The sequence below is a fragment of the Phyllobates terribilis genome, unplaced genomic scaffold (assembly GCF_046119375.1).
Source record: "Phyllobates terribilis strain yellow unplaced genomic scaffold, ASM4611937v1 Scaffold_2__4_contigs__length_985480577, whole genome shotgun sequence".
Taxonomy (NCBI): Eukaryota; Metazoa; Chordata; class Amphibia; order Anura; family Dendrobatidae; genus Phyllobates; species Phyllobates terribilis.
This window is the reverse complement of record NW_027362762.1, coordinates 410,045,981-410,190,159: the sequence shown is the minus strand read 5'-3', so window position 1 is coordinate 410,190,159 and position 144,179 is coordinate 410,045,981.

Below are 144,179 nucleotides of genomic sequence, written 5' to 3'. Positions count from 1 at the left end.
ATAGTTTCCAGGTAATTTTTGCTGTGTCATTTGTTCTTATGTGTATTAGCAGGCATGGGTAGTCGTCTGTAGCACTGAAGAGTCTTCATACCCTATCAGACTCATCTTTGATTAGGGCACCTGGAAGACAGCACACTTCTCGTGATGTGATGTCCGGTTGGCAGATAGCGAATTTTGTTCCTCTCAGGAAGGAATCCTCCAAGACCACCACTCTCCTTTTCTTCTTCACCACAGCGTTACTTTTTCTCTCTTCAAGAGGCTTCTGATTGCTTACTGGAATGTTCTTTGTAGGTAAAGCACTTTTTTGATGTACATCTTCGTAGTTGTCCTGCGTGAGAGCCTGGTAGCGGTTCTTCAGCGATATGGGTGCTGACTGCCTCCTCATCCTTCTGCTTCTTTGTGTCACATGCTTCTGCAGGTACATTGAAAGGTGCTTCTGACGCACCCCCTGGGCCGTGTGGGCACGTGTGTGGGATACTCGGAGCCGGGTCTCTGGGGGTTGTAGTCTCCGTGGTGGTGACCCGGTCCCATGGCTCATGGTGGTCAAACCAGTGGCAGTCTATTTGTAAGGTTTTAGGTTAATTGTCCGACTACGCCACCCGTGGATTGCGGTCAGGGGGTACCGCCGCTGCGAGGCAGACCGCTGAGGCTGGTGTTGTATGCGCAGCAGAGAATGGGATGACTCCCCACGGGAGGAGTATAGCCTCAGGGCAATGAGTGTGGATGATGGGAGTGATGGTGCACGAGCGCAACAGGAATGACTCAGAGTCTTTGCAGTGCAGTTCAGGGTCTTTACTGATGATAATAAGGCAGACCCTCCCGGGAGTATTGGCTAGAATAAGAGGCCTGGTCAGTCTGTGAGCAAACAGGAGTTCCCCTGACCAGTTGGAGTTGTAGGCCTCCCCGTCTGTCTGCACTCTTCCTGGCTACCTTGCTATAAGCGGGTGATAGTAGCCCACATCCCTGAGTGTACCGTGTAGTGCTCACCCGTATGGCTGGTGACTTGGGGCCTTCTGTTAGCTTCCACTCCTCGATGGCGGTGCTGGTCCCTTGCTTGTGACTGAGCCTCCAGGCTTCTATGGCCAGAGGACCTGGAATCCCCTGCCGGCTGGGTTCTGCTGTTGTACTTCGATTCTTCTGCCAGGGCGAGCTCTGCTTAGCTCCAGCCCCTGGCACTCAGCTCCTGCTCCTACAGAGCTCCTGCTGTTTCTTTCCCTGTGTCTGCTTGTTCTCCCCTAACCCCGCCCCAGACCCAGTTTATAAGGGCAGATTCCTCCCCTCCCAGGACTGGGCAGGAGGTGTTGCATGCTTAAGGGCTCCTGACCAGGAAACCTCCCACTTGCTCTCGGACGTAATATTTCTATTACTGTGGTAACCAGACCCCTGGGGTGCCACATTCCCCCCTAGTAAATTTTAGTACTCCGTGACTAAACACATTTTTAAAACATAATATAACAGGGTATAAACAACAACAAGAAAAAGTACATTTTGTCTTTAAGGTCACGGCATTTCCCTAACCATGTGTCCATATCACCCAAGGTGAAGTTTTTAGAACAGAGTAGGGGACCTGTCCAAAGCAAACCCTAAACGTTGACCCTGGGCGTGGCTGCAAGGCTGAGGCTAGCTACTTTGGGCCACAAGGAGGCCACGCCAGACAGGTTTTTCTTCCGTTGCCGTTTTCGCAAGAAGCACCAAGTGTAACGATCTATAATGTAGTTCCGGTTACTCAGCGTCCATAACCTGTCAGTCCAAATAACCTGAAGGGTAACTAGAGAAACATAATTAACAAACAGGCAACAAACATAAACCATTTTCAACATTTGCAGTTTACAGGTAAATTCACATTACAGTTTAGATTCTCCAGCGAGCGGGCATCTGTCCTCTAGTGCTCCTGGTGGATCTAGGTAACCCACTATCTGGTTCTGCACTACAGGGTGTAGGAGGTGTTGTTGGTAGGCCTGGCAGCTTTCTGCGTACTCTTTGGCTTACTAGGGGCACAGCAGGCTCACTACTAGCAGAGGGTTGATTCTCCTGGGCTGCTGGGATGGATTCTTCTGCCTCTTGGGCCGGCTGCTCTACTGACACAACCTGTCCTTCTGTAGGCCCTTGAGGGGCTGGCTGGAGAAAGGTGAGGACGGGTACCACGACTGCGTTGTTGATTTGAGTCCAGGACCGGGGAAAGTCTCCGAGTACGGTACTGATCATTTCTTCCCTTTCCTCTGCGAGTTGAGGGTTCTCTTGATCTTCGTCAGGGCTTTGCAGCTGCTCGGGACACTTTTTCAGGTGGTCTCTAGAGACAATGGCTGTGATTTCTCCTCCATCCTTACTGATTATGCAGACTTTTGGATTATCATTAGTGTTGAGCGATACCTTCCGATATCAGGAAATATTGTATCGGTTTGGATCGGGCCGATACCCAAAAAGTATCGGATATCGCCGATTCCGATACCGGAAACCAATGCAAGTCAATGGGACACAAATATCGGAATGAAAATAAACCCTTTCTTTCCTTGTAGGTTAATTCTACATGAAGTAAAACAACTAAGAATAATGTAGAATGTATTACGCGAAAAGCCGGCAATTCATCAGCGGCATACACCGGTACCCGACAATTTACAAAAGAAAGAATAGAGCTTCACACATAGATTAGATAGATAGAAACATGTCAGTCACATATATATGAAGTACAGTGACAGTGTTGCTTACTGTACTTGTCATTTAGTGTAAAGGATTTATAAAAAAAAATAATAGTGTTTTCATGCACCGTCTCTTTAAAAAAGCCGGCCAGCAATTCAGCAGCGGTACCCGACAATTTACAACAGAAAAAATAGAGTATCACACATAGATTAGATAGATAGAAACATGTCAGTCACATATATATGAAGTACAGTGACAGTGTTGATTACTGTACTTGTCATTTAGTGTAAAGGATTTATTAAAAAAAATAAGTGTTTTCATGCACCGTCTCTTTAAAAAAGCCGGCCGGCAATTCAGCAGCGGTACCCGACAATTTAGAATAGAAGAAATAGAGAATCACACATAGATTAGATAGATAAAAACATGTCAGTCACATATATATGAAGTACAGTGATAGTGTTGATTACTGTACTTGTCATTTAGTGTTAAAATAAAGAATTTATTTAAAAAAAAATTGGCGTGGGGTTCACCGTAATTTTAGGCTTTAGCGGAGGTTAAGCAGACGGCTGGGGCAGATGTTTGAAGCCTGGGAAGGGGGTAATACCCACGGAGCTTCCCTTGCTACTAATATCAGCCCCCAGCTGAATACCTAGCCTTTACTAGCTATTAAAATGGGGGACCCCCCCCAAAAATGGCGTGGGGTCCCCCCTAATTTAATAGCTAGCAAAGGCTAGGCAGACAGCTGGGGGCTGATTTTAATAGCCCAGGAAGGGTGCCATGAATATTGGCCCCCTCCCAGGCTAGAAACACCAGTCGTCAGCCACCCCAGAAATGGCGCATCAATAGGATGCGCCAATTCTGGCACTTAGCCTCGCTCTTCCCACTGCCCTGTAGCGGTGGCAGTGGGGTAATAGGGCTGGGGTTGATGTCAGCTTATAATGCCAGCTGACATCAAGCCCAGGTTAGTAATGGAGAGGCGTCTATAAGACACCCCCATTACTAACCCCATAGTCAAAGTTAAAAAAAAACACAAACACCCAGAATAAAGTCCTTTAATTGAAATAAACACACAATTCTTTATTGTTCTAAATTAAACCATACTTACCGTCACGCCCATTCCAGCTGAAGCCAACGATCTCCTGCAATGAAAGAAAAATAATAAAGCAACATCATCCTTATCTTTCCATGGTTCCTACGACAGCTTCAGCTCTGCTACATCGAGATGACAGGCTGGACCGCAGCAGAACGCTGCCATCCAGCCTGTCATCCCGCAGACACTGAGAAGCGCAGGCATGCTTGCGCTCCTCAATGTCTCGCTGTGACGGCATAAAGATGAGCCGAGGTCTTGTCCAATGAACTCGGCTCACCTCATGTACGTCACTGACAGCGTGGGAAAATTCTCCTGCACTCAGCGCTTCAGCGTGAGAATTCTCCCACACTGTCAGTGACGTGCATGAGGTCAACTGAGTTCATTGGACATGAGCTCACCTCATGCACGTCACTGACAGCGTGGGAGAATTCTCACGCTGAAGCGCTGAGTGCAGGAGAATTTTCCCACGCTGTCAGTGGCGTGCATGAGGTGAGCCGAGTTCATTGGACATGACCTAGGCTCATCTTTATGCCGTCACAGCGAGACACTGAGGAGCGCAAGCATGCCTGCGCTTCTCAGTGTCTGCGGGATGACAGGCTGGATGGCAGCGTTCTGCTGCGGTCCAGCCTGTCATCTCGATGTAGCAGAGCTGAAGCTGTCGTGGGAACCATGGAAAGGTAAGGATGAGGTTGCTTTATTATTTTTATTTTATTGCAGGAGATCGTTGGCTTCAGCTGGAATGGGCGTGATGGTAAGTATGGTTTAATTTAGAACAATAAAGAATTGTGTGTTTATTTCAATTAAAGGACTTTTTTCTGGGTGTTCTGTTTTTTTTAAATACTTTACTAGAAATTCATGGTGGTCATGTCTAATATTGGCGTGACCCCATGAATTTCGGGCTTAGGGCCAGCTGATAATGCCAAGCTGGCCCTAACCCCTTTATTACCCAGTGAGCCACCGCACCAGGGCCTGGATGAGTTGGGTACAGCGCCAGAAGATGGCGCTTCTATGAACGCGCCATTTTCCGGGGTGGCTGCGGACTGCAATTTGCAGCGGGGGTGGCCCAGAAAGCTTGGGCCTCCCAGCGCTGCGGATTCCAGCCCCCAGCTGCCTAGTTGTACCTGGCTGGACACAAAAACAGGGCGAAGCCCCACGTCAATTTTTTTTTAATTATTTCATGAAATAATTAAAAAAAAAAGGGCTTCCCTATATTGTTGTGTCCGGCCAGGTACAAATAGGCAGCTGGGAGTTGGGGGCAGCCCGTTCCTGGATGCTGTACCTGGCTGGCATACAAAAATATGGCAAAGCCCACGTCAAAATTTTTGGGAAAAAGTAATTAAAAAATAAATAATAATTTAGGGACTGCATCTTTATTAACCCCTCAAGTGTCATTTAGTGTTAAAATAAAGGATTTATTAAAAATAAAATTGGCGTGGGATCACTCATAATTTTAGTCTCTAGCGGAGGTTAAGCAGACGGCTGGGGCAGATGTTTGAAGCCTGGGAAGGGGGTAATACCCACGGAGCTTCCCAGGCTACTAATATCAGCCCCCAGCTGAATACCTAGCCTTTACTAGCTATTAAAATGGGAGACCCCCCCAAAAAATGACGTGGGGTCCCCCCTATTTTAATAGCTAGCAAAGGCTAGGCAGACAGCTGGGGGCTGATATTAATAACCCAGGAAGGGTTCCATGAATATTGGCATCCTCCCAGGCTAGAAACACCAGCCGTCAGCCGCCCCAGAAATGGCGCATGCATAGGATGCGCCAATTATGGCACTTAGCCTCGCTCTTCCATGCTGCCCTGGTGCGGTGGCAGGGGGTAATAGGGTTGGGGTTCATGTCAGCGCCAGCTGCCATGAAGCCCAGGTTAGTAATGAGGGGCGTCTATAAGACACCCCCATTACTAACCTACAAAGAGTTAAAAATAAAAAACACACACTACACCCAGAAAAAAATAATTTATTTGAAATAAAACACAACATTTTATTTAATTCTTAGTTTACTAAAAAAAAAAATAGTTACCTGTCCACGTTCCTGCGCTGATCTCCCATGCACAGCTGTCACATCTGGAGATGGTGACAGCTGTGCATGGCTGCTGTAAGCTCACACTGCCGGGAACCACTGACTGAGGTCACCGGAGTGCATTCAGTCAGCCCAGCTCCGGAGACCTCCTTTACGGCACTGCTGTACCGTGGGAATTTCTCACGGTACAGCGGGGCCGTAAAGCAGCTAACCGGAGCAGCGCTGCCTGAACTCTGGCGAACCCGCTTATGCAATGACGGGGCTGCTTTACGGCCCCGTCATTCTAGCGGCGGCGGCGGTTCAGAGCGGTCACATTCTATGTGGCTGCTCTAAACTGGAGATCTTCGTGGGAGACTCGTGGACTACTACGGAGGGGTAAGGATAAGGTTGTGGTTTATTATTTTACATTTTATTACAGGAGATCGATGGCTTCGGGGAATTAGGTGTCTAGGTGAGTATAGGTGTAGTTTTTTATTTTTTACTTTATTTTAGGTGGCGATCGGCGGGGACAGGTAATGTATAAACTAATTTATTTTTGGTAACCACTGGCCACCAATGACATGTATTTAAAATTTATTGGGGACCAAAAACAAAAAAAAATAGGGGGGCCTAAATAAAACATGTATAGGGGCAAAAATATAAACCTATGGGGGCCAAAATAACATATGGGGCAGTTTAAATAGCAGGATCAGGCTGATGGGCACTACTGCTCCCATCAAGCTGATCCTGCTGGCACGAGTGGACGGGGGACAGACATAGGCCGATGGGAGTAGTAGTGTCACATCGGCCTATGTCTGCCTGCACGCACACACCCGCAGACATCGCACACACACCGCACACACACCGCACACACCCGTACACATTGCACACACCCGCAGACACCGCACACACACCACGCACACCCGCACAGACACCCACACACACCAATCATGACCGGTCTGGGAGGTGAGGCTGACCTGTGCGGCTGTGGGAAAGTTCATGTGAGTTCATGCAATGCAGTCAAGCATGAACTCACATGAACCCTCTGAGGGCACCGCGGCTACTTCAAATGAACAGCTGATCGGCATCACCTGATACCTCAGCTGTTCATTTGAAATAACCGGCGGGAAAGCGCAGCACAGAACGGGAAATCCGGCGGTGAAGTCTTTTCACTGCCGGCTTCCCCGCCCGGGTCCTTCGCTCCCCGCTCCTTGGTGCTGCGCTCCCCGCCCGGTCCTAATTTACGATCGGGATGGGAGGTGGCGGGGGGAGCGGAGGATCGGGGTGGGAGGCTGCGGGGAAGCAGTATGGGGCTATGTGATTGTTTAAAAGTCGGCGGCTTTTTACCGCCCGCCGGCTTTTAAATAATCAGGAGAATTCTCCCACGCTGGGATGGCATTCTGATGACAGGCTGGATCGCAGCTGAGCGCTACCATCCAGCTTGTCATCCTTCACAGACACTGCAGAGCGCAGGCATTATGAGAACTTCCGATTCCGGTATTCGATATTCTAAAAGTATCGGAATTAAGTATCGGAATTCCGATACCGCGAATATCGGCCGATACCCGATATTTCAGTATCGGAATGCTCAACACTAATTATCATGGCTTGAGGGCAGTACTGTGTACGGGTCCTTCTCCAACTGGTCGTCCAACTTGTGGAGCCACCTCTTTCTCTTCAAGACCTGCTCTCCAGGTACTAGGGGAACAGCGGGAGCATGCTGGTTATAAGTCTTCTCTTGCCTTTCTCTTGCTTGAGACAGACTCCGCTCGACGCTCTCCGATACTGCTGCTGCCGTTCTGTATCCCAGTCTGCCTCTGGCAAGGTGTCCTCAGGTGTCAGGACTCCCATATCCAGGTCAATAGGCAGCTTACCAGGGCTTGCTCTCATTAGGTAAGCCGGGGTACAGTTGGTGGAACCTACAGGGATGTGATTATATAAGTCCACCAGATCAGGCAGTTTTTCAGGCCAGAGACTGCGCTCTTCCAGGGGCAACGTTTTTAGCAAGTCTATCACCACCTGGTTCCTTTTCTCACATAGTCCGTTGGTCTGAGGGTGATAGGGCGTTGTTCTTATCTTCCTGCAGCCATACAGATTGCAGAACTCTTGGAAGATCTCCGCTTCGAAGGCTGGTCCTTGGTCCGTCAGCACTTGCTCCGGACACCCGTGTGGACGGCAGCAGTGCTGCTGGAAGGCTCTAGCTGCTGTTTGAGCCGTTAAGTCCTTGACAGGGACCACCACCAGGAACCGGGAGTAGTGATCTACGATTGTGAGGGCGTAGACGTACCCAGATTTGCTTGGAGCCAGTTTCACATGGTCCAGAGCTACCAGCTCCAGTGGCTGCCTGGTGATGATGGGCTGCAGAGGAGTCTTCTGGCTGGCATGGTCCTTCCTTCTTAGGTTGCACGGGCCACAGTCCCTGCACCACCTCTCGATAGCTCCTCTCATGCCTACCCAGTAGAACCGTCCACGCAACATGAACTCCAGCTTCTTCCATCCGAAGTGTCCTGCTCCGTCGTGGTATGCCTCCAGAACCATAGCCGCATCTCGTCTTGGGACCACTACCTGCCAGGTCAGCTCATGTGTTCGAGAGTTGACCATTCTCCGGCACAGCTTCTCCTTGTAAAGAAACAGCTTACTTTTCTCTTTCCACAGTTGCTTGGTCTCCTCCGGAGTGTCTGGGTCAAGACGGGCATCAGCCTGTGTCAGCATTTCCTTCACCAGATGGACTGCGGGATCACTGTCTTGTGTCTCCGCCCAGCTGTAGTGGGGTAAGGGATTGAACGTAGCAGAGCGCCTGTCCCTTACACGGTGGGAATACAGGGTAATCCCATGAGGGTGGAACGCAGGGAGTTCAACTTCTTCCAGTTCTTCTGGATCTTCCCCTATGTCCGGTAAGTTTGGCATTCTGGACAGGGCATCCGCGTTGGCATTTGAGCGTCCTGCCCGGTATTTGATGGTGAATTCATAGTTGGACAGGCGGGCCATCCATCTCTGCTCCAGGGCACCAAGTCTTGCAGTGTCCAGGTGTGTCAACGGGTTGTTATCCGTGTACACGGTGAACTTGGAAGAGGCAAGGTAATGCTTGAAACGTTCGGTCACTGCCCACACCACTGCCAGGAACTCTAGCTTGAATGAGCTATAATTCTCAGGGTTTCTCTCCGTGGGCCGTAGTTTTCGGCTGGCGTAAGCGATTACCCGTTCTTTCCCCTGCTGGATCTGGGACAGTACGGCTCCTAGCCCGATGTTGCTCGCGTCCGTGTGGAGGATAAAGGGCTGGCCGTAGTCAGGGTAAGCCAGGATTTCATCCCCCATGAGGGCCATCTTCAGCTGGCGGAAGGACTCCTCTTCCAGCTTTTCCCACCTGAAGGGCGGCTTCTGGTTTTTGGCCTCCCTGGATTGACCTATCAGGAGGTCCTGCATAGGAGCTGCCATTTTGGTGAAACCGGGAATGAATCTTCGGTAGTAGCCTACCAACCCGAGGAACTGCCGCACTTCCTTTATGCTGGAGGGTCTTGGCCAGTCTTTAATGACGATGATCTTATCGGGGTCGGGAGCCACTCCGTCAGCACTCACCACGTGTCCCAGGTACTGTACCTTTGGTTTCAGCAGGTGACACTTGGAGGGTTTCACCTTTAGGCCGTAGCTTGCCAGGGCGTCAAACACTTCTTCCAGGTGTTTCAGATGGTCCTCGTAGGTTTTGGAATAAACGATGAGATCGTCCAGGTATAACAGGACCGTCTCGAAATTCCGGCGTCCCAGACAGCATTCCATTAACCGCTGGAAGGTTCCTGGTGCGTTGCAGAGCCCGAACAGCATACAGTTGAATTCGCTGAGACCCATCGGGGTGGTGAATGCAGTCTTCTCCTTGTCCGCCTCTGCTACCGGAACCTGCCAGTACCCGCTAGTAAGATCCAAAGTGGAGAAGAAGTTAGCAGATTTTAATGCAGCTAAAGATTTTTCTATTCTAGGTAATGGGTACGCATCTTTGTGTGTGATACGGTTGACCTTTCTGTAGTCTACACACATTCTCATTGTGTTGTCCTTCTTTTTCACTAGAACTAGTGGAGCTGCCCAGGTGCTACAGCTGTCCCTGATTACCCCAGCCTCCTTCATGTCCCACAACATCCCCTTTGCATGCTGATAGTGGGCAGGGGGTACAGGTCGGTATCTTTCCTTTATGGGTGGATGGTCTCCTGTGGGGATGTGATGTTCTACCCCCTTTACTCGCCCGAAGTCTAGCGGGTGTTTACTAAAGACTCTTTCGAATTCCTGAACCACCCGGTAGACTCCCTGTTTTTGGTGTGAGGGAGTGGAGTCAGTACCCAAATGCAGTTGCTGACACCAGTCCTCCATTTGTTTCTTAGAGCCGTTACCTTAATCTGGTTGAGATGGAGGCAAGGGTTCTACGGCCTTCACAGAATTTTGGTTTATGGTGAACAATATGGCTAGCGTGGCATACTGGGGCAGGTGTACTTCTCTCTCCCCGATATTTACGATGCGGACAGGTACCCTCCCATGGCGTACATCGACCACTCCCCGTGCTGTCAAAATTGTGGGCCTACTGTCTGAGTAGACGGGCTCTACCATTGCTTGGTAGTCTCTACCTCTTAGACCAATAGCTGCCCGGCACCATATCATCATCTCACTTTTCGGGGGCATGGCAATAGGGAACGGGTCACTCACACATTCTCACGCTACCAATCTCACCACCAGATAATTCCACCTGTTGCCGTTTCATCAGTGCCCGGATCTCTTTTTGGAGGACACGCTGCTGGCTGGAACTGGCGTTCATGGCAACCTGCTGTAAAATGAGAATTATCTCTGCAAAACAATTTTCAATCACGTTAGTACCCAAGGTTATTTTAAGGTGACTCTCACGACGGTCAATGTCCACAATGATCAGTCCTTGTGCCGCTAGTTCGACTTTACCGATCTTAATGGTCACCTCTTTGAATCCCACCTGCGGCACGGGCTGACCATTGCTGGCGATGATACTCAGGTCGTCATCTGGGTAGCGGGTTATGTCCGAGTCATTCCAGTACCGCTTAAAGAGCACGTACGGGATGGTAGTCACCTGTGACCCAGTGTCTAGTAGGGCACTCATAGGAATGCCATCCAGTACCACAGGCAAGACTGGACGTCCCCCTATATATTTATCACGCCACTTTGAAGGGCCTGATGATCTTATGCCTGGGGGTTGGCCCTCTGCCCCAGGTCGTGCCCGTTTAAATGACAGTACCTTGCCATATGTCCGGGTTGATTGCAGCAGCGGCAGATGGGTTGTCCGTCCTCGTTGTATCTGTCGCTGGGTCTTCTTCTGGACGATGGGATCCTCCTGTGTCGGTACCACGGGACGTCCTCCGGACTGGTGGCCAGCTTGATCCTTCCTGGAGGAGAGACCTGTAAAGACTGCACAGTTCGGGTTGGCGCGGCCACGCTTTTAGTTAGCTCTTGGACCTGATGGTGCAGGTCTGTAGCCGGGTTGTTGTCCAAAGCCTGCGCACCAGCTCCTATAGGCTCTGCAGACAAGGGCGCCACCTCCTGGTGATAGGTAATAGCAGGGCGCCGGTGGGTTACAGCACTACCCGTTGCCGGTTCTCTGAGCACCCGGATGGCCCTGTCTTTTAACTTTGCAAAGTCTAAACCAGGGTTCTGCAAGGCCATTGCACGTAACTGGGTTCGGTGGGCGTTGGACAGCAGACCCTCAATGAATTGCTCAGTTAATACTTCATCTGCATTCCGCATACTGTCAGGGTCTGCCTGTTTAATGGCTCCCAGGGCCTCTTGCAAACTCAAAGCATAGTCTCTTATACTGTCTTGGGCCCGCTGCTTGCACCCATAAAATCTAATTTTGATCTCGGCTGAGGTGCGGGTATCAAAAGTGTCCTTCAGCCGGGCTAAGCTCTCCTTTACGGTCTCCTTGTCCCGGACTGACCAGGACTTTACTTCGCGTTGGGCTGTGCCGGTTAGCTGGCCTATTAATATGCTCACTTTCTGGCCCTCCGTCAGGGGGTATACCTTAAATAGGCTGTATAGTCTCTCTTTAAAGTCGCTTAGGGTATGCGACTCCCCTGAGTATTGGGGCAGCCAGGCCGCTCCGGGGATGTAAGGCATTGTAAATAGCATTACTGCGGCGGTGGCCTCGCTGGTGGTAGAGGGTCCCTCCGTGTCCGTCATCTTCCTCCCCCTAGTTAAGTGTGGCCTACCTTCCGACGATCCTCTTCTGTAGGCCGCGGCTCCGCTGGTGCTGCTCCGGACGAGGACCTTGCGTTGCGTCCTGGTGACGTCAGCGTCGCTCTCTCTCCCTTCCAGGACCTTGCGCAGCGTCGGTGCGTAGGGCGTAGCTTCAGGTCTCGCGCGCTTTCGGCGTCCACGCCCCTCTTCTTCCCACGCGGCGTCCCGAAGATGGCGCCCGATGGTGGGAAAACGACTGCGGATGGCGGGAAAACAGCTGCGGATGGCGGGAAAACGGCTGAAGATCGCGGGAAACTTCACCACGGCAGGTATGACAGGCTTTTGAAGGCGCGCAGTACCCGGTGGTTGTGGGCAAGAAATCCTTCCGACTACGCCAAAGTTGACGCATCCCCTGGGCCGTGTGGGCACGTGTGTGGGATACCAGGAGCCGGGTCTCCAGGGGTTGTAGTCTCCGTGGCGGTGACCCGGTCCCGTGGCTCAGGGTGGTCAAACCAGTGGCAGTCTATTTGTAAGGTTTTAGGTTAATTGTCCGACTACGCCACCCGTGGATTGCAGTGAGGGTGTACCGCCGCTGCGAGGCAGACCGCTGAGGCTGGTGTTGTATGTGACGCGCCCCCTGGGCCTGTGCTGTGCAGGGGGATACCCGGAGCCGGATCGCTGGGGGTTGTAGTTCTCCGTGGCGGTGACCCGGTCCGTGCCAAGGGCGGTCAAACCAGTGGCAGTCTTAGGTATTAACAATGTCCGACTACGTCACCCGTGGATTGCGGTCAGTGGGGACTGCCGCTGGGCTGCAGACCGCTGAGGCTGATGTTGTTTGCGCAGCTGAGTTTGGGATAACTCCCCACGGGAGAAGTATTGCCTCAGGGCAGCTAATGTGAGAGATGATGGGAGTGATGGTGTGAGCGTCCCAGTGCTAATGGTGCTGGTGCGGCAAGGAATCACAGAGACGTGTGGTGCAGTTCAGGGTCTTTACTGATGGTACAAGGCAGACCCTCCCGGGAGTACTGGCTAGTATACGGGGCCTGGTCAGTCTGTGAGCATGCAGGAGTTCCCCTGGCCAGGTGGAGTTGAAGGCCTCCCCGTTTATCTGCACTCTTCCTGGCTACCTTACTGTCAGCGATTACAAGTAGCCCACGTCCCTGAGTATACCGTGTGGTGCTCACCCGTATGGCTGGTGACTTGGGGCCTTCTGTTAGCCTCCGCTCCTGGATGGCAGCGCTGGTCCCTTCTTTGTGACTGAGCCTCCGGGCTTCTATGGCCAGAGGACCTGGAATCCCCTGCCGGCTGGTTTCTGCTGCTGGGTATATATCAGTCCCCACAGCCTCGGACTCCTGTGTCCGGTTTTTAGTGTCCTCAGCCAGGGCGAGCTATATCTCTGCTCACAGCCCCTGGCCTTCTGCTTCTCCTCTTACAGAACTCCTGTTCTCACTTTCCCTCTCCAGGCTCTGACTCTCCTAATCCCGCCCCAGACCCAGTTTATAAGGGCAGATTCCTCCCCTCCCAGGTCTGGGTGGGCCGTGTTGCATGCTTAAGGTCCCTGACCAGAGAAACCTCCCACTTGCTCTCAGACATAATATCTCTATTACTGTGGTAACCAGACCCCTGGGGTGCCACATTCCCCCCTAGTAAATTTTTGCACTCCGGGACTAAACACATTTTTAAAACATAATATCAGGGTATAAACAATAATACGATAACATATTTACAATAAGCCTTAGTTCTTTAATGGTCACGGCGTGTCCGCAACCGGGTGTCCATATCACCCAAGGTGAAGTTTGTGCAACAAGCGAAGTAGGGGACCTGTCCAAAGCAAACCCCTTGCGTTGGCCTTGGGCGTGGCTGCAAGGGTAGACTAACTACTTTGGGCCGCAAGGAGGCCACGCCAGACAGGTTTTCTCTTCCGCGGCCGTCTTCGCAAGAGGCACCAAGGTGCAACTATCTACAAGCATTGTTCCGGTTATCCAGCGTCCATAACCTGTTAGTCCAAATAAATCTGCAGGGTAACTGAGAAACATAATTAGCAACAGGCAACAACATAAACCATAAACAGTTAACAGATAAATTCACAGTGCATTAGTTATATTCTCCAGCGAGCGGGCATCTGACCTCTAGTGACTCTAGTGGACCTACGGAGCTCACTAACTGGTCCTGCACTACAGGGTGTAGGAGGTGTTATGGGCAAGCTGGGCAGCTGTCTGCGCACCCTTTGGCTCACTAGGGGCACGGCAGGCTCACTACTAGCAGAGGGTTGATCCTCCTGTACTGCTGGTGTGGACTCTTCTGCCTCTTGGGCCGGCTGCTCTTCCAGCTCTACCGGTTCCTCTGTAGGCACTTGCGGGGCTGGCTGGAGAAAGGTGAGGATGGGTACCACGACAGCGCCATTTACTTGCGTCCAAGACCGGGGGAAGTCTCCGAGTACGGTACTGATCATTTCTTCCCTTTCCTCTGCGGGTTGAGGGTTTTCTTGATCTTCTTCAGGGCTTTGCAGCTGCTCGGGACACTTCTTCAGGTGGTCTCTGGAGACAATGGCTGTGGTTTCTCCTCCATCCTTACTGATTACGCAGATTTTTGGGTTCTCATGGCTTGATGGCAGTACGGTGTACGGGTCCTTCTCCCACTGGTCGTCCAACTTGTGGAGCCACCTCTTCCTCTTCAAGACCTGCTCTCCATGTACCAGGGGAACAGCGGGAGCATACTGGTTATAAGCCTTCTCTTGCCTTTCTCTAGCTTGAGACAGACTTCGCTCGACGCTCTCCTGGTGGTAAGTGATAGCAGGGCGCCTGTGGGTCACAGCGCCACCTGGTGCCGGTTCTCGGAGCACCCGGATGGCTCTGTCCTTGAACTGTGCAAAGTCCAGGTCAGGGTCATGTAAGGCCATTGCCCGCAACTGGGTTTGGTGGGCATTGCACAGTAGACCCTCAATAAATTGTTCAGTCAACAGCTTATCTTCATTTCCCACGCTGTCAGGGTCTGCCTGCTTAATGGCTATCAGGGCCTCTTGTATGTTTAAAGCGTAGTCTCTTATACTCTCATGTGCCCGCTGTTTGCACCCGTAAAATCTGAGCTTTATTTCGGCTGAGGTGCGGGTATCAAATGTGTCTTTCAGCCGGGCTAGTATGTCTCTGACAGTCCTCTTCCTCCCAGGTGGCCAGGACTTTACCTCCCTTTGGGCTGCCCCGATTAATTGGGCCACCAGGATGCTCACATTTTGCTCTTCTGTGAGGGGGTACACCTGGAAGAGGCTATCCAGTCTTTCTCTAAAGTCATTTAGGGTATGTGACTCCCCTGAGTACTGGGGTAGCCAGGTTGCCCCCGGGATATAGGGCATGGTGAATGGCATGACTGCTGCAGCGGTTGCGCTGGCGGTGGCTGTGGCAGTGGAGCTCCCCTCGGTATCCGGCATCCTCCTCCCCCCTAGTGGACCGTGGCCTACCTTGCGATACTCTTCTTCCGTAGGCCGCGGCTCCGCAGTCGATCGTCGGGGTTGAGGACCTGGCATCGCGCTCCGATGACGTCAGCGTTGCTCTTCCTCCCTTCCAGGACCTTGCGCAGCGTCAGAGCGTGGGGCGGAGCTTCGGATCTCGCGCGCTTTCGGCGTCTCTGCCCCTCTTCTTCCTGTGCGGCGTCCCGAAGATGGCGTCCGAAGGCGGGAAGCAGCTGCGGATGGCGGGAAGAAGGTAGAAGACGGCGGGAAACGGTCCAAGATGGCGTCTGATGGAGGGAATCGGCTCCGGACGGCGGGAAACTTCACCACAGGTAAGTTCAAAAGTCTTTTTCAGGCACGCAGTACCCGGTGGTTGCGGGCACGAAATCCTGCCGACTACGCCAAAGTTGACGCGCCCCCTGGGCCTGTGCAGTGCAGGGGGATACCCGGAGCCGGATCGCTGGGGGTTGTAGTTCTCCGTGGCGGTGACCCGGTCCGTGCCCAGGGCGGTCAAACCAGTGGCAGTCTTAGGTAATAACAATGTCCGACTACGCCACCCGTGGATTGCGGTCAGTGGGGACCGCCGCTGCGCTGCAGACCGCTGAGGCTGATGTTGTTTGCGCAGCTGAGTATGGGATAACTCCCCACGGGAGAAGTATTGCCTCAGGGCAGCTAATGTGAGAGATGATGGGAGTGATGGTGTGAGCATCCCAGTGCTAATGGTGCTGGTGCGGCAAGGAATCACAGAGACGTGTGGTGCAGTTCAGGGTCTTTACTGATGGTACAAGGCAGACCCTCCCGCGAGTACTGGCTAGTATACGGGGCCTGGTCAGTCTGTGAGCATGCAGGAGTTCCCCTGGCCAGGTGGAGTTGAAGGCCTCCCCGTTTATCTGCACTCTTCCTGGCTACCTTACTGTCAGCGGTTACAAGTAGCCCACGTCCCTGAGTATACCGTGTGGTGCTCACCCGTATGACTGGTGACTTGGGGCCTTCTGTTAGCCTCCGCTCCTGGATGGCGGCGCTGGTCCCTTCTTTGTGACTGAGCCTCCGGGCTTCTATGGCCAGAGGACCTGGAATCCCCTGCCAGCTGGTTTCTGCTGCTGGGTATATATCAGTCCCCACAGCCTCGTACTCCTGTGTCCGGTTTTTAGTGTCCTCAGCCAGGGCGAGCTATATCTCTGCTCACAGCCCTTGGCCTTCTGCTTCTCCTCCTACAGAGCTCCTGTTCTCACTTTCCCTCTCCAGGCTCTGACTCTCCTAATCCCGCCCCAGACCCAGTTTATAAGGGCAGATTCCTCCCCTCCCAGGTCTGGGTGGGCCGTGTTGCATGCTTAAGGTCCCTGACCAGAGAAACCTCCCACTTGCTCTCAGACATAATATCTCTATTACTGTGGTAACCAGACCCCTGGGGTGCCACATTCCCCCGTAGTAAATTTTACCACTCCGGGACTAAACTCATTTTTAAAACATAATATCAGGGTATAAACAATAATACGATAACATATTTACAATAAGCCTTAGTTCTTTAAAGGTCACGGCGTGTCCGCAACCGGGTGTCCATATCACCCAAGGTGAAGTTTGTGCAACAAGCGAAGTAGGAGACCTGTCCAAAGCAAACCCCTTACGTTGGCCTTGGGCGTGGCTGCAAGGGTAGACTAACTACTTTGGGCCGCAAGGAGGCCACGCCAGACAGGTTTTCTCTTCCGCGGCCGTCTTCGCAAGAGGCACCAAGGTGCAACTATCTACAAGCATTGTTCCGGTTATCCAGCGTCCATAACCTGTTAGTCCAAATAAATCTGCAGGGTAACTGAGAAACATAATTAGCAACAGGCAACAACATAAACCATAAACAGTTAACAGATAAATTCACAGTGCATTAGTTATATTCTCCAGCGAGCGGGCATCTGACCTCTAGTGACTCTAGTGGACCTACGGAGCTCACTAACTGGTCCTGCACTACAGGGTGTAGGAGGTGTTATGGGCAAGCTGGGCAGCTGTCTGCGCACCCTTTGGCTCACTAGGGGCACGGCAGGCTCACTACTAGCAGAGGGTTGATCCTCCTGTACTGCTGGTGTGGACTCTTCTGCCTCTTGGGCCGGCTGCTCTTCCAGCTCTACCGGTTCCTCTGTAGGCACTTGCGGGGCTGGCTGGAGAAAGGTGAGGGCGGGTACCACGACAGCGCCATTTACTTGCGTCCAAGACCGGGGGAAGTCTCCGAGTACGGTACTGATCATTTTATCCCTTTCCTCTGCGGGTTGAGGGTTTTCTTGATCTTCTTCAGGGCTTTGCAGCTGCTCGGGACACTTCTTCAGGTGGTCTCTGGAGACAATGGCTGTGGTTTCTCCTCCATCCTTACTGATTACGCAGATTTTTGGGTTCTCATGGCTTGATGGCAGTACGGTGTACGGGTCCTTCTCCCACTGGTCGTCCAACTTGTGGAGCCGCCTCTTCCTCTTCAAGACCTGCTCTCCATGTACCAGGGGAACAGCGGGAGCATACTGGTTATAAGCCTTCTCTTGCCTTTCTCTAGCTTGAGACAGACTTCGCTCGACGCTCTCCTGGTGGTAAGTGATAGCAGGGCGCCTGTGGGTCACAGCGTCACCTGGTGCCGGTTCTCGGAGCACCCGGATGGCTCTGTCCTTGAACTGTGCAAAGTCCAGGTCAGGGTACTGTAAGGCCATTGCCCGCAACTGGGTTTGGTGGGCATTGCACAGTAGACCCTCAATAAATTGTTCAGTCAACAGCTTATCTTCATTTCCCACGCTGTCAGGGTCTGCCTGCTTAATGGCTCTCAGGGCCTCTTGTAGGTTTAAAGCATAGTCTCTTATACTCTCATGTGTCCACTGTTTGCACCCGTAAAATCTGAGCTTTATTTCGGCTGAGGTGCGGGTATCAAATGTGTCTTTCAGCCGGGCTAGTATGTCTCTGACAGTCCTCTTCCTCCCAGGTGGCCAGGACTTTACCTCCCTTTGGGCTGCCCCGATTAATTGGGCCACCAGGATGCTCACATTTTGCTCTTCTGTGAGGGGGTACACCTGGAAGAGGCTATCCAGTCTTTCTCTAAAGTCATTTAGGGTATGTGACTTCCCTGAGTACTGGGGTAGCCAGGTTGCCCCCGGGATATAGGGCATGGTGAATGGCATGACTGCTGCAGCGGTTGCGCTGGCGGTGGCTGTGGCAGTGGAGCTCCCCTCGGTATCCGGCATCCTCCTCCCTCCTAGTGGACCGTGGCCTACCTTGCCATGCTCTTCTTCCGTAGGCCGCGGCTCCGCAGTCGATCGTCGGGGTTGAGGACCTGGCGTCGCGCTCCGATGACGTCAGCGTCGCTCTTCCTCCCTTCCAGGACCTTGAGCAGCATCAGAGCGTGGGGCGGAGCGTGGGGCGGAGCTTCGGATCTCGCGCGCTTTCGGCGTCCACGCCCCTCTTCTTCCTGTGCGGCGTCCCGAAGATGGCGTCCGAAGGCGGGAAGCAGCTGCGGATGGCGGGAAGAAGGTAGAAGACGGCGGGAAACGGTCCAAGATGGCGTCTGATGGAGGGAATCGGCTCCGGACGGCAGGAAACTTCACCACAGGTAAGTTCAAAAGTCTTTTTCAGGCACGCAGTACCCGGTGGTTGCGGGCACGAAATCCTGACGACTACGCCAAAGTTGACGCGCCCCCTGGGCCTGTGCTGTGCAGGGGGATACCCGGAGCCGGATCGCTGGGGGTTGTAGTTCTCCGTGGCGGTGACCCGGTCCGTGCCCAGGGCGGTCAAACCAGTGGCAGTCTTAGGTAATAACAATGTCCGACTACGCCACCCGTGGATTGCGGTCAGTGGGGACCGCCGCTGCGCTGCAGACCGCTGAGGCTGATGTTGTTTGCGCAGCTGAGTATGGGATAACTCCCCACGGGAGAAGTATTGCCTCAGGGCAGCTAATGTGAGAGATGATGGGAGTGATGGTGTGAGCGTCCCAGTGCTAATGGTGCTGGTGCAGCAAGGAATCACAGAGACGTGTGGTGCAGTTCAGGGTCTTTACTGATGGTACAAGGCAGACCCTCCCGGGAGTACTGGCTAGTATACGGGGCCTGGTCAGTCTGTGAGCATGCAGGAGTTCCCCTGGCCAGGTGAAGTTGTAGGCCTCCCCGTTTATCTGCACTCTTCCTGGCTACCTTGCTGTCAGCGGTTACAAGTAGCCCAAGGCCCTGAGTATACCGTGTGGTGCTCACCCGTATGGCTGGTGACTTGGGGCCTTCTGTTAGCCTCCGCTCCTGGATGGCGGCGCTGGTCCCTTCTTTGTGACTGAGCCTCCGGGCTTCTATGGCCAGAGGACCTGGAATCCCCTGCCGGCTGGTTTCTGCTGCTGGGTATATATCAGTCCCCACAGCCTCGGACTCCTGTGTCCGGTTTTTAGTGTCCTCAGCCAGGGCGAGCTATATCTCTGCTCACAGCCCCTGGCCTTCTGCTTCTGCTCCTACAGAGCTCCTGTTCTCACTTTCCCTCTCCAGGCTCTGACTCTCCTAATCCCGACCCAGACCCAGTTTATAAGGGCAGATTCCTCCCCTCCCAGGTCTGGGTGGGCCGTGTTGCATGCTTAAGGTCCCTGACCAGAGAAACCTCCCACTTGGTCTCAGACATAATATCTCTATTACTGTGGTAACCAGACCCCTGGGGTGCCACATATGCGCAGCAGAGAATGGGATGACTCCCCACGGGAGGAGTATAGCCTCAGGGCAATGAGTGTGGATGATGGGAGTAATGGTGCACGAGCTCAACAGGAACGACTCAGAGTCTTTGCAGTGCAGTTCAGGGTCTTTACTGATGATAATAAGGCAGACCCTCCCGGGAGTACTGGCTAGCATAAGAGGCCTGGTCAGTCTGTGAGCAAACAGGAGTTCCCCTGACCAGGTGGAGTTGTAGGCCTCCCCGTCTGTCTGCACTCTTCCTGGCTACCTTGCTATAAGCGGGTGATAGTAGCCCACGTCCCTGAGTGTACCGTGTAGTGCTCACCCGTATGGCTGGTGACTTGGGGCCTTCTGTTAGCCTCCGCTCCTCGATGGCGGTGCTGGTCCCTTGCTTGTGACTGAGCCTCCGGGCTTCTATGGCCAGAGGACCTGGAATCCCCTGCCGGCTGGGTTCTGCTGTTGGACTTAGAGATCCTTACAGCCTCGGACTCCGGTGTCCAGTACTTCGATTCTTCTGCCAGGGCGAGCTCTGCTTAGCTCCAACCTCTGGCACTCAGCTCCTGCTCCTACAGAGCTCCTGCTGTTTCTTTCCCTGTGTCTGCTTGTTCTCCCCTAACCCCGCCCCAGACCCAGTTTATAAGGGCAGATTCCTCCCCTCCCAGGACTGGGCAGGAGGTGTTGCATGCTTAAGGACTCCTGACCAGGAAACCTCCCACTTGCTCTCAGACGTAATATTTCTATTACTGTGGTAACCAGACCCCTGGGGTGCCACACTTCTCTTTGAACAATCTGAATAGTTATTTCTAATCTGTCATTAGCTTCTGTTGTTGAATTGTTGTAAAGACTCACAGCGACTCTTCATCCTTCCAAGAATGCACCGGAAATATGCAAATTACCTTCCTCGAGCTTGAATTCCTGGTTTGTCGATTTCCTTCAAGCAGCTCGATTCAGCTACACCCAAAGATCTTCAGACGCACAGCGACTCTTCACTCTTCCCAGATTGCACGGGACATATGCAAATTACCTTCCTCGAGCTTCAATTCCTGACTGTATCAAAGTCAAAGCCAAATTCCACAACATATTAAAAACAAAGCAGCTTTGTTTAAAACATGACACATCAATCAAAGACAAACAATGCAGCGTCTTTTTCCGCAACTTTAAATTCCATTCTTACTTCATTCTCTTCTACCAATAAAGATGTCTCGCACTTGCGCAGTGGGATCACTGGCTGTTCAACAGGTTACAATGAGGCGCGCCTGCTCAGCTTTCCGATTCCACTGCACAGCCGCAAGACTACGGGAACTACGCGATGACAGAGAGACGTCATCTACGTACATGCACTTATAAGAGGCGGCGTTTGAAGAGACTGGGGGTGGCATTTGAAGGGACCAGAGCGACATTGATCACAATGTAGAGACACCCATCGGACCGGACCAGACCGTGCAATTTACATACAGCGCGGGACAAGTATAAAACGCTTTTTCTGAGGTATAAAGGGGCACATCTGAGGATATTAAGGGGTTGCAGGAACCTCATTCTTATGATCTTAAAGGTGATGGGCAGGGTTTATAAGGCAAAAAACTTTTGACAGGTTCCCTTTAATAGTCACTCATAGAAAAACACACACATTCCCACATGTACCACTGTATGTAGGCACTACACTCATACATACAATAACAACAAATATAGAAACACATACACACACTATATACTATACATACAATTGTTATTTTGTCCCTCTTGTCATATTTTATAGTGGTAACCTCCCTTAGTATGCCTGGAGGAAAGGCAGTACAGCAGCCATGGATTTCTTGCCGGTTTCCTCCACTGGGTTTTTCCTGTCCTGAGTTTTTTTTAGATACCAAAGGCCCAAAACTGGATAGTACAGCGATTTGACCCGTGGAACTGCGAAACCACACTGGGATGTTGGGCCTACACAAGACTATTTTCAACAGATATATTTTTGTGTCACAACAGTCAGGAGACATTACTGTTTTTCTTTACGGAAAAAACTACCAAAAGCTGAATAATAGAGATTTTTTACCATGGGATGGCAAAACCACAGTTATTGTTTACTGGGGTATACCACACTTTTTTAAATAGAGATATTTGCGGCTGAACAGTGAGCGACACACTCAAACTGTTTTTTTTTTTAGATACAAATGGCCCAAAATGGATAATACAGAGGTTTGAACCGTGGAAGTGCAAAACAACACTTCTGTTTCTCTAGCCTACACCAGACTATTTTCAACAGTTATATTTGTGTCTGAAAAATCAGAGACACGCTTTTTTTTTGGGGGGGGGGGGACACACCAAAAGGTTAATAAGACGGGTATTTGTACAGTTTGAAGGAGGAAAAAAAAAGGAGGATTTAGATGAAAAAAAAAGGATTTTTCCTGGCCCCTGACACCTGGTGCTAAGTCCAGCAATTTGAGCAACAGGAGCACACAGGACTGTAATGCAGCGTTTGCTGGTATAACCACTGTGTCTCCTATACAGCCTGCCTGCCTGGTATCTGGGATGGATATTAGTCCTGAAAAGGACTGTTTGTTTGTTCTGGCAGCCTTTACAGACCCTACACTAACTATTTCACAGTTTATATCTCTCCCTAAATCAGCAGCGCTGTCCCTACACTGTCTAATCCGGAGCGACTGTGTCCAAGATGGCGGCGCCCGGTTTTAAATACTCGAGGTGACGCTGTGCGGCCAGCCAATCACTGTAATGCCCACAACCAACATGGCTGCAGGATTACAGTGACTGGCTGGCAATCCCTGCATGTTCATTGGCTCTGTAAAGAGCGCCAAACATGCAGGTCGGAGACCCGAGCTCCCGCCCGAGTAACCCGGAAATGCTCGGTGCTCGCTGAACATCCCGAGTAGCGTGATGCTCGGGCGAGTACCGAGCAGTGTCGAGCATGCTCGCTCAACACTATTAAATAACAATTATAAGATGACCGCTGTCACTCAATGCAGAATATATTCAAAACTTATGAACGGGGAAGCACCTAGTAAGAATTACAAACATTATGGTGGAGACAGGTCTCCTACAGAAATATATGGAAAAAGATGTGTATAAATATAATATTAATTAAACATTCCATACAAAAACACACTGTCTCTTATTTACATGTATATTTAGCATTAGAGTTCAATCAAAAGATTTGCAGGACGATGGCTTAGTGGTCAAATCAGTAGTCCATGGCGGCTGCATCAGAGGACTGTAAAGATCCTTCTACTTACAGCCTCCTTGGCCCCTCTTCTGCTTAGTAGGCCTCCTCGATGTCATGCATGTCACATAGTGATGTCCTGGGGTCTACTAATCAGAAGAGGTGCCAGAGATGCTGTAAGAAGTAGGAGATTCACAGTATTCTGGTTCGGCTGCCATGGAGTAATGACTCAGCCGCTGAACCAGGATCCTGCTAATCTTTTTCCGCAACTTTAAATTCCATTCTTACTTCATTCTCTTCTACCAATAAAGATGTCTCGCACTTGCGCAGTGGGATCACTGGCTGTTCAACAGGGTACAATGAGGCGCGCCTGCTCAGCTTTCCGATTCCACTGCAGAGCCGCAAGACTACGGGAACTACGCGATGACAGAGAGACGTCATCTACGTACATGCACTTATAAGAGGCGGCGTTTGAAGAGACTGGGAGTGGCATTTGAAGGGACCAGAGCGACATTGATCACAATGTAGAGACACCCATCGGACCGTACCAGACCGTGCAATTTACATACAGCGCGGGGCAAGTATAAAACACTTTTTCTGAGGTATAAAGGGGCACATCTGAGGATATTAAGGGGTTGCAGGAACCTCATTCTTATGATCTTAAAGGTGATGGGCAGGGTTTATAAGGCAAAAAACTTTTGACAGGTTCCCTTTAATAGTCACTCATAGAAAAACACACATTCCCACATGTTCCACTGTATGTAGACACTACACTCATACATACAATAACAACAAATATAGAAACACATACACACACTATATACTATAAACACAATTGTTATTTTGTCACTCTTGTCATATTTTATAGTGGTAACCTCTCTTAGTATGCCTGGAGGAAGGGCAGTACAGCAGCCATGGATTTCTTGCTGGTTTCCTCCACTGTGTTTTTCCTGTCCTGAGTGTTGCTGCACGCACTTCATGAGTGATAGGAGGTAACCAGCACATATAAAATATATAACAAACTTCACATTTTTTTAAATCTCTGTGAAGTGTCTGAGTATTTCATACCTTTATGTATGGAAGCAGAGTTAATTCTTAGATGTGAGACTTGATTAAAATGGTGTATCTACTTTTTTTCCCTGAATAATAATCCAGAGAAGTTTGGTACTTAAATCGAGCAGGTCAGACCCACAGATGGGATCGACTTGAGTACCGAGTATAATGGAAGTCAATGGGAAACTCGAGCATTTCCCTGAAAGAACCTAACAGGAGGGCTGGGGTAGCAGGAAAATCTCTGAAATAGATGGAAACAGCGCTCAAATGGAATGGGAACAGCATAGGGAAGACACCTGGGCACATCCCTGACTCCCAGGTCGCTGTTGGGAACAATGTTGTCTGAGTATTCCTCCACTTTTATGGACTGACAATAAAACATATAAAACCAAAGCTAAAGTGTATTTTACAGGAAAAAATGATAGGAAACATTCTTTCCTGTATAATTGTATATCAGGCAAAATTAAAAAGAGAAAGAAAATGTATTTTCCATCCATTAATAGCCGGGCCATCTCTCACTATATTTCCCTGTCACCTATGACTACAGTAGATGACATAGTAGAGAGGTTGTTCCTCTGGTTGTTGCTTAATAATTAGGACCTTTTTCATATTTTTTGTCTGGGTGTTTTACACCCATCGGTAGTCACTGGTAAATGTAATTTTATATTTTTACTACCTTATCTGGGCATGTGCTGTGTGTGACATGGTCAGACACATCTTGTTTAATTTATGAAGGAGGGACTCTGAAACTCACAAAGCCAATGTGGACAATGCAAGAACTGCCAAAAATTAGAAGGAAGAGGGATTCCGATACACTCTGCATTAGACATAAAGGAGGGCCTCGTAAACATTCTGTTAAAATTGTTAGGTAGTGGGACTCCTAGACTCATAAAGCCTATGCACTAAGTAGAAGACCCCTAAAAGACACTTAGAGGAGAGCATCAGAAAAGATTTTTTTCCCATTTTTGAGGAGTGGGACTCCTAGATTAGCAAAGCCTACGCATTATGTGCAAGGGCTGAAAAGCATTTACCCCTGGTGGGTATACATGTACATATGTAAGAGAATTGTATAGGTAGGGCTTATACACATCCTGTAAAAATTATGAAGGAGGGCATCATGCACACCCGGGAGAAATTAAGAGCGAGGGTTGCATGATGACCATCTAAAAATTATGAGTGAGGGCCACCTGATGATCCTTTAAAAATTTTGAGTGAGTGCCACCTGATGACCCTCTAAAAATTTTGAATGAGGAACACCTGATGACCCTCTAAAAATATTGAGTGAGGGCCGCATGATGACCCTCTAAAAATTTGGAGCGAGGGCTGCAGGATGAGCCTCTAAAAATTTGGAGCGAGAGCTGCCTGATCACCCTCTAAAAATTATGAACGAGGTCCACATGATGACCCTCTAAAAATTTGGAGAGAGGGTCTCATGCCTTGCGCATTTTAAATTAGGTATGTAATATACACTACCGTTCAAAAGTTTGGGGTCACCCAGACAATTTTTTTTTTCCATGAAAACTCATACTTCTATTTATCAAATGAGTTGCAAAATGATTAGAAAATATAGTCCAGAGATTGACAAAGTTAGAAATAATGATTTTTATTAGAAAGAATTATTTTCTCCTTCAAACTTTGCTTTCGTCAAAGAATGCTCCCTTTGCAGCAATTACAGCATTGCAGACCTTTGGCATTCTAGCTGTTAATTTGCTGAGGTAATCTTGAGAAATTTCATCCCATGCTTCCTGAAGCCCCTCCCACAAGTTGGATTGGCTTGATGGGCACTTTTTTCAAACCGTACGGTTAAGCTGCTCTCACAACAGCTCAATGGGGTTGAGATGTGGTGACTGCGCTGGCCAATCCATTACAGATATAATACCAGCCGCCTGCTTCTTCCCTAAATAGTTCATACATAATTTGGAGGTGTGCTTTGGGTCATTGTCCTGTTATAGGAGGAAATTGATTCCAATCAAGCGCTGTCCACAGGGTATGTCATGGCGTTGCAAAATGGAGTGATAGCCTCCCTTATTTAAAATCCCATTTACCTTGTACAAATCTCCCACTTTACCAGCACCAAAGCAACCCCAGACCATCACATTACCTCCACCATGTTTGACAGATGGTGTCAGGCACTCTTCCAGCATCTTTTCAGTTGTTCTGCGTCTCACAAATGTTCTTCTGTGTGATCCAAACACCTCAAACTTTGATTCCTCTGTCCATAAAACTTTTTCCAATCTTCCGCTGTCCAATGTCTGTGTTCTTTTTCCCATATTAATCCTTTCCTTTTATTAGCCAGTCTCAGATATGGCTTTTTCTTTGCCACTTTGCCCTGAAGGCCAGCATCCCGGAGTCGCCTCTTCTCTGTAGACGTTGACACTGGCGTTTTGCGTGTACTATTTAATGAAGCTGTCAGTTGAGGAGCTGTGAGGCAACGATTTCTCAAACTATAGACTCTAATGTACTTGTGTTGTTGCTCAATTGTGCAGTGGGGCCTCCCACTTCTCTTTCTATTCTGGGTAGAGCCTTTTTGTGCTCTCCTCTGAAGGGAGTAGTACACACCGTTGTAGGAAATCTTCAGTTTCTTGGCAATTTCTCACATGGAATATCCTCCATTTCTAAGAACAAGAAGAGACTGTCGAATTTCACATGAAAGTTCTCTTTTTCTGGCCATTTTGAGAGTTTCATAGAACAAGCAAATGTAATGCTCCAGATTCTCAACTAGCTCAAAGGAAGGTCAATTTTATAGCTTCTCAAATCAGCCAAACTGTTTCCAGCTGGGCTAAGATACTTGTGCAAGGGTTTTCTATGGTTTTCTAAACTTCCATTACCCTTCTTACACAGTTAGCAAACACAATGTACCATTAAAACTCTGGAGTGGTGGTTGATGGAAATGGGCCTTTATACACCTATGTAGATATTGCAATAAAAACAAGACATTAGCTTTTCTTTCAAAAATAATGAAATTTCTAAATGACCCCAAACTTTTGAATGGTAATGTATTATTATTATTTATTGTTATAGCGCCATTTATTCCATGGCGCTTTACATGTGAAAAAGGGGTATACATACAAAAGCAATTACAATAATCTTGAACAAAGCATGATGGCGACTGGAAGAGGAGGAGCAAGGACCCTGCCCGTGAGTGCTCACAGTCTACAAGGGATGGGTGAGGGTAGAGCTGGTCGTGCAGTGGTATGGTTGGGCTAGGGTTACTGTAGGTTGCAGTCTTGTCGGAAGAGGTGGGTCTTCAGGTTCCTTTTGAATGTTTTCACGGTAGGCGAGAGTCTGATATGTTGGGGTAGAGAGTTCCAGAGTAGGTGGGATGCATGGGGAAAATCTTGTATGCGATTGTGGGAAGAGGAGATAAGAGGCGAGTAGAGAAGGAGATCTTGTGAGGATCAGAGGTTGCATGCAGGTATGTATCGGGAGACTAGGTCACAGATGTATGGAGTTGACAGGTTGTGGATGGCTTTGTATGCCATGGCTAGGGTTTTGAACTGGAGTCGCTAGACAATGGGGAGCCAGTGAAGAGATTGACAGAGAGGAGAGGCGGGGTAATAGCAGGGGGACAGGTGTATTAGTCGGGCAGCAGAGTTTAGGATAGATTGGAGGGGTGCGAGAGTGTTGGAAGGGAGGCCACAGAGCAGGAGGTTGCAGTAGTCGAGGCAGGAGATGATGAGGGCATGCACTAGTTTTTTGCAGATTTGTGGTTGAGGAATGTGCGTATCTGGGAGATATTTTTGAGTTGGAGTCGGCAGGAAGTGGAAAGGGCTTGGATATGTGGTTTGAAGGAGAGATCAGAGTCCTGGGTTACCCCAAGGCAGCGAGCTTGCGGGACTGGCGAGAGTGAACAGCCATTGACATTTATAGATAGGTCAGGTGGGGGGGGGGTGAATGAGATGGTAGAAAGATGATGAATTCATTTTTATCCATGTTAAGTTTTAAAAATCTAGCAGAGAAAAAGGATGAAATAGCAGATAGACATTGTGGGATTTTGGTTAGTAGGGGAGAGATATCGGGTCCGGAGAGGTAGATTTGTGTGTCATCAGGATAGAGGTGATAATGAAAGCCGTGAGACTCTATGAGCTGTCCCAGGCCAAAGGTGTAGATGGAGAAGAGTAGGGGTCCTAGAACTGAACCTTGGGAGACACCAACAGATAGGGGGCGAGATGATGTTGATGTTGTTGCATGGCACAAGATCGCCCTCCATGAAGAAGTATTGGACAAGATTTTTTCTTTATCATGGTTGTGGAACAAAGAAATACGAACATCGGCCTCTAGGAGATTCCACTGCTGTAGCCTGGAGCAGAGCAGATCCTAGCAGGGATCGTTGCTGCGTCGCTGTGTGGTCGCTGGTGAGATGTCAAACAGTCAGATTTTCCCAATGACGCAGCAACAATACGGCGATCCGTAGCGACCTATATAACGATGCAACGATGCAACGTAAACGCACACCTATGTGTCTCAGTTCTGAGTCCCCAACGAGGTCGTTGGTAAGGTGTCAAACACACCGATGCATGCTACCCAGCGGGACCTCAATGATCAGAAAATGGTCCAGGCCATTTCCACAAGACCAGCGATCTCACAGCAGGGGCCTGGTCGCTGCTACGTGTCAAACGTAGCGAGATCGCTGCTGACGTCGCTGTTGCATCACAAAACTTGTGACTCAGCAGCGATCTCGCTTAGTGTGACAGGGGCTTTAGGCAGATCCAAATCTCTGACAATATTGTTCAGTTCACCTTGTGTTATGAGGTGTGGTTCAGTTGAGGTTGCTGACAGATAGTCTGGGTCATGAGAGGAAGATGCTTCATGACACAAGCGCCCTCTTCTTCCTCACTTGACTGTACTGAAAATGTTTCTGGTGCTTTTGGAACCAGCAGTTCTTCTGTATGTGGTACTGGGTGTATTGCAGATGGAATGTTTGGATATTGTAAAGTCCACTTCTTCTTTGAAACTTATTTCCTAATGGGGGGCACCAGGCAGAAATAACAATTGATAGTGTAATCGGTTGACTCTCTCCAGAGCATTGGGACTGCAATAGGCAAGATTGCCTCTTCTCACGCAACCACTGGGTAAGATGTGATGCACATATATTGCAGCATATGTGTGGAGCCCAACTCTTGTCCTGATTTCCTATTCTGCAGCCAAAATACAGGTTGTAGGCTTCACTTATCACGATAGTCAAGTTTTGCCTTTGTGGCGCAAAAGTGACTTTTCCGCATATGTAGCAAAAACTATCCACTTTGTTAATGCAAGAAGGAGGCATATTGGAGAAAACATATAGAAACATGTCAGTATGCTAAGAAAGTAAGATAAGAAATCCTAAAAGTAGGTGATGCCACTGTAATTAGGATTACAACATCAGAGATGAGTTGGCATTTTTTGATTGGTCACCCTAAGATGATAGAATTCTGAAGGCTCAATAGACTAAATACATGATGAAATAGACTAGCTACTAACAATGCTATAATGATGATGAAATAATAAAGACACAATTTTTCTATAAGCCTGCATGAAAGGTATCATAAGTAATTACAATTTCCTCTGGATCTTGAAAATTATATCCAATCAGCAAATTTTATTAGTTTTCAGCACCACAAAAATAGTTGAGTTCAACTGTTTTTGTCTGTGAACCAATTTGGCTGTAGAGAAGTGCAATAAAAAAAAAATACACATATTTGGTATCGCTGCTTTTGTAAAAGTCAAATCTATAAAAATATAAAGTAACTTAACCCGATTGGTAAACTGTGCATTGATAAAAAAATCGAAACGCCAGGATTAAATTTTTTTTGGCTGCTGCAACACTGCAATAAAATGCAATAAGAGGGGATCAAAACACTGTAGCTACTTCAAAATAATATCACTAAAAGCATCAGCTCAGATCACAAAAAATAAGCCGTCATATAGCTCCACCGCCCGAAAATTGAAAACGTTACTGGTCTTGGAAAATGACACCACAAGTGAATTTTGTTTTAATTTCTGTTTTTTTTTTCACCACTTAAATAAAAATGAAAACAATACATGTTTGGTATCTGCATAATCGTAGTGACCTGGACAATCATATTGCCAGGTCACTTTTATCGTATAGTAAACATGGTAAATAAAAAACTTGAAAAACAATTGCAGAATTGCGCTTTTTTGCTATTTTGCCACACTTGGAATTAGTTTTTCTCTTTCCAGTACATCACATGATAAAATGAATGGTGTCATTCAAAATTACAATTTGTCCCCCAAAAACAAGCCCTTATATTGCCATGTGGACAGAACAATAAAAAACTTATAGCTCTTGGAAGAAGAGGAGGAAAAAACAAAAGTGCAAAAATGGAAAATCGCCTTTCAGGAAGGGGTTAACACAAACACAGTCGTAGTCATTTCAAAGTGACCTCCACATACAGTATATAGCTATGAGTAAACATATGGCATCCATTCTTCATGGCTGTTGTTCACATACAAACACCCACACTACTTATTCATTAAGACTGACGCTTCGTTCAATTGTCTTCATGAGGGGTGTCCGAGAATAAGATGTGCTAAAATTCTGTAAGAGGCGCATCTTATCAGTGGGCTGCACCTCTGTACGCCTTGCCAGAAATATTACGCCAGTCAAAGACTAGAGAAACATTTCTGGCATAAGAAGCACAGACACTTTTCATGAATTTGATGGACTGGCGTAGCCACAACTCTTCCCATCTCGACTCCACAGTTACTTGCTGGCTGAAATTGGCGTGGAAGCACCCAAAGTAAAAAAAAATTGCACATTTCAGGTTGTCTTACCACAGTTTTGAATCAGAGCCTATCTTTTCATTTCAGTTGGAGTGTTTCTTTACTTTTTCTCTCTATTTCTATTGCTAAGCTGTGAGGTGTGACATACTTTGACAATACAGATTCTGTGCTGCATTCCCTGCTTTGGCTTTTATATAGGCTATCGTAGGCTGTACTATACTACGTGATAATAGCAGGTAGAGATTGCTTCGTGCAACCCCAGTCCATGGTCTATGACAGTGCTCTCTGGCTGTGGACAGGAGCTATGCGAATTTCCTAAGCTTCCAGGTTCCCTGGTGTGGTGTTTAATTGGGCAGCCTAGTGTAGCATCATGAGAGCTGTGAAAATCATAAGGTAAGCTTGAGATCCTGGAGGATAAGGAATACTAGAGATTAGCAAAATGACTCTCAGGGCCCTGGTCTAAAGGCCATGCTGGTAGTTTGTGACAGCTCAACCAGAACACTGCATATTTCCTACTACCTGCTAGTATCCTAGACACTTCTTATGATTAGTAAGTCAGTGACGTAATAACGTAATCATGGCGTTGCAAGAACCAGCTAATTAGAAGAGGTGTCCAGGATACTGGCAGGTAGTAGGAAGTTCACAGAGTCACGGACTACTAATGTGGGTACTAGACTAAGCTTCTGCAAATCATTTTGCTCATTTTGCTCAACTCTGGAAAATATCTTAACTGGTCCATAAATTTTATCAGTAATTCTGCTACACTTATTCTAGTTTTTGGGCAGCAGCCTCCCTTTGTGCTATATGAAATATAGTCCTTGCGTTGTCCTGTTCAATCAGTTTGGTGTAATATTCTTCTTTCTAGTTGTATCTGTATCTAGAAGAGCTAGCTGACAATCAATATGACTGCCATCATTGTCGACTCAAGAGACGATACTCTACTTTTTGAAACTCCTGAAAAACACATTTGCTTACTAGCACAGTATTACATGACTTTTGGCAGATAACTGCATAATAAGACTGATCTGTCATTGTGGAGTTTGGGAGAACTTGTTGACAGCACTTGAAACAGATATCACTGCAGCAGCGCTTGGCTGTCGATCAGCTAATTTTTAAACATACCTGTCACCAGGACTGGCCCCTCTACATTACTGTGTCTTACCGATGTCCTAATAATGCTTAAGTAATGTGTACAATTTTCACCACTAAACAGAGTGCGAAGCTGTCAATTATTGGTGTGGAAGGTATTTTACACCTTGCAGTTATGGACCTGTTTTATATTTATTATTTGCCAAAGGCAATAAAATCCCTATGCTAATGACTGTGATTTAAAAATTAGGTTTTATTCTATATAAAGTACTTAAGGAAATTTCTAAACTCTATATTAAAAACACAGATAGCGATTTTTGGCTTGCTGAGGGTATGTACTCTTTCTCTCTCTGTTAGCAGTTAGCAAACTTCTGAATGCTTCCCAGCAAAGTTATTAGAGTCACATATCTAATTGCTACACACATTACGTCTGCAGTCCATCATCATAATAGATAGCATCATAACTCTGACCCACAATCACATTTGCTGATTAAAAAGTGAATAAGCTCATAGCCTCCGAGTCCCCAACATGTTTCACCAATCTGGCATCATCAGGGGAATGAGGCTATAATGTCATATACACTGCTCAAAAAAATAAAGGGAACACTCAAATGACACATCCTAGATCTGAATGAATGAAATATTCTCATTGAATACTTTGTTCTGTACAAAGTTGAATGTGCTGACAACAAAATCACACAAAAATCATCAATGGAAATCAAATTTATTAACCAATGGAGGTCTGGATTTGGAGTCACCCCCAAAACTAAAGTGGAAAAACACACTACAGGCTGATCCAACTTTGATGTAATGTCCTTAAAACAAGTCAAAATGAGGCTCAGTATTGTGTGTGGCCTCCACGTGCCTGTATGACCTCCCTACAATGCCTGGGCATGCTCCTGATGAGGTTGTGGATGGTCTCCTGTGGGATCTCCTCGCAGACCTGGACTAAAGCATCCGCCAACTCCTGGACAGTCTGTGGTGCAATAGTGGATGGAGCGAGACATGGTGTCCCAGATGTGCTCAATCAGATTCAGGTCTGCAGCACAGGCGGGCCAGTCCATAGCTTCAATGCCTTCATCTTTCAGGAACTGCTGACACACTCCAGCCACATGAGGTCTGGCATTGTCCTGCATTAGGAGGAACCCAGGGCCAACCGCACCAGCATATGGTCTCACAAGGGGTCTGAGGTTCCCATCTCGGTACCTAATGGCAGTCAGGCTACCTCTGGCGAGCACATGGAGGGCTGTGCGGCCCTCCAAAGAAATGCCACCCCACACCATTACTAACCCACTGCCAAATCGGTCATGCTGAAGGATGTTGAAGGCAGCAGATCGCTCTCCACGGCATCTCCAGACTCTTGTCACGTCTGTCACATGTGCTCAGTGTAAACCTGCTTTCATCTGTGAAGAGCACAGGGCACCAGTGGCGACTTTGCCAATTCTCGTGTTCTATGGCAAATGCCAAGCGTCCTGCACGGTGTTGGGCTGTGAGCACAACCCCCATCTGTGGACGTCGGGCCCTCATACCACCCTCACGGAGTCGGTTTCTAACCGTTTGTGCAGACACATGCGCATTTGTGGCCTGTTGGAGGTCATTTTGCAGGGCTCTGGCAGAGCTCCTCCTGTTCCTCCTTGCACAAAGGCGGAGGTAGTGGTCCTGCTGTTGGGTTGTTGCCCTCTTACGACCCCCTCCACGTCTCCTGGTGTACTGACCTGTCTCCTGGTAGCGCCTCCAGCCTCTGGACACTACGCTGACAGACACAGCAAACCTTCTTGCCACAGCTCGCATTGATGTGCCATCCTGGATGAGCTGCACTACCTGAGCAACTTCTGTGGGTTGTAGAGTCCATCTCATGCTACCATGAGTGTGAAAGCACAACCAACATTCAAAAGTGACCAAAACATCAGTCAGAAAGCATTGGTACTGAGATGTGGTCTGTGGTCCCCACCTGCAGAACCACTCCTTTATTTAGGGTGTCTTGATAATTGCCAATAATTTCCATCTATTGTCTATTCCATTTGCACAACAGCATGTGAAATTGATTGTCAATCAGTGTTGCTTCCTAAGTGGACAGTTTGATTTCACAGACGTTTGATTCACTTGGAGTTATATTCTGTTGTTCAAGTGTTCCCTTTATTTTTTTGAGCAGTGTATATCCAGGCCATCAATAGAAAATGTTAGAAAGTTTAAGATTGTGTTCGCACTCTTGTTAAACCCTTCCATTGTCCTGTCTCATTACAGGAAAGGAACAATGGAAATCAGCTGAGGACGGGTTCATCATAAAACACACCCGAGCAAAGCCCGACAGACTATAATAAGCTCCATCAACTTTCTGTCAAGATTGCTATCATATTTCAAATCTAAGTTATGTTTCTTATAAATTCCCGATCAGACCAGTTTATCACCGTTCCTCTCTACCCTCGGCCCAAGGCATGTCACATCTTTGAACTTCACAATGTGCCGTGGACCGAGGGCACAGAGGAACATCTTAAAATGGGCTTCCTTCATAGTTCACTCTGTAAAGGACTTTCCCGTTCAATCTCCTATATATCATTTTATTAATATAATCTCAGTTGCTGCTCTGGTCTGTGTTTACCGGCTGCAGCGGTTACTTCATTTTTGTAGCTCATGTGACTGCGACAACCAATTAGTTCAACGGCTCATGCTGACATAACCGGAATCAGTGCTCAATAAAGCCGTCAGCTCACCATGCAGAATAAAAAACACTTACATTGCTCTATTGGGGGAAAAATAAAAACGTAACGGTCTTGAAAAATGGCGACACAAATCAAAAATATTTTCTTTTACAAAATTCAGGGTTTTTTAAGCTCTTAAATAAAAAATAATCTATGCAACTTTAGTATCAACATAGTTGTACTGATCTGTAGAATTATGTTTCCAGGTAATTTTTACCATACAGAGAATACCGTCAAAACACCCCCAACCCCAAAAATAATAGCAGAATTGTGTTACCAAGCATGCAAGAACGTGTGTTTGAATTATTGGCAACGCAATGAAATACGGAGCACCTGTATTTGGTTTGAACAGTCAGTCATTCTGTGCTAACTTACAAATAAAGCTGCACTTTGTAGTGCTATAGCACGTCCTGGACCCTGTGTTGTTCAACATCTTTATCAATAATATAGATGAAGGATTTGAGGGTAAACTGGTTAAATTTGCTGATGACACAAAGCTTGGAGGGATAGCTAATACTAGAGAAGTGTTATGCACACGCCCGGACTGACTGGCGTGTGCGGGTGTTGTGGTTCCACTGGACCATGGACCGGAGAGTGCCTGGAGGGGCGTGACTAAGTATCTGGCCGATCCGACCAAGGTGGCACGACGGCATACGACGCCAGTGCACCAGGGAGAAACCGGGCAGAGGGACCAGGTGCTACTCCAGGTCAAACTCCGGACACGGGGGTTGACCCACACTGGGATTACTGGAACAGGCAGGATAGGCTGGCACAGACTGGTGGATGTAAGCAAACACGGCAGGTATGCAGATGGGTGGATACAGGCGAGTATGCAGGCAGGGAGGTACTGGCCGAAAGGACGGGCTGGAGCACAGAGGTTAAGACCCAGTACAGACTGGGTCACAGAACCGCAGATGCGGTAGACAACCACAGCAGAGAGGGAACGCCCGAAGCGGTGGGCAAGAACAGAGCAGGACGGGGCTGCAGGAGCAGCGAGCACAAGCAGGGCAGGACAGGACTGCCGGAGCAGCGGGCAGAAGCAGGGCAGGGCGGAAACCGCAGAAGCAGTAAGCAAGATAAGAGCAGAGCAGAAACCGCAGGCGCGGCAAGCAAGGCAAGAGCAGAATGAAAACCGCAAGAGCGGCAAGCTAAGCAGGAGCAGAGCGGACACCTTAGAGCGGTAAACAAGGCGGGAGCAGAGCAGAAACCGCAAGAGCGGCAAGCTAAGCAGGAGCAGAGCGGACACCGCAGAGCGGGAAACAAGGCAGGAGCAGAGTAGAAACCGCAAGAGCGGCAAGCTAAGCAGGAGCAGAGCGGACACCGCAGAGCGGTAAACAAGGCAGGAGCAGAGCAGAAACCGCAAGAGCGGCAAGCTAAGCAGGAGCAGAGCGGACACCGCAGAGCGGTAAACAAGGCAGAAGCAGAGCAGAAACCGCAAGAGCGGCAAGCTAAGCAGGAGCAGAGCGGACACCACAGAGCGGTAAACAAGGCAGGAGCAGAGCAGAAACCGCAAGAGCGGCAAGCTAAGCAGGAGCAGAGCGGACACCGCAGAGCGGTAAACAAGGCAGGAGCAGAGCAGAAACCGCAAGAGCGGCAAGCTAAGCAGGAGCAGAGCGGACACCGCAGAGCGGTAATCAAGGCAAGGGGATAGGACTCTGTTCACAAAGAACAGACGGAGAAGGAAAGGCAGAACCAGAAGCACGCACAGTACTTACATAGAAGTAGCGAGCGTTCACTAAATTCACAACAGAGGTACAGAGACGACGAGAAGGAATTTAGGAGCGGGTTCAGACTCTGCAGAAAGACGCAGAAAACAGACATAGAGGGAAAAGGGAGACAAGGTTAAAGTAGAAACGAGGCACAGACAACAGGGAACAGAGGAACGGGAACAGAGACAGCAGGAACACAAACAGGACTCTGTTCAGACGGGAACAGATACCGCAAGGCAGGAACACAAACAGGACTCTGTTCAGACGGGAACAGATACCGCAAGGCAGGGACACAAACAGGACTCTGTTCAGACGGGAACAGATACCGCAAGGCAGAGACACAAACAGGACTCTGTTCAGACGGGAACAGATACCGCAAGGCACAGACAGGCAGATCTAGGAATACGGCCCCTAGAAGGCGAAAGAACAGGCAAGAAGCGTGTTCACAAGAACAGACCACAGTTCAGACACAGAACTGGAAAACAGGCAGGAAAACAGGATAGGACCTGGCATGTCAGAGACAAAAAGCCAACTGACAAGAAACAATGCTCAGGCGCCATCTTGAGGAAGAAGGTGGTATAAATACCCAAAGATGGACAGCAATAGGCTGAAGGTGCAACAGGGGCGTGTCCGCAGCAGGTACAAGAAACAGGAAGTTCAGCGGGCGTCGCCCTATGCAGCCAAAGTGGAGAAGAGCAGAGCACAAGGAAAGAAGCCAGACCAGGAAGCTGGGCGGGAGATGAAGTTTGCGATCTTGCATGATGAGAGATGGAACACCATGCAAGAACGCCGCCAGGTATGCTACAAGAAGAGAGAGAGAGGATTCAAAAAGATCTAAACAATCTGGGCAGCAACTAACTGAATAGTTTTTAACAAGGGGAAATACAAAGTCCTACATCTGGGCAAGAAAAATTAAAAAAACATATACAGAATGGGAGGAATAGGGCTAAGCAACAGCACATGTGAAAAAGACTTGGGTATACTAATAGATCACAGACTGAACATGAGTCAACAGTGTGATGCAGCAGCAAAAAGGCAAACACAATTCTAGGTTGCATTAACAGAAGCATACAGTCTAGATCACGTGGAATAATTGTCCCCCTCTACTTCTCTTTGTTCAGACATCATCTAGAATACTGTGTCCAGTTCTGGGCAGCACATCTTAAAAAAGACATGAAGAAACTGGAGCAAGTTCAGAGATTAACGACCAAAATGGTGACCGGTCTGCAAACAATGTCCTATGAGCAATGGTTAGAGGATTTGGGAATGCTTAGCTTGCAAAAGAGAATAGTGAGATGAGACTTAATAGCTGTCTACAAATATCTCAAGGGCTGTCACATTGTAGAGGGGTCAGCTTTATTCTCATTTGCACAAAGACAGACTAGAAGCAATGGGATGAAACTGAATGGGAGAAGATACAGAGTAGATATTAGAAAAAAGTTTTTGACAGTGAGGGTGATTAATGAGTGGAACCGGCAGCCACGAGAGATGGTGAGTTCTCCTTCAATGGAAGTCTTCAAACAGAGGCTGGACAGACATCTGTCTGAGATGGTTTAGTGAATCTTGCATTGAGCAGGGGGTTGGACTAGATGACCCTGGAGGTCCCCTCCAACTCTAACATTCTATGATTCTATGTCATTCTGTGATGACAGAGTCCCTTTAAGAAAAACATAATTTCTTCTAGGTACAGTAAAGACCAAAAGTTTGGACACACCTTCTCATTTAAAGATTTTTCTGTATTTTCATGACTATGAAAATTGTACATTCACACTGAAGGCATCAAAACTATGAATTAACACATGGAATTATATACTTAACAAAAAAGTGTGAAACAACTGAAAATATGTCTTATATTATAGGTTCTTCAAAGTAGCCACCTTTTGCTTTGATGACTGCTTTGCACATTCTTGGCATTCTCTTGATGAGCTTCAAGAGGTAGTCACCAGAAATGGTCTTCCAACAATCTTGAAGGAGTTCCCAGAGATGCTTAGCACTTGTTGGCCCTTTTGCCTTCACTCTGCGGTCCAGCTCACCCCAAACCATCTCGATTGGGTTCAGGTCTGGTGACTGTGGAGGCCAGGTCATCTGGCGTAGCACCCCATCACTCTCCTGCTTGGTCAAATAGCCCTTACACAGCCTGGAGGTGTGTTTGGGGTCATTGTCCTGTTGAAAAATAAATGATGGTCCAACTAAACGCAAACCGGATGGAATAGCATGCCGCTGCAAGATGCTGTGGTAGCCATGCTGGTTCAGTATGCCTTCAATTTTGAATAAATCCCTAACAGTGTCACCAACAAAGCACCCCCACACCATCACACCTCCTCCTCCATGCTTCACGGTGGGAACAAGGCATGTAGAGTCCATCCGTTCACCTTTTCTGCGTCGCACAAAGGCACGGTGGTTGGAACCAAAGATCTCAAATTTGGACTCATCAGACCAAAGCTCAGATTTCCACTGGTCTAATGTCCATTCCTTGTTTTTCTTTAGCCCAAACAAGTCTCTTCTGCTTGTTGCCTGTCCTTAGCAGTGGTTTCCTAGCAGATATTTTACCATGAAGGCCTGCTGCACAAAGTCTCCTCTTAACAGTTGTTGAAGAGATGTGTCTGCTGCTAGATCTCTGTGTGGCATTGACCTGGTCTCTAATCTGAGCTGCTGTTAACCTGCGATTTCTGAGGCTGGTGACTCGGATAAACTTATCCTCAGAAGCAGAGGTGACTCTTGGTCTTCCTTTCCTGGGGCGGTCCTCATGTGAGCCAGTTTCTTTGTAGCGCTTGATGGTTTTTGCAACTGCACTTGGGGACACTTTCAAAGTTTTCCCAATTTTTCGCACTGACTGACCTTCATTTCTTAAAGTAATGATAGCCACTCGTTTTTCTTTACTTAGCTGCTTTTTTCTTGCCATAATACAAATTCTAACAGTCTATTCAGTAGGACTATCATCTGTGTATCCACCTGACTTCTGCACAACACAACTGATGGTCCCAACTAGAGATGAGCGGTGTTCGACTCGAACTGTTCGCCAATCTCAAATTCGAGCTGTTTTGGGCGGTGTTCGAGCCGTTCGGCGAACACGAACGATTTGAAAAAAATTCGGCTGTTCGAGGTTATGTTCGATAACTGTTCGTGCACCAAAATCATAACTGGATTTTTTCTCAGTAATGCTGAAAATGAATGTTAATACGCAGTTTGAGTGTACAGCGGGGCGGTGGTAGGGTCAGGGGATGGATCTCTGCAGAAATAATGAAGATCTCCATTTTTTTTTTCTTTCTCGCATTTACAGTCATGGCCAAAAGTATTGAGAATGAGACAAATAGTAATTTTTCCAAAGTTTACTGCTTCATTTTTTGTAATGGCAATTTGCATATACTCCTGAATGTCAAAGAGTGCTCAGCTTAACAGCAATTACTGTACTTGCAAAGTCAATATTTGCCCAGAAAATGAACTTTAACCCCCAAAACACATTTCAACATCATTGCAGTCCTGCCTTAAAAGGAGCAGCTAACATCGTTTTAGTGATTGATCCATTAACACAGGTGTGGGTGTTGATGAGGACAGGGCTGGCGATCAATCAGTCATGATTAAGTAAGAATGACATCACTGGACACTTTAAAAGGAGGCTGGTTCTTGGTATCATTGTTTCTCTTCAGTTAACCATGGTTATCTCTAAAGAAAGACGTGCAGCCATCATTGCACTGCACAAAAATGGCCTAACAGGGAAGAGTATCGCAGCTACAAAGATTGCACCTCAGTCAACAATCTATCGCATCATCAAGAACTTCAAGGACAGAGCTTCCACTGTTGTCAAAAAGGCTCCAGGGCGCCCAAGAAAGACCAGCAAGCGCCAGGACCATATCTTAAAACTGTTTCAGCTGCGGGATCGGACTACCAGCAGTGCCGAGCTTGCTCAGGAATGGCAGCAGGCTGGTGTGAGTGCTTCTGCACGCACTGTGAGGCGGAGACTCTTTGAGCAAGGGCTGGTTTCAAGGAGGGCAGCAAAGAAGCCACTTCTCTCCAGAAAAAACATCAGGGACCGACTGATATTCTGCAAAAGGTACAGGGAGTGGACTGCTGAGGACTTGGGCAAAGTCATTTTCTCTGATGAATCCCCTTTTCGATTGTTTGGGACATCTGGAAAACAGCTTATTCGGAGAAGAAGAGGTGAGCGCTACCACCAGTCTTGTCTCATGCCAACTGTAAAGCATCCTGAAACCATTCATGTGTGGGGTTGCTTCTCAGCCAAGGGAATCGGCTCACTCACAGTCTTGCCTAAAAACACAGCCATGAATAAAGAATGGTACCAGAATGTCCTCCAAGAGCAACTTCTCCCAACCGTCCAAGAGCAGTTTGGCGCCCAAAAATGCCTTTTCCAGCATGATGGAGCACCTTGCCATAAAGCAAAGGTGATAACAAAATGGCTCATGGAACAAAACATAGAGATTTTGGGTCCATGGCCTGGAAACTCCCCAGATCTTAATCCCATTGAGAACTTGTGGTCAATCATCAAGAGATGGATGGACAAACAAAAACCAACAAATTCTGGCAAAATGCAAGCATTGATTATGCAAGAATGGACTGCTATCAGTCAGGATTTGGTCCAAAAGTTGATTGAGAGCATGCCAGGGAGAATTACAGAGGTCTTGAAGAAGAAGGGGCAACACTGCAAATATTGACTTGCTGCATTAACTCATTCTAACTGTCAATATAACCTATTGGTACTCATAATATGATTGCAATTATATTTCTGTATGTGATATAAACATCAGACAAACACTAATAAAAACCAGAGACCAGCAGATCATGTGAAAATATAATTTTGGTGTCATTCTCAAAACTTTTGGCCATGACTGTACAGTGGGGAGGTGCAAACTGTCAGCCTATCAGCAGCGCACACACGGAGCGAACTGCTTTTTTTCACACAAGCAAGGGCATGTGTCATTGGCAGTGTATGTCACATGTCCTTGCCCTATAAGACCCAGCCATTTTCCCCGTCGGCACCATTTTCTCACTGCTGCAGCTGCGTGTTAGACGGCACGGCTGTTGCTGTGTGCGCTATACTTTGTTAATTTCAAGCCAATTTTCGCAGAAATCTACAGATAGCTTGGGAGTAGGGAATATTTCTGATTGCAGTCCTTTTAAGGACTAGGTTACATCATTTCCTACGACTTCTATCAGGCAGGTATGTGCTCTTAAATAGATAGGTTGGGAGTAAAGACTAATTGTAATTGCAGTCCTTTTCAGGGCTAGGTTACATCAGATCCTATCACTTTTATCAGGCAGGTCTGTGCTCTTAAATAGATAGGTTGGGAGTAAAGACTAATTTTAATTGCAATCCTTTTCAGGGCTAGGTTACATCAGTTCCTATCACTTTTTGCAAGGCAGGTCTGTGCCAGTGCTGTGCAAGTTTTTTTCACAGCATTTGGCTAAATCTAGCAAAGCTAATCCTTTTTGTCCTCTTGCAGTGTGTGTTAGTCAGTGGAGAAGCCTATCTGTGTTGCAAGCTACACCACCTGTATATAGAATACAATTTTTTTTACTGCACCTAGTGAAGTAAAACCTTTTGGGCATAGCATCATTCTATTAGTCCATCTATACTAACCTCCAGCAGGTTGCAAATTCAATATAATTTTTTTCTGCATCTAGCTCTGAAAAACTATTTCGGCTTCTAGCAGTGTGTGGTACTTGTTCTATTAGTCCTTCTATACTAACCTCCATCAGGTTGCAAATTCAATATAATTTTTTTCTGCATCTAGCTCTGAAAAAATGTTTCGGCTTCTAGCAGTGTGTGGGACTTGTTCTATTAGTCCATCTATACTAACCTCCATCAAGTTACAAATTCAATATAATTTTTTTCTGCATCTAGCTCTGAAAAAATATTTCGGCTTCTAGCAGTGTGTGGGACTTGTTCTATTAGTCCATCTATACTAACCTCCAGCAGGTTGCAAATTCAAAATAATTTTTATCTGCATCTAGCTCTGAAAAAATATTTGGGCTTGGGCTTGTAGCAGTGTGTGGAACTTGTTCTATTAGTCCATCTATACTAACCTCCACCAGGTTGCAAATTCAATCTAATTTTTTTCTGCATCTAGCTCTGAAAAAATATTTCGGCTTCTAGCATTGTGTGGGACTTGTTCTATTAGTCCATCTATACTAACCTCCACCAGGTTGCAAATTCAAAATAATTTTTATCTGCATCTAGCTCTGAAAAAATATTTGGGCTTCGGCTTGTAGCAGTGTGTGGGACTTGTTCTATTAGTCCATCTATACTAACCTCCACCAGGTTGCAAATTCAAAATAATTTTTATCTGCATCTAGCTCTGAAAAAATATTTGGGCTTCGGCTTGTAGCAGTGTGTGGGACTTGTTCTATTAGTCCATCTATACTAACCTCCACCAGGTTGCAAATTCAAAATAATTTTTATCTGCATCTAGCTCTGAAAAAATATTTGGGCTTCGGCTTGTAGCAGTGTGTGGGACTTGTTCTATTAGTCCATCTATACTAACCTCCACCAGGTTGCAAATTCAAAATCATTTTTATCTGCATCTAGCTCTGAAAAAATATTTGGGCTTGGGCTTGTAGCAGTGTGTGGGACTTGTTCTATTAGTCCATCTATACTAACCTCCACCAGGTTGCAAATTCAAAATATTTTTTATCTGCATCTAGCTGTGAAAGAATATTTGGGCTTCGGCTTGTAGCAGTGTGTGGGACTTGTTCTATTAGTCCATCTATACTAACCTCCACCAGGTTGCAAATTCAAAATAATTTTTACCTGCATCTAGCTCTGAAAAAATATTTGGGCTTCGGCTTGTAGCAGTGTGTGGGACTTGTTCTATTAGTCCATCTATACTAACCTCCACCAGGTTGCAAATTCAAAATCATTTTTATCTGCATCTAGCTCTAAAAAATATTTGGGCTAGGGCTTGTAGCAGTGTGTGGGACTTGTTCTATTAGTCCATCTATACTAACCGCCACCAGGTTGCAAATTCAAAATATTTTTTATCTGCATCTAGCTCTGAAAAAATATTTGGGCTTCGGCTTGTAGCAGTGTGTGGGACTTGTTCTATTAGTCCATCTATATTAACCTCCACCAGGTTGCAAATTCAAAATAATTTTTAGCTGCATCTTGCCTGTAAACAAATTTTGGGCATATTAGCTGTGTGTGGTACTCATTCTATTAGGCCATCTATACTAAGCTCCACCAGCTTTCAAATTGCTAATAATTTTTAGCTGCATCTTGCCTGGAAAATAATTTTGGGCATAGTAGCAGTGTGTGGTACTCATTGTATTAGGCCATCTATACCAAGCTCCACCAGCTTTGAAATTAATAATAATTTTTAGTTGCATCTAGCCCGGAAAATTTTTTTTCTTCCCAATAGTGGTAGCAATAGAAATATGGGGCGCGCTCCTGGCTAACAAAAATATACGCTTAATAACAAAAAACACCAGCCTAGCGCATTGCATTAATAAGATGGCATCATCGTCTCTCCCGTCTACGCCGGCTAGTATTCCTGTGCCTAAAACACAAAGCATGGGTCCGCGCTAGCCACGATGCTAAGGGGTCTAAAGCTGCTGCTAACGCTTTATCACAGTTCAATTGGCAGATTTTCACAGAGCTCCTCCCCAACGCCCACCCATCGGGCAACAGTTGCCCACCCTCCCTATGGGATCTAGTGGCGAATAGTTGATGCCAGTAATCAGAGCGTCAGTTGCCCCATCGACGTGGCAAGCATACGGTAAGGCATGGGAAGAGTGGACACGACTAGTAGCAGGCAGACGGGTTGACCAATGTGAACAAGCCAGATTACAAGTCACCATAGAATTTCTCCACCAGCCAATGATGAGGGGCATATCAGGGGCGTCAGCGCAGCGGTGTCTGACCGGAGTAGCATTTCACTTCCAACTACTGAATTGGGGAGATGTGACAAAGAGATTCATCATCAGACAATCCATAAAAGGGTGGAAAAGGGGTCAGCCAAGTCAGGAGTGTAGACGTCCCGTCCCGTGTCACTAAAACTGATTTCTCACATCATATCCCTAACACCATTAACATGACACTCACAATTTGAAGCAACACTACTGTCTACTGCATTTGCGATCGCCTTCTTCGGGGCACTATGCATAAGCGAATTAGTCCCTCAATCCAAAATTACCACCAGTGGAGGCTTATTACACCAGGACATAGTCATAGCCAATAATGCAATACGTCTACGCATACGCCAATCGAAAACGGTTCCAGCGGGCAGGGGCACTTGGGTACTTCTACAACCCACAAACGGTACACTGAGTCGGGTAACAATGGTAAAAACATATATAACCATCAGATCACAAAGTAATTTCTTCCTATCACACATTGATGGAACGCCATTATCAAGATACCAGTTCCAAGCTATATTTAATAAATGCATAACATCGGCAGGGAACCACTCCAAAGATTACGGGACACACTCATTCCGCATAGGCGTGGCCACGGAAGCAGCAAGAGCAGGTCTGTCAGAAACGGAAGTTCAGAGGATAGGGAGATGGCGATCCACGTGTTTGGCGAGATACATAAGACCGGACTTGTTATCCTAACGTGGTTTGTTTCTTTTACAGTTGACGCTAAGCCAACAGTGTGGGTGATAGGCCACTCACATATATATTGGGCAGAAAAAAGGGCGAAAGTCCGCCCAGGCGGCATTAAATTAGAGTTTCATAACACATATTTCAACTGGAGAGGTATTAGAGGCCTGCTATGGCCACAGGTACTAATGGAGGTAATCAAGGTAGGGAGAGAGGCAAGAGGTCCGGTCATCTTAGCTATACAGGCCCGGGGAAACGATCTAGGTCATCACAAGAGCGCATAACTAATGGCAATAATGAAACTAGACACTGAGCGCTTCAGAGAATTTTTCACAAAACTAACTATAGTATGGTCAGAGATTGTGCCGATAGCGGTATGGCAAGGTGCGCGAGACATCACGGCCATCGAACGGACAAGGCGGGTAATAAATATTCGGATGGCAAAATTTAGAAGAGACAGAGGTGGTGTAGTGATACAACACCGACAACTGGAGGGAGATAAAGCAGGCCTCATACGGCCCTACGGTGTTCACTTAATGGATATTGGACTGGACATATTCCTGTCAGGACTCCAGGACGGAGTGGAACAAGCGTTAAGAGTGATGGATGGGGGTCAGAGTCCTGCATAAGAGTACGCAGGATCCTCCGTGACCTGGAAATAGAAAGGACATGTTGGAGAGTTACACTTGTTGGCCAACTTGCCGGTGTGGAGACCCAGGGCATGCTGCAACAAGCTGAATTATTTTAGAAATAAAATGCCTTTCTAATGGAATGAGTATAAAGAGTTAATAAAGCTGTGACCGATCCTCACCCATTCAGTTGTAAGAGTTACATTATTGTATTGTCAAGGAAAGGGGGGCGGTAGGGGGGCTGAGCGTCTGGGTTTGGTTGGGGGTCCCCACAGTCTGCCTAGGCTAGATGCATTTAAAAATTCTTATTAGATACACAGGCGGTGCAGCTTGATTCTCAGCTGGGCTACTACGCCCAAAGTATTGCCTAGGCGAGATGCAGTTAAAAATTCTACGCTGACTAGCAGACACTGAAGCTTTGGAGCAGACCTCTGAGCTCTTCAGACTCAACCATCTGTGTTACCCCAAGCCATAGTGTATGTAGTTTCTTACAGTTAAAAGGGGGGGGGAGAGACCCAACCCACCTGGAATTGACGATGCCAACGTCACGCAAAACACAGCAAGGGGACTCCAAAAAGAGTCTCCAGTTTTTCCAAAAATTGTGGCACAGACACCACTTAAGTGGCATCAATTGCCCCAGAGTTGCTTAAAACGGTTGGTGAGGTGATTTTACCAAATCCTCAAGCTTTTAGTCTCCCCAGGATGACACAGGGGTAGAAAAGTCCTTGCGAATCCATGATTTGTTCATCGTTATGAACGTGAGTCTGTCTACATTCTCAGTGGATAGCCGCGTGCGCTTATCTGTCAGCACACCACCATCAGCGCTGAACACGCTGGCTGCAGGGCATGACAAGATCTCCAAGGCGTGAGTGGCAAGCTCCGGCCATTTTTCCAGATTGGAAGCCCAAAATGAGCAAGGGTCCAGTGACACAGTCATAGCTTCGATGTTCACTTGGATATACTAATGTACCATCCTCTCTAGGTGTTGACTATGTGTCAGACTTCTTGTCTCCTGTGGCCTTGCAAAGGATGGTCTAAAAAAGTGGTGAAACGATTCCACAAAATTGCTGTTACCAGCAGATACTGTGCTACTGTTACGGTTTGAGTGATGAATACTCGACAGTCCCACGGTTTGCAAGTTAGAACTGTGAGATTCACTACGTGCACCACTGGTGTTTTGTGGAAAAGCACAAGTAAGATTCTGCAACAGCCTCTGCAGATACTCCTGCATGCGTGAATCCCTTTCTATGGCAGGAATTATTTCGGCAAATTTACTTTTGTACCGGGGATCTAAGAGTGTGGCAACCCAGTAGTCGGGATTACTTCGAATTCTGACAATCCGAGGGTCATGTTGCAGGTAGTGCAGCAAGAAGGCACTCATGTGTCTTGCGCATCCAGGAGGATGTTGTGTGCATCAAGTCCTTGTTGTGTTGGTAGCGAGGTAAGAATCATGCTTCCTTCCTCTGCCCTCTCCCCCCAACCTCGCACAACAGAAATGTGATCAAGGTCTCCCTCATCTGATGAGTCTTACATGCCCATCGCCAGTTCGTCCTCCACTTCTTCCTCGGCTCCTGCACCTTCCTCAACAGTTTAGCTGCTACCATGCGCCCTGGGTAATCCCTCTCCCCCACCCTCCCATGCCTGCCGCCTTGGTGCTGCCGACCGTCTGGACTTTGGAGATGTTATCCCTTCCGCATATGACTCCTCCTCTACTTCCTCCACCTCCTCTTGTCCCACCACCTGACTCTGAATTCTGTTTAACGTGTGCTCCAGCATGTAAACCACAAAAATTGTTATGCTGATAATGGCATAGTCGTCAGTACTAAACATCTTCGTCGCCATTTCAAAACTGTGCAGAAGGGTGTGTGGTGCCCCTGAGGGTTCATTCGCCACAGAGGTACTGCATCTCACCCAGAGGTGTGGTATCTCACCCTCAGGTAAGGAAGGAGTATGGCTCAGGACCCTAACACCTGTATCCAACACATACCCGCAGTGAGGGTAGGGCGAGATTGCTACTAAGGGAGAGCACAGTCCCAGGTCCCTAGCTGGTGGGAGGGTCCTATGTAGTGGGTGTGGGTGGATAAAGCAGCTTAGGGGAGCACATGACAGGGAGAGTATAAATAGGAAGCCATCTTAGAAAGAGCAAGCCAGTCAGAGGAGGAGAAGTGACAGGAGCAGAGGCTCTGCATGAGCTCTGCTCCGGAGGCGGGCCTAGCCTTGGAGGCCCAGGACTGAAGGAGAGAAGAGAGGAGTGGGAGCACGAATGCTCCAGGAACCGAAGGGACCCTAGGGGTACGGGCCGTGCAGAAGGCCACCCGTACGCCCGCTGCTACCAGGAGGTAGAGGGGTCAGGCCAGATAAGGGGAACCGGTCCCTCAACTAGCGGAGAAACAGCAAGGCTCAACTAGAAACCGGAGGCTGCAACATTTCATGTACTGCAGGCCAAAGTCCACACCAGTCTCACTAAGAAGGTAGCCACATAGGACCCAGGGGACGGAACACACGTCGCCCGCCAAGGCCCGAGGGTACCGGATAGAAGTGTCACTGGGTGTGAGGTGCAGGGAGAAGGCCAGAGAAAGGACACACAGAAGGGGGTCCTGCTAAGTACTCCTGAGCTATCTGGGGGTGGACTGAGCCCCTCACTGAGTACGCACAGCACGACGGGGAGATTGCTCTGGTACCTGTAATCTGGACTGCAACAACTGTGAGTAAAGATCTTGGGACTGCATCACACGGACTCTGTGTTCATTACTGACTCCCTGCACTACAACCACCATCATCCACCCACACTGCCCTGAAGCTACACTCTTCCTGTGGGGAGTAATAATACCATTGCTGAAAAACCACCAGCTTCAGAGGACTGTTCCGCAGCGGCAGGCCCCTTTGGCCGCACTCCACAGGTGGCGTAGTCGGACATTATAAAACCCATATATACAAATTACCCTTGGATTGACCGCCCTGGGTCACGGACCGGGTCACCGCCACAGTGACTACAACCCCCAGCGTCTACTGGCCTGGCTCCAGGTACCCCACGGTCCAGGGGGCGCGTCAACTTCATAGGTCCCTGATCTGAGACCACTCCTGCAGCGTGATTTGCCCCACCTCTGGATCTCGTTGGCCCAGGCTATACGTCAGAACGTATTGCACCAGGGCTTGTTGGTGCTGGCACAGTTGCTGCAACATGTGCAGAGTTGAATTCCACCGTGTCGGCTCATCGCATTTCAGCCGGTGAACTGGCAGGCCCAACGACTTCTGTAGAGATGTAAGTCATTGAGCTGCGGGATGCGAACGGCGAAAGTGAGCACACAGCGACCGTGCCCTCTGCAGAAGGCCATCTATTCCGGGATAGTGGGCTTAAAATTGCTGGACAACCAGGTTCAACACGTGAGCCATACAAGGCACGTGTGTGACATTGCCCCGGCGAAGGGCCGCACCCAGGTTTGCAGCATTGTTGCACACGGCCTTCCCTGGTTGCAGGTCCAGTGGAGACAACCATTCATGAAACTGGGTCTCCAGAGCTGACCACAACTCCTCAGCTGTGTGACTCACATTTCCCAGACATTTCAAAGTAAACACCGCCTGATGCCATTGAGCCCTGCTGCCAGCATAGTAAGGAGGTGTGCAGGATTCCTTCTGCACAGTTAGAAAGCGGGTGGCATTACCAGACAGGCTTTGGGTGCAGGTGGAGGACCGAGAGGAGGTTGAGGAGATAGAAGCAGTGGAGGAACTTCGAGATAAAGAGGATTGACGCACAACTCGTGGGGACGGCAAGACGTGGACAGCAGCCCCTTGTCCTGCTGTCACCATAGTTACCCAGTGCCCAGTCAGCGACATGTAACGCCCCTGTCCATGCCTACTCGTCCAAGTGTCTGTGGTGAAATGCACCCTGTCACACACAGAATTTCTCAAAGAAGCGGTGATGTTGTGTGCGACATGCTGGTGTAGCGCAGGCACAGCTTTCTTTGAGAAGTAGTGCCGACTGGGCATCTGGCACTGGGGCACTGCGACGGACATAAGGTCTCGAAAATCCTCTGTGTCTACCAGGCGGAAAGGCAGCATTTCTGTAGCCAAGAGCTTGCAGATGGCGAAATTCAACCTCTTAGCTTTGTCATGGCTAGGATCTGAATTACAGACAAAGGGAGGACAACAACAGGGTACCTCTTGTGGTCACATACAACCCCCACATGAACATCCTAAGGAAAATTGGTGCTGATCTCCAACCCATATTCCACAGAGACCACAAACTGAAAGAAATATTCCCAGAACTACCACTTCTCTCCTACAAATTGCCCCCTAACTTAAGGAATCTCCTTGTCAGAAGTGTCCTCTCATCACCATCAGTGACGGGCACATTCCCATGTAAAAACAAAAAATGCAAAACTTGTACCCACATATTACCATCAAATACAGTCTGCATACCTAACACAAATCAGGACTACACAATCATGGATGTCTTTTCATGTTCATCCTCCAATGTGGTGTACATGATGCAATGTACAAAGTGCCCAGAAGGAGTTTATATTGGAGAAACTATGCAAAGGCTGCAAACCAGAATGAATTTACACAGACACACAATTAAGAATGAACTGGATACACCTGTGGGAAAACATTTCTCTGGCCGGGGACACTGTATGAAAGATTTAAAAGTTTTAATACTAAAAGGTCACTTCAAGGGCAACAGAGAAAGAAAAAATTGGGAATTCAAATTTATAAGGATGTTCAATTCACTGACAACAGGACTAAATATAACACCTGGCTTTATGAGTCACTACATGGACACAATTCACACCTCCAGATAATTAAACATTACCAAGGCCTCTCATTTTGCAACAAAAAAAACCTAATTAGCTCTCCCTAACTTATCAGTAGGAGGCATCACAACTTACACCTCATGAACAAATGTCTTATAACATCTTTCAAATGCTGTGCCTTTTGTCTTATGAATTCATTTGTAATCTTGCCTGAAGAAGGAGCCTCTGTGCTCTGAAAGCTTGCATATATATATATATTTTTTTTTTCTGGTTAGCCAATAAAGGTATCACCACAAGAATACTTCTGTCATTTTTGGCATAAAAGTATTTACATCGATTTTTCTGGCTAACACATCACCACAATATAACTTTGTATTGTACATCATCATGGCTAGGAGGAAATGGTCTTTTACTTGTCCACATCTGAGGGACCGAGGGCTGGCTGTTGAGTTTAGACGGGGTTGAGTAGGGTGTCCCCGGCAAACTGCGGGTCTGTGAGGAAGATGCAAAGGTGTTGCTCTCGATGTCGGAGAGCGCTCAACACCAGCAGGTGTTTCCACTTCCAAATGAACTGACGACCTGCCAATCACTCTGGCTGTTGTGGGTAAAGAGGTGGCAGGTCTGCATCCAAAAACATGTGTGACTGCTGTCCCCCCAGTCACAGAGGATGAAGAGGCTGCGGATGCACAAGATGGGGCAGACGGTGGTTGGCCCGGCCCGCTAGGCCGCATTGTAGCACAGTGAGCTTCCCACTGTAACTTATGCTTCATATCCATGTGACGGTTCATGCATGAAGTACTCAAACTATGGATTTTTTGGCCTCTACTTAGCTTTTGGTGACAAATGTTACAGATAACATGAGTTGGGTCATCCTTATCGATCTCAAAAAATGCCCAGGCTATGCAAGGCTTAGAGTCCATGCGACCCGAAGAGCCACCATGACTTGTGGTCAGAGGCAGAGTTGTGGTTGAGGATGCAGTTGTTGACGTGCTTCCAGTACTCCGTCTTTGTCCAGGAAGGCGCAACCAAACCTCGTCGTCAATAGCATCCTCCTCCACCTCCTCTGCTGACCTCATCGACTGGCTGACTGTGGGTTCACAGTAAGTGGAATCTCCAACCTAGTCATCATCACCCTGTGTGTTCTCACACCCGTTGTCCTCAGAGCCAACCTCTTCCTGCCCTGACCGAAAAGTCAAGTTGTCGCTCCAATCAGGTATCTGAGTCTCATCATCGTCTTCCTGATTGTCTCCACCAACAGGAGTTACAGTTTGGGAACGAGGGTCTACATTATGCTCAGAACCTTTTTCATCTGGGCCTGGATCCGACTCATAAACATTCTGGGCATCAGTGCAGATTATTTCCTCGTCTGGATTCACAGAAGCTCTGGAGCAGACCTCTGATTCCCAGGCTATAGTATGAGTAAACAGCTCTGCAGACTCAACCATCTGTGTTACCCCATACTCAGACGGGCAGCTGGAGACTTGGGAGCTGTGAGGAAGCAAGTGCAATTGGGGTGACACCTCTGAGGACTGGAGTATTTGTGATGTTGAAGTTGAGGTGGAGGAGAGCCAACTTGAAGGAGCACTTGATATCCATTGAAGCACCTGCTGTTTTTGTGCCTCATCTGGAATTTGTAGCGATGGGGGGGGGCTCGACCTACCAGCGGACAGGCACCAGTATTGGGATAGGGGGCTGGCCGTCAGGGTCCACCGCGGCTCTGGCACAAACCCGGCGACACGGAGGTCGCATGGGCAGGAACGGACTGGCCGTGTCGGCTTCGCACTCCAGCGTAGTCCCTCTGCCCGCTCGCGCCCGTAACCTCAAAGGGATGCGCAAGCGGCTTTTCTTCCCAGGGCTGTTCCCCGCCCAGCAGGAACATGGGGGAGCTCAGGCCGGCCTTCCACTGTATTCTCTTACCTCCCTCGCCCTCTTTCCTTCTTCCGTTCTCCATCTAACCACTCGGCTCTGTGGTGTCCGCTCTCCCTCCAGCTCTCTCCTTCTCACAAGTGGACTACCGCGTGTATTCACACTGTGGCAAATCTTTTGGGCCCAGGCATAAGAAGTTGTCGAGGTAATGGATAATATGTGCCCCCTTAGAAACGTCCATTACAACCCATTCGAGGAAGGAACTAAACACCTCAAATAGTGAGCAGGATATGAAGCACCCCATGGGCAAACAGCGATCTATATAGTATGCTCCTTCCCAGAAGCAGCCCAATAGGTGGACACTATTCGGAGGCACAGGTAGTAAGTAACTGGAATGCCGCATCAATGTCTGTTTTGGCCATTAGGGTGACCCTTCCCAACTTCTTGATCCGCCTGATTGCCTTGTCAAAGGATGTACAGTATATACTACTGTACTTGGTTCCGCGTCGATGTTGTTGTTTACTGACCTGCCCCTTGAATATGACAAATGGTGGATTAGTCCGAATGTATTGGGTTCCGTTTTTGGCACAACTCACAATGGGGATACCACTACGTCTTGTAAGGAAAGTGTTCTGAATGGAACCGCCATTCTACCTAAAGATATTTCTTTTTTTAATTTTCTTGTCACGACGTCTGGGTGTTGGTAGGCTGATTTTAGATTTTTACTCCAGCCTTTCTTGATTTTAGAAGGGCATGACATGCCTATATCTGTGTCTCCCCCTCCTTTTACTCCTCCACCTCTTTTCTTTTCGCATGACTATATGTACTTGTCACTTTTCCATGTGTTAGTTGTGTATTCTGAGCAGTTTGTCAGCTTTTGGACATCTTTGAAGGTGTTTTCTATGTGTTTCTATGTGTTTTTGTTTGCCTGCCATTGGTTTTAACGGTGTTCGAAGGTGTTCAACGAACAGTTCGACGAACAGTTCGGCGAACATACGGGTGTTCGACGAACCGAACCAAACTCGAACACTACGGGGGTGGCTCAACACTAGTCCCAACCCCATTTATAAGGCAAGAAATCCCACTTATTAAACCTGACAGGGCACACCTGTGAAGTGAAAACCATTTCTGGTGACTACCTCTTGAAGCTCATCAAGAGAATGCCAAGAGTGTGCAAAGCAGTCATCAAAGCCAAAGGTGGCTACTTTGAAGAGCCTAGAATATAAGACATATTTTCAGTTGTTTCACACTTTTTTGTTAAGTATATAATTCCACATGTGTTAATTCCTAGTTTTGATGCCTTCAGTGTGAATGTACAATTTTCATAGTCATGAAAATACAGAAAAATCTTTAAATGAGAAGGTGTGTCCAAACTTTTGGTCTGTACTGTATATTTGTACACCGTTTTTGCAGGAACTCAGCAGATAGATTGTTCCAAACATCTTGGAGAACTAACCACAGATCTGTGGAAGTAAGTTTGTACAAATTCTTCTGTCTTGTCATGTAATCCCAGACAGACTTGATGATGAGATCAGGGTTTTGTGAGTACATATCACATGCCCACTAAGCTTCTTTTTCACTCAGCATAAACTGCCCTGTGGTGCATGTTTTAAATTCGCCACATGTCAATTTCTCTTGCGAGTTCACTGTTTTTTTTGTGCAGATTTTACCCATAGACTTGCACTAGATGAGAAAAATCAGCAGGTAAAAAATGCACATGCATTTTTAGTGCGCTTCCCGCAGTGGAAATGCATCAAAGGCTCATTTAATCCGCACATAGGATCATAGAATCATAGAATGTTAGAGTTGGAAAGGACCTCCAGGGTCATCGTGTCCAACCTCCTGCTCAAAGCAGGATTCGCTAAATCATCTCAGAAAGATGTTGGTCCAGCCTCTGTTTGAACACTACCATTGAAGGAGTACTCACCACCTCTCATGGCATCCTGTTCCACTCACTTATCACCCTTACTGTCAAAAAGTTTTCTCTAATATCTAAACTGTATGTTCTCCCTTTCAGTTTCTTCCATTGCTTCTCTTGTTTCCATGTGCAAATGAGAATAAGGATGATCACTCTATACTGTGACATCCCTTCAGATATTTGTAGACAGCTATTAAGTCTCCTCTTAGGTTTTTTTTTGTAAGCTAAACATTCCCAGATCCTTTAACTGTTCCTCGTGGCACATAGTTTGCAGTTTGCTCACCATCCTGGTAGCTCTTCTGTGAACTTGCTCAAATTTTTTTATGTCTTTTTTAAAATGTGTTGCTCAGAACTGGACACAGTATTCCAGATGAGGTCTGACCCAAAGAGGAGTAGAGGTGGATAATTACTTTATGTGATCTAGACTCTTTGCTTCTCTTAATACATCCCAGATCTGTGTTTACCTTTTTTTGCTGCTGCATCACACTGCTGACTCATGTGCAATCTGTGAACTAATAGTATACCCAAGTCTTTTTCACATGTGCTGTTGCTTATTTCTATTCCTCCCATTCTATTTTTCTTGCCCCGATGTAGAATCTTGCATTTCTCCTTGTTAAATACCATTCTATTAGCTTCAAGCTTATGTGGATCCTTCTGAATTCTTTTCTGTCTTCTCTAGTGTTAGCTATCCCTCCTAGCTTTGCGTCATCTGCAAATTGGATTAGTTTACCTTCAGTTCCCTTATCTAGATCATTTATAAAAATGTTGAACAAGACTGGGGCCAGGACATAGCCTTGTGGTACCCCACTTGAAACACTCTTCCAATTGGATGTGCAATCATTTATTACCACTCTTTGAGTACAATCACTGAGACAGATATGAATCCACCTAACAGTAGCCTTTTCAATCCCATACTTGGTAATTTTTTCAATAAGGATAGTATGAGATTCTTTATCAAATGCTTGGCTGAAGTCGAGATATACTATATCTACCACATTTCCCTGATCCACCCAGTCAGTGATTCCATCATAGAAGGAAATTAGCTTAGTCTGGCATGACTTGTTTGCTACAATCTCATGCTGGCTCTGGTTAATTACTATATTCTTATCCAAATACTTACATACATATTGTTTAATAATTTGTTCAAAGATCTTTCCTGGTACTGAAGTAAAACTCACTGGCCTGTAATTTCCTGGCTCCATCTTCTTTCTTTTTTGAAAATAGGGACAACATTTGTCCTTCTCCAATCTTCTGGGACTTCTTCTATTCTCCAGGAATTTTCAAAGATTCTGGCTAGTGGTTCTGCAATTTCCTCTGCTATCTCTTTCAGTACCCTAGGATGTAATTCATCTGGACCAGGAGATTTAAATTCATTTAAATTAGCAAAGTGTTCCCTCACCATCTCTCTGTTTATAGATAGTGTCGATTATTTTATTCCTTCTATAGTACAGTGAAGATCAGTTGATGTTACATTTGCTTTCTTAGAGAACACAGATGGAAAATAGTAATTTAAAAGTTTTGACTACGTCACCCTTTTCATCCTGTAAAAATCCTATGACATCTTTGACTTATCTTTTTCTTTTGACATTCCCCCAAAATGCTTTTTTTTATTGCTTTTGGACTCCCTTGCAAGCCTTACTTCATTACGGGCTTTAGCTCTTCTAATGCTTGCCCTGCATTACCTGCAGATATTTTTTTACTTTTTAGCAAGTGTATAAGTTCTGTGTTCATCCATCCTGTTCTCTTTAAATGCTTCCAATTCTTCCTTCTTCTTGGGATTGTTACTGATTGTGCAGTGAGAATTCCATTTCGCAAAATCTCCCATCCTTCTTGGGCATTTTTGTCCTTTAGACCATCAAGCCATTGGACCTTCCCTGCCCTTTTTCTGAGTTCATTAAAATCTGCGTTTCTGAAGTCCAACCTTAAAGTCTGAGTCCTCACAGGTCTTCCTCCTCTTGTAATCCAAAAAATGTGAGGATAGCATGATCGCTGCCTCCTAAATTCCTAGCCATCTTTACTTCTTCAACCATTTCCTCCCTGTTGATAAGAATTAGGTCCAAGATGGCAGATCCTCTTTTTCTCTATTCTCCCTTTTGAAAGATAAAGTTGTCCGTGAGAGAAGATAAGAATTTTCTGGACCCATTACTGTTGCCTGAGAGATTCCCAATAAATATCTGGATAGTTAAATTCTCCCATGATCACTATGTCGTACTTTTTTGAGAACAAAGATATGTGATGTAAAAGGAGTTCATCCATATCTTCAGTCTGTTCATGTGGTCTATAGTAAACACCTACAATAGTGTCCTTTATGTTCTTCTCTCCTCATATTCTTACCCAAACAGTTTCTACAGAGCTACCTTTCTCTGAAGCTTGGATCTCTGTGAAGATATACGCTTTCTTAACATACAATGCAACACCTCCTCCCCTCTTGTTAAGCCTGTTTATTATAAATAAGTTGCAGCCTTCAAGGTTTGTATTCCAATCAGATCTCTGTTCCTGTGTTAGCAGCTCCAATTCTCCTTGTTTGTTTCCCATGTTCTGTGCATTTGTATAGACACATTTCAGTTTGTAGTCGGTTTCTCTTGCTCCTCTATTTTCATTCAGAATGTGTTGTCTTTGTTTCTTATTTCCACTTCTAATATCAAATACATTTTCCTGGCCGTATATTTCTCATCCTGCATTGAATTAGTTTAAAACTCTCCTGATGAGTGTAGCAAAGCTTCTATTAAATATGCATTTTCCTTTTTTTCGCAAGATCCAACACATCTCTAGCAAAGAGTCCATCATACAGGTCATTCACTCCATGGACAAAAACCCCAAAATGTTGCTGATGACACCATCAATGTAGCCAATGTTTCACCTGTAGAATCCTGTTCAATCTCCTTGTTCCATGTCCATTCACTGTGAGGATGGATGAGAAGACGAACTGGGCTCCAAATTCCTTCACTTTCCTGCCTAGGTTTTCAAAGTCTCTGCATATAGTTTCCAGGTCATTTTTGCTGTGTCATTTGTTTTTATGTGTATTAGCAGCCATGGGTAGTCATCTGTAGCACTGAAGAGTCTTGATACCCTATCAGACACATCTTTGATTAGGGCACCAGGAAGACAGCACACTTCTCGTGATGTGATGTCCGGTTGGCAGATAGCGACTTTTGTTCCTCTCAGGAAGGAATACTCCAAGACCACCACTCTCCTTTTCTTCTTCACCACAACGCTACTTTTTCTCTCTTCAAGAGGCTTCTGATTGCTTACTGGAATGTTCTTTGTAGGTAAAGCACTTTTTTGATGTACATCTTCGTAGTTGTCCTGCGTGAGAGCCTGGTAGCGGTTCTTCATCGATATGGGTGCTGACTGCCTCCTCATCCTTCTGCTTCTTTGTGTCACATGCTTCTGCAGGTACATTGAAAGGTGCTTCTCTTCGAACATTCTGAATAGTTATTTGTAATCTGTCATTAGCTTCTGCAGGAACGCTGAAAAGTTCTTCTCTTGCAACATTCGGAAGAGATTCTTCTGCTATGTCAAGGAAATCCTCATCTTCTTTGATGAGCTTCCGTGTAGCTATTCTCTCTTGAAGACTTTGCACCTTTTGCTCTGACAGAGTCACAAGCTTGCATTTCTGGCACGTAAAGTTTGTTTTTACCTCTGGCAAGTCTGTAAACATATAGCACACATTGCAGCACACCACGTGGGTAATCTCCTTCTCCTTGTTGAACAAAATATATTGTTGTTAAATTGTTGTAAAGACTCACAGCGACTCTTCACTCTTCCCAGAATGCACCGAAATATGCAAATTACCTTCCTCGAGCTTCAATTCCTGGTTTGTCGATTTCCTTCAAGCAGCTCGATTCAGCTACACCCAAAGATCTTCAGACGCACAGCGACTCTTCACTCTTCCAAGAATGCACCGGAAATATGCAAATTACCTTCCTCAAGCTTCAATTCCTGGTTTGTCGATTTCCTTCAAGCTGCTTGATTCAGCTACACCCAAAGATCTTCAGACGCACAGCGACTCTTCACTCTTCCCAGATTGCACGGGACATATGCAAATTACCTTCCTCGAGCTTCAATTCCTGACTGTATCAAAGTCAAAGCCAAATTCCACAACATATTAAAAACAAAGCAGCTTTGTTTAAAACATGACACATCAATCAAAGACAAACAATGCAGCGTCAAGAACGCTATAAAAAAGGAAGCAACCTAATTTACTTAATAGGTAAAGAAATGCTGCCAAACATCTGCAACATCAAAAACTCACCAAAATCTCATTTTGGTAACATATCCTTAGCCTTCATTCACACTTCTGCGAAGTTTCTTTTAGTGTTTTTGGTCAGTGTGTCAGTTTTTACTATCAGAGTGTGGTCTGAGTTACATCAGTTTTCCACAGATGGAAATAGAAAAAAAAAGAAATAAAAATCCTTATTGTAAGGCTACGGCCCCACTATCAGTATTTGGTCAGTATTCGGTCAGTATTTTCCACTCTTGAGAAAAAATAGCACTAGCATCATGTTGCAATTGTTCTCCGAATCGGCATGAGAAACTAATGGCAGATCTGAGCTGCCCCATAGAATATCACTGGTCCGAGTGCTAAACTATGTTTTATCGCACAGCACTCGGCAGTGTTATGCGCTTGTGTGAGTGAGCGCTTAGATGGAGAAATTGTGCAGCTGACTCAGGACTCAGGCAATAAGAGCGATTCCTCGCCCGGTCCTAGTGATCGTGTGATCGCCGGGTGTCAGGATGGAGCAGGGGCTGCCGGGTCTGATCCACATCAGCTATGGAGGTGCCAACAGGAGGCGGAATTTGCCTTATGTGGCTTATATGGCTGCACCAGTTACTGAGCAAATCAGCAAGAACAAGATGTGTTAATGTTTCCTGTGTTTTTCTATGACCCAAGGGGGGCACAATGTGTGAAACAGGTAAAACATAAAGAAAAAGCAATAAATAAAACAATATTCAAAAAGAGGCAAGCCACTACTAGTCCAAACCATTGTTTTAACCCCCATATGTCCGATATATAAAATTATTTGTAATGTATTGGGGGTAACACAATATAAAATGTTGTTTTTTCAGTCTTTGTGGTCATAAAAAAAAATAGAAAAAAATATGTAAAACAAACATGTATTTCCTTTTTCAATTAATATTTTCACTTATAATTTAAAAAATAAAAAAAATAAATATAAAAATGCCATAAATGATAGGCCTAAAGAATTAAGAATTGAAGAGGAAGCAAATATGTTGTTAATAACCGAACAAGAAAATCATTTTGCGGAAGCTCAAATTGAAAAAAAAAATGTACCTGGTCATGATTGGGGTTTAATTGGTTAAATAATGAGTCTCTTCACATATTGACTTTACAGGAAGCAAGAAAGCAAATGACAATTATTCTTACTCCATATACACTGAAGGCTCCATCATATGTATACATCACACATCTCACATCACATGACTTTAGTGTCACCATTATTCACTGCTGCCGTTTTCCAAACATCAAATAATTTGGGAGGACGTCAGAAAAGAGCAAGCTGAGGTTTTATTACAAGTGTAAAATCCCATTCACTGATAAAACCTAAAGCAAAAAGTCTATAAATGTATGACATATTGTATTACAATCATGGAAACAACATGGCTGCTTTTCCAAATAACACTAACAAGAGTAAGGATGAAAACTATAAAGATGGATAATAAAGTAATACACTGTATCTCCTTATAATATTATTAGATTGCGCTTTCCCTTTAAATCTATAACCGCATCATCATGGCATGTGCCGCAACCAACAACCAATCGCATCGCAGGATTTGAACTTAAAGCAAGAAAAAACCTGTCAGTTGGTGCCAGTCTGCGATAGCTCTATTAGAGATAGGACCGGCTCCTTATTGATCGATAGAAGCGACTCTTTTTTGGATTTACACCCGGATTGTTACCTGCGGATTGATTTACACCCGGATTGTTACCTGCGGATTGATTTACACCCGGATTGTTACCTGCGGATTGATTTACACCCGGATTGTTACCTGCGGATTGATTGACAGCCGCTGCCTGCCGCTCTACAGAGGTGAGTATCACTGTGTGATGAAGAAGCTGCAGATTTATGTCATCCCGGATTCTGACAGTTGGGATCTATATTATCAGAAAACTGAAATTAATTGGATATAAAAAGCAAATGATTTCCCCATAAAAACCCAAATATAGATAACGGGGTGATTATGGATAAATAGGGTAAGATTTGGTGACTTTAAATAAATATAAAATTGTGGATAATGATGTGTAAATATTAATCTGTAAACCACTGGGCCACATATTTCTCCAAGATATCGCCAGATCTAATATATAGAAGTGCATGGTCATTATTAGCCTGTATATCATAGTTATATCACACTATAGTGGAGATATGAAGAATATTGCACTGGATCATCAGTTACTATACAGGGAGGTACCGGATATATACAGAGGTTTATATGGCGGATCACACTACAGTCAGTACAATGTAGATGATTTTTTCTTATCATAAGACATAAAATCAATCTGTGTAGACATATACAAGCGGTGAAAAGTTTTTTCCTTTATAAGTAGAAAATAGGGTTTGCTTTGTTTTCTAGATACAGCGCCACTTCTGTCATTGGGTCATGTTGGGTATTACAACTAAGCACTAATTGAGTCAGTGAAGCTGCAATAGTGCAGCACATGTAATGGAGTTAATCTATGGGTTACACATTAGGTTGTCAGTAGAACTCTATGGGTATGTAGATATGTTGAATATGACATGTTCAGTCTGCATCAAAAACCTGTCTGTTGGCAAGAAAAATCCTACATAAAAAGCTTGTATTTTTGCATGTTTTTGTGAGCTATCTTGATGCATTTTTTATGTGTTTTTTTCCCCATTCATCAAAGTGGGTGATAACCTCTGAAAGAACTCACATGCTGCAGATCTGAAACTGCTTCAAGTCTGCAAGGAAAAAAATAAGCAGCGTGTGCACGAGATTTCAGACATCTCATAGACTTTACCAGAACAGCAAAATGCTGCGTTTTTCTTAGGAAAAATGTGCCAAAAATTTCACATGTGAACATACCCTAATAGGGGGTCTTTAAAAAAAGTTATGCCTCACATATTCATGTTTTAACCTTTTCTGTATGTTTCCAGGAAGAAGAGGAAGGATGGCCATGAGGAAGCGGAAGAGAGAACTGATCGCCCAGTATGAAGAGGAGTGGTAAGTAGATGAGGTTACATCACTGCAGCCATCACCCTCCATACACCAGCAGATCCATAGTGACCATTACATCTCACCGCTACACAGATTTACACCATTTACAGCACAGAACTAATATCAGATCCTCCATGAGGAGATCACCCATCAGGATGTAAGTGCTGGACTGCTGGTACGGAAACGCTCACACTCGCTTTTCTGATGGATATTTTGGATACAACAGATCACTATGGAATTAGAGAAGTAGTCGCCACTATTTGTGAATCACGGGTTCCCATACAATTTTACATTTGTTGCATTGCACAAATCGCACAGCAGGGGGCGTATATTTGCAGCTGCTACATTTTTGTAAAGACTTGATCCTGACTGATCAGTCAACACAAACTGCTATCAATGTGCATCAGGAATTAAAGACCCCCTGTAATGAAGCACAAGTGTGAATGAGCCCAAAATACATAGAAATCAATGAGAAATTCCCACTAAAATATCTATTTCTTCTATCACAGTTCACAGTCTGCCGCCCAGGAAGCGGCCAAGAGGAAGAAGACAGAAGATGACATCCCGCAGCCAGAAGAGCGGGCAGCTTTCTTCACACTCCTTGGTAAGACTCATTGCACCTTCCACGGATTCCAGATGCAAAGTATTAGATTATATTACATGAATTTTAATATTAATCTAAATGTTACAGAAACATGTAGGGCAGATTGTTCTCCATCAGCCTCTTATAATTACACCTAGTATAAGACAGACATACAGCAGACAGGACCGGACACTATGTTGGGTCATATTAGATCAGATTAGATTACTCCACATCCTACCGATCTACAATACAATCATTTGGCTTTTATTGGGTATGTGCTTTTCTAGAGAATTCTAGCTCAGTAGACTGATATTCTGCTGCCAGCGGAGACATCTGATACCAAAGAAATAAATGACTTTAATGTCATAGCCCCAATAATGAGGTCAATGAGTCCAATACATCATTGCATGTTTACGTTTATGTGGCTTTTTCAGGTGTTTTAGACAGATTCATGAAATGTGACTTTCTGATACAACTCTACTCTACTTGTTTTCTGGAGGGATTTTATGTACGCTAGTTATTTTGATGCATTTTATTTTACTTTTTGCAAAGCATGCAACTTTTCTTGCTAAAAAATTGCAAAACCAGTTAAAGACAAAAAAAGACAAGTTTGGATTTTATGCAAAATTCATGAATAAAATGTGCTATTTTGCTGAAAACCGCGAATAAAAAACATAAAGTAACCTTAAAAAACCCACAAATGATGAATCAGGCTTAGTGTTCTTCAGGAGAGACTCTTCACTCTTCTGAACCGCTCACTTTCCTCCTCTGGGACTTAGTATAATGATATCTCATAGAGGTTTGATAGCATGTCCACTTATTGTATTTTAAAAGGGTTAATCATTACTTAAATATTGATGGCAAATCATTCATCACTATCTGATCAGTGGGTGTCGGGTGTTGAATCTCCACCAATCTGATATTGATGATGAGCTATCCTGAGCATAAGCCATCATTAATTAAATGCTCTATAACCCCTTTTATTTAGGATCGGTGGCATTACAAAGGTTTTGATTAAAGAGTTAATGGTGAAATAATCTTGTTTTTCTCATATTTGTAGAAGAAGAATACATCAGGTGTTTTCTAGCCAGAGACAGCTGTCTTAAGATTTCGGACAAGGTATTATTAGTATTGAGGGATAGAAAATCATCCAAATTTGAGAAGATTCATCATAAAGAAATAAAGGGCTTATTCTTATGTAATAGTGGACAGATACTAACAAACCTAGGAATACACTGATATATGTTCTGAATTATATAGACCCTCTAACTCTGCTTCTCATCCCTCTAGTATCTCCTCGCCATGGTCATCGCTTACTTTAGGAGAGCAGGACTGCGAACTTCAGAATACAGAACCTTCTTCTTTCCAGCTCTGTGAGTCTCTTTTATTATTACACATTTATGTATATAAATAACTTTTTTTTATGTTATTGTAAAAACAAAATATCTCTTCTACCACTCAGCTAAATACATGATAATTGCACTTGTTGCTTTTTATTTTTCTGCATTTTCTTCTGAAGAGTACTATCATTTATTTGGTCTCATTCCTCTTCCCTCCAGGTTTTTAGCCATCCAGTTTGAAGAGGACGTGCCATATCAACGGGAGATCTACCGCTGGGCCCTCGGATGGACGTGGAGTATGAAGAAGGACCGTCTACTACACTCACGCGACGTGCTGCTCTCCAGGATGGGATTTCGGGCCTGGGTGGATCGGACCACCTGTGATCTGGTTAGCAATATGCAGAAAGAGTAATTTAAAGCTGATATGTAACCAGATATCACAATAAAAACAGTATACTGTATACAAATAAATCACTTACATCTGATGGGGCTGTTGTACTTACTTTTAAACATCACATAAAAATGGTGGTTTAATCCTGATATTTGATTGAGCATTTTATGAGTACAGTAATAGCCTGACTAATGAAATGCTTGTTTAAATATTAAGCAGGAAAACTTTAATAAGTTAAAAAGTCATTCTGATGGATTTTTAAAGTCATAACACCAGCATCATCCGGTCTAAAATATAAGCAAATTGGATTATGATTAATGGTGACATACTGCCTTTACGCTTTGATTATAATCATTTATTTCATTCTAGATCATGGCGCAAGACCCTGACCATTGGGTATGGAAGAGAGAAAGAAACGTCCATCACAGCTGGGCAGTGCGCTGGTTCAGGAGGAATAATGCCCCATCCTGCTCTCTCTGTAACATCATTCCATGCAAGGAGGATGAGAACATCTAATGCCGGACAGACACAAGGGAGGAAACCGAAACAGCAGATCCATGCTCATCTCTGGTAAGAGTAATGTTGGTCTGGCAAAAGGGTTTAAGGATATAAATGTAAAGTTCAAATCTAAAAGAAATTTCTCCCAAGTGATAATTTATTCTGGATGAATATTGGTAAGAAGAATATTCTTCCTACAATGTGGAAAATGAACTATCAGTACGTTTTGTAAAATAAAACCCACTGTCTTATTCTTAGTAATGAGAAATTCATAAAGTAGGACTTGAATGATAACATCAATATGCTTATAATGTTTTCCTCTATTAATTTTTTATAACAATTAGATGTACTGCTGCCAGGATGGGGAACATAACCGCCAGACGGGGAACATAGCTTCTGGACCTACAAGGAGAAGAATATTGCCGGACTGGGAACAAAGCTGCTGGATCTCCAAGGAGAACATTGCTGGACGAGGAACATAGCTGCTGGATCTGCAAGGAGAACATTGCCGGACTGGGAACAAAGCTGCTGGATCTCCAAGGAGAACATTGCTGGACGAGGAACATAGCTGCTGGTCTCCAAGGAGAACATTGCCGGATGGGGAACATAGCTGCTGGATCTGCAAGGAGAACATTGCCGGATGGGGAATATAGCTGCTGGATCTACAAGAAGAACACTGCAAAATGGGGAAATAGCTGCTGGACCTCCAAGGAGAAGAACATTGCCAGATGCGGAACATAGCTGCTGGACCTACAAGGAGAAGAACATCTAGATGACGTGATGGATGAAGAATTGGAGAAAGAAGAGAAGTATTCTTAAAGGGAACCTGACACCACTTTTGTCATGTGTCAGCTAAAACTTATCTTAATCAGTGCCTGTGCTCCTTCCATAAATGGTTTTATAACCCCCTGACTCCCCCTGTATAACCCGCAAAAACCTTTTGAAGTTCTCCCACACTGTATGTTAATCCTGTTGGCCCAGTCCGATAGGTGTCCTTTTTGGGCTCTTTATTCCTCCTCCGAGCTTCTGCTCACCGTCCTCCTGCTTTGATCACCGTGGACGGTGAGCAGCAGCCTGGAGGAGGAATATAGAACCCAAAAAGGACACCAATCGGACTGGGCCGACAGGATTAACATACAGTGTGAGAGAACTTCAAAAGGTTTTTTCGGGTTATACATGGGGAGTCAGGGGGTTATAAAACTATTTATGGAAGGAGCACAGGCACTGATTAACATAATAGTTTTAGCTGACACATGACAAAACTGGTGACAGGTTCCCTTTAATAATCACATACAGAAAATGCACACCCCACTGTACACAGACAACACGCACACAGACATACAATATTCTGAACACACACTATATATTGTACTCACAATTGTTATTTTGTCACACTTGTTATATTTTATAGTGGTAACCTCTCTTAGTATGCCCGGAGGAAGGGCAGTACAGCAGCCATGGATTCCCTACAGGTTTCCTCCACTGGGGGTTTTTCCTGTCCTGAGTGTTGCGTACACTCTCCGTGAGTGATGGGAGGTAACCAGCACATATAAAATATATAATAAACTTCTCATGATTTTAACTCTCCATGATGTGTCTGAGTCTTTATTTTATACTTTTGTGTGTAGAGTCAAAAGATTTATACACCTAAAAATATAGTTGAGCTGAGAAGTGAGACTTGATTCCAGTTGTTTTGGCACCCTTGAAATTGTCCCAGAAAAGAAAGTATTTCTCCCAGAAAATTATTGCAATTACACATGTTTTGTTATACACATGTTTATTTCATATGTGTGTATTGGAACAACACAAAAAACAGAGAAAAAGGGAAAATTGGACATAATTTCACAGAAAACACCAAAAATGGGTCGGACAAAATTGTTGGCACCCTCAACTTAATATTTGGTTGCACACCCTTTGAAATAAATAACTTCAATCAATCGCTTCCTATAAACATCAGCAAGCTTCTTACACCTCTCAACTGGAATATTGGACCACTTTTCTTTTGAAAACTGCTCCAGATGTGTATTTGAAGGGTGCAATATTAAGATCTCTCCACAGGTGTTCAATGGGATTTAGATATATATTCATTGGTGGCCACTTGAGAGCTCTCCAGGGCTTTGTTTCCATTCATTTCTGGGTGTTTCATGAAGTAAGGAGTCATTGTCCTGCTGGAGGACCCATGACCTGGGATGCGAACACAGCTTTGTGACACTGGGCACTACATTGCGACCCAAAATCCTTTGGTAATCTTCAGATTTCATGATGCCTTGCACACAGTCAAGGCAGTCAGTGTCAGAGGCAGGAAAACAACCCTAAAACATCTTTGAACCTCCACTATATTTGACTGTAGGTACTGTGTTCTTTTCTTTGCCGGTCTCATTCTATTTTTAGCAAACAGTAGAATGATGTGCTTTACCTTAAAGCTCTATCTTGGTCTTATCTGTCCAAAAGACACTTTCCCTGAAGGATTTTGGCTTACTCATGTACATTTTGGCAAACAGCAGTCTAACTTTTTCATGCCTCTTTGTCCGCAGTGGGGTCCTCCTGGGTCTCCTGCCATAGCATTTCATTTCATTTCATTCAAATATCGACAGATAGTTTGCATTGACACTGATACACCTAAACCTGCAGGACAGCTTGAATTTCTTTGGAACAACTTGATTGGGGCTGCTTATCTACCACCTGGACTATCCTGGTTTGCAACCGTTCATTATCTTTTCTCTGCCATCCACATCCAGGGAGATTAGCCACAGTGCCATGGGTTGTAAACTTCTTGATTGTGTTGCGCACCATGCAGGAGTCTAGGAGATGTGGTCAGACACTGACTGCAGCCTTTCCAATGTCCAGGGGCTGCTGTGTTTGCGGTGTGTAAATGTCGTGCTCAGACACTTACATAATTGCAAATAAATGGCAGCCCTCAGCAACTGGAGAAAAAGTGAATAAGAAAAAAATGTTAAAACGCAACGTTTCATTTTGTATTAAAAATAATTAATTGTATAATCACTAATTAATACTATAAAAATAAAAATCAGGACATGTTCCCTTTAAGTACTGTATACCTACCACCGAAGTCAAAAACAAACATCAGTGTTATAATAGTTGTACTGTGCATGGCCAGAGATAAAGCAATCATGTGTTCTGATTGTTATATAACAATCATAAGATGACCGCTGTCACTCAATGCAGAATATATTCAAAACTTATGAACGGGGAAGCACCTAGTAAGAATTACAAACATTATGGTGGAGACAGGTCTCCTACAGAAATATACGGAAAAAGATGAGTATAAATATAATATTAATTAAACATTCCATACAAAAACACTGTCTCCCATTTACATGTATATTTAGCATTAGAGTTCAATCAAAAGATTTGCAGGACGATGGCTTAGTGGTCAAGTCAGTAGTCCATGGCGGCTGCATCAGAGGACTGTAAAGATCCTTCTACTTACAGCCTCCTTGGCCCCTCTTCTGCTTAGTAGGCCTCCTTGATGTCTTGCATGTCACATAGTGATGTCCTGGGGTCTACTAATCAGAAGAGGTGCCAGAGATGCTGTAAGAAGTAGGAGATTCACAGTATTCTGGTTCGGCTGCCATGGAGTAATGACTCAGCCGCTGAACCAGGATCCTGCTAATCTTTTTCCGCAACTTTAAATTCCATTCTTACTTCATTCTCTTCTACCAATAAAGATGTCTCGCACTTGCGCAGTGGGATCACTGGCTGTTCAACAGGGTACAATGAGGCGCGCCTGCTCAGCTTTCCGATTCCACTGCACAGCCGCAAGACTACGGGAACTACGCGATGACAGAGAGACGTCATCTACGTACATGCACTTATAAGAGGCGGCGTTTGAAGAGACGGGGGGTGGCATTTGAAGGGACCAGAGCGACATTGATCACAATGTAGAGACACCCATCGGACCGGACCAGACCGTGAAATTTACATACAGCGCGGGGCAAGTATAAAACACTTTTTCTGAGGTATAAAGGGGCACATCTGAGGATATTAAGGGGTTGCAGGAACCTCATTCTTATGATCTTAAAGGTGATGGGCAGGGTTTATAAGGCAAAAAACTTTTGACAGGTTCCCTTTAATAGTCACTCATAGAAAAACACACACATTCCCACATGTACCACTGTATGTAGACACTACACTCATACATACAATAAAAACAAATATAGAAACACATACACACACTATATCCTATACACACAATTGTTATTTTGTCACTCTTGTCATATTTTATAGTGGTAACCTCCCTTAGTATGCCTGGAGGAAGGGCAGTACAGCAGCCATGGATTTCTTACAGGTTTCCTCCACTGTGTTTTTCCTGTCCTGAGTGTTGCTGCACGCACTTCATGAGTGATAGGAGGTAACCAGCACATATAAAATATATAACAAACTTCACATTTTTTTAAATCTCTGTGAAGTGTCTGAGTATTTCATACCTTTATGTATGGAAGCAAAGTTAAGTCTTAGATGTGAGACTTGATTAAAATGGTGCATCTACTTTTTTCCCTGAATAATAATCCAGAGAAGTTTGGTACTTAAATCGAGCAGGTCAGATCCACAGATGGGATCGACTTGAGTACCGAGTATAATGGAAGTCAATGGGAAACTCGAGCAATTCCCTGAAAGACCCTAACAGGAGGGCTGGGGTAGCAGGAAAATCTCTGAAATGGATGGAAACAGCACTCAAATGGAATGGGAACAGCATAGGGAAGACACCTGGGCACATCCCTGACTCCCAGGTCGCTGTTGGGAACAATGTTGTCTGAGTATTCCTCCACTTTTATGGACTGACAATAAAACATATAAAACCAAAGCTAAAGTGTATTTTACAGGAAAAAATGATAGGAAACATTCTTTCCTGTATAATTGTATATGAGGCAAAATTAAAAATAGAAAGAAAATGTATTTTCCATCCCTTAATAGCCGGGCCATCTCTCACTATATTTCCCTGTCACCTATGACTACAGTAGATGACATAGTAGAGAGGTTGTTCCTCTGGTTGTTGCTTAATAATTAGGACCTTTTTCATATTTTTTGTCTGGGTGTTTTACACCCATCGGTAGTCACTGGTAAATGTAATTTTAAAATTTTACTACCTTATCTGGGCATGTGCTGTGTGTGACATGGTCAGACACATCTTGTTTAATTTATGAAGGAGGGACTCTGAAACTCACAAAGCCAATGTGGACAATGCAAGAACTGCCAAAAATTAGAAGGAAGAGGGATTCCGATACACTCTGCATTAGACATAAAGGAGGGCCTCATACACATTCTGTTAAAATTGTTAGGTAGTGGGACTCCTAGACTCATAAAGCCTATGCACTAAGTGGAAGACCTCTAGAAGACACTTAGAGGAGAGCATCAGAAAAGATTTTTTTCCCATTTTTGAGGAGTGGGACTCCTAGATTAGTAAAGCCTACGCATTATGTGTAAGGGCTGAAAAGCATTTACCCCTGGTGGGTATACATATATATATGTAAGAGAATTGCATAGGTAGGGCTTATACACATCCTGTAAAAATTATGAAGGAGGGCATCATGCACACCCGGGAGAAATTAAGAGCGAGGGTTGCATGATGACCATCTAAAAATTATGAGTGAGGGCTGCCTGATGATCCTTTAAAAATTTTGAGTGAGTGCCACCTGATGACCCTCTAAAAATTTTGAATGAGCAACACCTGATGACCCTCTAAAAATATTGAGTGAGGGCCGCATGATGACCCTCTAAAAATTTGGAGCGAGGGCTGCAGGATGAGCCTCTAAAAATTTGGAGCGAGAGATGCATGATCACCCTCTAAAAATTCTGAACGAGGTCCACATGATGACCCTCTAAAAATCTGGAGAGAGGGTCTCATGCCTTGCGCATTTTAAATTAGGTATATAATATACACTACCGTTCAAAAGTTTGGGGTCACCCAGACAATTTTTTTTTTCCATGAAAACTCATACTTTTATTTATCAAATGAGTTGCAAAATGAATAGAAAATATAGTCCAGAGATTGACAAGGTTAGAAATAATGATTTTTATTAGAAAGAATTATTTTCTCCTTCAAACTTTGCTTTCGTCAAAGAATGCTCCCTTTGCAGCAATTACAGCATTGCAGACCTTTGGCATTCTAGCTGTTAATTTGCTCAGGTAATCTTGAGAAATTTCATCCCATGCTTCCTGAAGCCCCTCCCACAAGTTGGATTGACTTGATGGGCACTTTTTGCGTACCGTACGGTCAAGCTGCTCTCACAACAGCTCAATGGGGTTGAGATCTGGTGATTGCGCTGGCCGGAGTGGATAGATAGAATACCAGATGCCTGCTTCTTCCCTAAATAGTTGTGTGCTTTGGGTCATTGTCGTGTTATAGGATGAAATTGGTTCCAATCAAGCGCTGTCCACAGGGTAGCAATAATAATCTTTATTTTTATATAGCGCTAACATATTCCGCATCGCTTAACATACATTATCATCGCTGTCCCCATAAGGGCTCACCATCTAGATTCTCTATCAGTATGTCTTTGGAGTGTGGGAGGAAACCCACGCAAACACGGGGAGAACATACAAACTCCTTGCAGATGTTGTCCTTGGTGGGATTTGAACCCAGGAACCCAGCGCTGCAAGGCTGCAGTGCTAACCACTGCGCCACTGTGCCGCCCTATATGGCATGGTGTTGCAAAAGGGAGTGATAGCCTACCTTATTCAAAATCCCATTTACCTTGTACAAATCTCCCACTTTACCAGCACCAAAGCAACCCCAGACCATCACATTACCTCCACCATGCTTGACAGATGGTGTCAGGCACTCTTCCAGCATCTTTTCAGTTCTGCGTCTCACAAATGTTCTTCTATGTGATCCAAACACCTCAAACTTTGATTCCTCTGTCCATAAAACTTTTTCCAATCTTCCTCTGTCCAATGTCTGTGTTCTTTTTCCCATATTAATCCTTTCCTTTTATTAGCCAGTCTCAGATATGGCTTTTTCTTTGCCACTTTGCCCTGAAGGCCAGCATCCCGGAGTCGCCTCTTCACTGTAGATGTTGACACTGGCGTTTTGCGTGTACTATTTAATGAAGCTGTCACTTGAAGAGCTGTGAGGCAACGATTTCTCAAACCAGAGACTCTAATGTACTTGTGTTGTTGCTCAATTGTGCAGTGGGGCCTCCCACTTCTCTTTCTACTCTGGTTAGAGCCTTTTTATGCTCTCCTCTGAAGGGAGTAGTACACACCGCTGTAGGAAATCTTCAGTTTCTTGGCAACTTCTCACATGGAATAGTCTTCATTTCTAAGAACAAGAATAGACTGTCGAATTTCACATGAAAGTTGTCTTTTTCTAGCCATTTTGAGAGTTTCATAGAACAAACAAATGTAATGCTCCAGATTCTCAACTAGCTCAAAGGAAGGTCAATTTTATAGCTTCTCAAATCAGCCAAACTGTTTTCAGCTGGGCTAAGATACTTGTGCAAGGGTTTTCTAGGGTTTTCTAAACATCCATTAGCCTTCTTACACAGTTAGCAAACACAATGTACCATTAAAACACTGGAGTGGTGGTTGTTGGAAATGGGCCTTTATACACCTATGTAGATATTGCAATAAAAACAAGACATTAGCAGCTAGAATAGTCATTTACCACATTAACAATGTATAGAGGGTCTTTCTGATTCATTTAATGTTAGCTTCATTGAAAAAAAATTTGCTTTTCTTTCAAAAATAATGAAATTTCTAAATGACCCCAAACTTTTGAATGGTAATGTATTATTATTATTTATTGTTATAGCGCCATTTATTCCATGGCGCTTTACATGTGAAAAAGGGGTATACATACAAAAACAATTACAATAATCTTGAACAAAGCATGACGGCGACTGGTACAGGAGGAGCAAGGGCCCTGCCCGCGAGTGCTCACAGTCTACAAGGGATGGGTGAGTGAGATGGTAGAAAGATGATGAATTCATTTTTATCCATGTTAAGTTTTAAAAATCTAGCAGAGAAGAAGGATGAAATAGCGGATAGACATTGTGGGATTTTGGTTAGTAGGGGAGAGATATCGGGTCCAGAAAGGTAGATTTGTGTGTCATCAGGATAGAGGTGATACTGAAAGCCGTGAGACTCTATGAGCTGTCCCAGGCCAAAGGTGTAGATGGAGAAGAGTAGGGGTCTTAGAACTGAAACTTGGGAGACACCAACAGATAGGGGGCGAGATGATGTTGATGTTGATGTTGTTGCATGGCACAAGATCGCCCTCCATGAAGAAGTATTGGACAAGATCTTTTCTTTATCTTGGTTGTGGAACAAAGAAATACGAACATCGGCCTCTAGGAGATTCCACTGCTGTTGACTGGAGCAGAGCAGATCCTAGCAGGGATCGTTGCTGCATCGCTGTGTGGTCGCTGGTGAGATGTCAAACAGTCAGATCTTCCCAATGATGCAGCAACGATACGGCGATACGTAGCGACCTATATATCGATGCAACGCAAATGCACACCTATGTGTCTCAGTTCTGAGTCCCCAACGAGGTCGTTGGTAAGGTGTCAAACACACCGATGCATGCTACCCAGCGGGACCTCAACGATCAGAAAATGGTCCAGGCCATTTCGACACGACCAGCGATCTCACAGCAGGGGCCTGGTCGCTGCTACGTGTCAAACGTAGCGAGATCGCTGCTGAGGTCGCTGTTGCGTCACAAAACTTGTGACTCAGCAGCGATCTCGCTAGCGATCTCGCTTAGTGTGACAGGGGCTTTAGGCAGATCCAAATCTCTGACAATATTGTTCAGTTCACCTTGTGTTATGAGGTGTGGTTCAGTTGAGGTTGCTGACAGATAGTCTGGGTCATGAGAGGAAGATGCTTCATGACACAAGCACCCTCTTCTTCCTCACTTGACTGGACAGAAAATGTTTCTGGTGCTTTTGGAACCAGCAGTTCTTCTGTATGTGGTGCTGGGTGTATTGCAGATGGAATGTTTGGATACTGTAAAGTCCACTTCTTCTTTGAAACTTATTTCCTAATGGGGGGCACCATGCAGAAATAACAATTGATAGTGTAATCGGTTGACTCTCTCCAGTGCATTGGGACTGCAATAGGCAAGATTGCCTCTTCTCACGCAACCACTGGGTAAGATGTGAAGCACATATATTGCAGCATATGTGTGGAGCCCAACTGTTGTCCTGATTTCCTATTCTGCAGCCAAAATACAGGTTGTAGGCTTCACTTATCATGGTAGTAAAGTTTTGCCTTTGTGGCGCAAAAGTGACTTTTCCGCATATGTAGCAAAAACTATCCACTTTGTTAATGCAAGAAGGAGACATATTGGAGAAAACATATAGAAACATGTCAGTATGCTAAGAAAGTAAGCTAAGAAATCCTAAAAGTAGGTGATGCCACTGTAATTAGGATTACAGCATCAGAGATGAGTTGGCATTTTTTGATTGGTCACCCTAAGATGATAGAATTCTGAAGGCTCAATAGACTAAATACATGATGAAATAGACTAGCTACTAACAATGCTATAATGATGATGAAATAATAAAGACCCAATTTTTCTATAAGCCTGCATGAAAGGTGTCATAAGTAGTGTTGAGCATTCCGATACTGAAATATCGGGTATCGGCCGATATTCGCGGTATCGGAATTCCGATACTTAATTCCGATACTTTTACAATATCGGATACCGGAATCGGAAGTTCCCATAATGCCTGCGCTCTGCAGTGTCTCTGAAGGATGACAAGCTGGATGGCAGCGCTCAGCTGAGATCCAGCCTGTCATCAGAATGCCATCCCAGCGTGGGAGAATTCTCCTGATTGTTTAAAAGCCGGCGGGCGGTAAAAAGCCGCCGGCTTTAAAACAATCACACAGCCCCATACTGATTCCCCGCAGCCTCCCACCCCGACCCTCCGCTCCCCTCGCCACCTCCCATCCTGATCGTAAGTTAGGACCGGGCGGGGAGCGCAGCACCAAGGAGCGGGGAGCGAAGGACACGGGCGGGGAAGCCGGCAGTGAAAAGACTTCACCGCCGGCTTTCCCGTTCTATGCTGCGCTTTCCCGCCGGTTATTTCAAATAAACAGCTGAGGTATCAGGTGATGCCGATCAGCTGTTCATTTGAAGTCGCCGCGGTGCCCTCAGAGGGTTCATGTGAGTTCATGCTTGACTGCATTGCATGAACTCACATGAACTTTCCCACGGTCGCACAGGTCAGCCTCACCTCCCAGACCCGTCATGATTGGTGTGTGCGGGTGTCTGTGCGATGTCTGCGGGTGTGTGCGTGGTGTCTGTGCGATGTCTGCGGGTGTGTGCGCGGTGTCTGTGCGATGTGTGCGGGTGTGTGCGCGGTGTCTGTGCGATGTCTGCGGGTGTGTGCGGGGTGTCTGTGCGATGTCTGGGGGTGTGTGTGTGCAGGCAGACATAGGCCGATGTGACACTACTACTCCCATCGGCCTATGTCTGTCCCCCGTCCACTCCTGCCAGCAGGATCAGCTCGATGGGAGCAGTAGTTCCCATCAGCCTGATCCTGCTATATAAATTGCCCTACTGTGTCCCCAATAAATGTTAAATACATGTCATTGGTGGCCAGTGGTTGCCTACAATAAATTAGTTCATACATTACCTGTCCCCGCCGATCGCCACCTAAAATAAAGTAAAAAATAAAAAACTACACCTATACTCACCTAGACACCTAATTCATCGAAGCCATCGATCTCCTGTAATAAAATATAAAATAATAAACCACAACCTTATCCTTACCCCTCTGTAGTAGTCCACGAGTGTCCCACGATGATCTCCAGTTTAGAGCAGCCACATAGAATGTGACCGCTCTGAACCGCTGCCGCCGCTAGAATGACGGAGCCGTAAAGCAGCCCTGTCATTGCATAAGCGGGATCGCCGGAGTTCAGGCAGCGCTGCTCCAGTCAGCTCCTTTACGGCCCTGCTGTATCGTGAGAAATTCCCACGGTACAGCAGTGTCGTAAAGGAGGTCTCCGGAGCTGCGCTGACTGAATGCACTCCGGTGACCTCAGTCAGTGGCTCCCGCTGCCGGGAGCGGACGTGTTCCCGGCAGCGTGAGCTTACAGCAGCCATGCACAGCTGTCACCATCTCCAGATGTGACAGCAGTGCATGGGAGATCAGCGCAGGAACGTGGACAGGTAACTATTTTTTTTTAGTAAACTAAGAATTAAATAAAATGGTGTGTTTTATTTCAAATAAATTATTTTTTTCTGGGTGTAGTGTGTTTTTTCTTTTTAACACTTTGTAGGTTAGTAATGGGGGTGTCTTATAGAAGCCCATCATTACTAACCTGGGTTTCATGGCAGCTGGCGCTGACATGAACCCCAGCCCTATTACCCCCTGCCACCGCACCAGGGCAGCGTGGAAGAGCGAGGCTAAGTGCCAGAATTGGCGCATCCTATGGATGCGCCATTTCTGGGGCGGCTGACGGATGGTGTTTCTAGCCTGAGAGGGGGCCAATATTCATGGCACCCTTCCTGGGCTATTAATATCAGCCCCCAGCTGTCTGCCTAGCCTTTGCTAGCTATTAAAATAAGGGGTACCCCACGTCATTTTTTTGGGGGGTCCCCCATTTTAATAGCTAGTAAAGGCTAGGTATTCAGCTGGGGGCTGATATTAGTAGTCTGGGAAGCTCCGTGGGTATTACCCACTTCCCAGGCTTCAAACATTTGCCCCAGCCGTCTGCTTAACCTCCGCTAGAGACTAAAATTATGGGGGATCCCACGCCAATATTTTTTTAAATAAATCCTTTATTTTAACACTAAATGACATTTGAGGAGTTAATAAAGATGCAGTCCCTAAATTATTATTTATTTTTTAATTAATTTTTCCCAAAAATTTTGACGTGGGCTTTGCCATATTTTTGTATGCCAGCCAGGTACAGCATCCAGCTTCTATGAACGCGCCATTTTCCGGGGTGGCTGGGCCTCCCTGCGCTGCAGATTCCATCCCCCAGCTGCCTAGTTGTACCTGGCTGGACACACAAATATAGTTCAAAGCCCCACGTCAATATTTTTTTAATTATTTCAGGAAATTCATGAAATAATTTAAAAAAAATTGACGTGGGGCTTCGCACTATATTTGGGTCCAGCCAGGTACAGCAGGCAGGAACGGGCTGCCCCCAACAACCAGCTGCCTATTTGTACCTGGCCGGACACAACAATATAGGGAAGCCCTTTTTTTCTTAATTATTTCATGAATTTCATGAAATAATTAAAAAAAAAAATACGTGGAGCTTCGCCCTATTTTTGTGTCCAGCCAGGTACAACTAGGCAGCTGGGGGCTGGAATCCGCAGCCCTGGGAGGCCCAAGCTTTCTGGGCCCCACCCGCTGCAAATTGCAGTCCGCAGCCGCCCCGGAAAATGGCGCGTTCATAGAAGCGCCATCTTCTGGCGCTGTACCCAACTCATCCAGGGCCCTGGTGCGGTGGCTCACTGGGTAATAAAGGGGTTAAGGCCAGCTTGGCATTATCAGCTGGCCCTAAGCCCGAAATTCATGGGGTCACGCCAATATTAGACATGACCACCATGAATTTCTAGTAAAGTATTTAAAAAAACACAACACCCAGAATAAAGTCCTTTAATTAAAATAAAGACACAATTCTTTATTGTTCTAAATTAAACTATACTTACCATCACGCCCATTCCAGCTGAAGCCAACGATCTCCTGCAATAAAAGAAAAATAATAAACCAACCTCATCCTTACCTTTCCATGGTTCCCACGACAGCTTCAGCTCTGCTACATCGAGATGACAGGCTGGACCTGCAGAACGCTGCCATCCAGCCTGTCATCCCGCGGACACTGAGAAGCGCAGGCATGCTTGCGCTCCTCAGTGTCTCTCTGTGACGGGATCTAGATGGGCCGAGTTCATGTCCAATGAACTCAGCTCACCTCATGCACGTCACTGACAGCGTGGGAAAATTCTCCTGCACTCAGCGCTTCAGCGTGAGAATTCTCCCACGCTGTCAGTGACGTGCATGAGGTGAGCTGAGTTCATAGGACATGACCTCACCTCATGCACGTCACTGACAGCGTGGGAAAATTCTCACGCTGAAGCGCTGAGTGCAGGAGAATTCTCCCACGCTGTCAGTGACGTGCATGAGGTGAGCTGAGTTCATTGTCGGCTCATCTGGATGCCGTCACAGAGAGACACTGAGGAGCGCAAGCATGCCTGCGCTTCTCAGTGTCTGCGGGATGACAGGCTGGATGGCAGCGTTCTGCTGCGGTCCAGCCTGTCATCTCGATGTAGCGGAGCTGGAGCTGTCCTGGGAACCATGGAAAGGTAAGGATGAGGTTGCTTTATTATTTTTCTTTTATTGCAGGAGATCGTTGGCTTCAGCTGGAATGGGCGTGATGGTAAGTATGGTTTAATTTAGAACAATAAAGAATTGTGTGTTTATTTCAATTAAAGGACTTTATTCTGGGTGTTTGTGTTTTTTTTTTTAACTTTGACTATGGGGTTAGTAATGGGGGTGTCTTATAGACGCCTCTCCATTACTAACCTGGGCTTGATGTCAGCTGGCATTATAAGCTGACATCAACCCCAGCCCTATTACCCCACTGCCACCGCTACAGGGCAGTGGGAAGAGCGAGGCTAAGTGCCAGAATTGGCGCATCCTATGGATGCGCCATTTCTGGGGCGGCTGACGGCTGGTGTTTCTAGCCTGGGAGGGGGCCAATATTCATGGCTCCCTTCCTGGGCTATTAATATCAGCCCCCAGCTGTCTGCCTAGCCTTTGCTAGCTATTAAATTAGGGGGGACCCCACGTCATTTTTTTGGGGGGGTCCCCCATTTTAATAGCTAGTAAAGGCTAAGTATTCAGCTGGGGGTTGATATTAGCAGCCTGGGAAGCTCCGTGGGTATTACCCCCTTCCCAGGCTTCAAATATCTGCCCCAGCCGTCTGCTTAACCTCCGCTAGAGACTAAACTTAAGGGGAACCCCACGCCAATTTTTTTTAAAATAAATCCTTTATTTTAACACTAAATGACAAGTACAGTAATCAACACTGTCACTGCACTTCATATATATGTGACTGACATGTTTCTATCTATCTAATCTATGTATGATTCTCTATTCTTTCTATTCTAAATTGTCGGGTACAGATGCTGAATTGCCGGCCGGCTTTCTTAAAGAGACGGTGCATGAAAACACTATTATTTTTTTAAATAAATCCTTTACACTAAATGACAAGTACAGTAAGCAACACTGTCACTGTACTTCATATATATGTGACTGACATGTTTCTATCTATCTAATCTATGTGTGAAGCTCTATTCTGTCTATTATAAATTGTCGGGTACCGCTGCTGAATTGCCGGCCGGCTTTTTTAAAGAGATGGTGCATGAAAACACTAATATTTTTTTTAATAAATCCTTTGCACTAAATGACAAGTACATTAAGCAACACTGTCACTGTACTTCATATATATGTGACTGACATGTTTCTATCTATCTAATCTATATGTGAAGCTCTATTCTTTCTGTTGTAAATTGTCGGGTACCGGTGTATGCGCTGATAAATTGCCGGCTTTTCGCGTAATACATTCTACATTATTCTTAGTTGTTTTACTTCATGAAGAATTAACCTACAAGGAAAGAAAGGGTTTATTTTCATTCCGATATTTCTGTCCCATTTACTTGCATTGGTTTCCTTTATCGGAATCGGCGATATCCGATACTTTTTGAGTATCGGTCCGATCCAATCCGATACGATATTTCCTGATATCGGAAGGTATCGCTCAACACTAGTCATAAGTAATTACAATTTCCTCTGGATCTTGAGAATTATATCCAATCAGCAAATTTTATTAGTTTTCAGCACCACAAAAATAGTTGAGTTCAACTGTTTTTGTCTGTGAACCAATTTGGCTGTAGAGAAGTGCAATAATAAAAAAATACACATATTTGGTATCGCTGCTTTCGTAAAAGTCAAATCTATAAAAATATAAAGTAACTTAACCCGATTGGTAAACTGTGTAATGATAAAAAAATCGAAACGCCAGGATTACATTTTTTTTGGCTGCTGCAAGACTGCAATAAAATGCAATAAGAGGGGATCAAAACACTGTAGCTACTTCAAAATAATATCACTAAAAACATCAGCTCAGATCACAAAAAATAAGCCGTCATATAGCTCCACCGCCCGAAAATTGAAAACGTTACTGGTCTTGGAAAATGACAACACAAGTGAATTTTTTTTCAATTTCCGTTTTTTTTTTCACCACTTAAATAAAAATGAAAACAATACATGTTTGGTATCTGCATAATCGTAGTGACCTGGACAATCATATTGCCAGGTCACTTTTATCGTATAGTGAACATGGTAAATAAAAAACTTGAAAAACAATTGCAGAATTGCGCTTTTTTGCTATTTTGCCACACTTGGAATTAGTTTTTCTCTTTCCAGTACATCACATGATAATATGAATGGTGTCATTCAAAATTACAATTTGTCCCCAAAAATAAGCCCTTATATTGCAATGTGGACAGAACAATAAAAAACTTATAGCTCTTGGAAGAAGAGGATGAAAAAACAAAAGTGCAAAAATGGAAAAATCGCCTTTCAGGAAGGGGTTAACACAAACACAGTCGTAGTCATTTCAAAGTGACCTCCACATACAGTATATAGCTATGAGTAAACATATGGCATCCATTCTTCACGGCTGTTGTTCACATACAAACACCCACACTACTTATTCATTAAGACTGACGCTTCGTTCAATTGTCTTCATGAGGGGTGTCCGAGAATAAGATGTGCTAAAATTCTGTAAGAGGCGCATCTTATCAGTGGCCTGCACCTCTGTACGCCTCGCCAGAAATATTATGCCAGTCAAAGACTAGAGAAACATTTCTGGCATAAAAAGCACAGACAATTTTCATGAATTTGATGGACTGGCGTAGCCTCAACTCTTCCCATCTCGACTCCACAGTTACTTGCTGGCTGAAATTGGCCTGGAAGCACCAAAAGTAAAAAAAAATTGCACATTTCAGGTTGTCTTACCACAGTTTTGAATCAGAGCCTATCTTTTCATTTCGGTTGGAGTGTTTCTTTACTTTTTCTCCCTATTTCTATTGCTAAGCTGTGAGGTGTGACATACTTTGACAATACAGATGTTGTGCTGCATTCCCTGCTTTGGCTTTTATATAGGCTATCGTAGGCTGTACTATACTACGTGATAATAGCAGGTAGAGATTGCTTCGTGCAACCCCAGTCCATGGTCTATGACAGTGCTCTCTGGCTGTGGACAGGAGCTATGCGAATTTCCTAAGCTTCCAGGTTCCCTGGTGTGGTGTTTAATTGGGCAGCCTAGTGTAGCATCATGAGAGCTGTGAAAATCATAAGGTAAGCTTGAGATCCTGGAGGATAAGGAATACTAGAGATTAGCAAAATGACTCTCAGGGCCCTGGTCTAAAGGCCATGCTGGTAGTTTGTGACAGCTCAACCAGAGCACTGCATATTTCCTACTACCTGCTATTATCCTAGACACTTCTTATGATTAGTAAGTCAGTGACATAATAACGTAATCATGACGTTGCAAGAACCAGCTAATTAGAAGAGGTGTCCAGGATACTTGCAGGTAGTAGAAAGTTCACAGAGTCACGGACTACTAATGTGGGTACTAGACTAAGGTTCTGCAAATCATTTTGCTCATTTTGCTCAACTCTGGAAAATATCTTAACTGGTCCATAAATTTTATCAGTAATTCTGCTACACTTATTCTAGTTTTTGGGCAGCAGCCTCCCTTTGTTCTATATGAAATATAGTCCTTGCATTGTCCTGTTCAATCAGTTTGGTGTAATATTCTTCTTTCTAGTTGTATCTGTATCTAGAAGAGCTAGCTGACAATCAATATGACTGCCATCATTGTCGACTCAAGAGACGATACTCTACTTTTTGAAACTCCTGAATAACACATTTGCTTACTAGCGCAGTATTAGATGACTTTTGGCAGATAACTGCATAATAAGACTGATCTGTCATTGTGGAGTTTGGGAGAACTTGTTGACAGCACTTGAAACAGATATCACTGCAGCAGCGCTTGGCTGTCGATCAGCTAATTTTTAAACATACCTGTCACCAGGACTGGCCCCTCTACATTACTGTGTCTTACCGATGTCCTAATAATGCTTAAGTAATGTGTACAATTTTCACCACTAAACAGAGTGCGAAGCTGTCAATTATTGGTGTGGAAGGTATTTTACACCTTGCAGTTATGGACCTGTTTTATATTTATTATTTGCCAAAGGCAATAAAATCCCTATGCTAATGACTGTGATTTAAAAATTAGCTTTTATTCTATATAAAGTACTTAAGGAAATTTCTAAACTCTATATTAAAAACACAGATAGCGATTTTTGGCTTGCTGAGGGTATGTACTCTCTCTCTCTGTTAGCAGTTAGCAAACTTCTGAATGCTTCCCAGCAAAGTTATTAGAGTCACATATCTAATTGCTACACACATTACGTCTGCAGTCTATCATCATAATAGATAGCATCATAACTCTGACCCACAATCACATTTGCTGATTAAAAAGTGAATAAGCTCATAGCCTCCGAGACCCCAACTTGTTTCACCAATCTGGCATCATAAGGGGAATGAGGCTATAATGTCATATACACTGCTCAAAAAAATAAAGGGAACACTCAAATGACACATCCTAGATCTGAATGAATGAAATATTCTCATTGAATACTTTGTTCTGTACAAATTTGAATGTGCTGACAACAAAATCACACAAAAATCATCATTGGAAATCAAATTTATTAACCAATGGAGGCCTGGATTTGGAGTCACCCCCAAAATTAAAGTGGAAAAACACACTACTGGCTGATCCAACTTTGATGTAATGTCCTTAAAACAAGTCAAAATGAGGCTCAGTATTGTGTGTGGCCTCCACGTGCCTGTATGACCTCCCTACAATGCCTAGGCATGCTCCTGATGAGGTTGCGGATGGTCTCCTGTGGGATCTCCTCGCAGACCTGGACTAAAGCATCCGCCAACTCCTGGATAGTCTGTGGTGCAACGTCATGTTGGTGGATGGAGCGAGACATGATGTCCCAGACGTGCTCAATCAGATTCAGGTCTGCAGCACAGGCGGGCCAGTTCATATCTTCAATGCCTTCATCTTGCAGGAACTACTGACACACTCCAGCCACATGAGGTCTGGCATTGTCCTGCATTAGGAGGAACCCAGGGCCAACCGCACCAGCATATGGTCTCACAAGGGGTCTGAGGATCTCATCTCGGTACCTAATGGCAGTCAGGCTACCTCTGGCGAGCACATGGAGGGCTGTGCAGCCCTCCAAAGATATGCCACCCCACACCATTACTGACCCACTGCCCAACCGGTCATGCTGAAGGATGTTTCAGGCAGCAGATCGCTCTCCACGGCGTCACCAGACTCTGTCTCATGTGCTCAGTGTGAATCTGCTATCATCTGTGAAGAGCACAGGGCACCAGTGGCAACTTTGCCAATCCTGGTGTTCTGTGGCAAATGTTAAGCGTCCTACACGGTGTTGGGCTGTGAGCACAACCCCCATCTGTGAACGTCGGGCCCTCATACCACCCTCATAGAGTCGGTTTCTAACCGTTTGTGCAGACATATGCGCATTTGTGGCCTGCTGGAGGTCATTTTGCAGGGCTCTGGCAGTGCTCCTCCTGTTCCTCCTTGCACAAAGGCGGAGGTAGCGGTCCTGCTGTTGGGTTGTTGCCCTCCTACGACCCACTCCTCGTCTCCTGGTGTACTGACCTGTCTCCTGGTAGCGCCTCCAGCCTCTGGACACTACGCTGACAGACACAGCAAACCGTCTTGCCACAGCTTGCATTGATGTGCCATCCTGGATGAGCTGCACTACCTGAGCAACTTCTGTGGGTTGTAGAGTCCATCTCATGCTACCATGAGTGTGAAAGCACAACCAACATTCAAAAGTGACCAAAACATCAGTCAGAAAGCATTGGTACTGAGATGTGGTCTGAGGTCCCCAACTGCAGAACCACTCCTTTATTTAGGGTGTCTTGATAATTGCCAATAATTTCGATCTATTGTCTATTCCATTTGCACAACAGCATGTGAAATTGATTGTCAATCAGTGTTGCTTCCTAAGTGGACAGTTTGATTTCACAGAAGTTTGATTTACTTGGAGTTATATTCTGTTGTTCAAGTGTTCCCTTTATTTTTTTGAGCAGTGTATATCCAGGCCATCAATAGAAAATGTTAGAAAGTTTAAGATTGTGTTCGCACTCCTGTTAAACCCTTCCATTGTCCTGTCTCATTACAGGAAAGGAACAATGGAAATCAGCTGAGGACGGGTTCATCATAAAACACACCCGAGCAAAGCCCGACTGACTATAATAAGCTCCATCAACTTTCTGTCAAGATTGCTATCATATTTCAAATCTAAGTTATTTTTCTTATAAATTCCCGATCAGACCAGTTTATCACTGTTCCTCTCTACCCTCGGGCCAAGGCATGTCACATCTTTGAACTTCACAATGTGCCGTGGACCGAGGGCACAGAGGAACATCTTAAAATGGGCTTCCTTCATAGTTCACTCTGTAAAGGACTTTCCCGTTCAATCTCCTATATATCATTTTATTAATATAATCTCAGTTGCTGCTCTGGTCTGTGTTTACCGGCTGCAGCGGTTACTTCATTTTTGTAGCTCATGTGACTGCGACAACCAATTAGTTCAACGGCTCATGCTGACATAACCGGAATCAGTGCTCAATAAATCCGTCAGCTCACCATGCAGAATAAAAAGCACATACATTGCTCTATTGGGGGAAAAATAAAAACGTAACGGTCTTGAAAAATGGCGACACAAATCAAAAATATTTTCTTTTACAAAATTCAGTTTTTTTTAAGCTCTTAAATAAAAATAAATCTATGCAACTTTAGTATCAACATAGTTGTACTGATCTGTAGAATTATGTTTCCAGGTCATTTTTACCATACAGAGAATACCGTCTAAACACCCCCAACCCCAAAAATAATAGCAAAATTGTGTTACCAAGCATGCAAGAAGGTGTTTTTGAATTATTGGCCCCGCAATGAAATACGGAGCACCTGTATTTGGTTTGAACAGTCAGTCATTCTGTGCTAACTTAAAATAAAGCTGCACTTTGTAGTGCTATAGCACGTCCTGGACCCTGTGTTGTTCAACATCTTTATCAATAATTTAGATGAAGGATTTGAGGGTAAACTGGTTAAATTTGCTGATGACACAAAGCTTGGAGGGATAGCTAACAATAGAGAAAGAGAGAGCATTCAAAAAGATCTAAACAATCTGGGCAGCAACTAACAGAATGGTTTTTAACAAGGGGAAATACAAAGTCCTACATCTGGGCAAGAAAAATTAAAAAAGCATATACAGAATGGGAGGAATAGGGCTAAGCAACAGCACATGTGAAAAAGACTTGGGTATACTAATAGATCACAGACTGAACATGAGTCAACAGTGTGATGCAGCAGCAAAAAAGGCAAACACAATTCTAGGTTGCATTAACAGAAGCATACAGTCTAGATCATGTGGAATAATTGTCCCCCTCTACTTCTCTTTGTTCAGACGTCATCTAGAATACTGTGTCCAGTTCTGGGCACCACATCTTAAAAAAGACATGAAGAAACTGAAGCAAGTTCAGAGATTAACGACCAAAATGGTGAGCGGTCTGCAAACAATGTCCTATGAGCAATGGTTAGAGGATTTGGGAATGCTTAGCTTGCAAAAGAGAAGAGTGAGAGGAGACTTAATAGCTGTCTACAAATATCTCAAGGGCTGTCACATTGTAGAGGGGTCAGCTTTATTCTCATTTGCACAAAGACAGACTAGAAGCAATGGGATGAAACTGAATGGGAGAAGATACAGATTAGATATTAGAAAAAAGTTTTTGACAGTGAGGGTGATTAATGAGTGGAACAGGCTGCCACGAGAGATGGTGAGTTCTCCTTCAATGGAAGTCTTCAAACAGAGGCTGGACAGGCATCTGTCTGAGATGGTTTAGTGAATCTTGCATTGAGCAGGGGGTTGGACTAGATGACCCTGGAGGTCCCCTCCAACTCTAACATTCTATGATTCTATGTCATTCTGTGATGACAGAGTCCCTTTAAGAAAAACATAATTTCTTCTAGGTACAGTACAGACCAAAAGTTTGGACACACCTTTTCATTTAAAGATTTTTCTGTATTTTCATGACTATGAAAATTGTACATTCACACTGAAGGCATCAACACTATGAATTAACACGTGGAATTATATACTTAACAAAAAAGTGTGAAACAACTGAAAATATGTCTTATATTCTAGGTTCTTCAAAGTAGCCACCTTTTGCTTTGATGACTGCTTTGCACATTCTTGGCATTCTCTTGATGAGCTTCAAGAGGTAGTCACCAGAAATGGTCTTCCAACAATCTTGAAGGATTTCCCAGAGATGCTTAGCACTTGTTGGCCCTTTTGCCTTCACTCTGCGTTCCAGCTCACCCCAAACCATCTCGATTGGGTTCAGGTCTGGTGACTGTGGAGGCCAGGTCATCTGGCGTAGCACCCCATCACTCTGCTGCTTGGTCAAATAGCCCTTACACAGCCTGGAGGTATGTTTGGGGTCAGTGTACTGTTGAAAAATAAATGATGGTACAACTAAACGCAAACCGGATGGAATAGCATGCCGCTGCAAGATGCTGTGGTAGCCATGCTGGTTCAGTATGCCTTCAATTTTGAATAAATCCCTAACAGTGTCACCAACAAAGCACTCCCACACCATCACACCTCCTCCTCCATGCTGCACGGTGGGAACCAGGCATGTAGAGTCCATCCGTTCACCTTTTCTGCGTCGCACAAAGACACGGTGGTTGGAACCAAAGATCTCAAATTTGGACTCATCAGACCAAAGCTCACATTTCTACTGGTCTAATGTCCATTCCTTGTGTTCTTTAGCCCAAACAAGTCTCTTCTGCTTGTTGCCTGTCCTTAGCAGTGGTTTCCTAGCAGCTATTTTACCATGAAGGCCTGCTGCACAAAGTCTCCTCTTAACAGTTGTTGAAGAGATGTGTCTGCTGCTAGAACTCTGTGTGGCATTGACCTGGTCTCTAATCTGAGCTGCTGTTAACCTGCGATTTCTGAGGCTGGTGACTCGGATAAACTTATCCTCAGAAGCAGAGGTGAGGTGACTCTTAGTCTTCCTTTCCTGGGGCGGTCCTCATGTGAGCCAGTTTCTTTGTAGCGCTTGATGGTTTTTGCAACTGCACTTGGGGACACTTTCAAAGTTTTCCCAATTTTTCGCACTGACTGACCTTCATTTCTTAAAATAATGATAGCCACTCGTTTTTCTTGCCATAATACAAATTTTAACAGTCTATTCAGTAGGACTATCATCTGTGTTTCCACCTGACTTCTGCACAACACAACTGATGGTCCCAACTAGAGATGAGCGGTGTTCGACTCGAACTGTTCGCCAATCTCAAATTCGAGCTGTTTTGGGCGGTGTTCGAGCCGTTCGGCGAACACGAACGATTTGAAAAAAATTCGGCTGTTCGAGGTTATGTTCGATAACAGTTCATGCACCAAAATCATAACTGGATTTTTTCTCAGTAATGCTGAAAATTAATGTTAATACGCAGTTTGAGTGTACCGCGGAGCGGGGGTAGGGGCAGGGGATGGATCTCTGCAGAAATAATGAAGATCTCCATTTTTTTTTCTCTTTCCCGCATTTACAGTGGGGAGGTGCAATCTGTCAGCCTATCAGCAGCGCACACACGGAGCGAACTGCTTTTTTTCACACAAGCAAGGGCATGTGTCATTGGCAGTGTATGTCACATGTCCTTGCCCTATAAGACCCAGCCATTTTCCCCGTCGCCACCATTTTCTCACTGCTGCAGCTGCGTGTTAGACGGCACCGCTGTTGCTGTGTGCGCTATACTTTGTTAATTTCAAGCCAATTTTCGCACAAATCTACAGAGAGCTTGGGAGTAGGGAATAGTTGTGATTGCAGTCCTTTTAAGGACTAGGTTACATCATTTCCTACGACTTTTATCAGGCAAGCCTGTGCTCTTAAATAGATAGGTTGGGAGTAAAGACTAATTATAATTGCAGTCCTTTTCAGGGCTAGGTTACATCAGTTCCTATCACTTTTATCAGGCAGGTCTGTGCTCTTAAATAGATAGGTTGGGAGTAAAGACTAATTGTAATTGCAGTCCTTTAGAGGGCTAGGTTACATCAATTCCTATCACTTTTTGCAAGGCAGGTCTGTGCCAGTGCTGTGCAAGTTTTTTTCACAGCATTTGGCTAAATCTAGCAAAGCTAATCCTTTTTGTCCTCTTGCAGTGTGTGTTAGTCAGTGGAGAAGCCTATCTGTGTTGCAAGCTACACCACCTGTGTATAGAATACAAATTTTTTTATCGCACTTAGTGAAGTAAAACCTTTTGGGCATAGCATCATTCTATTAGTCCATCTATACTAACCTCCATTAGGTTGCAAATTCAATATAATTTTTTTCTCCATCTAGCTCTGAAAAACTATTTCGGCTTCTAGCAGTGTGTGGGACTTGTTGTATTAGTCCATCTATACTAACCTCCATCAAGTTGCAAATTCAATATATTTTTTTCTGCATCTAGCTCTGAAAAAATATTTCGGCTTCTAGCAGTGTGTGGGACTTGCTCTATTATTCCATCTATACTAACCTCCATCAGGTTGCAAATTCAATATAATTTTTTCTGCATCTAGCTCTGAAAAAATATTTCGGCATCTAGCAGTGTGTGGGACTTGTTCTATTATTCCATCTATACTAACCTCCATCAGGTTGCAAATTCAAGATAATTTTTTTCTGCATCTAGCTCTGAAAAAATATTTTGGCTTCTAGCAGTGTGTGGGACTTGTTCTATTAGTCCATCTATACTAACCTCCAGCAGGTTGCAAATTAAAAATAAATTTTATCTGCATCTAGCTCTGAAAAAATATTTGGGCTTCGGCTTGTAGCAGTGTGTGGGACTTGTTCTATTAGTCCATCTATACTAACCTCCATCAGGTTGCAAATTCTATCTAATTTTTTTCTGCATCTAGCTCTGAAAAAATATTTCGGCTTGTAGCAGTGTGTGGGACTTGTTCTATTAGTCCATCTATACTAACCTCCATCAGGTTGCAAATTCAATATAATTTTTTTCTGCATCTAGCTCTGAAATAATATTTCGGCTTCTAGCAGTGTGTGGGACTAGATCTATTAGTCCATCTATACTAACCTCCAGCAGGTTGCAAATTCAATATAATTTTTTTCTGCATCTAGCTCTGAAAAAATATTTCGGCTTGTAGCAGTGTGTGGGACTTGTTCTATTAGTCCATCTATACTAACCTCCATCAGGTTGCAAATTCAATATAATTTTTTTCTGCATCTAGCTCTGAAAAAATATTTCGGCTTCTAGCAGTGTGTGGGACTTGTTCTATTAGTCCATCTATACTAACCTCCAGCAGGTTGCAAATTCAATATAATTTTTTTCTGCATCTAGCTCTGAAAAAATATTTCGGCTTCTAGCAGTGTGTGGGACTTGTTCTATTAGTCCATCTATGCTAACCTCCAGCAGGTTGCAAATTCAAATTAATTTTCTTCTGCATCTAGCTCTGAAAAAATATTTCGGCTTCTAGCAGTGTGTGGGACTTGTTCTATTAGTCCATCTATACTAACCTCCAGCAGGTTACAAATTAAATATAATTTTTTTCTGCATCTAGCTCTGAAAAAATATTTCGGCTTGTAGCAGTGTGTGGGACTTGTTCTATTAGTCCATCTATACCAACCTCCATCAGGTTGCAAATTCAATATAATTTTTTTCTGCATCTAGCTCTGAAAAACTATTTTGGCTTCTAGCAGTGTGTGGGACTTGTTCTATTAGTCCATCTATACTAAACTCCACCAGGTTGCAAATTCAATCAAATTTTTTTCTGCATCTAGCTCTGAAAAAATATTTCGGCTTGTAGCAGTGTGTGGGACTTGTTCTATTAGTCCATCTATACTAACCTCCAGCAGGTTGCAAATTCAATATAATTTTTTTATGCATTTAGCTCTGAGATAATATTTCGGCTTCTAGCAGTGTGTGGGACTTGTTCTATTAGTCCATCTATACTAACCTCCATCAGTTTGCAAATTCAATCTAATTTTTTTCTGCATCTAGCTCTGAAAAAATATTTCGGCTTCTAGCAGTGTGTGGGACTTGTTCTATTAGTCCATCTATACTAACCTCCAGCAGGTTGCAAATTCAATATAATTTTTTTCTGCATCTAGCTCTGAAAAAATATTTCGGCTTGTAGCAGTGTGTGGGACTTGTTCTATTAGTCCATCTATACTAACCTCCAGCAGGTTGCAAATTCAATATAATTTTTTTCTGCATCTAGCTCTGAAAAAATATTTCGGCTTCTAGCAGTGTGTGGGACTTGTTCTACTAGTCCATCTATACTAACCTCCAGCAGGTTGCAAATTCAAAATAATTTTTTTCTGCATCTAGCTCTGAAAAAATATTTCGGCTTGTAGCAGTGTGTGGGATTTGTTCTATTAGTCCATGTATACTAACCTCCAGCAGATTGCAAATTCAATATAATTTTTTTCTGCATCTAGCTCTGAAAAATATTTCGGCTTGTAGCAGTGTGTGGGACTTGTTCTATTAGTCCATCTATACTAACCTCCAGCAGGTTGCAAATTCAAAATAATTTTTTTCTGCATCTAGCTCTGAAAAAATATTTCGGCTTGTAGCAGTGTGTGGGATTTGTTCTATTAGTCCATCTATACTAACCTCCAGCAGGTTGCAAATTCAATATAATTTTTTTCTGCATCTAGCTCTGAAAAATATTTCGGCTTGTAGCAGTGTGTGGGACTTGTTCTATTAGTCCATCTATACTAACCTCCAGCAGGTTGCAAATTCAATATAATTTTTTTCTGCATCTGGCTCTGAAAAAATATTTTGGCTTGGGCTTGTAGCAGTGTGTGGGACTTGTTCTATTAGTCCATCTATACTAACCTCCACCTGGTTGCAAATTCAAAATAATTTTTATCTGCATCTAGCTCTGAAAAAATATTTGGGCTTCGGCTTGTAGCAGTGTGTGGTACTTGTGCTATTAGTCCATCTATACTAACCTCCACCAGGTTGCAAATTCAAAATAATTTTTATCTGCATCTAGCTCTGAAAAAATATTTGGGCTTCGGCTTGTAGCAGTGTGTGGGACTTGTTCTATTAGTCCATCTATACTAATCTCCACCAGGTTGCAAAGTCAAAATAATTTTTAGCTGCATCTTGCCTGTCATCTAATTTTGGGCATATTAGCTGTGTGTGTTACTCATTCTATTAGGCCATCTATACTAAGCTCCACCAGCTTTCAAATTACTAATAATTTTTAGCTGCATCTTGCCTGGAAAATAATTTTGGGCATAGTAGCAGTGTGTGGTACTCATTGTATTAGGCCATCTATACCAAGCTCCACCAGCTTTGAAATTAATAATAATTTTTAGCTGCATCTAGCCCGGAAAATTTTTTTTCTTCCCAATAGTGGTAGCAATAGAAATATGGGGCGCTCTCCTGGCTAACAAAAATATACGCTTCATAACAAAAAACACCAGCCTAGCGCACTGCATTAATAAGATGGCATCATCGTCTCTCCCGTCTACGCCGGCTAGCATTACTGTGCCTAAAACACAATGCATGGGTCCGCGCTAGCCGAGATGCTGAGGGGTCTAAAGCTGCTGCTAACGCTTTATCACAATTCAATTGGCAGATTTTCACAGAGCTCCTGCCCAACGCCCACCCATCGGCCAACAGCTGCCCACCCTCCCTATGGGATCTTGTGGCGAATAGTTGATGCCATTAATCAGAGCGTCAGTTGCCCCGTTGACATGGCAAGCATACGGTAAGGCATGGGAAGAGTGGACACGACTAGTAGCAGGCAGACGGGTTGACCAATGTGAACAAGCCAGATTACAAGTCACCATAGAATTTCTCCACCAGCTAATGATGAGGGGCATATCAGGGGCGTCAGCGCAGCGGTGTCTGACCGGAGTAGCATTTCACTTCCAACTACTGAATTCGGGACATGTGACAGAGTTTCATCATCAGACAATCCATAAAAGGGTGGAAAAGGGGTCAGCCAAGTCAGGAGTGTAGACGTCCCGTCCCGTGTCACTAAAACTGATTTCTCACATCATATCCCTAACACCATTAACATGACACTCACAATTTGAAGCAACACTACTGTCTACTGCATTTGCGATCGCCTTATTCGGGGCGCTATGCATAAGCGAATTAGTCCCTCAATCCAAAATTACCACCAGTGGAGGCTTATTACACCAGGACGTAGTCATAGCCAATAATGCAATACGTCTACGCATATGCCAATCGAAAACGGTTCCAGCGGGCAGGGGCACTTGGGTACTTCTACAACCCACAAATGGTACACTGATTCGGGTAACAATAGTAAAAACATATATAACCATCAGATCACAAAGTAATTTCTTCCTATCACACATTGATGGAGCACCATTATCAAGATACAAGTTCCAAGCTATATTTAATAAATGCATAACATCGTCAGGGAACCACCCCAAAGATTACGGGACACACTCATTCCACATAGACGCGGCCACGGAAGCAGCAAGAGCAGGTCTGTCAGAAACGGAAGTTCAGAGGATAGGGAGATGGCGATCCACGTGTTTGGTGAGATACATAAGACCGGACTTGTTATCCTAACGTGGTTTGTTTCTTTTACATGTGACGCTAAGCCAACAGTGTGGGTGATAGGCCACTCGCATATATATTGGGCAGAAAAAAGGGCGAAAGTCCGCCCAGGCGGGAGGAAATTAGAGTTTCATAACACATATTTCAACTGGAGAGGTATTAAAGGCCTGCTATGGCCACAGGTACTAATGGAGGTAATCAAGGTAGGGAGAGAGGCAAGAGGTCTGGTCATCTTAGTTATACAGGGACGGGGAAATTACCTAGGTCATCACAAGAGTGCATAACTAATGGCAATAATGAAACTAGACACTGAGCGCTTCAGAGAATTTTTCACAAAACTAACTATAGTATGGTCAGAGATTGTGCCGATAGCGGTATGGCAAGGTGCGCGAGACATCACGGCTATCGAACGGACAAGGCGGGTAATAAATATTCGGTTGGCAAAATTTAGAAGAGACAGAGGCGGTGTAGTGATACAACACCGACAACTGGAGGGAAATAAAGCAGGCCTCATACGGCCCGACGGTGTTCACTTAATGGATATTGGACTGGACATATTCCTTTCAGGACTGCAGGACGGAGTGGAACAAGCGTTAAGAGTGATGGATGGGGGTCAGAGTCCTGCATACGAGTACGCAGGATCCTCCGTGGCCTGGAAATAGAAAGGACATGTTGGAGAGTTACACTTGTTGGCCAACTTGCCGGTGTGGAGACCCAGGGCATGCTGCAACAAGCTGAATTATTTTAGAAATAAAATGCCTTTCTAATGGAATGAGTATAAAGAGTTAATAAAGCTGTGACCGATCCTCACCCATCCAGTTGTAAGAGTTACATTATTGTATTGTCAAAGAAAGGGGGGCGGTAGGGGGGCTGAGCGTCTGGGTTTGGTTGGGGGTCCCCACAGTCTGCCTAGGCTAGATGCATTTAAAAATTCTTATTAGATACACAGGCGGTGCAGCTTGCTTCGCAGCTGGGCTACTACGCCCAAAGTATTGCCTAGGCTAGATGCAGTTAAAAATTCTACGCTGACTAGCAGACACTGAAGCTTTGGAGCAGACCTCTGAGTAAACAGCTCTTCAGACTCAACCATCTGTGTTACCCCAAGCCATAGTGTATGTAGTTTCTTACAGTTAAAAGGGGGGGGAGTGACCCAACCCACCTGGAATTGACGATGCCAACGTCACATAAAACACAGCAAGGGGACTCCAAAAAGAGTCTCCAGTTTTTCCAAAAATTGTGGCACAGACACCACTTAAGTGGCATCAATTGCCCAAGAGTTGCTTAAAACGGTTGGTGAGGTGATTTTACCAAATCCTCAAGCTTTTAGTCTCCCCAGTATGACACAGGGGTAGAAAAGTCCTTGCGGATCCATGATTTGTTCATCTTTATGAACGTGAGTCTGTCTACATTCTCAGTGGACAGCCGCGTGCGCTTATCTGTCAGCACACCACCAGCAGCGCTGAACACACATTCAGAGAGAACGCTGGCTGCAGGGCATGACAAGTTCTCCAAGGCGTGAGTGGCGAGCTCCGGCCATTTTTCCTGATTGGAAGCCCAAAATGAGCAAGGGTCCAGTGACACAGTCATAGCTTTGATGTTCACTTGGAGATACTCCTGTACCATCCTCTCTAGGCGTTGACTATGTGTCAGACTTCTTGTCTCCTGTGGCCTTGCAAAGGATGGTCTAAAAAAAGTGGTGAAACAATTCCACAAAATTGCTGTTACCAGCAGATACTGTGTTACTGTTACGGTTTGAGTGATGAAGACTCGACAGTCCCACGGTTTGCAAGTTAGAACTGTGAGATTCACTACGTGCACCACTGGTGTTTTGTGGAAAAGCACATGTAAGATTCTGCAACAGCCTCTGCAGATACTCCTGCATGCATGAATCCCTTTCTATGGCAGGAATTATTTCGGCAAATTTACTTTTGTACCGGGGATCTAAGAGTGTGGCAACCCAGTAGTCGGGATTACTTCGAATTCTGACAATCCGAGGGTCATGTTGCAGGTAGTGCAGCAAGAAGGCACTCATGTGTCTTGCGCATCTAGGAGGATGTTGTGTGCATCAAGTCCTTGTTGTGTTGGTAGTGAGGTAAGAATCATGCTTCCTTCCTCTGCCCTCTCCCCACAACCTCGCACAACAGAAATGTGATCAAGGTCTCCCTCATCTGATGAGTCTTACATGCCCATCGCCAGTTCGTCCTCCACTTCTTCCTCGGCTCCTGCACCTTCCTCAACAGTTTAGCTGCTACCATGCGCCCTGGGTAATCCCTCTCCCCCACCCTCCCATGCCTGCCGCCTTGGTGCTGCCGACCGTCTGGACTTTGGAGATGTTATCCCTTCCGCATATGACTCCTCCTCTACTTCCTCCACCTCCTCTTGTCCCACCACCTGACTCTGAATTCTGTTTAACGTGTGCTCCAGCATGTAAATCACAAAAATAGTTATGCTGATAATGGCATAGTCGTCAGTACTAAACATCTTCGTCGCCATTTCAAAACTGTGCAGAAGGGTGTGTGGTGCCCCTGAGGGTTCAGTCGCCACAGAGGTACTGCATCTCACTCACAGGTAAGGAAGGAGTATGTCTCGGGACCCTAACTCCTGCATCCAACACATACCCGCAGTGGGGGTAGGGTGAGATTGCTCCTAAGGGAGAGCACAGTCCCAGGTCCCTAGCTGGTGGGAGGGTCCTATGTAGTGGGTGTGGGTGGAGAAAGCAGCTTAGGGGAGGACATGACAGGGAGAGTATAAATAGGAAGCCATTTTAGAAAGAGCAAGCCAGTCAGAGGAGGAGAAGTGACAGGAGCAGAGGCTCTGCATGAGCTCTGCTCCAGAGGCGGGCCTAGCCTGGGAGGCCCAGGACTGAAGGAGAGAAGAGAGGAGTGGAAGCAGGAAGGCTCCAGGAACCGAAGGGACCCTAGGGGTACGGGCCGTGCAGAAGGCCACCCGTACTCCCGCTGCTACCAGGAGGTAGAGGGGTCAGGCCAGATAAGGGGAACCGGTCCCTCAACTAGCGGAGAAACAGCAAGGCTCAACTAGAAACCGGAGGCTGCAGCATTTCATGTACTGCAGGCAAAAGTCCACACCAGTCTCACAAAGAAGGTAGCCACATAGGACCCAGGAGATGGAACACACGTCGCCCGCCAAGGCCCGAGGGTACCGGATAGAAGTGTCACTGGGTGTGAGGTGCAGGGAGAAGGCCAGAGAAAGGACACACAGAAGGGGGTCCTGCTACGTACTCTGGAGCTATCTGGGGGTGGACTGAGCCCCTCACTGAGTACACACAGCACGACAGGGAGATTGCTCTGGTACCTGTAATCTGGACTGCAACAACTGTGAGTAAAGAACTTGGGACTGCATCACACGGACTCTGTGTTCATTACTGACTCCCTGCACTACAACCACCATCATCCACCCACACTGCCCTGAAGCTACACTCTTCCTGTGGGGAGTAATAATACCATTGCTGAAAAACCACCAGCTTCAGAGGACTGTTCCGCAGCGGCGGGCCCCTTTGGCCGCACTCCACAGGTGGCGCAGTCGGACATTATAAAACCCATATATACAAATTACCCTTGGATTGACCGCCCTGGGTCACGGATCGGGTCACCGCCACAGTGACTACAACCCCCAGCGTCTACCGGCCCGGCTCCGGGGCCCCACGGCCCAGGGGGCGCGTCAACTTTATAGGTCCCTGATCTGAGACCACTCCTGCAGCGTGATTTGCCCCACCTCTGGATCTCGTTGGCCCAGGCTATACGTCAGAACGTATTGCACCAGGGCTTATCGGTGCTGCCACAGTCGCTGCAACATGTGCAGAGTTGAATTCCACCGTGTCGGCACATCGCATTTCAGCCGGTGAACTGGCAGGCCCAACGACTTCTGTAGAGATGTAAGTCATTGAGCTGCGGGATGCGAACGGCGGAAGTGAGCACACAGCGACCGTGCCCTCTGCAGAAGGCCATCTATTCTGGGATAGTGGGCTTAAAATTGCTGGACAACCAGGTTCAACACGTGAGCAATACAAGGCACGTGTGTGACATTGCCCCGGCGAAGGGCCGCACCCAGGTTTGCAGCATTGTCGCCCACGGCCTTCCCTGGTTGCAGGTCCAGTGGAGACAACCATTCATGAAACTGGGTCTCCAGAGCTGACCACAACTCCTCAGCTGTGTGACTCACATTTCCCAGACATTTCAAAGTAAACACCGCCTGATGCCATTGAGCCCTGCTGCCAGCATAGTAAGGAGGTGTGCAGGATTCCTTCTGCACAGTTAGAAAGCGGGTGGAATTACCAGACAGGCTTTTGGTGCAGGTGGAGGACCGAGAGGAGGTTGAGGAGGTAGAAGCAGTGGAGGAACTTCGAGATAAAGAGGATTGACGCACAACTCGTGGGGACGGCAAAACGTGGACAGCAGCCCCTTGTCCTGCTGTCACCATAGTTACCCAGTGCCCAGTCAGCGACATGTAACGCCCCTGTCCATGCCTACTCGTCCAAGTGTCTGTGGTGAAATGCACCCTGTCACACACAGAATTTCTCAAAGAAGCGGTGATGTTGTGTGCGACATGCTGGTGTAGCGCAGGCACAGCTTTCTTTGAGAAGTAGTGCCGACTGGACATCTGGTACTGGGACACTGCGACGGACATAAGGTCTCGAAAATCCTCTGTGTCCACCAGGCGGAAAGGCAGCATTTCTGTAGCCAAGAGCTTGCAGATTTTGAAATTCAACCTCTTAGCTTTCTCATGGCTAGGAGGAAATGGTCTTTTACTTGTCCACATCTGAGGGACCGAGGGCTGGCTGTTGTGTTTAGACGGGGTTGAGTAGGGTGTCCCCGGCAAACTGCGGGTCTGTGAGGAAGATGCAAAGGTGGTGCTCTCGATGTCGGAGAGCGCTCAACACCAGCAGGTGTTTCCACTTCCAAATGAACTGACGACCTGCCAATCACACTGGCTGTTGCGGGTAAAGAGGTGGCAGGTCTGCATCCAAAATCATGTGTGACTGCTGTCCCCCCAGTCACAGAGGATGAAGAGGCTGCGGATGCACAAGATGGGGCAGACGGTGGTTGGCCCGGCCCGCAAGGCCTCATTGTAGCACAGTGAGCTTCCCACTGTAACTTATGCTTCATATCCATGTGACGGTTCATGCATGAAGTACTCAAACTATGGATTTTTTGGCCTCTACTTAGCTTTTGGTGACAAATGTTACAGAAAACATGAGTTGGGTCATCCTTATCGACCTCAAAAAATGCCCAGGCTATGCAAGGCTTAGAGCCCATGCGACCCAAAGAGCCACCACGACTTGTGGTCAGAGGCAGAGTTGTGGTTGAGGATGCAGTTGTTGACGTGCTTCCAGTACTCCGTCTCTGTCCAGGAAGGCGCAACCAAACCTCGTCGTCAATAGCATCTTCCTCCACCTCCTCTGCTGACCTCATCGACTGGCTGACTGTGGGTTCACAGTAAGTGGAATCTCCAACCTCGTTATCATCACCCTGTGTGTTCTCACACCCGTTGTCCTCAGAGCCAACCTCTTCCTGCCCTGACCGAAAAGTCAAGTTGTCGCTCCAATCAGGTATGTGAGTCTCATCATCGTCTTCCTGATTGTCTCCACCAACAGGAGTTACAGTTTGGGAACGAGGGTCTACATTATGCTCAGAACCTTTTTCATCTGGGCCTGGATCCGACTCATAAACATTCTGGGCATCAGTGCAGATCATTTCCTCGTCTGGATTCACAGAAGCTCTGGAGAAGACCTCTGATTCCCAGGCTATAGTATGAATAAACAGCTCTGCAGACTCAACCATCTGTGTTACCCCATACTCAGACGGACAGCTGGAGACTTGGGAGCTGTGAGGAAGCAAGTGCGATTGGGGCAACACCTCTGAGGACTGTAGTATTTGTGATGTTGAAGTTGAGGTGGAGGAGAGCCAACTTGAAGGAGCACTTGATATCCATTGAAGCACCTGCTGTTTTTGTGCCTCATCTGGAATTTGTAGCGATGGGCGTGTCCGTAAGAAAGGGATCGTATAACATTGTCCACGAAAAGAAATAGACATCTTAGTTTGGCTGGAAGATGATCTTTCTTCTGCAGATGTTACTCCCCCCCCACCGCGGGGGGGGGCTCGACCTACCAGCGGACAGGCACCAGCATTGGGAGAGGGGGCTCGCCGTCAGGGTCCACCGCGGCTCTGGCACAAACCCGGCGACACGGAGGTCGCATGGGCAGGAACGGACTGGCCGTGTCGGCTTCGCACTCCAGCGTAGTCCCTCTGCCCGCTCGCGCCCGTAACCTCAAAGGGATGCGCAAGCGGCTTTTCTTCCCAGGGCTGTTCCCCGCCCAGCAGGAACGTGGGCGAGCTCAGGTCGGCCTTCCACTGTACTCCCTTACCTCCCTCGCCCTCTTTCCTTCTTCCGTTCTCCATCTAACCACTCGGCTCTGTGGTGTCCGCTCTCCCTCCAGCTCTCTCCTTCTCACAGGTGGACTACCGCGTGTATTCACACTGTGGCAAATCTTTTGGGCCCAGGAATAAGAAGTTGTCGAGGTAATGGATAATATGTGCCCCCTTAGAAACGTCCATTACAACCCATTTGAGGAAGCAACTAAACGCCTCAAATAGTGAACAGGATCTGGAGCACCCCATGGGCAAACAGTGATCTATATAGTATGCTCCTTCCCAGAAGCAGCCCAATAGGTGGACACTATTCGGAGGCACAGGTAGTAAGTAACCGGAACGCCGCATCAATGTCTGTTTTGGCCATTAGGGTGACCCTTCCCAACTTCTTGATCCGCCTGATTGCCTTGTCAAAGGATGTACAGTATATACTACTGTACTTGGTTCCGCGTCGATATTGTCGTTTACTGACCTGCCCCTTGGATATGACAAATGATGGATTAGTCCGAATGTATGGGTTCCGTTTTTGGCACACCTCACAACGGGGATACCACTACGTCTTGTAAGGAAAGTGTTCTGAATGGAACCGCCATTCTACCTAAAGATATTTCTTTTTTTAATTTTCTTGTCACGACGTCTGGGTGTTGGTAGGCTGATTTTAGATTTTTACTCCAGCCTTTCTTGATTTTAGAAGGGCATGACATGCCTATATCTGTATCTCCCCCTCCTTTTACTCCTCCACCTCTTTTCTTTTCGAATGACTATATGTACTTGTCACTTTTCCATGTGTTAGTTGTGTCTTCTGAGCAGTTTGTCAGCTTTTGGACACCTTTGAAGGTGTTTTCTATGTGTTTCTATGTGTTTTTGTTTGCCTGCCATTGGTTTTAACGGTGTTCGAAGGTGTTCGACGAACAGTTCGACGAACAGTTCGGCGAACATACGGGTGTTCGACGAACCGAACCGAACTCGAACACTACGCGGGTGGCTCAACACTAGTCCCAACCCCATTTATAAGGCAAGAAATCCCACTTATTAAACCTGACAGGGCACACCTGTGAAGTGAAAACCATTTCCGGTGACTACCTCTTGAAGCTCATCAAGAGAATGCCAAGAGTGTGCAAAGTTGTCATCAAAGCCAAAGGTGGCTACTTTGAAGAACCTAGAATATAAGACATAATTTCAGTTGTTTCACACTTTTTTGTTAAGTATATAATTCCACATGTGTTAATTCCTAGTTTTGATGCCTTCAGTGTGAATGTACAATTTTCATAGTCATGAAAATACAGAAAAATCTTTAAATGAGAAGGTGTGTCCAAAGTTTTGGTCTGTACTGTATGTTTGTACACCGTTTTTGAAGGAACTCAGCAGGTAGATTGTTCCAAACATCTTGGAGAACTAACCACAGATCTGAAAAAGTAAGTTTGTACACATTATTCTGTCTTGTCATGTAATCCCAGACAGACTTGATGATGAGATCAGGGTTTTGTGAGTACATATCACATGCCCACTAAGCTTCTTTTTTACTCAGCATAAACTGCCCTGTGGTGCATGTTTTAAATTCGCCACATGTCAATTTCTCTTGCGAGTTCATTGATTTTGTTGTGCAGATTTTACCCATAGACTTGCACTAGATGAGAAAAATCAGCGGGTAAAAAATGCACATGCATTTTTAGTGCACTTCCCGCAGTGGAAATGCATCAAAGGCTCATTTAATCCGCACATAGGATCATAGAATCATAGAATGTTAGAGTTGGAAGTGACCTCCAGGGTCATAGTGTCCAACCTCCTGCTCAAAGCAGGATTCGCTAAATCATCTCAGAAAGATGTTGGTCCTTCCATTGAAGGAGAACTCACCACCTCTCATGGCATCCTGTTCCACTCACTTATCACTCTTACTGTCAAAAAGTTTTTTCTAATATCTAAACTGTATGTTCTCCCTTTCAGTTTCTTCCATTGCTTCTCTTGTTTCCATGTGCAAATGAGAATAAGGATGATCACTCTATACTGTGACATCCCTTCAGATATTTGTAGACAGCTATTAAGTCTCCTCTTAGGTTTTTTTTTTGTAAGCTAAACATTCCAAGATTCTTTAACTGTTCCTCGTGGCACATAGTTTGCAGTTTGCTCACCATCCTGGTAGCTCTTCTGTGAACTTTCTCAAATTTTTTTATGTCTTTTTTAAAATGTGTTGCTCAGAACTGGACACAGTATTCCAGATGAGGTCTGACCCAAAGAGGAGTAGAGGTGGATAATTACTCTATGTGATCTAGACTCTTTGCTTCTCTTAATACAACCCAGATCTGTGTTTGCCTTTTTTGCTGCTGCATCACACTGCTGACTCATGTGCAATCTGTGATCTATTAGTATACCCAAGTCTTTTTCACATGTGCTGTTGCTTATTTCTATTCCTCCCATTCTATTTTTCTTGCCCAGATGTAGAATCTTGCATTTCTCCTTGTTAAATACCATTCTATTAGCTGCCCATTGTTCAAGCTTATGTGGATCCTTCTGAATTCTTTTCTGTCTTCTCTAGTGTTAGCTATCCCTCCTAGCTTTGCGTCATCTGCAAATTGGATTAGTTTACCTTCAGTTCCCTTATCTAGATCATTTATAAAAATGTTGAACAAGACTGGGGCCAGGACACAGCCTTGTGGTACCCCACTTGAAACACTCTTCCAATTGGATGTGCAATCATTTATTACCACTCTTTGAGTACAATCACTGAGACAGATATGAATCCACCTAACAGTAGCCTTTTCAATCCCATACTTGGTAATTTTTTCAATAAGGATAGTATGAGATTCTTTATCAAATGCTTGGCTGAAGCTGAGATATACTATATCTACCACATTTCCCTGATCCACCCAGTCAGTGATTCCATCATAGAAGGAAATTAGCTTAGTCTGGCATGACTTGTTTGCTACAATCTCATGCTGGCTCTAGTTAATTACTATATTCTTATCCAAATACTTACATACATGTTGTTTAATAATTTGTTCAAAGATCTTTCCTGGTACTGAAGTAAGACTCACTGGCCTGTAATTTCCTGGCTCCATCTTCTTTCTTTTTTGAAAATAGGGACAACATTTGTCCTTCTCCAATCTTCTGGGACTTTTTCTGTTCTCCAGGAATTTTCAAAGATTCTGGCTAGTGGTTCTGCAATTTTCTTTGCTATCTCTTTCAGTACCCTAGGATGTAATTCATCTGGACCAGGAGATTTAAATTCATTTAAATTAGCAAAGTGTTCCCTCACCATCTCTCTGTTTATAGATAGTGTGGATTATTTTATTCCTTCTATAGTATAGTGAAGATCAGTTGATGTTACATTTGCTTTCTTAGAGAACACAGATGTAAAATAGTAATTTAAAAGTTTTGACCACGTCATCCTTTTCATCCTGTAAAAATCCTATGACATCTTTGACTTATCTTTTTCTTTTGACATTCTCCCAAAATACTTTTTTATTGCTTTTGGTCTCCCTTGCAAGCCTTACTTCATTACGGGCTTTAGCTCTTCTAATGCTTGCCCTGCATTTCCTGCAGACAGCATTATATTCTTCTTTTACTTTGCTCCCCTTTCCATTTGTTATATAGATTTTTTCCTTTTTAGCAAGTGTATAAGTTCTGTGTTCATCCATCCTGTTCTCTTTAAATGCTTCCAATTCTTCCTTCTTCTTGGGATTGTTACTGATTGTGCACTGAGAATTCCATTTTGCAAAATCTCCCATCCTTCTTGGACATTTTTGTCCTTTAGACCATCAAGCCATTGGACCTTCCCTGCCCTTTTTCTGAGTTCATTAAAATCTGTGTTTCTGAAGTCCAACCTTAAAGTCTGAGTCCTCACAGGTCTTCCTCCTCTTGTAATCCAAAAAATTTGAGGATAGCATGATTGCTGCCTCCTAAATTCCTAGCCATCTTTACTTCTTTAACCATTTCCTCCCTGTTGATAAGAATTAGGTCCAAGATGGCAGATCCTCTTTTTCTCTATTCTCCCTTTTGAAAGATAAAGTTGTCAGTGAGAGAAGATAAGAATTTTCTGGACCCATTACTGTTGCCTGAGAGATTCCCAATAAATATCTGGATAGTTAAATTCTCCCATGATCACTATGTCGTACTTTTTTGAGAACAAAGACATGTGATGTAAAAGGAGTTCATCCATATCTTCAGTCTGTTCATGTGGTCTATAGTAAACACCTACAATAGCGTCCTTTATGTTCTTCTCTCCTCATATTCTTACCCAAACAGTTTCTACAGAGCTACCATTCTCTGAAGCTTGGATCTCTGTGAAGATATACGCTTTTTTAACATACGATGCAACACTTCCTCCCCTCTTGTTAAGCCTGTTTATTATAAATAAGTTGCAGCCTTCAAGGTTTGTATTCCAATCAGATCTCTGTTCCTGTGTTAGCAGCTCCAATTCTTCTTGTTTGTTTCCCATGTTATGTGCATTTGTATAGACACATTTCAGTTTGTAGTCGGTTTCTCTTGCTCCTCTATTTTCATTCAGAATGTGTTATCTTTGTTTCTTATTTCCACTTCTAATATCAAATACCTTTTCCAGGCCGTATATTTCTCATCCTGCATTGAATTAGTTTAAAACTCTGCTGATGAGTGTAGCAAAGCGTCTATTAAATATGCATTTCCTTTTTTTCGTAAGATGCAACACATCTCTAGCAAAGAGTCCATCATACAGGTCATTCACTCCATGGACAAAAACCCCAAAATATTGCTGATGACACCATCAATGTAGCCAATGTTTCACCTGTAGAATCCTGTTCAATCTCCTTGTTCCATGTCCATTCACTGTGAGGATGGATGAGAAGACGAACTGGGCTCCAAATTCCTTCACTTTCCTGCCTAGGTTTTCAAAGTCTCTGCATATAGTTTCCAGGTAATTTTTGCTGTGTCATTTGTTCTTATGTGTATTAGCAGGCATGGGTAGTCGTCTGTAGCACTGAAGAGTCTTCATACCCTATCAGACTCATCTTTGATTAGGGCACCTGGAAGACAGCACACTTTACGTGATGTGATGTCCGGTTGGCAGATAGCGAATTTTGTTCCTCTCAGGAAGGAATCCTCCAAGACCACCACTCTCCTTTTCTTCTTCACCACAGCGTTACTTTTTCTCTCTTCAAGAGGCTTCTGATTGGTTACTGGAATGTTCTTTGTAGGTAAAGCACTTTTTTGATGTACATCTTCGTAGTTGTCCTGCGTGAGAGCCTGGTAGCGGTTCTTCAGCGATATGGGTGCTGACTGCCTCCTCATCCTTCTGCTTCTTTGTGTCACATGCTTCTGCAGGTACATTGAAAGGTGCTTCTGATGCACCCCCTGGGCCATGTGGGCACGTGTGTGGGATACTCGGAGCCGGGTCTCTGGGGGTTGTAGTCTCCGTGGTGGTGACCCGGTCCTATGGCTCATGGTGGTCAAACCAGTGGCAGTCTATTTGTAAGGTTTTAGGCTAATTGTCCGACTACGCCACCCGTGGATTGCGGTCAGGGGGTACCGCCGCTGCGAGGCAGACCGCTGAGGCTGGTGTTGTATGCGCAGCAGAGAATGGGATGACTCCCCACGGGAGGAGTATAGCCTCAGGGCAATGAGTGTGGATGATGGGAGTGATGGTGAACGAGCGCAACAGGAACGACTCAGAGTCTTTGCAGTGCAGTTCAGGGTCTTTACTGATGATAATAAGGCAGACCCTCCCGGGAGTATTGGCTAGAATAAGAGGCCTGGTCAGTCTGTGAGCAAACAGGAGTTCCACTGACCAGTTGGAGTTGTAGGCCTCCCCGTCTGTCTGCACTCTTCCTGGCTACCTTGAAATAAGCGGGTGATAGTAGCCCACATCCCTGAGTGTACCGTGTAGTGCTCACCCGTATGGCTGGTGACTTGGGGCCTTCTGTTAGCCTCCGCTCCTCGATGGCGGTGCTGGTCTCTTGTTTGTGACTGAGCCTCCAGGCTTCTATGGCCAGAGGACCTGGAATCCCCTGCCGGCTGGGTTCTGCTGTTGTACTTAGAGATCCTTACAGCCTCGGACTCCGGTGTCCGGTACTTAGATTCTTCTGCCAGGGCGAGCTCTGCTTAGCTCCAGCCCCTGGCACTCAGCTCCTGCTCCTACAGAGCTCCTGCTGTTTCTTTCCCTGTGCCTGCTTGTTCTCCCCTAACCCCGCCCCAGACCCAGTTTATAAGGGCAGATTCCTCCCCTCCCAGGACTGGGCAGGAGGTGTTGCATGCTTAAGGGCTCCTGACCAGGAAACCTCCCACTTGCTCTCGGACGTAATATTTCTATTACTGTGGTAACCAGACCCCTGGGGTGCCACATTCCCCCCTAGTAAATTTTAGTACTCCGTGACTAAACACATTTTTAAAACATAATATAACAGGGTATAAACAACAACAAGAAAAAGTACATTTTGTCTTTAAGGTCACGGCATTTCCCTAACCATGTGTCCATATCACCCAAGGTGAAGTTTTTAGAACAGAGTAGGGGACCTGTCCAAAGCAAACCCTAAACGTTGACCCTGGGCGTGGCTGCAAGGCTGAGGCTAGCTACTTTGGGCCACAAGGAGGCCACGCCAGACAGGTTTTTCTTCCGTGGCCTTTTTCGCAAGAAGCACCAAGTGTAACTATCTATAATGTAGTTCCGGTTACTCAGCGTCCATAACCTGTCAGTCCAAATAAACCTGAAGGGTAACTAGAGAAACATAATTTATAAACAGGCAACAAACATAAATCATTTTCAACATTTGCAGTTTACAGGTAAATTCACATTACAGTTTAGATTCTCCAGCGAGCGGGCATCTGTCCTCTAGTGCTCCTGGTGGATCTAGGTAACCCACTATCTGGTTCTGCACTACAGGGTGTAGGAGGTGTTGTTGGTAGGCCTGGCAGCTTTCTGCGTACTCTTTGGCTTACTAGGGGCACAGCAGGCTCACTACTAGCAGAGGGTTGATTCTCCTGGGCTGCTGGGATGGATTCTTCTGCCTCTTGGGCCGGCTGCTCTTCTGACACTACCTGTCCTTCTGTAGGCCCTTGAGGGGCTGGCTGGAGAAAGGTGAGGACGGGTACCACGACTGCGTTGTTGATTTGAGTCCAGGACCGGGGAAAGTCTCCGAGTACGGTACTGATCATTTCTTCCCTTTCCTCTGCGAGTTGAGGGTTCTCTTGATCTTCGTCAGGGCTTTGCAGCTGCTCGGGACACTTTTTCAGGTGGTCTCTGGAGACAATGGCTGTGATTTCTCCTCCATCCTTACTGATTATGCAGACTTTTGGATTATCATTAGTGTTGAGCGATACCTTCCGATATCAGGAAATATTGTATCGGATTGGATCGGGCCGATACCCAAAAAGTATCGGATATCGCCGATTCCGATACCGGAAACCAATGTAAGTCAATGGGACACAAATATCGGAATGAAAATAAACCCTTTCTTTCCTTGTAGGTTAATTCTACATGAAGTAAAACAACTAAGAATAATGTAGAATGTATTACGCGAAAAGCCGGCAATTCATCAGCGGCATACACCGGAACCCGACAATTTACAAAAGAAAGAATAGAGCTTCACACATAGATTAGATAGATAGAAACATGTCAGTCACATATATATGAAGTACAGTGACAGTGTTGCTTACTGTACTTGTCATTTAGTGTAAAGTATTTATTAAAAAAAATAATAGTGTTTTCATGCACCGTCTCTTTAAAAAAGCCGGCCAGCAATTCAGCAGCGGTACCCGACAATTTACAACAGAAAAAATAGAGTATCACACATAGATTAGATAGATAGAAACATGTCAGTCACATATATATGAAGTACAGTGACAGTGTTGATTACTGTACTTGTCATTTAGTGTAAAGGATTTATTAAAAAAAATAATAGTGTTTTCATGCACCGTCTCTTTAAAAAAGCCGGCCGGCAATTCAGCAGCGGTACCCGACAATTTAGAATAGAAGAAATAGAGAATCACACATAGATTAGATAGATAAAAACATGTCAGTCACATATATATGAAGTACAGTGATAGTGTTGATTACTGTACTTGTCATTTAGTGTTAAAATAAAGAATTTATTTAAAAAAAAATTGGCGTGGGGTTCCCCGTAATTTTAGGCTTTAGCGGAGGTTAAGCAGACGGCTGGGGCAGATGTTTGAAGCCTGGGAAGGGGGTAATACCCACGGAGCTTCCCAGGCTACTAATATCAGCCCCCAGCTGAATACCTAGCCTTTACTAGCTATTAAAATGGGGGACCCCGCCCAAAAAATGGCGTGGGGTCCCCCCTAATTTAATAGCTAGCAAAGGCTAGGCAGACAGCTGGGGGCTGATTTTAATAGCCCAGGAAGGGTGCCATGAATATTGGCCCCCTCCCAGGCTAGAAACACCAGCCGTCAGCCACCCCAGAAATGGCGCATCAATAGGATGCGCCAATTCTGGCACTTAGCCTCGCTCTTCCCACTTCCCTGTAGCGGTGGCAGTGGGGTAATAGGGCTGGGGTTGATGTCAGCTTATAATGCCAGCTGACATCAAGCCCAGGTTAGTAATGGAGAGGCGTCTATAAGACACCCCCATTACTAACCCCATAGTCAAAGTTAAAAAAAAACACAAACACCCAGAATAAAGTCCTTTAATTGAAATAAACACACAATTCTTTATTGTTCTAAATTAAACCATACTTACTGTCACGCCCATTCCAGCTGAAGCCAACGATCTCCTGCAATGAAAGAAAAATAATAAAGCAACATCATCCTTATCTTTCCATGGTTCCCACGACAGCTTCAGCTCTGCTACATCGAGATGACAGGCTGGACCGCAGCAGAACGCTGCCATCCAGCCTGTCATCCCGCAGACACTGAGAAGCGCAGGCATGCTTGCGCTCCTCAATGTCTCGCTGTGACGGCATAAAGATGAGCCGAGGTCATGTCCAATGAACTCGGCTCACCTCATGTACGTCACTGACAGCGTGGGAAAATTCTCCTGCACTCAGCGCTTCAGCGTGAGAATTCTCCCACACTGTCAGTGACGTGCATGAGGTCAGCTGAGTTCATTGGACATGAGCTCACCTCATGCACGTCACTGACAGCGTGGGAGAATTCTCACGCTGAAGCGCTGAGTGCAGGAGAATTTTCCCACGCTGTCAGTGACGTGCATGAGGTGAGCCGAGTTCATTGGACATGACCTCGGCTCATCTTTATGCCGTCACAGCGAGACACTGAGGAGCGCAAGCATGCCTGCGCTTCTCAGTGTCTGCGGGATGACAGGCTGGATGGCAGCGTTCTGCCTCGGTCCAGCCTGTCATCTCGATGTAGCAGAGCTGAAGCTGTCGTGGGAAACATGGAAAGGTAAGGATGAGGTTGCTTTATTATTTTTATTTTATTGCAGGAGATCGTTGGCTTCAGCTGGAATGGGCGTGATGGTAAGTATGGTTTAATTTAGAACAATAAAGAATTGTGTGTTTATTTCAATTAAAGGACTTTTTTCTGGGTGTTGTGTTTTTTTTAAATACTTTACTAGAAATTCATGGTGGTCATGTCTAATATTGGCGTGACCCCATGAATTTCGGGCTTAGGGCCAGCTGATAATGCCAAGCTGGCCCTAACCCCTTTATTACCCAGTGAGCCACCGCACCAGGGCCCTGGATGAGTTGGGTACAGCGCCAGAAGATGGCGCTTCTATGAACGCCCCATTTTCCGGGGTGGCTGCGGACTGCAATTTGCAGCGGGGGTGGCCCAGAAAGCTTGGGCCTCCCAGTGCTGCGGATTCCAGCCCCCAGCTGCCTAGTTGTACCTGGCTGGACACAAAAACAGGGCGAAGCCCCACGTCAATTTTTTTTTAATTATTTCATGAAATAATTTAAAAAAAAAGGGCTTCCCTATATTGTTGTGTCCGGCCAGGTACAAATAGGCAGCTGGGAGTTGGGGGCAGCCCGTTCCTGGATGCTGTACCTGGCTGGCATACAAAAATATGGCAAAGCCCACGTTAAAATTTTTGGGAAAAATTAATTAAAAAATAAATAATAATTTAGGGACTGCATCTTTATTAACCCCTCAAGTGTCATTTAGTGTTAAAATAAAGGATTTATTAAAAATAAAATTGGCGTGGGATCCCTCATAATTTTAGTCTCTAGCGGAGGTTAAGCAGACGGCTGGGGCAGATGTTTGAAGCCTGGGAAGGGGGTAATACCCACGGAGCTTCCCAGGCTACTAATATCAGCCCCCAGCTGAATACCTAGCCTTTACTAGCTATTAAAATGGGAGACCCCCCCAAAAAATGACGTGGGGTCCCCCCTATTTTAATAGCTAGCAAAGGCTAGGCAGACAGCTGGGGGCTGATATTAATAACCCAGGAAGGGTGCCATGAATATTGGCCCCCTCCCAGGCTAGAAACACCAGCCGTCAGCAGCCCCAGAAATGGCGCATGCATAGGATGCGCCAATTATGGCACTTAGCCTCGCTCTTCCATGCTGCCCTGGTGCGGTGGCAGGGGGTAATAGGGTTGGGGTTCATGTCAGCGCCAGCTGCCATGAAGCCCAGGTTAGTAATGAGGGGCGTCTATAAGACACCCCCATTACTAACCTACAAAGAGTTAAAAATAAAAAACACACACTACACCCAGAAAAAAATAATTTATTTGAAATAAAACACAACATTTTATTTAATTCTTAGTTTACTAAAAAAAAAAATAGTTACCTGTCCACATTCCTGCGCTGATCTCCCATGCACAGCTGTCACATCTGGAGAATGTGACAGCTGTGCATGGCTGCTGTAAGCTCACACTGCCGGGAACACGTCCGCTCCCGGCAGCGGGAGCCACTGACTGAGGTCACCGGAGTGCATTCAGTCAGCCCAGCTCCGGAGACCTCCTTTACGGCACTGCTGTACCGTGGGAATTTCTCACGGTACAGCGGGGCCGTAAAGCAGCTAACCGGAGCAGCGCTGCCTGAACTCCGGCGAACCCGCTTATGCAATGACGGGGCTGCTTTACGGCCCCGTCATTCTAGCGGCGGCGGCGGTTCAGAGCGGTCACATTCTATGTGGCTGCTCTAAACTGGAGATCTTCGTGGGAGACTCGTGGACTACTACGGAGGGGTAAGGATAAGGTTGTGGTATATTATTTTACATTTTATTACAGGAGATCGATGGCTTCGGGGAATTAGGTGTCTAGGTGAGTATAGGTGTAGTTTTTTATTTTTTACTTTATTTTAGGTGGCGATCGGCGGGGACAGGTAATGTATAAACTAATTTATTTTTGGTAACCACTGGCCACCAATGACATGTATTTAAAATTTATTGGGGACCAAAAACAAAAAAAAATAGGGGGGCCTAAATAAAACATGTATAGGGGCAAAAATATAAACCTATGGGGGCCAAATAACATATGGGGCAGTTTAAATAGCAGGATCAGGCTGATGGGAACTATTGCTCCCATCAAGCTGATCCTGCTGGCACGAGTGGACGGGGGACAGACATAGGCCGATGGGAGTAGTAGTGTCACATCGGCCTATGTCTGCCTGCACGCACACACCCGCAGACATCGCACACACACCGCACACACACCGCACACACCCGTACACATTGCACACACCCGCAGACACCGCACACACACCACGCACACCCGCACAGACACCCACACACACCAATCATGACCGGTCTGGGAGGTGAGGCTGACCTGTGCGGCTGTGGGAAAGTTCATGTGAGTTCATGCAATGCAGTCAAGCATGAACTCACATGAACCCTCTGAGGGCACCGCGGCTACTTCAAATGAACAGCTGATCGGCATCACCTGATACCTCAGCTGTTCATTTGAAATAACCGGCGGGAAAGCGCAGCACAGAACGGGAAATCCGGCGGTGAAGTCTTTTCACTGCCGGCTTCCCCGCCCGGGTCTTTCGCTCCCCGCTCCTTGGTGCTGCGCTCCCCGCCCGGTCCTAATTTACGATCGGGATGGGAGGTGGCGGGGGGAGCGGAGGATCGGGGTGGGAGGCTGCAGGGAAGCAGTATGGGGCTGTGTGATTGTTTAAAAGCCGGCGGCTTTTTACCGCCCGCCGGCTTTTAAATAATCAGGAGAATTCTCCCACGCTGGGATGGCATTCTGATGACAGGCTGGATCGCAGCTGAGCGCTGCCATCCAGCTTGTCATCCTTCAGAGACACTGCAGAGCGCAGGCATTATGAGAACTTCCGATTCCGGTATTCGATATTCTAAAAGTATCGGAATTAAGTATCGGAATTCCGATACCGCGAATATCGGCCGATACCCGATATTTCAGTATCGGAATGCTCAACACTAATTATCATGGCTTGAGGGCAGTACTGTGTACGGGTCCTTCTCCAACTGGTCGTCCAACTTGTGGAGCCGCCTCTTTCTCTTCAAGACCTGCTCTCCAGGTACTAGGGGAACAGCGGGAGCATGCTGGTTATAAGTCTTCTCTTGCCTTTCTCTTACTTGAGACAGACTCCGCTCGACGCTCTCCTGTACTTTCCGATACTGCTGCTGCCGTTCTGTATCCCAGTCTGCCTCTGGCAAGGTGTCCTCAGGTGTCAGGACTCCCATATCCAGGTCAATAGGCAGCTTACCAGGGCTTGCTCTCATTAGGTAAGCCGGGGTTCAGTTGGTGGAACCTACAGGGATGTGATTATATAAGTCCACCAGATCAGGCAGTTTTTCAGGCCAGAGACTGCGCTCTTTCAGGGGCAACGTTTTTAGCAAGTCTATCACCACCTGGTTCATTTTCTCACATAGTCCGTTGGTCTGAGGGTGATAGGGCGTTGTTCTTATCTTCCTGCAGCCATACAGATTGCAGAACTCTTGGAAGATCTCCGCTTCGAAGGCTGGTCCTTGGTCCGTCAGCACTTGCTCCGGACACCCGTGTGGACGGCAGCAGTGCTGCTGGAAGGCTCTAGCTGCTGTTTGAGCCGTTAAGTCCTTGACAGGGACCACCACCAGGAACCGGGAGTAGTGATCTACGATTGTGAGGGCGTAGACGTACCCAGATTTGCTTGGAGCCAGTTTCACATGGTCCAGAGCTACCAGCTCCAGTGGCTGCCTGGTGATGATGGGCTGAAGAGGAGTCTTCTGGCTGGCATGGTCCTTCCTTCTTAGGTTGCACGGGCCACAGTCCCTGCACCACCTCTCGATAGCTCCTCTCATGCCTACCCAGTAGAACCGTCCACGCAACAGGAACTCCAGCTTCTTCCATCCGAAGTGTCCTGCTCCGTCGTGGTATGCCTCCAGAACCATAGCCGCATCTCGTCTTGGGACCACTACCTGCCAGGTCAGCTCATGTGTTCGAGAGTTGACCATTCTCCGGCACAGCTTCTCCTTGTAAAGAAACAGCTTACTTTTCTCTTTCCACAGTTGCTTGGTCTCCTCCGGAGTGTCTGGGTCAAGACGGGCATCAGCCTGTGTCAGCATTTCCTTCACCAGACGGACTGCGGGATCACTGTCTTGTGTCTCCGCCCAGCTGTAGTGGGGTAAGGGATTGAACGTAGCAGAGCGCCTGTCCCTTACACGGTGGGAATACAGGGTAATCCCATGAGGGTGGAACGCAGGGAGTTCAACTTCTTCCAGTTCTTCTGGATCTTCCCCTATGTCCGGTAAGTTTGGCATTCTGGACAGGGCATCCGTGTTGGCATTTGAGCGTCCTGCCCGGTATTTGATGGTGAATTCATAGTTGGACAGGCGGGCCATCCATCTCTGCTCCAGGGCACCAAGTCTTGCAGTGTCCAGGTGTGTCAACGGGTTGTTATCCGTGTACACGGTGAACTTGGAAGAGGCAAGGTAATGTTTGAAACGTTCGGTCACTGCCCACACCACTGCCAGGAACTCTAGCTTGAATGAGCTATAATTCTCAGGGTTTCTCTCCGTGGGCCGTAGTTTTCGGCTGGCGTAAGCGATTACCCGTTCTTTCCCCTGCTGGATCTGGGACAGTACGGCTCCTAGCCCGATGTTGCTCGCGTCCATGTGGAGGATAAAGGGCTGGCCGTAGTCAGGGTACGCCAGGATTTCATCCCCCATGAGGGCCATCTTCAGCTGGCGGAAGGACTCCTCTTCCAGCTTTTCCCACCTGAAGGGCGGCTTCTGGTTTTTGGCCTTCCTGGATTGACCTATCAGGAGGTCCTGCATAGGAGCTGCCATTTTGGTGAAACCGGGAATGAATCTTCGGTAGTAGCCTACCAACCCGAGGAACTGCCGCACTTCCTTTATGCTGGAGGGTCTTGGCCAGTCTTTAATGACGGTGATCTTATCGGGGTCGGGAGCCACTCCGTCAGCACTCACCACGTGTCCCAGGTACTGTACCTTTGGTTTCAGCAGGTGACACTTGGAGGGTTTCACCTTTAGGCCGTAGCTTGCCAGGGCGTCAAACACTTCTTCCAGGTGTTTCAGATGGTCCTCGTAGGTTTTGGAATAAACGATGAGATCGTCCAGGTATAACAGGACCGTCTCGAAATTCCGGTGTCCCAGACAGCATTCCATCAACCGCTGGAAGGTTCCTGGTGCGTTGCAGAGCCCGAACGGCATACAGTTGAATTCGCTGAGACCCATCGGGGTGGTGAATGCAGTCTTCTCCTTGTCCGCCTCTGCTACCGGAACCTGCCAGTACCCACTAGTAAGATCCAAAGTGGAGAAGAAGTTAGCAGATTTTAATGCAGCTAAAGATTTTTCTATTCTAGGTAATGGGTACGCATCTTTGTGTGTGATACGGTTGACCTTTCTGTAGTCTACACACATTCTCATTGTGTTGTCCTTCTTTTTCACTAGAACTAGTGGAGCTGCCCAGGGGCTACAGCTGTCCCTGATTACCCCAGCCTCCTTCATGTCCCACAACATCCCCTTTGCATGCTGATAGTGGGCAGGGGGTACAGGTCGGTATCTTTCCTTTATGGGTGGATGGTCTCCTGTGGGGATGTGATGTTCTACCCCCTTTACTCGCCCGAAGTCTAGCGGGTGTTTACTAAAGACTCTTTCGTATTCCTGAACCACCCGGTAGACTCCCTGTTTTTAGTGTGAGGGAGTGGAGTCAGTACCCAAATGCAGTTGCTGACACCAGTCCTCCATTTGTTTCTTAGAGCCGTTACCTTCCTCTGGTTGAGATGGAGGCAAGGGTTCTACGGCCTTCACAGAATTTTGGTTTATGGTGAACAATATGGCTAGCGTGGCATACTGGGGCAGGTGTACTTCTCTCTCCCCGATATTTACGATGTGGACAGGTACCCTCCCATGGCGTACATCGACCACTCCCCGTGCTGTCAAAATGGTGGGCCTACTGTCTGAGTAGACGGGCTCTACCATTGCTTGGTAGTCTCTACCTCTTAGACCAATAGCTGCCCGGCACCATATCATCATCTCACTTTTCGGGGGCATGGCAATAGGGAACGGGTCACTCACACATTCTCACGCTACCAATCTCACCACCAGATAATTCCACCTGTTGCCGTTTCATCAGTGCCCGGATCTCTTTTTGGAGGACACGCTGCTGGCTGGAACTGGCGTTCATGGCAACCTGCTGTAAAATGAGAATTATCTCTGCAAAACAATTTTCAATCACGTTAGTACCCAAGGTTATTTTAAGGTGACTCTCACGACGGTCAATGTCCACAATGATCAGTCCTTGTGCCGCTAGTTCGACTTTACCGATCTTAATGGTCACCTCTTTGAATCCCACCTGCGGCACGGGCTGACCATTGCTGGCGATGATAGTCAGGTCGTCATCTGGGTAGCGGGTTATGTCCGAGTCATTCCAGTACCGCTTAAAGAGCACGTACAGGATGGTAGTCACCTGTGACCCAGTGTCTAGTAGGGCACTCATAGGAATGCCATCCAGTACCACAGGCAAGACTGGACGTCCCCCTATATATTTATCACGCCACTTTGAAGGGCCTGATGATCTTATGCCTGGGGGTTGGCCCTCTGCCCCAGGTCGTGCCCGTTTAAATGACAGTACCTTGCCATATGTCCGGGTTGATTGCAGCAGCGGCAGATGGGTTGTCCGTCCTCGTTGTATCTGTCGCTGGGTCTTCTTCTGGACGATGGGATCCTCCTCTGTCGGTACCACGGGACGTCCTCCGGACTGGTGGCCAGCTTGATCCTTCCTGGAGGAGAGACCTGTAAAGACTGCACAGTTCGGGTTGGCGCGGCCACGCTTTTAGTTAGCTCTTGGACCTGATGGTGCAGGTCTGTAGCCGGGTTGTTGTACAAAGCCTGCGCACCAGCTCCTATAGGCTCTGCAGACAAGGGCGCCACCTCCTGGTGATAGGTAATAGCAGGGCGCCGGTGGGTTACAGCACTACCCGTTGCCGGTTCTCTGAGCACCCGGATGGCCCTGTCTTTTAACTTTGCAAAGTCTAAACCAGGGTTCTGCAAGGTCATTGCACGTAACTGGGTTCGGTGGGCGTTGGACAGCAGACCCTCAATGAATTGCTCAGTTAATACTTCATCTGCATTCCGCATACTGTCAGGGTCTGCCTGTTTAATGGCTCCCAGGGCCTCTTGCAAACTCAAAGCATAGTCTCTTATACTGTCTTGGGCCCGCTGCTTGCACCCATAAAATCTAATTTTGATCTCGGCTGAGGTGCGGGTATCAAAAGTGTCCTTCAGCCGGGCTAAGCTCTCCTTTACGGTCTCCTTGTCCCGGACTGACCAGGACTTTACTTCGCGTTGGGCTGTGCCGGTTAGCTGGCCTATTAATATGCTCACTTTCTGGCCCTCCGTCAGGGGGTATACCTTAAATAGGCTGTATAGTCTCTCTTTAAAGTCGCTTAGGGTATGCGACTCCCCTGAGTATTGGGGCAGCCAGGCCGCTCCGGGGATGTAAGGCATTGTAAATGGCATTACTGCGGCGGTGGCCTCGCTGGTGGTAGAGGGTCCCTCCGTGTCCGTCATCTTCCTCCCCCCTAGTTAAGTGTGGCCTACCTTCCGACAATCCTCTTCTGTAGGCCGCGGCTCCGCTGGTGCTGCTCCGGACGAGGACCTTACGTTGCGTCCTGGTGACGTCAGCGTCGCTCTCTCTCCCTTCCAGGACCTTGCGCAGCGTCGGTGCGTAGGGCGTAGCTTCAGGTCTCGCGCGCTTTCGGCATCCACGCCCCTCTTCTTCCCACGCGGCGTCCCGAAGATGGCGCCCGATGGTGGGAAAACGACTGCGGATGGCGGGAAAACAGCTGCGGATGGCGGGAAAACGGCTGAAGATCGCGGGAAACTTCATCACGGCAGGTATGACAGGCTTTTGAAGGCGCGCAGTACCCGGTGGTTGTGGGCAAGAAATCCTGCCGACTACGCCAAAGTTGACGCATCCCCTGGGCCGTGTGGGCACGTGTGTGGGATACCAGGAGCCAGGTCTCCAGGGGTTGTAGTCTCCGTGGCGGTGACCCGGTCCCGTGGCTCAGGGTGGTCAAACCAGTGGCAGTCTATTTGTAAGGTTTTAGGTTAATTGTCCGACTACGCCACCCGTGGATTGCAGTCAGGGTGTACCGCCGCTGCGAGGCAGACCGCTGAGGCTGGTGTTGTATGTGACGCGCCCCCTGGGCCTGTGCTGTGCAGGGGGATACCCGGAGCCGGATCGCTGGGGGTTGTAGTTCTCCGTGGCGGTGACCCGGTCCGTGCCCAGGGCGGTCAAACCAGTGGCAGTCTTAGGTATTAACAATGTCCGACTACGCCACCCGTGGATTGCGGTCAGTGGGGACTGCCGCTGCGCTGCAGACCGCTGAGGCTGATGTTGTTTGCGCAGCTGAGTTTGGGATAACTCCCCACGGGAGAAGTATTGCCTCAGGGCAGCTAATGTGAGAGATGATGGGAGTGATGGTGTGAGCGTCCCAGTGCTAATGGTGCTGGTGTGGCAAGGAATCACAGAGACGTGTGGTGCAGTTCAGGGTCTTTACTGATGGTACAAGGCAGACCCTCCCGGGAGTACTGGCTAGTATACGGGGCCTGGTCAGTCTGTGAGCATGCAGGAGTTCCCCTGGCCAGGTGGAGTTGAAGGCCTCCCCGTTTATCTGCACTCTTCCTGGCTACCTTACTGTCAGCGATTTCAAGTAGCCCACGTCCCTCAGTATACCGTGTGGTGCTCACCCGTATGGCTGGTGACTTGGGGCCTTCTGTTAGCCTCCGCTCCTGGATGGCGGCGCTGGTCCCTTCTTTGTGACTGAGCCTCCGGGCTTCTATGGCCAGAGGACCTGGAATCCCCTGCCGGCTGGTTTCTGCTGCTGGGTATATATCAGTCCCCACAGCCTCGGACTCCTGTGTCCGGTTTTTAGTGTCCTCAGCCAGGGCGAGCTATATCTCTGCTGACAGCCCCTGGCCTTCTGCTTCTCCTCTTACAGAGCTCCTGTTCTCACTTTCCCTCTCCAGGCTCTGACTCTCCTAATCCCGCCCCAGACCCAGTTTATAAGGGCAGATTCCTCCCCTCCCAGGTCTGGGTCTGCCGTGTTGCATGCTTAAGGTCCCTGACCAGAGAAACCTCCCACTTGCTCTCAGACATAATATCTCTATTACTGTGGTAACCAGACCCCTGGGGTGCCACATTCCCCCCTAGTAAATTTTAGCACTCCGGGTCTAAACACATTTTTAAAACATAATATCAGGGTATAAACAATAATACGATAACATATTTACAATAAGCCTTAGTTCTTTAAAGGTCACGGCGTGTCCGCAACCGGGTGTCCATATCACCCAAGGTGAATTTTGTGCAACAAGCGAAGTAGGGGACCTGTCCAAAGCAAACCCCTTGCGTTGGCCTTGGGCGTGGCTGCAAGGGTAGACTAACTACTTTGGGCCGCAAGGAGGCCACGCCAGACAGGTTTTCTCTTCCGCGGCCGTCTTCGCAAGAGGCACCAAGGTGCAACTATCTACAAGCATTGTTCCGGTTATCCAGCGTCCATAACCTGTTAGTCCAAATAAATCTGCAGGGTAACTGAGAAACATAATTAGCAACAGGCAACAACATAAACCATAAACAGTTAACAGATAAATTCACAGTGCATTAGTTATATTCTCCAGCGAGCGGGCATCTGACCTCTAGTGACTCTAGTGGACCTACGGAGCTCACTAACTGGTCCTGCACTACAGGGTGTAGGAGGTGTTATGGGCAAGCTGGGCAGCTGTCTGCGCACCCTTTGGCTCACTAGGGGCACGGCAGGCTCACTACTAGCAGAGGGTTGATCCTCCTGTACTGCTGGTGTGGACTCTTCTGCCTCTTGGGCCGGCTGCTCTTCCAGCTCTACCGGTTCCTCTGTAGGCACTTGCGGGGCTGGCTGGAGAAAGGTGAGGACGGGTACCACGACAGCGCCATTTACTTGCGTCCAAGACCGGGGGAAGTCTCCGAGTACGGTACTGATCATTTCTTCCCTTTCCTCTGCGGGTTGAGGGTTTTCTTGATCTTCTTCAGGGCTTTGCAGCTGCTCGGGACACTTCTTCAGGTGGTCTCTGGAGACAATGGCTGTGGTTTCTCCTCCATCCTTACTGATTACGCAGATTTTTGGGTTCTCATGGCTTGATGGCAGTACGGTGTACGGGTCCTTCTCCCACTGGTCGTCCAACTTGTGGAGCCGCCTCTTCCTCTTCAAGACCTGCTCTCCATGTACCAGGGGAACAGCGGGAGCATACTGGTTATAAGCCTTCTCTTGCCTTTCTCTAGCTTGAGACAGACTTCACTCGACGCTCTCCTGGTGGTAAGTGATAGCAGGGCGCCTGTGGGTCACAGCGCCACCTGGTGCCGGTTCTCGGAGCACCCGGATGGCTCTGTCCTTGAACTGTGCAAAGTCCAGGTCAGGGTCCTGTAAGGCCATTGCCCGCAACTGGGTTTGGTGGGCATTGCACAGTAGACCCTCAATAAATTGTTCAGTCAACAGCTTATCTTCATTTCCCACGCTGTCAGGGTCTGCCTGCTTAATGGCTCTCAGGGCCTCTTGTAGGTTTAAAGCGTAGTCTCTTATACTCTCATGTGTCCACTGTTTGCACCCGTAAAATCTGAGCTTTATTTTGGCTGAGGTGCGGGTATCAAATGTGTCTTTCAGCCGGGCTAGTATGTCTCTGACAGTCCTCTTCCTCCCAGGTGGCCAGGACTTTACCTCCCTTTGGGCTGCCCCGATTAATTGGGCCACCAGGATGCTCACATTTTGCTCTTCTGTGAGGGGGTACACCTGGAAGAGGCTATCCAGTCTTTCTCTAAAGTCATTTAGGGTATGTGACTCCCCTGAGTACTGGGGTAGCCAGGTTGCCCCCGGGATATAGGGCATGGTGAATGGCATGACTGCTGCAGCGGTTGCGCTGGCGGTGGCTGTGGCAGTGGAGCTCCCCTCGGTATCCGGCATCCTCCTCCCTCCTAGTGGACCGTGGCCTACCTTGCGATGCTCTTCTTCCGTAGGCCGCGGCTCCGCAGTCGATCGTCGGGGTTGAGGACCTGGCGTCGCGCTCCGATGACGTCAGCGTCGCTCTTCCTCCCTTCCAGGACCTTGCGCAGCGTCAGAGCGTGGGGCGGAGCGTGGGGCGGAGCTTCGGATCTCGCGCGCTTTCGGCGTCCACGCCCCTCTTCTTCCTGTGCGGCGTCTCGAAGATGGCGTCCAAAGGCGGGAAGCAGCTGCGGATGGCGGGAAGAAGGTAGAAGACGGCGGGAAACGGTCCAAGATGGCGTCTGATGGAGGGAATCGGCTCCGGACGGCAGGAAACTTCACCACAGGTAAGTTCAAAAGTCTTTTTCAGGCACGCAGTACCCGGTGGTTGCGGGCACGAAATCCTGCCGACTACGCCAAAGTTGACGCGCCCCCTGGGCCTGTGCTGTGCAGGGGGATACCCGGAGCCGGATCGCTGGGGGTTGTAGTTCTCCGTGGCGGTGACCCGGTCCGTGCCCAGGGCGGTCAAACCAGTGGCAGTCTTAGGTAATAACAATGTCCGACTACGCCACCCGTGGATTGCGGTCAGTGGGGACCGCCGCTGCGCTGCAGACCGCTGAGGCTGATGTTGTTTGCGCAGCTGAGTATGGGATAACTCCCCATGGGAGAAGTATTGCCTCAGGGCAGCTAATGTGAGAGATGATGGGAGTGATGGTGTGAGCGTCCCAGTGCTAATGGTGCTGGTGCGGCAAGGAATCACAGAGACGTGTGGTGCAGTTCAGGGTCTTTACTGATGGTACAAGGCAGACCCTCCCGGGAGTACTGGCTAGTATACGGGGCCTGGTCAGTCTGTGAGCATGCAGGAGTTCCCCTGGCGAGGTGAAGTTGTAGGCCTCCCCGTTTATCTGCACTCTTCCTGGCTACCTTACTGTCAGCGGTTACAAGTAGCCCACGTCCCTGAGTATACCGTGTGGTGCTCACCCGTATGGCTGGTGACTTGGGGCCTTCTGTTAGCCTCCGCTCCTGGATGGCGGCGCTGGTCCCTTCTTTGTGACTGAGCCTCCGGGCTTCTATGGCCAGAGGACCTGGAATCCCCTGCTGGCTGGTTTCTGCTGCTGGGTATATATCAGTCCCCACAGCCTCGGACTCCTGTGTCCGGTTTTTAGTGTCCTCAGCCAGGGCGAGCTATATCTCTGCTCACAGCCCCTGGCCTTCTGCTTCTGCTCCTACAGAGCTCCTGTTCTCACTTTCCCTCTCCAGGCTCTGACTCTCCTATTCCCGACCCAGACCCAGCTTATAAGGGCAGATTCCTCCCCTCCCAGGTCTGGGTGGGCCGTGTTGCATGCTTAAGGTCCCTGACCAGAGAAACATCCCACTTGGTCTCAGACATAATATCTCTATTACTGTGGTAACCAGACCCCTGGGGTGCCACATATGCGCAGCAGAGAATGGGATGACTCCCCACGGGAGGAGTATAGCCTCAGGGCAATTAGTGTGGATGATGGGAGTAATGGTGCACGAGCGCAACAGGAACGACTCAGAGTCTTTGCAGTGCAGTTCAGGGTCTTTACTGATGATAATAATGCAGACCCTCCCGGGAGTACTGGCTAGCATAAGAGGCCTGGTCAGTCTGTGAGCAAACAGGAGTTCCCCTGACCAGGTGGAGTTGTAGGCCTCCCCATCTGTCTGCACTCTTCCTGGCTACCTTGCTATAAGCGGGTCATAGTAGCCCACGTCCCTGAGTGTACCGTGTAGTGCTCACCCGTATGGCTGGTGACTTGGGGCCTTCTGTTAGCCTCCGCTCCTCGATGGCGGTGCTGGTCCCTTGCTTGTGACTGAGCCTCCGGGCTTCTATGGCCAGAGGACCTGGAATCCCCTGCCGGCTGGGTTCTGCTGTTGGACTTAGAGATCCTTACAGCCTCGGACTCCGGTGTCCAGTACTTCGATTCTTCTGCCAGGGCGAGCTCTGCTTAGCTCCAACCCCTGGCACTCAGCTCCTGCTCCTACAGAGCTCCTGCTGTTTCTTTCCCTGTGTCTGCTTGTTCTCCCCTAACCCCGCCCCAGACCCAGTTTATAAGGGCAGATTCCTCCCCTCCCAGGACTGGGCAGGAGGTGTTGCATGCTTAAGGACTCCTGACCAGGAAACCTCCCATTTGCTCTCAGACGTAATATTTCTACTACTGTGGTAACCAGACCCCTGGGGTGCCACACTTCTCTTCGAACAATCTGAATAGTTATTTCTAATCTGTCATTAGCTTCTGTTGTTGAATTGTTGTAAAGACTCACAGCGACTCTTCATCCTTCCAAGAATGCACCGGAAATATGCAAATTACCTTCCTCGAGCTTCAATTCCTGGTTTGTCGATTTCCTTCAAGCAGCTCGATTCAGCTACACCCAAAGATCTTCAGACGCACAGCGACTCTTCACTCTTCCCAGATTGCACGGGACATATGCAAATTACCTTCCTCGAGCTTCAATTCCAGACTGTATCAAAGTCAAAGCCAAATTCCACAACATATTAAAAACAAAGCAGCTTTGTTTAAAACATGACACATCAATCAAAGACAAACAATGCAGCGTCTTTTTCCGCAACTTTAAATTCCATTCTTACTTCATTCTCTTCTACCAATAAAGATGTCTCGCACTTGTGCAGTGGGATCACTGGCTGTTCAACAGGGTACAATGAGGCGCGCCTGCTCAGCTTTCCGATTCCACTGCACAGCCGCAAGACTACGGGAACTACGCGATGACAGAGAGACGTCATCTACGTACATGCACTTATAAGAGGCGGCGTTTGAAGAGACTGGGGGTGGCATTTGAAGGGACCAGAGCGACATTGATCACAATGTAGAGACACCCATCGGACCAGACCAGACCGTGAAATTTACATACAGCGCGGGACAAGTATAAAACACTTTTTCTGAGGTATAAAGGGGCACATCTGAGGATATTAAGGGGTTGCAGGAACCTCATTCTTATGATCTTAAAGGTGATGGGCAGGGTTTATAAGGCAAAAAACTTTTGACAGGTTCCCTTTAATAGTCACTCATAGAAAAACACACACATTCCCACATGTACCACTGTATGTAGACACTACACTCATACATACAATAACAACAAATATAGAAACACATACACACACTATATACTATACATACAATTGTTATTTTGTCCCTCTTGTCATATTTTATAGTGGTAACCTCCCTTAGTATGCCTGGAGGAAAGGCAGTACAGCAGCCATGGATTTCTTGCCGGTTTCCTCCACTGGGTTTTTCCTGTCCTGAGTTTTTTTTAGATACCAAAGGCCCAAAACTGGATAGTACAGCGATTTGACCCGTGGAACTGCAAAACCACACTGGGATGTTGGGCCTACACAAGACTATTTTCAACAGATATATTTTTGTGTCACAACAGTCAGGAGACATTACTGTTTTTCTTTACGGAAAAAACTACCAAAAGCTGAATAATAGAGATTTTTTACCGTGGGATGGCAAAACCACAGTTATTGTTTACTGGGGTATACCACACTTTTTTAAATAGAGATATTTGCGGCTGAACAGTGAGCGACACACTCAAACTGTTTTTTTTTTTAGATACAAATGGCCCAAAATGGATAATACAGAGGTTTGAACCGTGGAAGTGCAAAACAACACTTCTGTTTCTCTAGCCTACACCAGACTATTTTCAACAGTTATATTTGTGTCTGAAAAATCAGAGACACGCTTTTTTTTTGGGGGGGGACACACCAAAAGGTTAATAAGACGGGTATTTGTACAGTTTGAAGGAGGAAAAAAAAAGGAGGATTTAGATGAAAAAAAAAGGATTTTTCCTGGCCCCCAACACCTGGTGCTAAGTCCAGCAATTTGAGCAACAGGAGCACACAGGACTGTAATGCAGCGTTTGCTGGTATAACCACTGTGTCTCCTATACAGCCTGCCTGCCTGGTATCTGGGATGGATATTAGTCCTGAAAAGGACTGTTTGTTTGTTCTGGCAGCCTTTACAGACCCTATACTAACTATTTCACAGTTTATATCTCTCCCTAAATCAGCAGCGCTGTCCCTACACTGTCTAATCCGGAGCGACTGTGTCCAAGATGGCGGCGCCCGGATTAAAATACTCGAGGTGACGCTGTGCGGCCAGCCAATCACTGTAATGCCCACAACCAACATGGCTGCAGGATTACAGTGACTGGCTGGCAATCCCTGCATGTTCATTGGGTCTGTAAAGAGCGCCAAACATGCAGGTCGGAGACCCGAGCTCCCGCCCGAGTAACCCGGAAATGCTCGGTGCTCGCTGAACATCCCGAGTAGCGTGATGCTCGGGCGAGTACCGAGCAGTGTCGAGCATGCTCGCTCAACACTATTAAATAACAATCATAAGATGACCGCTGTCTCTCAATGCAGAATATATTCAAAACTTATGAACGGGGAAGCACCTAGTAAGAATTACAAACATTATGGTGGAGACAGGTCTCCTACAGAAATATATGGAAAAAGATGAGTATAAATATAATATTAATTAAACATTACATACAAAAACACACTGTCTCTTATTTACATGTATATTTAGCATTAGAGTTCAATCAAAAGATTTGCAGGACGATGGCTTAGTGGTCAAATCAGTAGTCCATGGCGGCTGCATCAGAGGACTGTAAAGATCCTTCTACTTACAGCCTCCTTGGCCCCTCTTCTGCTTAGTAGGCCTCCTCGATGTCATGCATGTCACATAGTGATGTCCTGGGGTCTACTAATCAGAAGAGGTGCCAGAGATGCTGTAAGAAGTAGGAGATTCACAGTATTCTGGTTCGGCTGCCATGGAGTAATGACTCAGCCGCTGAACCAGGATCCTGCTAATCTTTTTCCGCAACTTTAAATTCCATTCTTACTTCATTCTCTTCTACCAATAAAGATGTCTCGCACTTGCGCAGTGGGATCACTGGCTGTTCAACAGGGTACAATGAGGCGCGCCTGCTCAGCTTTCCGATTCCACTGCACAGCCGCAAGACTACGGGAACTACGTGATGACAGAGAGACGTCATCTACGTACATGCACTTATAAGAGGCGGCGTTTGAAGAGACTGGGGGTGGCATTTGAAGGGACCAGAGCGACATTGATCACAATGTAGAGACACCCATCGGACCGTACCAGACCGTGCAATTTACATACAGCGCGGGGCAAGTATAAAACACTTTTTCTGAGGTATAAAGGGGCACATCTGAGGATATTAAGGGGTTGCAGGAACCTCATTCTTATGATCTTAAAGGTGATGGGCAGGGTTTATAAGGCAAAAAACTTTTGACAGGTTCCCTTTAATAGTCACTCATAGAAAAACACACACATTCCCACATGTACCACGGTATGTAGACACTACACTCATACATACAATAACAACAAATATAGAAACACATACACACACTATATCCTATACACACAATTGTTATTTTGTCACTCTTGTCATATTTTATAGTGGTAACCTCCCTTAGTATGCCTGGAGGAAGGGCAGTACAGCAGCCATGGATTTTTTGCCGGTTTCCTCCACTGTGTTTTTCCTGTCCTGAGTGTTGCTGCACGCACTTCATGAGTGATAGGAGGTAACCAGCACATATAAAATATATAACAAACTTCACATTTTTTTAAATCTCTGTGAAGTGTCTGAGTATTTCATACCTTTATGTATGGAAGAAAAGTTAATTCTTAGATGTGAGACTTGATTAAAATGGTGCATCTACTTTTTTTCCCTGAATAATAATCCAGAGAAGTTTGGTACTTAAATCGAGCAGGTCAGACCCACAGATGGGATCGACTTGAGTACCGAGTATAATGGAAGTCAATGGGAAACTCGAGCATTTCCCTGAAAGAACCTAACAGGAGGGCTGGGGTAGCAGGAAAATCTCTGAAATAGATGGAAACAGCGCTCAAATGGAATGGGAACAGCATAGGGAAGACACCAGGGCACATCCCTGACTCCCAGGTCGCTGTTGGGAACAATGTTGTCTGAGTATTCCTCCACTTTTATGGACTGACAATAAAACATATAAAACCAAAGCTAAAGTGTATTTTACAGGAAAAAATGATAGGAAACATTCTTTCCTGTATAATTGTATATCAGGCAAAATTAAAAAGAGAAAGAAAATGTATTTTCCATCCATTAATAGCCGGGCCATCTCTCACTATATTTCCCTGTCACCTATGACTACAGTAGATGACATAGTAGAGAGGTTGTTCCTCTGGTTGTTGCTTAATAATTAGGACCTTTTTCATATTTTTTGTCTGGGTGTTTTACACCCATCGGTAGTCACTGGTAAATGTAATTTTAAAATTTTACTACCTTATCTGGGCATGTGCTGTGTGTGACATGGTCAGACACATCTTGTTTAATTTATGAAGGAGGGACTCTGAAACTCACAAAGCCAATGTGGACAATGCAAGAACTGCCAAAAATTATAAGGAAGAGGGATTCCGATACACTCTGCATTAGACATAAAGGAGGGCCTCGTAAACATTCTGTTAAAATTGTTAGGTAGTGGGACTCCTAGACTCATAAAGCCTATGCACTAAGTAGAAGACCCCTAGAAGACACTTAGAGGAGAGCATCAGAAAAGATTTTTTTCCCATTTTTGAGGAGTGGGACTCCTAGATTAGCAAAGCCTACGCATTATGTGCAAGGGCTGAAAAGCATTTACCCCTGGTGGGTATACATGTACATATGTAAGAGAATTGTATAGGTAGGGCTTATACACATCCTGTAAAAATTATGAAGGAGGGCATCATGCACACCCGGGAGAAATTAAGAGCGAGGGTTGCATGATGACCATCTAAAAATTATGAGTGAGGGCCACCTGATGATCCTTTAAAAATTTTGAGTGAGTGCCACCTGATGACCCTCTAAAAATTTTGAATGAGGAACACCTGATGACCCTCTAAAAATATTGAGTGAGGGCCGCATGATGACCCTCTAAAAATTTGGAGCGAGGGCTGCAGGATGAGCCTCTAAAAATTTGGAGCGAGAGCTGCCTAATCACCCTCTAAAAATTATGAACGAGGTCCACATGATGACCCTCTAAAAATTTGGAGAGAGGGTCTCATGCCTTGCGCATTTTAAATTAGGTATGTAATATACACTACCGTTCAAAAGTTTGGGGTCACCCAGACAATTTTTTTTTTCCATGAAAACTCATACTTTTATTTATCAAATGAGTTGCAAAATGATTAGAAAATATAGTCCAGAGATTGACAAGGTTAGAAATAATGATTTTTATTAGAAAGAATTATTTTCTCCTTCAAACTTTGCTTTCGTCAAAGAATGCTCCCTTTGCAGCAATTACAGCATTGCAGACCTTTGGCATTCTAGCTGTTAATTTGCTGAGGTAATCTTGAGAAATTTCATACCATGCTTCCTGAAGCCCCTCCCACAAGTTGGATTGGCTTGATGGGCACTTTTTTCAAACCGTACGGTTAAGCTGCTCTCACAACAGCTCAGTGGGGTTGAGATGTGGTGACTGCGCTGGCCAATCCATTACAGATAGAATACCAGCCGCCTGCTTCTTCCCTAAATAGTTCATACATAATTTGGAGGTGTGCTTTGGGTCATTGTCCTGTTATAGGAGGAAATTGATTCCAATCAAGCGCTGTCCACAGGGTATGTCATGGCGTTGCAAAATGGAGTGATAGCCTCCCTTATTTAAAATCCCATTTACCTTGTACAAATCTCCCACTTTACCAGCACCAAAGCAACCCCAGACCATCACATTACCTCCACCATGTTTGACAGATGGTGTCAGGCACTCTTCCAGCATCTTTTCAGTTGTTCTGCGTCTCACAAATGTTCTTCTGTGTGATCCAAACACCTCAAACTTTGATTCCTCTGTCCATAAAACTTTTTCCAATCTTCCTCTGTCCAATGTCTATGTTCTTTTTCCCATATTAATCCTTTCCTTTTATTAGCCAGTCTCAGATATGGCTTTTTCTTTGCCACTTTGCCCTGAAGGCCAGCATCCCGGAGTCGCCTCTTCTCTGTAGACGTTGACACTGGCGTTTTGCGTGTACTATTTAATGAAGCTGTCAGTTGAGGAGCTGTGAGGCAACGATTTCTCAAACTATAGACTCTAATGTTCTTGTGTTGTTGCTCAATTGTGCAGTGGGGCCTCCCACTTCTCTTTCTATTCTGGTTAGAGCCTTTTTGTGCTCTCCTCTGAAGGGAGTAGTACACACCGTTGTAGGAAATCTTCAGTTTCTTGGCAATTTCTCACATGGAATATCCTCCATTTCTAAGAACAAGAAGAGACTGTCGAATTTCACATGAAAGTTCTCTTTTTCTGGCCATTTTGAGAGTTTCATAGAACAAGCAAATGTAATGCTCCAGATTCTCAACTAGCTCAAAGGAAGGTCAATTTTATAGCTTCTCAAATCAGCCAAACTGTTTCCAGCTGGGCTAAGATACTTGTGCAAGGGTTTTCTATGGTTTTCTAAACTTCCATTACCCTTCTTACACAGTTAGCAAACACAATGTACCATTAAAACTCTGGAGTGCTGGTTGATGGAAATGGGCCTTTATACACCTATGTAGATATTGCAATAAAAACAAGACATTTGCAGCTAGAATAGTCACTTACCACACTAGCAATGTATAGAGTGTATTTCTGATTCCTTTAATGTTAGCTTCATTGAAAAAAAATTAGCTTTTCTTTCAAAAATAATGAAATTTCTAAATGACCCCAAGCTTTTGAATGGTAATGTATTATTATTATTTATTGTTATAGCGCCATTTATTCCATGGCGCTTTACATGTGAAAAAGGGGTATACATACAAAAACAATTACAATAATCTTGAACAAAGAATGATGGCGACTGGAAGAGGAGGAGCAAGGACCCTGCCCGCGAGTGCTCACAGTCTACAAGGGATGGGTGAGGGTAGAGCTGGTCGTGCAGTGGTATGGTTGGGCTAGGGTTACTGTAGGTTGCAGTCTTGTCGGAAGAGGTGGGTCTTCAGGTTCCTTTTGAATGTTTTCACGGTAGGCGAGAGTCTGATATGTTGGGGTAGAGAGTTCCAGAGTAGGTGGGATGCATGGGGAAAATCTTGTATGCGATTGGGGGAAGAGGAGATAAGAGGGGAGTAGAGAAGGAGATCTTGTGAGGATCAGAGGTTGCATGCAGGTATGTATCGGGAGACTAGGTCACAGATGTATGGAGTTGACAGGTTGTGGATGGCTTTTTATGCCATGGCTAGGGTTTTGAACTGGAGTCGCTAGACAATGGGGAGCCAGTGAAGAGATTGACAGAGAGGAGAGGCGGGGTAATAGCAGGGGGACAGGTGTATTAGTCGGGCAGCAGAGTTTAGGATAGATTGGAGGGGTGCGAGAGTGTTGGAAGGGAGGCCACAGAGCAGGAGGTTGCAGTAGTCGAGGCAGGAGATGATGAGGGCATGCACTAGTTTTTTGCAGATTTGTGGTTGAGGAATGTGCGTATCTGGGAGATATTTTTGAGTTGGAGTCGGCAGGAAGTGGAAAGGGCTTGGATATGTGGTTTGAAGGAGAGATCAGAGTCCCGGGTTACCCCAAGGCAGCGAGCTTGCGGGACTGGCGAGAGTGAACAGCCATTGACATTTATAGATAGGTCAGGTGGGGGGGGGGGTGAATGAGATGGTAGAAAGATGATGAATTCATTTTTATCCATGTTAAGTTTTAAAAATCTAGCAGAGAAGAAGGATGAAATAGCAGATAGACATTGTGGGATTTTGGTTAGTAGGGGAGAGATATCGGGTCCGGAGAGGTAGATTTGTGTGTCATCAGGATAGAGGTGATAATGAAAGCGGTGAGACTCTATGAGCTGTCCCAGGCCAAAGGTGTAGATGGAGAAGAGTAGGGGTCCTAGAACTGAACCTTGGGAGACACCAACAGATAGGGGGCGAGATGATGTTGATGTTGTTGCATGGCACAAGATCGCCCTCCATGAAGAAGTATTGGACAAGATTTTTTCTTTATCATGGTTGTGGAACAAAGAAATATGAACATCGGCCTCTAGGAGATTCCACTGCTGTAGCCTGGAGCAGAGCAGATCCTAGCAGGGATCGTTGCTGCGTCGCTGTGTGGTCGCTGGTGAGATGTCAAACAGTCAGATTTTCCCAATGACGCAGCAACAATACGGCGATCCGTAGCGACCTATATAACGATGCAACGATGCAACGCAAATGCACACCTATGTGTCTCAGTTCTGAGTCCCCAACGAGGTCGTTGGTAAGGTGTCAAACACACCGATGCATGCTACCCAGCGGGACCTCAACGATCAGAAAATGGTCCAGGCCATTTCCACAAGACCAGCGATCTCACAGCAGGGGCCTGGTCGCTGCTACGTGTCAAACGTAGCGAGATCGCTGCTGACGTCGCTGTTGCATCACAAAACTTGTGACTCAGCAGCGATCTCGCTTAGTGTGACAGGGGCTTTAGGCAGATCCAAATCTCTGACAATATTGTTCAGTTCACCTTGTGTTATGAGGTGTGGTTCAGTTGAGGTTGCTGACAGATAGTCTGGGTCATGAGTAGAGATGAGCGGTGTTCTACTCGAACTGTTCGCCAATCTCAAATTCGAGCTGTTTTGGGCGGTGTTCGAGCCGGTCAGCGAACACGAACAATTTGAGAAAAATTCGGCTGTTCGAGGTTATGTTCGATAACTGTTCGTGCACCAAAATCATAACTGGATTTTTTCTCAGTAATGATGAAAATTAATGTTAATACGCAGTTTGAGTGTACAGCGGGGCGGGGGGAGGGGCAGGGGATGGATCTCTGCAGGAACAATGAAGATCTCCATTTTTTTTTCTCTTTCCCACATTTGCAGTGGGGAGGTGCAATCTGTCAGCCTATCAGCAGCGCACACACGGAGCGAAGTGCTTTTTTTCACACAAGCAAGGGCATGTGTGATTGGCAGTGTATGTCACATGTCCTTGCCCTATAAGACCAAGCCATTTTCCCCGTCGCCACCATTTTCTCACTGCTGCAGCTGCGTGTTAGACGGCACCGCTGTTGCTGTGTGCGCTATACCTTGTTAATTTCAAGCCAATTTTCGCACAAATATACAGATAGCTTGGGAGTAGGGAATAGTTGTGATTGCAGTGCTTTTAAGGACTAGGTTACAGCATTTCCAACGACTTTTATCAAGCAGGTCTGTGCTCTTAAATAGATAGATTGTGGGAGTAAAGACTAATTGTAATTGGAGTCCTTTTCAGGACTAGGTTACATCAGTTCCTATCAGTTTTTGCCAGGCAGGTCTGTGCCAGTGCTGTGCAAGTTTTTTTCACAGCATTTGGCTGAATCTAGCAAAGCTAATCCTTTTTGGCCTATTGCAGAGTGTGTTAGTCAGTGGAGTAGCCTATCTGTGTTGCAAGATATACCACCTGTGTATAGAATACCAATTTTTTTACTGCACCTAGTGAAGTAAAATCTTTTGGGCATAGCATCATTCTATTAGTCCATCTATACTGACCTCCATCAGGTTGCAAACTGAATATAATTTTTTTCTGCATCTAGCTCTGAAAAAATATTTGGGCATCTAGCAGTGTGTGGGACTTGGTCTATTAGTCCATCTATACTGACCTCCATCAGGTTGCAAATTAAAAATAATTTTTTTCTTCATTTAGCTCTGAAAAAATATTTGGGCTTCTAGCAGTGTGTGGGACTTGTTCTATTAGTCCTTCTATACTGACCTCCAGCAGGTTGCAAATTGAATAAAAAAAATTTCTGCATCTAGCTCTGAAAAAATATTTGGGCTTCTAGCGGTGTGTGGGACTTGGTCTATTAGTCCATCTATACTGACCTCCATCAGGTTGCAAATTAAAAATAATTTTTTTCTGCATCTAGCTCTGAAAAAATATTTGGGCTTCTAGCAGTGTGTGGGACTTGGTCTATTAGTCCATCTATACTGACCTCCATCAGGTTGCAAATTAAAAATAATTTTTTTCTTCATTTAGCTCTGGAAAAATATTTGGGCTTCTAGCAGTGTGTGGGACTTGTTCTATTAGTCCTTCCATACTGACCTCCAGCAGGTTGCAAATTGAATATAATTTTTTTCTGCATCTAGCTCTGAAAAAATATTTGGGCTTCTAGCAGTGTGTGGGACTTGTTCTATTAGTCCTTCTATACTGACCTCCAGCAGGTTGCAAATTGAATATAATTTTTTTCTGCATCTAGCTCTGAAAAAATATTTGGGCTTCTAGCGGTGTGTGGGACTTGGTCTATTAGTCCATCTATACTGACCTCCATCAGGTTGCAAATTAAAAATAATTTTTTTCTGCATCTAGCTCTGAAAAAATATTTGGGCTTCTAGCAGTGTGTGGGACTTGGTCTATTAGTCCATCTATACTGACCTCCATCAGGTTGCAAATTGAATAAAAAATTTTTCTGCATCTAGCTCTGAAAAAATATTTGGGCTTCTAGCGGTGTGTGGGACTTGGTCTATTAGTCCATCTATACTGACCTCCATCAGGTTGCAAATTAAAAATAATTTTTTTCTGCATCTAACCCAGCCAATAGTTTTGGCCTAATACCACAGTTTGGCCACTCAGCTCTGCTCGGTTACCATCCATTGTTTTTTTGTGCAAACAACTCCAGAGTTGTGAATTAGTTAACCACCAAAATGAGTGGAAAAAGGCCTGCTGCTGGTGGAAAGGGGAATAGGCGTGTTGGGAAGGGGAAAAAAGGTTGTGTCCGTGGGGTAGGTGCAGAAGAAAGACCATCTTCCAGCCAAACTAAAATGTCTACTTCTTTTAGCGGACAATGTGATAAGATCCCTTTCTTACGGCCACGCCAATCGCTACAAATTCCAGATGAGGCACAAAAACAGCAGGTGCTTCAACGGATATCAAGTGCTCCTTTAAGTGGGGTCTCCTCCACATCAACTTCAACATCACAAATACTCCAGTCCTCAAAGGTGTCACCCACATCGCACTTGCTTCCTCACAGCTCTCAAATCTCCAGCTGCCCGTCTGAGTATGAGGTAGAACAGATGGTTGAGTCTGCAGAGCTGTTTACTCATACTATAGCCTGGGAATCAGAGGTCGACTCCAGCGCTTCTGTGAATCCAGACGAGGAAATGATCTGCACTGATGCCCAGAATCTTTATGAGTCGGATCCAGGACCAGACGCAGAAGGTTCTGACCATAATGTAGACCCTCATTCCCAAACTGTAACTCCTGTTGGTGGAGACAATGAGGAAGACGATGATAAGACTCAAATACCTGATTTGAGCGACAACTTTAGTTTTTTGTCAGGGCAGGAACAGGTTGGCTCTGAGGACGACGGGTGTGATAACGCACAGGGTGATGATGATGAGGTCGGAGATCCCACTTACTGTCAACCCACAGTCAGCCAAGAGATGAGGTCAGCAGAGGAGGTGGAGGAAGATGCTAGTGACGACGAGGTCAGGTTGCGCCTTCCTGGACAGAGACGTAGTACTGGAAGCACGTCAACAACTGCATCCTCAAACACAACTCTGCCTCTCACCACAAGTCGTGGTGGCTCTTCAGGTCGCATGGGTGCTAAGCCTTGCATAGCCTGGGCATTTTTTCAGATCGATAAAGATGACCCAACTCGTGTTATCTGTAACATTTGTCAGCAAAAGCTAAGCAGAGGCCAAAAAATACATAGTTTGAGTACTTCATGCATGAACCGGCACATGGACATGAAGCATAAGTTGCAGTGGGAAGCTCAGTGTGCTACAATGCGGCCTAGCCGGCCGGGCCAACGACCGTCTGCCATATCTTGTGCATCCGCGGCCTCTTCATCCTCTGTGACTGGGGGGACAGCAGTCACACCTGTTTTGGGGCGCAGACCTGCCACCTCTTTACCCGCAACAGCCAGCGTGATTGGCAGGTCATCATTTTCTTTGGAGGTGGTAACACCAGCTGGTCTTGAGCGCTGTCCGACATCGATAGCACCACCTTTGGATCAGGGCAACCTAACATGTCCGCCTGCATCTTCCTCACAGACCGGCAGTTTGCCGGGGACACCCTTATCAACCCCGTCTAAGCACAATAGCCAGCCCTCGGTCCCTCAGATGTGGACAAGTAAAAGACCATTTCCTCCTAGCCATGAGAAAGCTAAGAGGTTGAATTTCACCATCTGCAAGCTCTTGGCTACAGAAATGCTGCCTTTCCGCCTGGTGGACACAGAGGATTTTCGAGACCTTATGTCCGTCGCAGTGCCCCAGTACCAGATGCCCAGTCGGCACTACTTCTCAAAGAAAGGTGTGCCTGCGCTCCACCAGCATGTCGCACACAACATCACCGCTTCTTTGAGAAACTCTGTGTGTGACAGGGTGCATTTCACCACAGACACTTGGACGAGTAGGCATGGACAGGGGCATTACATGTCGCTGACTGGGCACTGGGTAACTATGGTGACAGCAGGACAAGGGGCTGCTGTCCAAGTCTTGCCGTCCCCACGAGTTGTGCGTCAATCCTCTTTATGTCAAAGTTCCTCCACTGCTTCTGCCTCCTCAACCTCCTCTCGGTCTTCCACCTGCACCCAAAGCCTGTCTGGTCATGCCACAAGCTTTCTAACTGCGCAGAAGGGATCCTGCACACCTCTTTACTATGCTGGCAGTAGGGCTCAACGTCATCAGGCGGTTTTTACATTGAAATGTCTGGGAAATGTGAGTCACACAGCTGAGGAGTTGTGGTCATCTCTGGAGAACCAATTTCATGAATGGTTGTCTCCACTGGACCTGAAACCAGGGAAGGCCGTGTGCGACAATGCTGCAAACCTGGGTGCGGCCCTTCGCCGGGGCAATGTCACACACGTGCCTTGTATGGCTCACGTGTTGAACCTGGTTGTCCAGCAATTTTTAGCCCACTATCCCAGACTAGATGGCCTTCTGCAGAGGGCACGGTCGCTGTGTGCTCACTTCCGCCGTTCGCATCCCGCAGCTCAGCGACTTACATCTCTACAGAAGTCGTTGGGCCTGCCACTTCACCGGCTAAAATGCGATGTGCCTACCCGGTGGAATTCAACTCTGCACATGTTGCAGCGACTGTGGCAGCACCGACAAGCCCTGGTGCAATACGTTCTGACGTATAGCCTGAGCCAACGAGATTCAGAGGTGGGGCAAATCACGCTGGAGGAGTGGTCTCAGATCAGGGACCTATGCACCCTTCTGCACAGTTTTGAAATGGCGACGAAGATGTTTAGTGCTGACGATGCCATTATCAGCATGACTATTCCGGTGATTTACATGCTGGAGCACATGTTAAACAGAATTCGGAGTCAGGTGGTGGCACAAGAGGAGGTGGAGGAAGTAGAGGAGGAGGAGTTGTATGCGGAAGGGCTAACATCTGCAAGGTCCAGACGGTCGGCAGCACCAAGGCGGCAGGCATGTGAGGGTGGGGGAGATGATTTTACCAGGGCGCATGGTAGCAGCCAAACTAGTGAGGAAGGTGCAGGAGCCCAGGAAGAAGTGGAGGACGAACTGATGGAAGACTCATCAGATGAGGGAGACCTTGATCACATTTCTGTTGTGCGAGGTTGGGGGGAGAGGACAGAGGAAGGAAGCATGATTGTTACCTCGCCACCAACACAACAGGGACTTGGTGCTCCTGGATGCGCAACACACATGAGTGCCTTCTTGCTGCACTACCTGCAACATGACCCTCGAATTGTGAGAATTAGAAATAATCCTGACTACTGGGTTGCCACACTGTTAGATCCCCGGTACAAAAGTAAATTTGCAGAAATTATTCCTGCCATAGAAAGGGATGCACGCATGCAGGAGTATCAGCAGAGACTGTTGCAGAATCTTACATGTGCTTTTCCACAAAATACCAGTGGTGCACGTAGTGAATCTCACAGTTCCAACTTACCAACCGTGGGACCGTCAAGTGTTCAGCACTCAAACCGTAACAGAACCACAGTATCTGCTGGTAACATCAATTTTGCGGAATCATTTCACCACTTTTTTAGCCCATCCTTTGCAAGGCCACAGGAGACAAGAAGTCTGACACATAGTCAACGCCTAGAGACGATGGTACAGGAGTATCTCCAAGTAAACATTGAAGCCACGACTGTGTCACTGGACCCTTGCTCTTTTTGGGCTTCCAATCTGGATAAATGGCCGGAGCTAGCCACTTACGCCTTGGAGATCTTGTCATGCCCCGCAGCCAGCGTTCTGTCTGAACGTGTGTTCAGCGCTGCTGGTGGTGTGCTGACAGATAAGCGCACGCGGCTCTCCACTGATAATGTAGACAGACTCACGTTCATAAAGATGAACAAATCATGGATCCGAAACGACTTTTCTACCCCTGTGTCATCCTGGGGAGAGTAAAAGCTTGATGATTGGTTAAAATCACCCTACCAACCGTTTTAAGCTTTCAAATTACTAATCATGTTTATCTGTATCTTGACTGGAAAATAATTTGGGCTTTGTAGCAGTGTGCAGCACTGATCCTATTAGGCCATCTATAATAAGCTTCACCAGATTTAAAATTAAAAATAATTTTTAGCTGCATCTAGCCCGGAAAATAATTTTGGGGCTCCGAGATGCGCAAGACACATAAGTGCCTTCTTGCTGCACTACCTGCAGCATGACCCTCATATTGTCAGAATTCGAAGTAATCATGACTACTGGGTTGCCACACTCTTAGATCCCCCAAACTTTTCGATCAACCTTTTCATTTTAATAAAGACCAAAAAAATGGTCATTTTTGAAATTATAAGCATTAGCAGGTTGTTAGAAACTGAAATCAAACAGTTTTCAACTCAAAACTTTATTCTAGGTGATGTTACATTTTCACATAGGACCCCTTGTTCGAAAGGAGCTTCTGAACTCTCTCGTCCATTGAATTTGTCAGGTTTTGGATGGTTTCTGCTTCAATTGTTTTGCATGAGGACAGAATACCCTCCCAGAGCTGTTGCTTAGATGTGAACTGCCTCCCGCCATCATAGACACTCCTTTTAATGATGCTCCAAAGGTTCTGAATGGGGTAGAGGTCAGGGGAGCATGGGGGTCACACCATAAGTTTGTCCCCTTTTATGCCCATATCAGCCAGAGATGCAGATGTTTTATGTGCAGCATGAGATGGTGCATTATCATGCAGAAAAATGATCTTGCTGTGAAATACACGGTTCTTCTTCTTGAACCATGGCAGGAAGTGCTGTTTGAGAAAATCCACATACATTATGGAGTTCATCTTTAGCGCCTTCAGGGATCCTAAAGGGGCCGACAATCTCTCTCCCCATGATTCCAGCCCAAAACATTACTCCACCTCCTCCTTGTTGGCGCTGTAGCCGTGTTTGCGTGGGGTGTCCATCAACCAGCCATCCTCCACTCCATTCATCTGGACCATCGAGCGCTGCACGGCACTCATCCGTGAACAAAACAGTTTTGAAATCAGTCTTCATGTAATGTTTGGCCCACTGGAGCCGTTTCTGCTTGTGTGAAGTGGATAGAGGAGGTCGACAGGATGGCGTATGCACAGCTGCAAACCTCTGAAGGACCCTGCATCTTGTTGTTCGGGGGACGTTGGAGGCACAAGCAGCTTCAAAAACTTGTCTGCTGCTATGACAAGGCTTTTTTGCCGCTGCTCTTTCAACCTGACGTAATTGCCTGTAGGAAAGAGTCCTCAATTTGCCCTTATCAGCACGCACACGTGTGTACTGTGAATCAGCTACATACTTCTTGATTGCCAAGACACTTCATCCTGATCATCGCACAATGTTGATTGTAGTCATGCCTTGACCTAAACACTCCACAATTTGTTGCTTCTCAGCAGCCGACACATCCTTTTTCTTTCCCATTTTGGCAGAAAATGTAGGCTGCTTAATAATGTGAGAGAGCCTTCTTAAGTAGTCTTGCCTTTCATTGGACACACCTGCCAAACTAATTAGCACAGGTGTCTGCAATTGCTTACAGTGATATAAAGAGCCCTGACACACATCACCATCAATGAGTTTAACTGACAAACAAACAAATTCTTCCCTTATCACTCCTAAACACTTTTTGCATAATAATTTGGAACGCGGTGTACATGTGCTTTTCCACAAAACACCAGTGGTTCACGTAGTGAATCTTACAGTTCTAACTTGCCAACCGTGGTCTGTATGGAATTGTTCAATAAAGGGCCCAAAATTAAGATAACATAGATGGGAGAGGTCTCTATGAATAGGAATTCCTAAGTATTTGATACCCTGTGAGGGCCAGGCAAAGGGAAAGTTGGACTGGATGGAATCCTATATGGATTTAGGGAGGGAGACATCGAGGGCCTCAGACTTCGCTGCATTGATTTTAAAATTTTACCATGTAACAAAGTGATCTATTTCAGCCATAACAGCAGGGATGGATATATGTGATTGAGTGATATATACTAGGACATCATCAGCAAATAGAGAGCACTTGTACTCGGTGCCTCCCACCTCAATCCACCTAATATTGGGGTTATGGCGAATTGATGAGAGCAGGTGCTCCGTCACTAGGATGTATAAGAGAGGGGACAGAGGACATCCCTGCCTTGTCCCATTGGTGATTGTGAAAGGTGATGAAAATGTTCTGACGCACCCCCTGGGCCTTGGGACACCCGGAGCCGGACCCTTTTTGGTGGATGCTGGTGGTTGTAGTCTTCGTGGCGGCGATCCGGTTCCGTGGCTCAGGGCGGTCAAACCAGTGGCGGAACTATTTATGTGGTTTTGATGTTTAAATGTCCGACTACGCCACCCGTGGATTGCAGTCAGAGTGAACCGCCGCTACAGGGCAGACCGCTAAGGCTGGTGTTGTGGGTGCAGCAGAGCGTAGCATAACTCCCCACGGGAGGAGTATAGCCTCAGGGCAGTGTATGCGGAGGATGGGGGTGATGGTGCAGGGCAGCAGCAGTAACGACACGGAGTCAGTGATGCAGTTCAGGGCCTTTACTCACAGTTCTTATTATCCAGACCACGTCTGCAGGTAACGGCTGCCCACGTCGTACTGTGCTCACCAGGTGAGGGGCTCAGACAACTCCCAGATAACTTTGGAGCGCTTCACAGGACCCCCTTTGTGTGTCCTTTGTCTGGCCTTTCTTACCAACACTTCTGTCCGGCTGCCTCGGGCCTCCTCTTGGTAAACTTGGCGCCAGTTTCCCTGACCCTATGTGGTGCCTTCCTAGCGGGTGGAGCAAGGGGCTGCGCCACATAAAATGTCAGAGCCTCCGGTTTCTAGCTGAGGGTCGTTTCCTGCCTCCACTAGTTCGGGGACCGGTCTCCCCCTTTGGCCTGACCCCTCCACGCAGGTGGATTCGGGCGTGCGGTGGCGACTCGCCCGTCCGCACCCCTGGGATCCCTTCATTCCTCGTTCCTGGAGCCTTCTCCGCTCCTCTTCCTTCCTTCTCCCTCTTGCAGGCCTGGGCCTCTGTTACTAGGCCCGCCTCCGGAGCAGAGCTCATGCAGAGCCCCTGCTCCCTGCCACTTCTGCTCAGACTTCTCTGCACTGAACTAAGATGGTGCCCACCTTTTATACTCCCTTCTCAATGCACCCAGGAACTGCTTCCTCCCTGCTCCTGCACTGCAGGGTTCCCCTTCCTCAGTGTTCCCTCCCCCCACTCCAGCCAGGGACAGGGACTGTCGTGCCCATCTCAGGGGCATATTGGTCGCCCTGCCCCACGGCAATGTGGTGTAATGCATGCAGGTGTCGGGTCCTGATCCACACTCCATCCTTATCTGAGAGTGAGATATCACACCTCTGGGTGAGGTGCAATACGTCTGTAGCAACCGAGCCCTCGGTGCTACAGTTCCATTTATCTTCAGCCTAGGTGACGTATTGTGATACAGGGCCGTGATTTTGGCTATAAAAGGGTCCCCTAGACCCCTACCCCAAGCTTTTTAAGAGAATCATATATGGCGTGCCAGGAGACTCTATGGAATGCTTTCTCAGCATCCAACGAGAGTATCTACTTACAAATTTTTAACTGCATCTAGCCCAGGAAATACTTTGTGCCTAGTAGCAGTGTCTGCTAGTCAGCGGATTATCCCGGCTGTTAAGCAAGCTACACCACCTGTAGTTTGGACACTTAATTTTTTCAAAGGAAATGCTTCGGGACCACGGGATACTCAGTGAAGAGCATCAGGAGGCACTCCAAGGCATAGGGGCTGGGACTGGCACTAGGATGCCTTGCGGTGGACAGCCGAGCTCGATCCTTATAAAAGCTTTTTAACTGCAGCAGCTTTAGTGGACGCTACTGGAGCTGGAATTACGCGGCTGCTGGCATGAGACTTGCCCTCCAATAGATCCTTGTAAATGGATTTAAAGTGTATTCATTCAAATTAGAGGGACAATTTAAATTAAAAAGGTTAGAGCTGCCTCCACCACAGGGGGGCTCTCTCGACCCACCAGCGGACAGGCACCAGTATTGGGAGAGGGGGGCTGGCCGTCAGGGTTCACCGCGGCTCTGGCACAAACCCGGCGACACGGAGGTGGCACGGGCAGGAGCGGACTGGCCGTGTCGGCTTCTCACTTTTTGGATTTTAGAAGGGCATGACATGCCTATATCTGTGTCTCCCCCTCCTTTTACTCCTCCACCTCTTTTCTTTTCGCATGACTATATGTACTTGTCACTTTTCCATGTGTTAGTTGTGTCTTCTGAGCAGTTTGTCAGCTTTTGGACACCTTTGAAGGTGTTTTTTATGTGTTTCTATGTGTTTCTGTTTGCCTGCCATTGGTTTTAACGGTGTTCGAAGGTGTTCGACGAACAGTTCGACGAACAGTTCGGCGAACACACGGGTGTTCGACGAACCGAACCGAACTCGAACACTACGGGGGTGGCTCAACACTAGTCATGAGAGGAAGATGCTTCTTGACACAAGCGCCCTCTTCTTCCTCACTTGACTGTACTGAAAATGTTTCTGGTGCTTTTGGAACCAGCAGTTCTTCTGTATGTGGTACTGGGTGTATTGCAGATGGAATGTTTGGATACTGTAAAGTCCACTTCTTCTTTGAAACTTATTTCCTAATGGGAGGCACCATGCAGAAATAACAATTGATAGTGTAATCGGTTGACTCTCTCCAGAGCATTGGGACTGCAATAGGCAAGATTGCCTCTTCTCACGCAACCACTGGGTAAGATGTGATGCACATATATTGCAGCATATGTGTGGAGCCCAACTCTTGTCCTGATTTCCTATTCTGCAGCCAAAATACAGGTTGTAGGCTTCACTTATCACGGTAGTCAAGTTTTGCCTTTGTGGCGCAAAAGTGACTTTTCCGCATATGTAGCAAAAGCTATCCACTTTGTTAATGCAAGAAGGAGGCATATTGGAGAAAACATATAGTAACATGTCAGTATGCTAAGAAAGTAAGATAAGAAATCCTAAAAGTAGGTGATGCCACTGTAATTAGGATTACAACATCAGAGATGAGTTGGCATTTTTTGATTGGTCACCCTAAGATGATAGAATTCTGAAGGCTCAATAGACTAAATACATGATGAAATAGACTAGCTACTAACAATGCTATAATGATGATGAAATAATAAAGACACAATTTTTCTATAAGCCTGCATGAAAGGTATCATAAGTAATTACAATTTCCTCTGGATCTTGAAAATTATATCCAATCAGCAAATTTTATTAGTTTTCAGCACCACAAAAATAGTTGAGTTCAACTGTTTTTGTCTGTGAACCAATTTGGCTGTAGAGAAGTGCAATAATAAAAAAATACACATATTTGGTATCGCTGCTTTCGTAAAAGTCAAATCTATAAAAATATAAAGTAACTTAACCCGATTGGTAAACTGTGCATTGATAAAAAAAATCGAAACGCCAGGATTAAATTTTTTTTGGCTGCTGCAACACTGCAATAAAATGCAATAAGAGGGGATCAAAACACTGTAGCTACTTCAAAATAATATCACTAAAAACATCAGCTCAGATCACAAAAAATAAGCCGTCATATAGCTCCACCGCCCGAAAATTGAAAACGTTACTTGTCTTGGAAAATGACACCACAAGTGAATTTTTTTTTAATTTCCGTTTTTTTTTTCACCACTTAAATAAAAATGAAAACAATACATGTTTGGTATCTGCATAATCGTAGTGACCTGGACAATCATATTGCCAGGTCACTTTTATCGTATAGTAAACATGGTAAATAAAAAACTTGAAAAACAATTGCAGAATTGCGCTTTTTTGCTATTTTGCCACACTTGGAATTAGTTTTTCTCTTTCCAGTACATCACATGATAAAATGAATGGTGTCATTCAAAATTACAATTTGTCCCCCAAAAACAAGCCCTTATATTGCCATGTGGACAGAACAATAAAAAACTTATAGCTCTTGGAAGAAGAGGAGGAAAAAACAAAAGTGCAAAAATGGAAAATCGCCTTTCAGGAAGGGGTTAACACAAACACAGTCATAGTCATTTCAAAGTGACCTCCACATACAGTATATAGCTATGAGTAAACATATGGCATCCATTCTTCACGGCTGTTGTTCACTTACAAACACCCACACTACTTATTCATTAAGACTGACGCTTCGTTCAATTGTCTTCCTGAGGGGTGTCCGAGAATAAGATGTGCTAAAATTCTGTAAGAGGCGCATCTTATCAGTGGCCTGCACCTCTGTACGCCTCGCCAGAAATATTACGCCAGTCAAAGACTAGAGAAACATTTCTGGCATAAGAAGCACAGACACTTTTCATGAATTTGATGGACTGGCGTAGCCACAACTCTTCCATCTCGACTCCACAGTTACTTGCTGGCTGAAATTGGCGTGGAAGCACCCAAAGTAAAAAAAAATTGCACATTTCAGGTTGTCTTACCACAGTTTTGAATCAGAGCCTATCTTTTCATTTCAGTTGGGGTGTTTCTTTACTTTTTCTCTCTATTTCTATTGCTAAGCTGTGAGGTGTGACATACTTTGACAATACAGATTCTGTGCTGCATTCCCTGCTTTGGCTTTTATATAGGCTATCGTAGGCTGTACTATACTACGTGATAATAGCAGGTAGAGATTGCTTCGTGCAAACCCAGTCCATGGTCTATGACAGTGCTCTCTGGCTGTGGACAGGAGCTATGCGAATTTCCTAAGCTTCCAGGTTCCCTGGTGTGGTGTTTAATTGGGCAGCCTAGTGTAGCATCATGAGAGCTGTGAAAATCATAAGGTGAGCATGAGATCCTAGAGGATAAGGAATACTAGAGATTAGCAAAATGACTCTCAGGGCCCTGGTCTAAAGGCCATGCTGGTAGTTTGTGACAGCTCAACCAGAGCACTGCATATTTCCTACTACCTGCTAGTATCCTAGACACTTCTTATGATTAGTAAGTCAGTGACGTAATAACGTAATCATGACGTTGCAAGAACCAGCTAATTAGAAGAGGTGTCCAGGATACTTGCAGGTAGTAGGAAGTTCACAGAGTCACGGACTACTAATGTGGGTACTAGACTAAGGTTCTGCAAATCATTTTGCTCATTTTGCTCAACTCTGGAAAATATCTTAACTGGTCCATAAATTTTATCAGTAATTCTGCTACACTTATTCTAGTTTTTGGGCAGCAGCCTCCCTTTGTGCTATATGAAATATAGTCCTTGCGTTGTCCTGTTCAATCAGTTTGGTGTAATATTCTTCTTTCTAGTTGTATCTGTATCTAGAAGAGCTAGCTGACAATCAATATGACTGCCATCATTGTCGACTCAAGAGACGATACTCTACTTTTTGAAACTCCTGAAAAACACATTTGCTTACTAGCACAGTATTACATGACTTTTGGCAGATAACTGCATAATAAGACAGATCTGTCATTGTGGAGTTTGGGAGAACTTGTTGACAGCACTTGAAACAGATATCACTGCAGCAGCGCTTGGCTGTCGATCAGCTAATTTTTAAACATACCTGTCACCAGGACTGGCCCCTCTACATTACTGTGTCTTACCGATGTCCTAATAATGCTTAAGTAATGTGTACAATTTTCACCACTAAACAGAGTGCGAAGCTGTCAATTATTGGTGTGGAAGGTATTTTACACCTTGCAGTTATGGACCTGTTTTATATTTATTATTTGCCAAAGGCAATAAAATCCCTATGCTAATGACTGTGATTTAAAAATTAGCTTTTATTCTATATAAAGTACTTAAGGAAATTTCTAAACTCTATATTAAAAACACAGATAGCGATTTTTGGCTTGCTGAGGGTATGTACTCTCTCTCTCTGTTGGCAGTTAGCAAACTTCTGAATGCTTCCCAGCAAAGTTATTAGAGTCACATATCTAATTGCTACACACATTACGTCTGCAGTCCATCATCATAATAGATAGCATCATAACTCTGACCCACAATCACATTTGCTGATTAAAAAGTGAATAAGCTCATAGCCTCCGAGACCCCAACTTGTTTCACCAATCTGGCATCATCAGGGGAATGAGGCTATAATGTCATATACACTGCTCAAAAAAATAAAGGGAACACTCAAATGACACATCCTAGATCTGAATAAATGAAATATTCTCATTGAATACTTTGTTCTGTACAAAGTTGAATGTGCTGACAACAAAATCACACAAAAATCATCAATGGAAATCAAATTTATTAACCAATGGAGGTCTGGATTTGGAGTCACCCCCAAAACTAAAGTGGAAAAACACACTACAGGCTGATCCAACTTTGATGTAATGTCCTTAAAACAAGTCAAAATGAGGCTCAGTATTGTGTGTGGCCTCCACGTGCCTGTATGACCTCCCTACAACGCCTGGGCATGCTCCTGATGAGGTTGTGGATGGTCTCCTGTGGGATCTCCTCGCAGACCTGGACTAAAGCATCCGCCAACTCCTGGACAGTCTGTGGTGCAATAGTGGATGGAGCGAGACATGGTGTCCCAGATGTACTCAATCAGATTCAGGTCTGCAGCACAGGCGGGCCAGTCCATAGCTTCAATGCCTTCATCTTTCAGGAACTGCTGACACACTCCAGCCACATGAGGTCTGGCATTGTCCTGCATTAGGAGGAACCCAGGGCCAACCGCACCAGCATATGGTCTCACAAGGGGTCTGAGGTTCTCATCTCGGTACCTAATGGCAGTCAGGCTACCTCTGGCGAGCACATGGAGGGCTGTGCGGCCCTCCAAAGAAATGCCACCCCACACCATTACTAACCCACTGCCAAATCGTTCATGCTGAAGGATGTTGAAGGCAGCAGATCGCTCTCCACGGCATCTCCAGACTCTTGTCACGTCTGTCACATGTGCTCAGTGTAAACCTGCTTTCATCTGTGAAGAACACATTGCACCAGTGGCGACTTTGCCAATTCTCGTGTTCTATGGAAAATGCCAAGCGTCCTGCACGGTGTTGGGCTGTGAGCACAACCCCCATCTGTGGACTTCGGGCCCTCATACCACCCTCACGGAGTCGGTTTCTAACCGTTTGTGCAGACACATGCGCATTTGTGGCCTGTTGGAGGTCATTTTGCAGGGCTCTGGCAGAGCTCCTCCTGTTCCTCCTTGCACAAAGGCGGAGGTAGTGGTCCTGCTGTTGGGTTGTTGCCCTCCTACGACCCCCTCCACGTCTCTTGGTGTACTGACCTGTCTCCTGGTAGCGCCTCCAGCCTCTGGACACTACGCTGACAGACACAGCAAACCTTCTTGCCACAGCTCGCATTGATGTGCCATCCT